We start from the raw sequence: 144,179 nt of genomic DNA, 5'->3' as shown, positions 1-144,179 counted from the left end.
CCTATTATGAAGACTGGAGGATAGCTAATGTAACCCCAATATTTAAAAAGGGCTCTAGGGGCGATCCGGGAAACTACAGACCAGTTAGCCTGAATTCAGTGCCAGGAAAAATAGTGGAAACTGTTCTAAGCATCAAAATCACAGAACATATAGAAAGACATGGTTTAATGGAACAAAGTCAGCATGCTTTACCCAAGGCAAGTCTTGCCTCACAAATCTGCTTCACTTTTTTGAAGGAGTTAATAAACATGTGGATAAAGGTGAACCGGTAGATGTAGTGTATTTGGATTTTCAGAAGGCATTTGATAAAGTTCCTCATGAGAGGCTTCTAGGAAAAGTAAAATGTCATGGTATAGGTTGTGATGTCCTTTGTGGATACAAACTGGCTAAAAGACAGGAAACAGAGAATAGGATTAAATGGACAATTTTCTCAGTGGAAGGGAGTGGGCAGTGGAGTGCCTCAGGGATCTGTATTGGGACCCTTACATTTCAATATATTATAAATGATCTGGAAAGAAATATGACAAGTGGGGTACTCGAACTTGCAGATGATACAAAATTGTCCAGAGTAGTTAAATCACAAGCAGATTGTGATAAATTGCATGTGAGACTGGAAAATTGGGCATCAAAATGGCAGAAGAAATTTAATGTGGATAAGTGCAAAGTGATGCATATAGGGAAAAATAACCCATGTTATAGTAACACAATGTTAGGTTCCATATTAGGTGCTACCACCCAAGAAAGAGATCTAGGCATCAAAGTGGATAACACATTGAAATCATCGGTTCAGTGTGCTGTGGCAATCAAAAAAGCAAACCAAATGTTGGGAATTATTAGGAAGGGAATGGTGAATAAAATAGAAAATGTCATAATGCCTCTGTATCTCTCCATGGTGAGACCCCACCTTGAATACTGTGTACAATTCTGGTTGCCGCATCTCAAAAAAGATATAATTGCGATGGAAAGGGTACAGAGAAGGGCGACCAAAATGATAAGGGGAAAGGAACAGCTCCCCTATGAGGAAAGACTAAAGAGGTTAGGACTTTTCAGCTTGGAGAAGAGACGGCTGAGGGGGGATATGATAGAGGTGTTTAAAATCATGAGAGGTCTAGAACGGGTAGATGTGAATCGGTTATTTAGTCTTTCAGATAATAGAAAGACTAGGGGGCACTCCTTGAAGTTAACATGTGGCACATTTAAAGCTAATCGGAGAAAGTTCTTCTTCACTCAATGCATAATTAAACTCTGGAATTTGTTGCCAGAGGATGTGGTTAGTTCAATTAGAATAGCTGTGTTTAAAAAAGGATTGGATAAGTTCTTGGATGAGAAGTCCATAAGAACATAAGAACATAAGAAAATGCCATACTGGGTCAGACCAAGGGTCCATCAAGCCCAGCATCCTGTTTCCAACAGTGGCCAATCCAGGCCATAAGAACCTGGCAAGTACCTAAAAACTAAGTCTATTCCATGTAACCATTGCTAATGGCAGTGGCTATTCTCTAAGTGAACTTAATAGCAGGTAATGGACTTCTCCATTACCTGTTATTAATTAAGTTGACTTAGAAAATAGCTACTGCTATTACTAGCATCGGTAATATGAAATAGACTTAGTTTTTGGGTACTTGCCAGGTTCTTATGGCCTGGATTGGCCACTGTTGGAAACAGGATGCTGGGCTTGATGGACCCTTGGTCTGACCCAGTATGGCATGTTCTTATGTTCATATGTACATTTTACCTATAGTACCTTTCAAATTGAAAATAAGCGTGTACTTTGTAGAGATGTGAATCGTGTCCTCGATCGTCTTAACGATCGATTTCGGCTGGGAGGGGGAGGGAATCGTATTGTTGCCGTTTGGGTTTTAAAAATATCGTGAAAAATGGTTAAAATCGTGAGCCAACCCCCTAAAACCCACCCCCGACCCTTTAAATTAAATCCCCAGCCTCCCGAACCCCCTCCCAAATGCTTTAAATTACCTGGGGATCCAGCTGTGGTCCAGAACGGCGGCGGTCCGGAACGGCCCCCTCAATTGAATCCTTTTGTCTTCAGCCGGCGCCATTTTGCAAAATGGCCGCCGCAAAATGGCGGCGGCCATAGACAAAAACGATTCGATGCAGGAGGTCGTTCCGGACCCCCGCTGGACTTTTGGCAAGTCTTGTGGGGGTCAGGAGGCCCCCCCAAGCTGGCCAAAAGTTTCTGGGAGTCCAGCGGGGTTCAGGAAGCGATTTCTTGCCGCGAATCGTTTTCCGTACGGAAAATGGCGCCAGCAGGAGATCGACTGCAGGAGGTCGTTCAGCGGGGGTTCCGGACCGCCGCTGAACGACCTCCTGCAGTCGATCTCTTGCCGGCGCCATTTTCCGTATGGAAAACGATTCGCAGCAAGAAATCGCTTCCTGAACCCCGCTGGACTCCCAGAAACTTTTGGCCAGCTTGGGGGGGCCTCCTGACCCCCACAAGACTTGCCAAAAGTCCAGCGGGGGTCCGGAACGACCTCCTGCGTTGAATCGTTTTTGTCTATGGCCGCCGCCATTTTGCGGCGGCCATTTTGCAAAATGGCGCCGGCTGAAGACAAAAGGATTCAATTGAGGGGGCGCTTCCGGACCGCCGCCGTTCTGGACCACTGCTGGATCCCCAGGTAATTTAAAGCATTTGGTGGGGGGGGGTTCGGGAGGGTGGGGGATTTAATTTAAAGGGTCGGGGGTGGGTTTTAGGGGGTTTTAGTGTGCCGGTTTTCCTGCCCTCCCCCTTCCCCGATTTACGATTTTTTAACGATAAATCGGGGGAATTGGTATTGTATCGTGGCCCTAACGATTTTTGACGATTTAAAATATATCGGACGATATTTTAAATCGTCAAAAAACGATTCACATCCCTAGTACTTTGCCATTAAAATATGGTGCAAATTCTGCATGTAAAAAGTACCTTTGGACTTTGGACCAAGGCAGGCAATTTGAAAATTGCCTCCCAAAGGCGTAATTCAGCAGTCATTAATTCCAACATGTCCTCCACTGCTGCTTCCAACTGGTGTTGTGACACATTCATACCACCCATCCACCTTATATAGTCCACATCAACCAATCAACACACATTAACCACACCCCTTCCCATATTCATCCAATGGCATGCCGTACTTTCAAAACCATGGCTCACCATACGGAGGAGGTTCGGTAAATAAATATTTTTGAAAGTGAGTAATGGTTTGTTGAGATGTGGGGATAGTATAGTGCCTTGATGGTATGCGCAATGAGTTTATTTTGTGTTTGAATTTGTAGGTGCACCCATACATTGGGATAGCTGGGAAATCGGTTGTTGAAAACAATAGATGTGGAATGAGATATACTATGTTTGGTGGGAAATATCTTTAATTATGTGTTTAAATGACATTGGTCAAATATCCACAACATGTAAGGGTAAATTAAACAGGTATTGTTATTACATATATAATATGAAAAAGCATACCCGTGTTATATCTTTAAATTGTATTTATAACCAAATTTTAAAACATTAATATTATTTAACATACATTACACTGTATTACATATCTCAACCATTCATCCTCCACATTCATACCAACAATGTTAATACATATAACAACAAATATTGTACATCAATTAAAATACAAAAAAATTCTGTGTTATATTTATCAATATTGCACTTAAATTACCAACTATATATTAAAGAGATCAATTTATATACTACTCTTTATTCCTATCTATTTGTTAATTGTTGATAGAACCTTCCCTTATATTCATTCCAAAAACTCCCCAATACAACGTTTTATTGATTCCAAAAAACTTTTATACTTCGTTTTATACTCCCAATGTTGATTCAACGTTTATTCAATGTTACAGAAAGAACAGAGGTATATTTTTGAATGGGGTACAGTGGAACCAGGAGGTTTAAATCAGGAAGTTGAATGGAATGCGTTTTTTTGACTGAATGGAATATCTTGGGTTGGTGTACAAAAAACCTAGACGTGACGGTTACATGAGCGGAGGCGATAGATACGTTGGGGGGAGGTCTTTTTGAGGGTATTTAAAAATAGAGGGTGTGGATTTTTTGAACTGCACAGCCGCTACTTTTTTGAATGAAGGAATAGACAGCGCATGAGAAACTTCTTGCCGAGTGTGTGTGAAAAACTCAGTAAGGATAGTTCAATTGATATTGGTATTCTGGGTTTTGAGGATGTGGATATATTTTGTCTAAGTATAATTGGCTGAATGATCATTTTTTACTGTTTAAAGTTGGAAGTGAAGATGGCTTTGTTGAACAGTGTCTGCGGTAACCGGAGGATATTGTGAAGTTGTTGGTGAACAGGGTTGGTGAACTTTGTGACAACTGGAGAACTACATGAAGCTGGTGAAGAATAGGGTTGGTGAACCTAGAATGAAATAAGTTGCTAAATTTATAGCTTTAAGGTAAGTTGGGATATCGGTGAATAATTAGTCTAAGATATATAATGATGGAAATATTGTGGCCGGATATACATATATACATATAGATATTTTAGAATGATTTTGGAATTAAATTATTAATAGATGATTGAATAAATGATTAATATATACAAAAGTTTTTTAACATAGAAATTGAGATAGCATCGGTAAATATAATTAATTATTTTGTATGTTTTTCATGAAGAGAATAGGTGGTGAAGATTGGTGTGTTCGTTGATAAGTGCAGTTGGAGATTCCCTATATATGTGAGAAGAAAGGATTATACAAATGTTTTGAACCACTGACGAAACCTTCGGGTAAAACAAGAGCTTCTTGTCGGGAGTATAGGAAGGAGTACAAGAGTACGTTGAATCAATGTTGAATCAACATTGGGAGTATAAAACAAAGTACAGGAGTTTTTTAAAATCAATAATACTTTGTATTGGGGAGTTTTTGGAATGAATATAAGGGAAGGTTCTATCAATAATTAACAGATAGGAATAAAGAGTAGTATATAAATTGATCTCTTTAATATATAGTTGGTAATTTAAGTGCAATATTGATAAATATAACAAAGAATTTTTTTGTATTTTAATTGATGTACAATATTTGTTATATGTATTAACATTGTTGGTATGAATGTGGAGGATGAATGGTTGAGATATGTAATACGGTGTAATGTATGTTAAATAATATTAATGTTTTTACATTTGATTATAAATAAAATTTGAAGATATAACACGGGTATGCTTTTTGATATTATTTATATGACATTGGTCAGCATCGGGATGTTTAAAGTGTTATATATTTTTTTGAGTTTATAGATCAGTGGACGATTGTTGAAGATGAGTTTATGGGAATATTTGGATATTTCCCATCCATCCCATGTGATATGTGGTTGAATGATTGACCTCTATTAGAAGAAGTGTGTGGAGGATGTCAACTGTGATCAATCCACGCATATGAGTTACATGTGATTTTGGAGTTGTATCCCCTGAAGAAGCCGATTGGGTGAAACGAGGATCCCCGTCGGGATTATAGGAATATATGTTAGACATTTTCTATTGGAAATTGGGATTATAGGAATATATGATATTATTTTTTATTGGAAATTTAATAGAAATGGAGGGTAGTGAATTGGGATGGATAATATCCATGTAGTGGGATCATAGTAGATATAGATAGTGTTTGATATCTGGACAATATTCATATTCATTTTAAGGGTAAAGCATAGTTATGGATGAATGAGTGAGATGGTATGCATGGTTAGTAAGGTATGAATGTAGTGAGTGATGCTTAATAGTATGAGGAGGGATTAATATTTGGGTTTTAGTACTATGTATTTGGATTTATAACACTGGGGAACAATTTTTAACATAATTCCTGTTGAGTTCGCTTTTTCAGCTGTTTTAGACTTAAATAGGCATGCTGATTTCAAAACTGCAGTTGTTTTCTTCAGTCATGTCAAGTTTTTTCTCTACAGCCTATCTTAGGCCTGGATTTATCAAAATGCACTAAATATTGCATGTGATAGGAAAAGGGGCGTGTTTTATGGTAATAGGCTGTTTATCACAAAGTGCCCTATTTTAGCGCTTTGCATAGGTATTACCGCAAATTAAAGATGAACATTTCATCGGGACAATGTCAGAACTCCAAAAGAATGCTTGGTTGTCATTCAAAAACCTTGTCAAGGACTTTCTTGGAAATACACGAGCACAGAATTACAAGGAAATTATCCAGAAACTCTTGAAGAGCTTCAAAATGCTTCGTTGCAACATGAGCATCAAGGTGCATTTTCTGCATAGCCATCTTGCTAACTTCTCGAAAATCCTTGGTGCAGTCAGTGATGAGCAAGATGAATGATTCCACCAAGATTTGAAGGTCATGGAGGCACGGTATCAGGGTAGATGGGATGTACATATGATGGCTGACTATTGTTGGAGCATCAGGCGAGATTGTCCACAGATTGAACACTGCCAGAAAAGCTATAAGCGTAAATTTTTACCTTAATATGTATGTTTGGTAGCAGAACTTTACTACTTGTACACAATTTGACTTACAGTAACAATATATAGCCTTTGTATGAATAAAATAACTCTAAATAAACAGTATATTCAGATAATTTTTTCTTTTATTTCCTTTTTATGTACATTTTGTATGAGTTTTATTTATTTATTTATTTTTGGTTTTTTATATACCGATCTTCTTACATTGGATGCAAATCAAACCGGTTTAGAGTAAAACATTAGAACTTGCTTAAGAGCATTACATAGAACGAAGAACATAGAACATAAAGCAACATAATGCTTGAGAGCAATACATAGAACGAGGAATATATAAAAAACTTTTTGTAACATGGTGTTAAAATAAACTTTTATACAAGGTTGATGCAAAAAACCGATGACTTTAAATGAAAGCAGTCGGAGAATTGCCTCAATTGAGATAGGGTGTGGGGAGGGGAGAAGGGGATAAGGGGAAGAGTTTTGGGACAAAGGGAAGGTTGATGTGATAGAGAAAAACTGGGGTCATTTTTGGATTCAGATGTCAAAAGTTACTCAAAAACAAGTGTCAGATCTAACTCAACGAAAATTGTGTTCCCCAGTGTAATATGATATATGTGTCCATTTGGGTATGGGATTGTTTGACATGTTTTAGAACTATTGTCTTTTGGGTTTACTATCTATATAATATTTATCTGTGAAAACATTTTTGTGAATATAAGTGTGTATATGAGTGTTGGTAATTTATGTAAAATTATAATAAATGTGTATATTTAATACATTAAAAGATTTAATAAACCAGTTGGGGATGTGTTTCACAATATATCAAGAAAATGCTGATGATAAGATGTCATGACAACATGTGATGTAAACAAACATTTTACATGATGTATTATTTCCTCTGATGTATTTATTAACATTACAAGTCATGCCAGCCATGTGGACAAGCAAGGGCCTCAAACCAGAATCTACCTGAAAGGTGGTGACTCTGCTTGGAATTTTCGCATTCTGCAAGCTTACCTCTCTGGGATTCTGGAGCCTAGGTGCTTTAACGGTGGCCATAGACAGGATAAGGAGAGTAACAGCTCCTACCAATTTTAACAAACTATCTACTCTGTCTATTTTGTATGTACTTACAGAAAGCAAAACACACTGACTGGCCATGAGCTTCACAGGCTAAGGTGCAAGCAACACACTCACATCTCTATATTTTCCAATGGGTACCTGTGTCATGACAGGCTAGATCCAGAGCTTAAAACATGGCTCTGCCTTGGGTTAAATGAGGAGAACCTTTTGTTAGGTGACCTTTTGTTAGGTGAATATAACAGCAACCTTTTGTTAGTTTGCTGTTATATTCATGACCCAACTTACTCTGAACTATCCATTTCAAAGGTGACTTTGCAAAATATGTGATGGCATGATAGCATCCTATACCCAAGGCAGCTTTCAGATAGCCCAGCATCCTTGTCTAGCCTTTCCAAGTAGCTAACAGAACCAACATGTCAGCCCAAGGGCAAAGGTCCTCACTATCTGTACATGAGTGTTGACAGTTTGCTTATCTAGTTGTAGCAGGGCCCAGCAGTGTATGGTTCTGTCCAAGCCCAATGACCTATGGTAGCTTGCAATGACCTGTGAGAACTTAGACATTGCCAGTATCTTTGACATATGCTTTCCAAAAGGCTTTAAGTGAAGGGCTGCTAGGTTAGCACTCTGATATCAGCATTGACTCTGAAACAGGCCCAGGTGACATAATGCATCCGGTGTTCAGGTACATATCTTCAGATGCACACAGATGTCAGCTAGGGAATGTGGCTGTCAAATGGCAAGTCTGTGATTAATATCTTAAACCTTCAGCCTATAGCTTTAGGCTGTATCTTTAAGCAACTGAGCTACTTGTGATTTATATATTTTATTTATTTATTTAGGTTTTTTATATACCGGCATTCATGATACAATCACATCATGCTGGTTTACATATGAACAGGGGTGCATAATAACTTCAAACTTTAACTAAAGTGCAGAGAAAAACAGTTACAAATAACAAGGCATATTGAACTGGGTGAAGAGAGAAATGAAAGGAAAGAATAACGTCAGTAAGGATGATTATACATTCCTGGAACTAGGATGACTGAGCTAGATATGAAGAGAGATTAAGTAGAGTCCGGGAATGCTTGCTTAAAGAGCCAGGTCTTAAGTCTTTTCCTGAAGGTTGGGAGGCAGGGCTCCTGTCTCAGATCTGGGGGGATGGAGTTCCATAAGTGGGGACCGGCTGTTGAGAGGGCTTGATCCCTTAAAGTGATGTGTTTGATGGTTTTGATGGAAGGGACCTGGAGGATCCTTTGTATGCATCTCTTGTCGGTCTTGAGGAGTTATGTAATCGGAGAGGGATTTGTAGGTCAATTGGAGCATGTAGGTGGATGATTTTGTATATAATGGAAATGGACTTGTAGATGATTCTGAAATGTATTGGCAGCCAATGGAGGTTTTTTAGGATTGGAGTGATGTGGTCTCTCCTCCTGGTGTTTGTTAGAATTCGTGCTGCCGCATTTTGTACCATCTGAAGCGGTTTGGTGTAAGAGGAAGGGAGACCTAGAAAGATTGAATTACAATAATCTAACTTTGAGAAGATAATTGCTTGAAGAATTGTTCTGAAATCTTGAGTGTGGAAGAGGGGTCTTATCCTTTTTAGCACTTGGAGTTTGTGGAAACAGTCTTTGGTAGTTCTGTTGATGGTAGCTTTCAAATTCATGCGATTGTCAATAATCATTCCTAAGTCTCTCACTTGTGTGGTTGGTGGAATGGTATGCTGAGTAGTGGGGGTGCAGCTGTTCTCAGGAGATATGAGTAGGAGTTTAGTCTTGGAGGAGTTTAAAACTAGGTTTAGACTGGAGAGGAGGTGTTTGATTTCTTGTAAGCAGTTTTCCCAGTGATCCAGAGCTTTTGAATAGGTATCTTTAATGGGGATCAAGATCTGAATATCATCTGCGTAGAGGAAATGTTTTAGATTAAGGTTGGTGAGAAGCTGGCAAAGCGGCAGAATGTATATATTAAAGAGTATTATACGCCGGAGACAAGGAGGAATCTTGAGGGACTCCTACTGGTGAGTCATAGCATGATGATTCTTTGTTCTGGACCTTAACCTTGTAGCATCTATTGCTGAGAAAAGTTTTGAACCAAGTGAGTGCAGTGCCCGTGATGCCAATGGAAGCCAACAGGTTTAGAAGGATGGAATGGTTGACCGTATTGAAAGCAGCCGAGAGGTCCAAGAGGATCAATAAGAAGGATTGACCTTTGTCGAGACCCATGATGAGGTAGTCAGTTAGGGAGATGAGTAGAGATTCTGTGCTCAATGCTTTGCGGAACCCATATTGAGAGGAGAAAAGGAATTTGTTGTCTTCAATGTAATCTGAAATTTGAGTATTCACTAATTTCTCCATAATCTTGGCTATGAAGGGAAGGTTGGCGATCGGGCGGAAATTGTTGATTTCTAGAAATCTAATATGATTTCTAGATCCGTTGGGCTCCATGTTCATGGCCCTGATGGCATTCCCTCATACTTATGCCACTATCTCACCCACATGTGAGGCCTTGGATAGGATCCAAGCTGTAGGGCTGCCAAGGAAGACAGCACAAGCAAGGGCAAGCTATTTACACTGGGGTAGATTTTCAGAGCCCTGCTCGCCTAAATCCGCCCAAAACCGGGCGGATTTAGGCGAGCAGGGCCCTGCGCGCCGGGAAGCCTATTTTACATAGGCCTCCCGGCGCGCGCAGAGCCCCGGGACTCGCGTAAGTCCCGGGGTTCTCGGAGGGGGGCGTGTCGGGGGCGTGTCGGGGGGCGGGCCCGGTCGACGCGGCGTTTCGGGGGCGTGTCGGCCGCGTTTTGGGGGCGGGTACGGGGCGTGGCTACGGCCCGGGGGCGTGGCCGCGCCCTCCGTACCCGCCCCCAGGTCGCGGCCCGGCGCGCAGCAGGCCCGCTGGCGCGCGGGGATTTACGTCTCCCTCCGGGAGGCGTAAATCCCCCGACAACGGTAAGGGGGGGGTGTAGACAGGGCCGGGTGGGTGGGTTAGGTAGGGGAAGGGAGGGTAAGGTGAGGGGAGGGCAAAGGAAAGTTCCCTCCGAGGCCGCTCCGATTTCGGAGCGGCCTTGGAGGGAACGGGGGGAGGCAGCGCGGCTCGGCGCGCGCCGGCTATACAAAATCGATAGCCTTGCGCGCGCCGATCCAGGATTTTAGTGGATACGCGCGGCTCCGCGCGTATCTACTAAAATCCAGCGTACTTTTGCTTGAGTCTGATGCGCAAGCAAAAGTAGGCTGTTCGCGCGCCTCTTAAAATCTACCCCACTGTGTTGCAGTCCTACACAAACACTATTGTGAGACATAGCAGTTTTAGACTCACTATCAGTCAGAAAACAGTAGGCATGCCACATGTCTTTGGTGTAATCTTTACTTTGAGTACACTTTCTGTACTACGGTCTTTTGCTCCTTTGTCAAGATGTAACCTGATTAGGGTTACATGATTTATGTGACACAGAGAGCCAAATAGAGGAGCAATGAGTAAAAGAAAGAGAGAGAGGAAAGCAGCCATAAACACTCTTCTGGGCTCTCTTCCATGGAAGGGAAAGGGTTGTTGAGGCCTAACAAGCAAAGTAGCGTTATATGATGCTTTGCACAGCTGGCTGCGTGGTTTTGACGGCTTCTGCAGGTGGACATGGGGCATCTTTGAGTAGATCTAGAAGTAAGTCTTTTGGGATACCATAGCGCTAAGTGAGATTATGGAATACACAGCAGAGCAGCACTATCTCTACTACTCTGGGTGGGGCATACATTAAAGTTCCCCCCGTTTTATCCAAATTAAATCTACTTTTGAGAACCCTGAAGGTTCACAACTAAAAGGTTGTGAATAACAAGTGAGAATTCAACTGCTCCAAATGGGAAGATTTGAAAAGCCTTTGTTGAAAGTGAACCCGTAGAAGGTGTGTGTTGTGGCTGGTCAGCCACAAAGCTTTGTGGCAAGTGCATTGTTTGGTAGGGATGTGCATTCGTTTTGAACGAATGCGCAATCCACAACGTATAGGTTCCTATTCGTTGCATTTGTGGGGTTCCGAAACGTATGGCGAAACCCCATGAATGCAACATATCACTAATGAATAAAACCCCCACCCTCCTGACCCCCTCAAGACTTGCCAAAAGTCCCTGGTGGTCCAGCGGGGGTCCTGGAGCATTCTCCTGCACTCGGGCCGACTGGCAGCCGATGGCCCGAGTGCAGGAAATCGCTCCAGGACCCCTGCTGGACCACCAGGGACTTTTAGCAAGTCTTGCTAAAAGTCCCTGGTGGGGTCAGGAGGGTGGGGGGTTGTAGTTAATTAAATTTAAAGGATTGGGTGGGGTTTTTTAAAACTTTAATGGGAAACGAATACAACCGTAACTAATGGACGAATCGGGGTCCCCCAAAAACAGATGTAACGGATTTGGGTCCCAACAAATACAAATACCGAATCGAACGTATCCGTCCCTGCTGCACATCCCTATTGTTTGGGCATGCAACATTAGCAGGCCTCTCCAACATGGAGAGAGAAAGCTGTGCCCTGGCGTGCCTACTTGTAGACCTAACTGTACAAACCACTTGTCATGTACCCAATGCTGTCACATCTCCCACAGCCTCCCTGTGTCTGTGCAGTTGGCTAGACAAACATAGCCAGAGAGGGAAAAGAGAAAAAAGCATGTGTCATACCTACGAGCCATCTCGTAGGTATGACACATGAGGAGGGCCTCTACGGTCACCTACGGTGACCGTAGAGGCCCTCCTAAAAATTTTCAAACAGGTCTGATTGTCCAAGTATAAAGAAATCATGCGTGGTTCCTGGCCACCATGTCAAGGATATGCAGTCAAGCGTCACAGACCATATGCACTTTGATAGAGTGGAAGAGCTTTCTGTTGTGGTAGATCTCCTCCCTGTGACATGGTGGGATGATGGCTATGTGAGTGCAGTCAATAGCTCCCAAAACATTAGGAAAGTTGGCAATGGCATAAAAGCCTCTCTTCAATTCCATCAAGTTCTGCCTGTCATGGAATACTATGTAGCGATTAATGCGGTCACATACAGTTATTATGACTTGGCCCAGACAGTGGAAAAAAGAAGTTTTGGACATTCCCCGACAACCCCTACTGTTGTTTGGAAGGAGCCAGGTGCCATCAAATGCAGGATGGACAATAGTTTGGTGAGGCCCGGTATAGTGAGGGACCTTTCCTTGATGAGATCTAGATCTCCTCTGATTCCTTCACATAATTCCAGGATAGCCTGAGAGATGAGGTGACACCTGCTAACCTCATAATCCTCTGGTATGCCCAGTAAAGTGATTCTGGGAGGAAAGATGTGTATCCTGTAACTGCGCCGTGTCCGACTGTGTGGCAAGCATTGCCTTGGGCCCCGACACTCTCCCTGCGGAGCCAGTGGCTGTGGCTCTGGTGCAGGGACTTCCCTAGGAGGGGTTGGAACCTTCCTTGCCTGTTGTTGTGGCTGTTGTTCTTGTTGTCTGTGCTGAGCATCCCGAAAAAGCCCAAATCCCAATACAAGTAAACTTGCCCCAAACATAGTAGCATAGGGATGTGAATCGTGTCCTCGATCGTCTTAACGATCGATTTCGGCTGGGAGGGGGAGGGAATCGTATTGTTGCCGTTTGGGGGGGTAAAATATCGTGAAAAATCGTTAAAAATCGTTAAAAATCGAAAAATCGAAAAACCGGCACATTAAAACCCCCTAAAACCCACCCCCGACCCTTTAAATTAAATCCCCCACCCTCCCGAACCCCCCCCCCAAATAACTTAAATAACCTGCGGGTCCAGCGGCGGTCCGGAACGGCAGCGGTCCGGAACGGGCTCCTGCTCCTGAATCTTGTCGTCTTCAGCCGGCGCCATTTTCCAAAATGGCGCCGAAAAATGGCGGCGGCCATAGACGAAAAAGATTGGACGGCAGGAGGTCCTTCCGGACCCCCGCTGGACTTTTGGCAAGTCTCGTGGGGGTGAGGAGGCCCCCCACAAGCTGGCCAAAAGTTCCTGGAGGTCCAGCGGGGGTCAGGGAGCGATTTCCCGCCGCGAATCGTTTTCGTACGGAAAATGGCGCTGGCAGGAGATCGACTGCAGGAGGTCATTCAGCGAGGCGCCGGAACCCTCGCTGAACGACCTCCTGCAGTCGATCTCCTGCCGGCGCCATTTTCCGTACGAAAACGATTCGCGGCGGGAAATCGCTCCCTGACCCCCGCTGGAACTCCAGGAACTTTTGGCCAGCTTGTGGGGGGCCTCCTGACCCCCACGAGACTTGCCAAAAGTCCAGCGGGGGGCCGGAAGGACCTCCTGCCGTCCAATCTTTTTCGTCTATGGCCGCCGCCATTTTTCGGCGCCATTTTGGAAAATGGCGCCGGCTGAAGACGACAAGATTCAGGAGCAGGAGCCCGTTCCGGACCGCTGCCGTTCCGGACCGCCGCTGGACCCGCAGGTTATTTAAGTTATTGGGGGGGGGGGTTCGGGAGGGTGGGGGGTTTAATTTAAAGGGTCGGGGGTGGGTTTTAGGGGGTTTTAGTGTGCCGGCTCACGATTCTAACGATTTATAACGATAAATCGTTAGAATCTGTATTGTATTGTGTTCCATAACGGTTTAAGACGATATTAAAATTATCGGACGATAATTTTAATCGTCCTAAAACGATTCACATCCCTAGTAGCTAATAGCTATAGGAGGACAGGACAGGTATAGAAACATAGAAATGATAGCAGAAAAGGACCGATGTTCCATCCAGTCTGCCCAGCAAGCTTATGGTAATATCTGCTGTGCCAAGCAAGTCAACACCATGCATCATTCATCTTTGCTTGACGTGCTTTGCTTATGGACTTGGCGTAGAAGCAGTCCTGTGTTTTTTTTCTTAATGTCTGAGCATCACTACCCCAGACTAAAAAAATCATGGCTGGTGTTGCTTGTCCCAGAATTGAAAATTCTCTTTCCTTTCAGCCCCCACCCACTCCTACGAAGCAGAGAGCAATGTTGGAGTTGCATCAAAAGCGTTAAGGGTAGTAACCCCATGCTTCTATTAAGGGTAGTAACCGCTGTATTGTGCTGGTTACCCCCATGCTCATCAGTTCCGCAGATCATAAAAGTCGGGACCCTCAATGCCAATTCCCCTTTTCCCTGTCATTGAAGCAGAGAGCAATGTTGGAGTTGCATCAAAAGTATCAAGGTTTATTTGGTTAAGGTTAGTAACCGCTGCACTAGCAAGTTACCCCCATGCATGCTTTCTTCATTTCTTTTAGGACTTGGTTATAAAAGCAGTCCTGTGCTTCTTCCCTTATGTCCGCATAACAGTATACCAGACCAAATCAAATTCCTCTTATCTCCCTGCCTGATAAATGGGGAGCAGTGTTGTAATTGCATTAAATCATAAAATCAATTAAGGGAGCCACCGGTTTACAATAAAGCAACTCGAAGAATCAACCAGTACTCTTCCAGTCTTTTCTGCCAATTTTGCAGTACTGGCATACTTCTGTGTTTTAATCATGAAGAAAAATAAAATTTGAAATTTAAAAATTATTCAAAAATAAATTCACAAAAAGGAGAGGTTTTTGTAGACCGGTTATTGCACCAACTGAATAGGGATTCAACATTTGGCGTTTCTTTTCAGTACTGGGGACTTTTCCTCTCAAAATAAACTTTGATATACATAATTTATAAACTAAGGGCCTGATTTTAAATCACTTACGTGCATAAAACCCGGGCGTTACGCGCGCCGGGACAATTTTCAAAAGGCCTGGCCACTCGCGTAAACCCCCGGGACGCCTGTAAGTCCCGGGGTTACCGAAGGGGCAGTCCGGGGGCGGGGGCGGGGCTAGAGGCGCCTGGCACAGCGGTCATTTGCCGCTGTGCTGGGTGATCGCGCGCCAGCAGGGTGCCAGCACGCACAACTTGCTCCTGCTCAGAAGCAGGCGGAAAAGGAAGGCTAAAGAATTTGGGGGAATTTAGGATAGGGATAGGGGGAGGGCAGGATAGGGGAAGGGGAAGGGAGGTCAGGCTAGGGGGTTGGAGAGTTACCTCCCAGTCCGCTCCTTAATTGGAGCGGACTGGAAAGGAACTGGGGAAGGCCCCGATGCGTCGCAGCACGAATTTGCAAAATTATCCCCCCCATTTGCGCACACATGTTATAAAATCACACATCCATGTGTGCACGCAGTGTTTTAAATTCTACTCCTAAGTGTTTCTGTTGGCAGCAGTAAGCCTTGAGAAGAGCACTGGCTAATTCTTTGAGTTGCAGTTATCCTAGTTGAAAAATATATGTATAAACTGTTGAGTTTATTCATACAATTTTACCCTACTAATAGAATAGTGAAAGTGAAAACTGAATTGTCTGTTGTCTGCAGTTTTAGGTGGGAGGTCTGGGTGCACTGGTGGGAGCTCAGAGGGAAGTGCTAGAGGGTGTAGCTGAACTGGAGGTGAACTAGGCAAACGCTCATAGTACTGGTGAACTGGTGATTTCAAGCAAGTATTTTTAAAATGGCATATCCACTCCAGATACTTTATAAAATATCTGCCTCTGGGTTATTATATGTACATTTTATACTTTTTTGCTCAAATAAATTATAAATGCATGATTTTATGAAATAGAGAAAATAAGCTCATTCATGCATTGGAAATATTCATACATACTAATATACACGTGCATTTTCAGAGCACCACTTGCATTCAATATTTTATAAACTGTGCAGCTCCTGTTGTGCATTTTATAAAATACTAAGATAAATTTCTTCGTATTCACTTATACGAACAAATGCAGTACCACGAATAGATTTGAAAGTTAAGCTCATTGTTTGGTAACTAGCCAATATAGCTCTCCAGATTTCTTTAACAAAAGTAATTGGGAACATATGTTTTGTTTCCTCTATAGATAAGAATTAATGCTTGCAGATCATTTTAGGTACCCATGACATTGGTATAGAGTATAAAAATAAGAGGACCCCAGCCCCAAAAAAGTAGTACTTGCAATACATAAGAAATCTGTTTAGTAAATTTTCATCAGCTATCTGAATTTTATCCCGATGAAAATTCATTTGGTATTGTACTAACATTTTGAGACACATATGGTATACATTTTCAAAGCTTATGTTATTTGGCTGGAATGTGCTTTGGGTTTTAGGGACTGTAAAGTTCAGGAAAACTGACATTCTTCATCTGGAAATAATAAACTTGCTTGTCCAAACTCAAAATTCATTGTAACATATAAATGACAACTATATAATGTATATATGTATATATACTGTATATACACATGTGTATATACAGTTGTGATAATAAGTTTATATACCCCTGGCAGAAAACATGAGTGATCAGACAAAACATGTCTGTTTTTTTAATGATTCAAATGAAACTATTATGCATAACAGAATAGCACAATCATTTAAAAACCATAGCAATAAAGAAAATATTAAAATTGTCCTCTTCAAAAGTTTGCAAACCTTTGATTGTTTGGGCTGATAATAAACACTCAAGTTGACACACACAGGTTGAGATGGCAGTGAAGGATAGGTATCCACTCCTGTGCCTTGTTTGATTGAAATTAGTATCTGTATATAAATAGACAATGAATTTCATAACTCTTGAGAAACCCTTCTGCATTTCATTCAGGGCTGCAGTGACTCTGGTGGTTACTGAAGCATGGGGAAAGCAAAAGAACTATCAAAGGATCTGCGAGCAAAAATAGTTCAACTTTATAAATCAGGAAAAGAATATAAAAAGATATCCAAAGATTTGAAAATGCCAATCAGTACTGTTTAAACTCTGATTAAAGAAGTGGAAAATTATGGGTTCTGTTAATACCAAGCCACAGTCAGGTAGACCAAGAAAGATTTCAGAAACAATTGCCAGGAAAATTTGTCAGAATGCAAAGAAAACCCCAAAAGCAAATTCTAGTGAAATACAGAACATAAGAACATAAGAAAATGCCATACTGGGTCAGACCAAGGGTCCATCAAGCCCAGCATCCTGTTTCCAACAGTGGCCAATCCAGGCCATAGGAACCTGGCAAGTACCCAAAAACTAAGGGGCGGATTTTAAACCCGCTGCTTGCGTAAATCCGGCCCTGTCACATGGTAGGAGCACTGGATGGCCGGCGCCATCTTTAAAAATGGTGCCGGCCATCCAGTGCTCCTACCATGTGACAGGGGCCGGCCAATGGCACTGATTCCCTGTCACATGGTAAGGGCAAAGGGCCATCGGTGCCATTTCTATTAAAGCAGCCGATGGCCCGAGAGCAGGAAATCCCTCCCCGCACCCTCACTGAGCCACCAGGTAATTTTAAAATGGTTTTTGGGGGTTTGGGAGGGTGGGGGAAGGTTTTTTTGTTATCGGTTCGGGCACAGCTGATAACAAAAAAAAAATCGAGCTGGACGATAAAAATTTTAAGATTTGAATCGGAACCGGAACCGATCAGATTCCGTTTCCGATTCACATCTCTAGAATCTAATATTATCCCTTATTAAATAAATACTGCACCTGCAGTTTGATATCTATGTTTTCTCCTTGCACTGTTTGTTTTTTGTACCTTTTTCAGGTGTTGGCAGGACTGACAAAATGCAGTCCATGGGTGATCTGTGCAGGCTGGTGAGCCCAAGGACTCACCTGAGTTCTACCCGGGCAGAAGTTCCAAGTCATTTTGCCAATCAATTGGCATCAGTGGAGGTTCCGTCAGTGAAAGGATTGAGGACTACACAGTTCCTAATGGGGGGGAGAACTCATTCTCCCCACATTCAAAGGAACTAGTCTCCATGGGCAAGAGGCTTGGATGACATAACCTATCCTCCTGCTTGCCTGTTATGGCAGTGCAGTGTCCTTGTGAGAGAAGGTGAGCAGGAGCCTGGGCAAGTAGCTTGCTGGTGCCCATTTGGTGCCATGCCCATTAATGGTTGCCCACGCACATCTGTGACCAGTGCACAGATTATCTGAATTGTCGATATAAGAACCACATCAGGAACCAGGACTGCCATTGAGTGCCATGGTCACCCTTGACTCTGTCAAGATGCCAGAGCGCCCTCGAGGCCATCGAAGTGTGTGACCACCCTCAATGCAGTAAGGGCCTTCTAATCCATAGAATCTGTGGATCGATGCACTGGAATCATCGAGCACCTTGAGCCTCGATGTGGCAGAGTAGTGGCACTGACCTCTAGTGTTGGGGACAAAGACTGCATTCAAGTGCCATGGACCTCCTCGACGCCTCAGATCCACCATCGATGCCCCAGAGCCATCAATGCCCTTGCCGCAGCCACAGGACTGACCTAAGTCTGCGTTCCTGGTTGAACTCCTATGGGAGTGGATACCAGGAGGGTAGTGTCGGGAATCTTCCCCTTCTTCATAAGAGGAATATATCTTTTGACCTCTCCCATGTTAGAAATCTCCTTTCTAGGGAAGCCCCTGGGGCTCTGTCCCTTGCAGGTTTATCGCCGAACTGGAGCCTCAATTCTATTGAATTGGAGCAACTCCTTGTAGGCCATGACCGGGGGACAGCAGCGGCATTCATTGGATCATTTTAGCTGGGGACCCTCCATTGATTATCGTGGTGGCCTACCCCATCTGAGGGTGGCTGTAAGTGGCAGAATGGCTTTTCTGAACCTCAGCAATCAGTGACTGTAACTCAACTCTCACCTGGAGTGTTAAAAAGTTTGTCAAGATTGTGAGGCCCTGATTCCCTTTGCTTTCCTTTTCCTTCAGGAAGGAGAGACACAACTGGGTTTCCAGGTTGACCATTATGGGTCCCCCTCTGGACGCCTGGTTGTCCCTCATTCTACATTTCCCAGAGAAGAGATGTCACTGCTTCTGACCTGCAGTTGCAGTTGCTCTTGGTCCCTAGCTGTATCCGAGAACCGGTCAGGCAGTAGTGCTCTCCTTAGGCACTGTGTGTCTAGTTCACGAGGGAAGCATTCCAGATTCAGTTTCCCCATCATACTAAGAGTCTCCCCACCATTCCTTCCGTTTCCTTCCCCTTCCTTCTTCCTTTTGCCATAGAGGCAAAAATTCATAATAAAAACGTTTTAAAATATATCTGAAGCAAGAAACCTATGAGGGAGTCGGTTGGACCATTAGATGACAGAGGGTTTAAAGGGGCTCTTAGGGAAGATAAGGCCATTGCAGAAAGACTAAATTAATTCTTTGCTTCCGTGTTTACTAATGAGGATGTTGGGGAGATACCAGTTCCGGAGATGGTTTTCAGGGGTGATGAGTCAGATGAACTGAATGAAATCACTGTGAACCTGGAAGATGTAGTAGGCCAGATTGACAAACTAAAGAATAGCAAATCACCTGGACCGGATGGTATGAATGCTGGGGTACTGAAGGAACTCAAAAATGAAATTTTTGATCTATTAGTTAAAATTTGTAATCTATCATTCAAATCATCCATTGTACCTGAAGACTGGAGGGTGGCCAATGTAACCCCAATATTTAAAAAAGGCTCCAGGGGCAATCCGGGTAACTATAGACCAGTGAGCCTGACTTCAGTGCCAGGAAAAATAGTTGAAACTATTCTCAAGATCAAAATCGTAGAGCATATAGAAAGACATGGTTTAATGGAACACAGTCAACATGGATTTACCCAAGGAAAGTCTTGCCTAAAAAATCTGCTTCATTTTTTTGAAGGGGTTAATAAACATGTGGATAAAGGTGAACCGGTAGATGTAGTGTATTTGGATTTTCAGAAGAAAACTAAAAAGTCATGGGATAGGAGGCGATGTCCTTTCATGGATTACAAACTGGTTAAAAGACAGGAAACAGAGAGTAGGATTAAATGGTCAATTTTCTCAGTGGAAAAGGGTAAACAGCGGAGTGCCTCAGGGATCTGTATTTGGACCGGTGCTTTTCAATATATATATATATATAAATAATCTGGAAAGGAATACGACGAGTGAGGTTATCAAATTTGCGGATGATACAAAATTATTCAGAGTAGTTAAATCACAAGCGGATTGTGATACATTACAGGAGGACCTTGCAAGACTGAAAGATTGGGCATCCAAATGGCAGATGAAATTTAATGTAGACAAGTGCAAGGTGTTGCATATTGGGAAAAATAATCCTTGCTGTAGTTACATGATGTTAGTTTCCATTTTAGGAGCTACCATCCAGGAAAATGATCTAGGCATCATAGTGGATAATACTTTAAAATCGTCGGCTCAGTATGCTGCAGCAGTCAAAAAAGCAAACAGAATATTAGGAATTATTAGGAAGGAAATGGTTAATAAAATGGAAAATGTCATAATGCCTCTGTATCGCTCCATGGTGAGATCGCACCTGGAATACTGGGTACAGTTCTGGTCGCCCCATCTCAAAAAAGATATAGTTGCGATGGAGAAGGTACAGAGAAGGGCAACCAAAATGATAAAGGGGATGAAACAACTCCCCTATGAGGAAAGGCTGAAGAGGTTAGGGCTGTTCAGCTTGGAGAAGAGATGGCTAAGGGGGGATATGTTAGAGGTCTTTAAGATCATGAGAGGTCTTGAACGAGTAGATGTGAATCGGTTATTTACACTTTTGAATAATAGGACTAGGGGGCATTCCATGAAGTTAGCAAGTAGCACATTTAAGACTACTCGGAGAAAATTATTTTTCACTCAACGCACAATAAAGCTCTGGAATTTGTTGCCAGAGGATGTGGTTAATGCCGTTAGTGTAGCTGTGTTCAAAAAAAGGTTTGGATAAGTTCTTGGAGGAGAAGTCCATTAACGGCTATTAATCAAGTTTACTTAGGGAATAGCCACTGCTATTAATTGCATCAGTGGCATGGGATCTTCTTGGTGTTTGGGTAATTGCCAGGTTCTTGTGGCCTGGTTTGGCCTCTGTTGGAAACAGGATGCTGGGCTTGATGGACCCTTGGTCTGACCCAGCATGGCAATTTCTTATGTTCTTATGTTCCTTTCCCCCTCTTTTTCCCCTCCTCCCTCCTTCTTTCCCATTCCCTTAATCCCTATTTTTTCTTCTCCTCTTTCCTATGTTCTTTTTCTTCCCCCTTCTCTTCCCTGCTTCTCTCCTCCCCCCTTCCCTCCTTCCTTTGCTTTTACTCTTGTCCCTACTCTGGCTTTCATCATCTGCTATATACTTTTGTTTTTAATCTATTTGGTGAGGTTTTGGGTCATATGGTACTTTTTTGGCTCCAATTACTATTTTTATTTAGATTCTTTTGTATTAAACAATTTTTATTGTATTGCAAACAAAGCATGTTCAAAGTGGGTCCCATGCGCACATTTGTTCTTATGTGCCCACATGGGTCAAACAGCATAGGTTACAACAATGTATTATTTTCCCCCAGTGCTGTAACTCCTTCCCATCCCACCCATATCCACCCCCCCCCTCCCAACCGCCCTCCCTATCCCCAGAGTATCCAGGTGCTCCCTCCCTCCTGTATAGTGACAGGATTACCTCAGGCTCCCTCAGTCTGAAATTTTCCACGCAATGTAGTACACGGAGCTCTCTACTTTTCCTCAACTTTCCTTCCATTAGATGGAATAAGGATGGCATGTTTGTGGTCACTGCCACCATGGTTCAACACAGCCTTAATAATATAGCGAGAGTGTCTCCTAATCAATACTTCCGTGAAATGCAATATAAATTCCTCTGGCAGGCTTATATTTCTACATCCTTGGCGTTCCGCTCGCACTTAGTGTCTTCAGATATTTGGGGGAATTGTCAACAGGCAGTTGGTACGCTTTTGCATTTTTTGGGGGTTGTCTCTTGATTAAGCGCTACTGGTGTAGGATAGCCACTTACCTTACAGAACTGCTTGGTACTTGTGTACCCCCATCCCCCCACATCCTGTTGTTTGACAATGTTATTGATCTGAAACTGCAGGGAATGGGACCTCGCCTATTCCTACAGAAGGCCAGCTATGGAGGGAAGAAGGTGATCTTACTCCACTGGAAGGACAAGGCTCCCCCGTTTTGGGAGTGGCGCAACCACTTACATAAGATGCTGCAAATGGATAGCATGACCTCCTGGACATCTCCAAGGCACCGCCGATTATTCATGCTTATATGGGACGCTTATCTTTAATCCCTCTCTCATAGTTCACGCAGTTTGATCCTCAACAAATGACTGTCGGCATCCTTTGGATGACTACGGGGACACCCTTCTTTTCTTTTTTTTTCTTTTCCTTTTTTGTGTCACCTATTTAGATTCTTATAGCCTTCTTTTGAAACATTATGGGCCAGATTTTAGAAGGTACGCGCAGGCGTAGATTTGTGCGCGCAACCAGCCGTGCACAAATCTACACCCATTTTTATAGCATGCGTGCACAGCCGCATGCATGTTATAAAATCCAGGGTTGGTGCGCGCAAGGGGGTGCACACTTGTGTACCTTGCACGCGTGGAGCCCTAGGGGAGCCCCGATGGCTTTCTCCGTTCCCTCCGAGGCCGCTCCGATTTCGGAGCGGCCTCGGAGGGAACTTTCCTTCCACCCCCCCACCTTCCCTCCCTTCCCTTTCCTAACCTGCCCCCCAGCCCTATCTAAAAACCCCTCTAACCTTTGTTGAAAAAGTTGTGCTTGCCTCCAGGCAGGTGTAGGTTGCGCGCTCCGGCCGAGTGCCGGCGCGCGATCCCTGGCACGGCCGCTGTGCTGGAGGCCTCGATCCTGCCCCCGGACCGGCACCCCGCCCATGCCCCCGCCCCGCTCCTTTTTCAAAGCCCCGGGACGTACGCGCGACCCGGACCTTGCGCACGTCGCCGAGCCTATGCAAAATAGGCTTGGCGCTCGTAACCCCCCTGCGCACGTAAATCCAGCCGGATTTACACGCGCAGGCCTTTTAAAATATGCCCCTATATCTCCATACAATAAAGGTTTATGCAAGATGGTTTTGTTTGCTGAGTTCATTTTTTGTTTTCGTGACTGTTTCCTTCTATGGGTTTAAATTTGTATGTAATTTCTGTAGTAACAATAATACTCATGGAGTGCCCATATTGTAAGTTTTACCCCTTTTTGCACTTTGAACCTTTAGCTGTCTATCTGGTTTCATGAGCACTTTTGTACACCCCTCGGCAATGCTCTGTTCTTGAAATTCGTTTTTTCTTTTTCTATACCGCTTCACCTAATTTTAGTTTAGTTTTGTATTTACATTCCGTTTAGTTTGGTATACAGCATCGTCTGTCATCTACTATTGTACACACTCTGATTGGTGCATCTTAGGTCACATGTTCTACTTTTGGCACGCTATTTAATTCTGCCTCAGATAGCTCCTCTCTGAAATGCTACATCTCCGTCCAGACTCTCGGACACAAAGGTCACAGTAGTAAGGTTTGGTTGTTTAGCTTTCTCCTGTCATCTTTGACTGCGCTCAACTGTGCCATGGCTTACTTTTCTCCCTTTTTGTTTGCTCACCAGCTCCAATCTAGCTTCAGAGTCTGTGTATTAATTTACAAAGTAATCCTTCTTTACTTTGACTAAGCACCCATCCGGTGCTCCTTAGGTGAGTAACAGTGATTCTTAACTGTGAGCTGTATCATCACCAACACTTGCAGAAATGAGCACATCACCCCATTCTCAAATAACTATATTGGCTCCCAATCCAACATCACATCCATTATAAAATGCTCACCATCATACACAAAACTTTACACAACCAAAATATGCACTGGCTCAATAACTTCCTCACCTTCCACAACACCAACAGACCCACCCCATCCCAACAGACCCACCCCATCACAACCAAAGGAGGAACTCCATAACTTACCTCTCCAACGTCATACAAAAAAGATTTATTCCAATCATGAGCTCTCCATTGAACCAACTACTAGGCCTCACGCTGCTCTCAGTAACCCTTTTCAATGCACAATCCCTAACTAAAAAGACTCACATCCTCAACGACTACCTCCTAGATTCCAACCCAGACATCTGTGCAATCACAGAAACATGGTTAAAAAACTCGGACATTGCTCTAATCAACCAACTACCTACTCATATATATGACATCTTCACCTTTCACAGACACAAAAAAAGAGGAGGCGGTCTGCTTCTAGCTACCAAGAAAGAACTCAGGCTAACCACACATTCAATCAAGACTGAGTCCAAATTGGAATTGGGTCTAGTCAAATCAAAACAACTACAACTATTGTTAGTCTACGCTCCGCCCGGAGTTCTTGAAACGGACCCCTCGCCCCTCATAGAATCCATTGTGAAACATATCAACTCAGACCTTCCAACTATGATCATGGGTGACTTTAACCTCCATACTGACGCTATACCTCGTTCCTCGAATTGTGAATCCCTCCTCTCCACCCTCAGTGCAATGGGATTCACTCAGACCATCAACAGCCCCACTCATAAAGCGGGACACACTCTGGATCTAATATTCATCAATTCTTCCTTCTCGGCAACAATAGAACCCTCTTGTACCCCAATCCCCTGGTCAGATCATTTTCTGATAGAATCCTCCTTCTCCACATACAAACAGACACACACCTCTCCTCACCTTTCTAACATTCAATTCAGGAAATCATGCCCATCTGATATACTTAGTGATAAACTCTCCAAGGAACTCACTAACCTAGACCTATCCAATCCTGACTCAGCCCTTTCCTCCTGGCATAAGATTACGGAAGCAGTTGCAAACAAATTATGCCCAATTACCTCCAAAACAATAAATCCCACAAAAAAAGGTAACCAACCATGGTTCACACCTGAACTAAAACAAATGAAACAGGACCTACGTCACAAGGAAAACAGATGGCGTAAAACCCCCAACACAGCTACCCTCTCAGCTTACAAAGGATCTTTACATCACTACAGGACTTCTATCCTTCTAACAAAAAAGGAATTCTATTCCAACAAAATACACCATCTCCAATATAATGCCCAAGCACTGTTCTCATACGTAACACAAATCACTAAATCAACCCTTCCACCTATTCCAGATGAACAAGCTCTAGCCAAGGCTAATGAACTTGCTACATTTTTTCAACAAAAGATCTCAAATACGCTTGCCCTCCTACCTCCAACTACGACACCTTTCATCTCAGGCAAGAATCCTCATTCCCCTCTGAGAACCAAGCTTGACAATTTTGACTCAATCTCCTCCAAAGAGATCAAATCCCTCCTAAAAAGACAGAAACCATCCAGCCACCCAGCAGATAACATTCCGTCAAAACTCTTGCTTCTCATCCCAGACACGATCTCAGGACCTCTGACAAGCATCATAAATTGCTTCCTAACTCAAGGGATATACCCGGACAGACTAAAAACCGCCTCTCTCAAACCCCTCCTTAAGAAACACAATCTAGACCCTAATGATCCAGCCAATTTCAGACCCATCTCTAATCTCCCATTCTTAGCCAAACTAACGGAGAAACTGGTAAACACCCAGCTTTCAGAGTATCTAGAAGATCACAATATCCTATACCCTTCGCAATATGGTTTCCGCAAATCAAGCAACACAGAAACCCTCCTCATTTCTCTTACAGACCACATTATAATGGGTTTAGATAAAGGCTACTCCTTTTTATTAGTCCTGCTAGACATCTCGGCGGCTTTTGACACCGTCAACCATTCCATCCTTCTGGATCGCCTAACAGATATCGGTATCTCTGGATCAGCCCACAGTTGGTTCAAGTCATTCCTCAGCAATAGAACCTTTAAAGTCAAAATCAATAATAATGAATCACCTTTAACGAAGTCCACTCTCAGTGTACCACAAGGATCCTCCTTATCCCCAATCCTCTTCAACATCTACCTCCTCCCCCTTTGCCAATTACTAACCGATCTCAATCTAATTCATTATCTGTATGCAGATGACGTACAGATTCTAATCCCTATTACAGGTTCTATCTCAAAAGCTCTCTCTCATTGGAATAACTGCCTCCTATCTATCACCAGTCTTCTCAACAGCCTTAACTTGGTCCTCAATGCCTCAAAATCAGAGCTCCTCCACATCTCTCCAAACAAAGAAAACTTCCCCCTTCCACCCCCATACAATGCCCACATCACCAATACTCATGTCAGAGACCTTGGGGTTATTCTAGATAATCGACTAAACCTAAAGAAAATGGTCAACACCACATCGAAAGACTGCTTCTACAGACTACAGGTTCTAAAACGTCTCAAACCACTCCTATTTTTCTATGACTTCAGGACAGTCCTCCAAGCATTGCTATTCACTAAGATTGACTACTGCAGTGCCCTCTTCCTAGGCCTCCCCAAATCCACCACCAAACCACTGCAGATGATACAAAATGCCGCAGCGAGATTGCTGACCAACACCAGCCGTGGAGAACACATCTCTCCCATTCTCAGAAACCTACATTGGTTACCAGTGAATTTTAGAATATTATACAAATCAATCACCCTAATTCACAAATTCATCCACCATCAACTACAACTCGATCTTGAATTCCCTTTCAATCTACACTCCTCCAACAGACCAATTAGAGATATTCACAAAGTAACTCTGAAATTTCCCCCGACTAAAGCCACACGCCTCTCCTCGACCAAAGACCGAGCGTTTTCGATCGCAGGCCCATCGATTTGGAATAATATCCCTTCAGACCTCAGATTGGAACCCTGCCTTTTAACTTTCAGAAAAAAACTCAAGACGTGGCTCTTTCACCAAGCCTTCGGGGATCCCCCAGACAATCACTAGTTGCCCTTCTCTTATTTGGACGATGGCCTTTGATCTTCGTGAACGATGGACTATGGCACTTCTAGGTTAAAGCACTTTTCAGCCTTAACCCCGTATACTCTATTGTATCTCTTAATTATTACCACCTTTTACTTCCTTCCAGCCTCATAAGCTTCCAAGTTCGTTATCCTTGTTGAATGTAACTTTGCCTTATTCATTTCTTTTGTTTAATTTGCTTTTGCTTCTAGTTACGCTACAGTTATACCCTTGTTAAATGTAAACCGATCCGATATGGTTATTACTATGAAGGTCGGTATAAAAAAATGTTAAATAAATAAATAAATAAAATCCCGCTTTTTAGCAACCCTATACACTCCTTCACCTAAACTTACTCACCACAACTCCACTAAAGAGCGCTTACTATCCATTGCAGGTCCTACATTATGGAACACTATGCCCACCGACCTACGCCAAGAACCCTGTTTGCAAAAATTCAAACAAAAGCTAAAAACTTGGCTCTTCATACAAGCATACTCATGACCCACTCTCATTCACACTCTACACCACTCTACCACCTATATTTCCCTTATCTGCACAGTTCCAGCCTCTCCCCTTTCCTCCCCTCTTCCGCAAGGCCCCTGTCAATTTTTTTCCTTAACCTCTTCATATATCCTAGAAACTCCACACGCCTGGCTAATATGCTAATATGTAAATATGTTGTTGCCTATATATCAAGTTACTCAAATACATCAATTAGTAACTTTCGTAACCAGTTTCTCCCACTTTGTAGCCAACCCCTCCCTAGGTATTTTCATGTTCTCAACTTTGTTCCAATGTAAAGTCTATTCGCTGTTGTTATGTTTATGTGTAAACCGATATGATGTTTCCAACGAATGTCGGTCTAGAAAAAACTTTAAATAAATTAATTAATTAATAAATTTATAGCGAGACATCTTTAAAATTGTTTTATAATGGGACATTTTTAGAATCGTTCCTCTTTAGAGTCATTCCTTCCACTATCTGCCATCCAAGTGAGTGGTACCCTGCGTAATCTTCTGTTATGTTTATCTTTAAGAGCACCGCGGGTGGATTGGTTGATCCGCTGATAAGGATTCCATTGACCGAACAAGCATTTCCCACAAATGTCTCGTGTATCGTTGTTAGGTATTTCCTACGTTTATTATTTTTCTTGAGCACAATTTTGAATGGCTCTCTTGTTTATCTCTTACCATTTTCTCATTTTTTCAGACCTTACTCCATTATAGTACCGCAGGCGGACTGTTTGTCTCGTGGCCAAGGAATCCATTGACTGCGCAAGCATATCCCATGGAAGCTCCGTGTTTTCTAAATAATTTAGGTATTCCTTATGTCTATTTTTCTTGAGCACAATTTAGAATGGCTCTCCTCCCCTTTTTTAAAAGCTAATCCCTTGTAATGCTCAACTGATTCTTCTAGTAAGTTTTGCAACCTTTTGCATTTCCGTTCTGTGTTTATTCTTGTTTGATGGATATTTTACTTTTTTCTTCTTTCTCTTTCCTTTCTTTGTAGATTGCATACAATCAACTCACGATCCCTTTCACTGAGCCGCCTTTGATTTTTCAGGTTGTAAGACTTGAACTTTTTCTTCACTTTCTTCCCGCTTTCCTTAATTACTCCATCTCCTTTCCTCCCCCTTCCCCTTCCCCCTTTTATTTTCCTTTCCCCCTTCCCTCTGCCTTCCCCCCTTCTTCCCCCTACCCTTCTCCCCCCTTTCTTCCTTCTCCTCTTTCCTGAGTTCTTTCCTGGTTCTGCCCCCATTTAAATATTATTATGTAGTGTTTGACTGTGTGCGCTTACCTGCTCAATATTTGATTGACTTTTGTTTTATAGACTCTTAGAAGTTGTGGGCCCCCTCACGCAGCCCCTGATGTGAAACCCGGCCATGTCGGGATCCTTATGTGTATTACAATTTTGTAAATCTACTTCTCAGAACCAGTCTGTACCACATTTGTGATTATATGCACTTATTAAAAACCTACTGTACATAGTTATTTTGACCAGTAAATTGATCGCCACACATTATTCTGTTGTTATATATTTAATATAGGTGTTGTGTTATTTACACTGCCTGTTTTGTGTGCTTTCATACAATATTATTATGCATACACAAAAAAAGGAATCCACAAAAAAATATATCAAAACTTTACCACTCACAATCGTTGCTTTTGAATTACAGACAGAACAATTCATATAAGATTTTTTAATCAGTGCAAGGCATTATTCAGCAAAAAATTGTTAGTGACCGCATCAGCAAGCCTGACAACGTGCCTTCTAAGATTAAAAAAAGGCCATCCGGACTACTCAGTCATCTGCGGTTTCATAAGAGTTGGGCGGTCTTTGTCCCGGCAGAGAAGATAGTTGAGGCATGGCATCCCAGATGAGGTTGTACAATTACCAACACAAAGATAAGTAAATGTTCTTTCTTTATTAAAAACAATTGTTTTGACAGTATGAAATTATTTGGTAGGAGTTGGGCACAATTGAATGGATAACAGCAAGAAATGCAACATTTTTTGGCATCGATTAATGTCGGGCACACATTTGAAAATTAAAGTTTTGGTTCCTGAAGAAGCAGGATTCGTGAAAAACCAGCTGTTAACAAGCCATTAATGTGAGAAAATTTGAACTAATATTGTTTTCATCAAAATTAAAAAATATATATATATACAGAAAAAATTGAATTGTGGATAAAAATAGGAGATTGATAAGACTCTTACGATACCACAGATGATTGAGTAGTCCGGACAGCCTTTTTTTTTTTAATCTTAGAAGGCACACTGTCAGGCTTGCTGATGCAGTCACTAACAATTTTTTGCTGAATAATGCCTTGCGCTGATTAAAAAATCTTATATGAATTGTTCTATCTGTAATTCAAAAGCAACAATTGTGAGAGGTAAAGTTTAGATATATTTTTTTGCGGATTCCTTTTTTTTGTGTGTATGTTATTTTCATGGGGATCAAATTGGCTCTTTTTTGTTCTGTATTACACAATATTATTAGCAAGATAGGATGTTCTGACTTTAACATGGCTGAAATCCTGATGTTCTCATCCAAGGCTTTGAGTTCTTCCACAAGTAAAACACTTCTACATGTTGACATTGGGACATCCTGCTGCTTTTGAAAAGTTATTGAGCAGCTTTATCAGAAAAGCAACATGGTACATTCACTTCTTCACTAGCCTCTCCAGAGGTTTCAAGGAACCTGCACAATCTGGACATTCACTTCCACTGGGCTTAATTATTGAAAATTGCTTATTTAACTTCTTTATCATTGGTCAAGATGTCATTGGTCACTATTGTGTCTCTGAAAAATAAATGGTTGAATTCTATCTAGTAGCAACTACCACATTAGTAGATGTTCCAATGGATTCTTCTATTTCTGTAAAACTATTAGTTTTTTTGTACACTGTAGTGACCTTTAGGTTGATGGGCAACTGCAAGCATCTTTTGCACACTACTGTTGGTTTTTCAGAAATCAAGTAACACATGTTTGTGCCATGAGTTCCAATCTACTTTTTGTTCAATTAACCAAAATGATAAGACACAGGAAAAATGTTTTTGGGCATAATATTTTTGATGTGGTACAAACCAACTAGCATTAAAGTGATCCCGTTACCCCTGGGGCCTGATTTCAAAAACCTTATCCCCATAAGTACAAAATGAGGGAAAATCTTTTTGTAAGTAAGGCTATAAGCAATGAAAGCAAGCTGATCTTAGTTCAAATTTTAGATTCCAGACCAAGGCATTCTGAACATCTAAATATAGGCAGCTGGTTTCACTAGGTTTCTGTGTGTAGCTGCTCAAAAAATGAGTGATCTTATGGGTGGAGTTGAGATAGGGGATGCAAGCTGTCATTGATTTTCGGTATTAGCCAGCTACCTTAGTACCTGATTCACTAAGGGGCAGATTTTTAAAAAGTACACTGGATTTTAAAAGATCTTTGTGGGGCCGGCACGCGCAAGGCTACGCAAAATCGGCAGCCTGCGCGTGCCGAGCCGACTGCCTTTCTTTCCCCCACCTTCCCTTTCCTTCCCCTAACTAACCTGCCCCCCGGCCCTAACTAATTCCCCCCCCCCCCCCACCTTTATTTCAAAAGTTACGCCTGCCCAAGGCAGGCGTAACTTGCACACGCCGGTCCGGGGGCTGGTCCGGAGGCCGCGTCCACGCCCCCGGAACACCCCTGGGCCGCATCCACGCCCATGGCCCCGCCCCCGGAATGCCCCCGATGATGTGCCGGCCGCAACACGCCCCCCGACACGCCCCCCAGGAAAGCTTTAGGACTTACTCGCGTCCCGGGGCTTGCGCATGCCGCCGAGCCTATGCAAGATAGACTCGGCGCGCGCAGGGGTGGAAGGGGCAACTTTTCAGGGGTTACGCGCGTAACCCTTTGAAAATCTGCCCCTAAGGGTTTTCCCACAGACACAAAATGGGAGAAAAGTCTTGATGAATCTGACCCTTAGCCAGCCAAACTTGGGTGCAACAATCTAGCTGGCTAGATTTTGGCCAGCTAGTGTTAACCCTAAATTCAGCTGCATATTAGCCAGCTAGATTGCAGCTGGAACTGAACATAAATATCTGGTTAAGACATAGATGACTATCCTTGAGCACTGCTTATCAATAAAATTCAGCACTTCTGAGACCTGTACTATATGGAACAAACAGGAATAGAAACCTTGGCAGACTTTGAGACCAGAGCTATAAATTGCAAGGATTGACCTAATATTGGCCTACCCTGTATTTAGCAAACTGGAGCTATGCTGTTATTGTATGGTGTCACCTTTATTGAAAGGTAGCATTTTCCCTTTATTTTATCTACTGTTTTACGCTCACTTCAGTTTTATGAATCATCAGAATTTTCAAGCAGGTAGCCTGAACCTAGAAAATTATCATCTATTCTGGACACCAGGAAATCTAGCTGTATAATAGTTACAGCAACAAGAGTTCCTGTGCGGCCTGACATTTTTTTCTTATTGGTGAGGGCAGTTGATCATCTGATAGTCCGGACCCTTTACCTCCAGTTGATTAAAATGAAAGTGTAAGAGTTTACCATATCTACATTACATAGAATCATCTTCTTTCTAGTGGTGTGCATAGAAGGATATACTGTATAATCCCAGTGTCATAACCACAAGGAAACACAAAAATTGCCTACACTTAAAATGGTAAACAATATTGCAATTATTTTGAACTTTTATTACAATAAAAATATGGCATACAGAGTTTCATCATGAGCTGAAGTAAGCTTTGTGACGGATAGGAATAGAAAATGCCTTGTGATTCAAATGATTTATTTGGTCAACAAAATGATGTATTTTCTTTATGTGTATTGCTTTTGAATGACCTATAAACACTTTTACTAAATTAGTATACAGTATGGTTTTATTTGTATAACCAAAACCTAATTGGACCTTAGCAGAAATAATACATATTATCCTCTAAGTGCTTGTGCGAAGTAGTTAACATTCAAGACAAAAAGACTTGAAGTGGAAATTTGCAGTGAATATTTCTAAACCTCCAGGGCTTGATTTAAGATCAACGGGGTTCATTCTGTCTAAGAATACATAATACATAGTTAGTCTTGTCTAGTTGTTATTCAGTTCCCTCCGATCTGCGGTTAGTAGCAAACAGTGATCATCATTTTCTTTTTAACATCAATGTCAGACAAACATTTACTCGGAACCTCATCTGCGGTGGAATCTGGGAAATGGATGAACTTAACAGAAAAACACTAAAGGAAGCATGCAGAGGATGAAAACTTGAAATGCCATTAGACGAAAGGAATCTGTAAGGTATTTCTCTCTCAACTGTTTAAAAATATTTAGGCCTTATAAATTTACAGTGGCAACTACAGGAAGTTTCCTTTTCACTCAGGATCCTTCAAGTTCTAACGTTGTTACAAGCAATGTACTTTTCTGTAATGATATGGGTAAACTAACATAGATTTAACTCTTCCCCCCTCCCTCTTCTCAGTGCAGGCCAACTTGGCCAAGGGATATGAATCCTTATGACCCAGTCACTACCTCTTAACTAAACCCCCAATAACTACATTGGAACCCAAGCTTCTCTGTGGGCCAAATGTGCATCTGCAATTAGTCGGCCAGGAGGCACTTTTATACAGTAAGAAGGTTCATCAAAATGTCTCTGCAACTGAGAGATGAAGCACAGCTAGCTAAGAAGCAGGCCTACGCTGAAAGAAGTGCCACCTCTTTTGCCAGCTTTCCTCTCCCTCTCTCTCAAGCAGCCCGAGCCGCAGCAGCAGCATTCAGTTGGACCCATCCCCCTTTAAAGGTGCAAGGGGTGGGCCTAATACTGCTGTCTGTTTCTGCACCTTTAAGGGGGGCAACTCTGACAGGGACTCTTTCTCTCATGCTGAACAGCATATAGAAGAAATTGCTGCAGAGACAGAGGCGACAGAGGCACCGCTGTTAGCCCAGCGCCTCTGGGCAGCTGCCTGTTCTGCCTAATGGGAACTCTGGGCTGCCAAGAAGTGCTCTTACACCTCAAATATCAAGCTGTCTTACAAACTTAAAAAAATAGTTTGTGAGAGTTTTCAGAAATGTTCTGAACTTTCACCAACGATCTGAAGTACATGTGACATCGAATGGTTGCAAACTGAATGGAGAGGTATTCAATGAAATCATAATCCATACTGGATCCCAGAAAACTCACTAACTGGAACTTGCCTAACTCCATACACAAATCTTCTAGAGGATTCCAGCATGCATAAGGGAACAGCCTATAGTTGCCACAGTTAGGAGGTACCATTTAGTATACATCAATTTAAGGCATACACTCTACAGTGAAATTTCAGTACTTGACTTTTATCATTGTTAACAATACTAACAGGCTTTGACAACAAGGATTTGTACAGTATCTAAAATATAATTGGACACCATCCAGATGAGTTTTACTTATAATTTCCAAGCTGTATTGCAGAGCGTTCATAGATGCATCGGAAAGTCGATGGCTGGATTTCCCAGTATTGTACAGGGTTGCTGAAAAGACTCACACCTGAGTATGAGGCCTTCTTCGTGTTGTAACCAGGAGGGCAAAAGTCGTTAGAATCCACCACAGCAATTTTATTGCTATGAAGGTAGACAATCTGCAATATATAATTGAAGTTATGAGAAAGTGATCGTGCAGAGGCAATGAAAGATCATGTATTTCATTACCTGCATTTTGTTTCTGCCTATTCTGCAGTTTCCTTAATCTGTCTTTCAGAAATGGTTCTTAACTGTGTAATGCACACTTAATATCTACTGTTAATTTTTTATTTCTTGTGCTTTAAAATTCCTATTGATAAATTTACACTATATCCATTCAATGCTATACAGCTTATGTGTAATAAATTAATAAAATTAGTTGGGTGAAACTAATAACTGACTTCCTCACCATTAGGGATCGGCAGACTATTTCTTTTTCTAACCAAATATGAATCTTGGCAAATTATTGCTTGGAAATAATTTGGATTTAATTACAATGGAAACCAATTGTGCCATAAATTGTTATAGAATTCATGAATATTCATATTAGTATTCAAAATGTGGGATTTGCATCTGCCGACAGCTGCTCTATGAGCTGGTATTCAGGAAAATGTGCCACTTCAACCAGATATGTGGCTGTTGTGTATCTGGGGCCATTTTATCCATGCAGGTTCAGACATGCCTCTGTTTATGAATGTGTTATACCAGCTCCGGCAATGACAATTCGATGATAATTTATTGCTGATACGAACCTGGCTTAAAGGGTACGTACCTTCATGCAAGGCCTTACTGGGTCCAAAGGACGTGTGGCATCTTGAAACTTTTTGATAATAAAACCAAGTTTTAAAAAAGTCTTTGTGTCCAGGAGCTGGTTGCCATTGCTTTGAACCAGGAGCAGCCCTGATATTATGGCCCTTAGCTTTGTATTCTCACCAGGATAGCAGATATACAGTCAGTCTCCTGATTACATGAATTTTCCAAAGAGTTTCTACTACTACTACTTATCATTTATATAGCATTACACAATATACAGTGCTGTACAAACACACAAAATAATAGTCCCTATTCAGAGCTTACAATTTAATAAGACAAACATACAGGACAGGAGACTTGGGGCATTTCATATATCTAGAAATAGGAAATGATAAACAGGCTGAGATTTGAGCCAGTTTTTCTAATGACTTCAATGTTTTGCTTTGAAATTCACATGTTGTTGAATACTTCCCCAAAATAAATTGCATACCCTGCAATACATTTACCAGCAAAACTTATTTTTAGCTATGGATTAATTGGGTTTCTTTTGATACAATAAAAAGAATCACAGACTTGGAAAGGGTCAAGTAGGTTCTCAGAATTCACGCATGGCATAAAACAGAAAATGAAGCTAGAATTGTACACAAGCCTGCAGAGCCCCAACGGGCTCCCCCGCCGATCGCGAGGCTCTACCCTCCGGCCCTCCGCTCCAAAAGGCCCTTCCTTACCTGCGGCAACGTGGGCAGCCAGCCAATCGCAGCACCGGCGCTCCTGTGACCTCACTCGTCGGCGACTCGCTGGGGATTCATAACTAGAACCCCTCCCCTGGCGTCGCGCGCCAGGCGTCGCGCGCACGAAGGAGCGCGACAAAGGGGCCTGCCCCTTTGTTCGCCCCTTCGTGCGCCCTAACTACTTGGCTAATGTGTTTTACCCTCTTATGTCCATGTTCACTTTGTGATTGCTCCCCCCTCGTCCCCCTGATAGCACCTCCATACAATTAACACCTGTCAGTCCCCAACCCTCCCCCCCTCTGCCCTCCCTCCCCCAATAATAGTAATAGTAATAGTAAACAATAAAACTCATCCCAAAATTGTACCATGTGAATGGGTAAAAATTTAACACGCATAGTACAATGCCTCCTAATGTAGTATTCACAAAGCTGGTGCAAGGGTATCGGGAACCTTAGGTGAATCTTACAGCCTGGCATCCACCCAACACACAATAAAAATCATGAATTTATAATATATTTGATATACATAAATAGTAACATAATAATGACAATAGAAAAGGACCAAATGTCCAGCCACTTTGCCCAGCAAGCTTCTTCAAATAGTATCTGTCATGCTGTGAAGGTTACCCCCATGGAAATAACTGCCACTCTGTGCATTTATTTCCAAACCTTATGATAAGGGTAGTCATATTTACAATCAAAACCAAGAAACTGTCAAACCCATAAAAAATTACTGCTGGCAACGTTTTTACTGATGAGGAAACTTCTTGAAAGTTCAGATAATGCTGCTTGACAGGCTTTACTTTTGGATTTGGCCAAAGAAGCAGTCCTGTGCTTTTTTCCTAATGTCTGTGTATCAGTACCCCAGACCATAAACGTTGGGGGCCCACATTGCCATCTGAAACCAATTCCCCCCCTCCCCCACTGTTGAAGCGGAGAGCGATGTTGCTGTTGTGTTCCGTGGCCGCCCGCGGGCACGGTCCCCTACCTCGTTTCCTGACCGGGCCACCAGCTGCGTCGGGTCTGGCTGCCCTGCTCTGGGCTCGGCCCCCCCACGCGTCGGCACAGGCCCCCGGGCGAGCCGCCAGGTTCAGAGCCATTCCTGCTCCTCCCTCACACTCACCTGCTGCTCTCCTCCGCGGCCCAGATCCAAGATGGCCGCCGCCATCTTAGGCGCAAACCACGCTTCTTCACTAGAATTAAAGGGACTTCATCCCTTTAATTGCTCTCAGCTGATTCCTATCCACAGGGCCAGAGGAAGTATAAAAGGAGATTTCCTCTGACCATTCTTTGACTTGGCAACGTCTCCTGTGAGCGTTGTTTGAGTCTGCTTGCTTCGGTGGGTTCCAGCGTCTTGATTCCTTGTTCCAGTTTCATCTGGGTATTCCTAGTTCCTAACTTCGGATCGGCTAGCGGTGATTCCTGGTATTGACTTCGGATTGGCAATCGGTGATTCTCTGGGGTGTGACTTCAGACTGGCAAGTGGTGATACCTCGGTGTGTGACCTCGGACTGGTAAGCGACGACCCTCTGGCACTTGACCTTGGACCTCTTCCTGACCATCGTCTCCAAGGGCCCACCTAAGTCCCAGCGGCCCGGGTCCCTATGGGCTCCTCCCGGGAGGACCGTGGGTTTCCAGGGGTGAAACTCCAGACAGCCCTTGCACCATACGTCTGTTCCTTGACCTCTCAAAGGTCCACCTAAGTCCCAGCGGTCTGGGTCCCTACGGGTTCCTCCTGGGGGGACCGCGGACTTCCAGTGGCGAAGACACACCTCCGTTCCTTGACGTCACGACTCTTCGTCCATCTTCACAGTCGCACCTGTCTACAGTGCCGAGGGTCAGCTGGTCACATCTTCTGTTCCTGCCTCGCCACCCGATGGGAGAACCTATGGATCTTCCTCCAAGGTATACTATCCTCCCGTCGGCCCAAGGGTCCACAAGCCTGAGCATAAGAGTTGCAGTTGCTTTAAAAACTTGAAGGCATATTGGTTAAGGGTAGTAATCCCCATGCCTTCTCTTAAGGATAGAACTGCTGCTCCATGCAGGTTACCCCCATGCTTACCAGTACCCCAGACTGTAAAAGTCAGGACCCATGTTGATTGTTGAATGAATCAAATTCACCTGTTCCTTCTCCTCCCCCCCCCCCCCCCCCCCCCCATTGAAGTGCAGAGTTATGTTGCAGTTGGGTCAAAAGCATCAAGGCTTATTGGTTAAGGGTAGTAATTCCCATGCCTTCTCTTAAATGCAGTAACCACTGCACTGTGTAGGTTACCCCCATGCACCCTTTTCTTCATTTCCATCCTTTAGCCTTTAGGGATCCGCAGTGTTTATCCCATGCCCCTTTGAATTCTTTGACTGTTTTCATCTTCACCACCTCCTCTGGAAGGACATTCCAGGCATCCATCACCCTCTCCATGAAGAAATATTTCCTGACATTGGATATGAGTCGTCTCTCCTGGAGTTTCATTTCTACTGTTTTCTTTCCAATGGAAAAAGTTTGAAGTTTGTGCATCATTAAAACCTTTCAGGTTTCTGAAGGTCTATATCATATCTACCCTGTATCTCCTCTCTTCCAGCAATTACATATTTAGATCCTTCAGCTCTCCTCATATGTCTTCTTTTTTATTTTATCTTTATTGGATTTTACAATATTAAACAAATAATGGGGCGGATTTTAAAAGGCCCGCGCACGTAAATCCTTCCGGATTTACGCGCACAGGGCCCTCGCGCGCCGGCGCGCCCATTTTGCATAGGCCGCCGGCGCGCGTAAAGCCCTGGGATGCGCGTATGTCCCGGGGCTTTCGAAAAGGGGAGGGAGGGGGTGTGCCCGGGGGCATCCCCGAAACGATGCGGCGTTTCGGGGGCGTGCTGCGGCGTTTCGGGGGCGGGCCCAGGGGCGTGGCGCCAGCCCAGGGGCGTGGTCGAGGCCTCCGGACCAGCTCCCGGGACCGGAGGGCAGAGTGGGGCTGCCGGCCGACGCGCGCAAAGCTACGCCTGCTTTCAGCAGGCGTAACTTTGCCGACAAAGGTAGGGGGGGTTTTAGATAGGGCCGGGGGGTGGTGGGTTAGGTAGGGGAAGGGAGGAGAAGGTGGGGGGAGGGCGAAGAAAGGTTCCCTCCGAGGCCGCTCCGAAATCGGAGCGGCCTCGGAGGGAACAGGCAGGCCGCGCTGGGCTCGCCGCACGCAGGTTGCACAAATATGCACCCCCTTGCGCGCGCCGACGCTGGATTTTATAAGATACGCGCCTGCTGCGCGAACAAAAGTATGCGCTCGCGTATCGTTTGAAGATCTACCTCAGTACTTTGTAAAGGAATAGAGAGTGTGGATTAGGAAAATAAATTCCTTAAGTAAATTACAATAAGAAAAAGCAAATCAATCCCTCATCCATCAGAGAGGAAATCATAGGGGGGGAAGGGAATAATCTTCATATGTCTTCTAATGAAGATCCCACACCATTTTGGTTGCCCTTCTCTGAACCACCTCCATCCTGTCTTTATTCTTTTTGAGATACGGGCACCAATACCGAACACAGTACTCCAAGTGAGGCCTCACCAAGGACATGTACAAGGGCATTATCTCCTCCTTTTTATTTCTGTTTATTCCTCTATGTAGCCCATTATTCTCTGGCTTTAACAATTGCCTTGTCACATTACTTTGCCATCATCAAATCGCCAGACGCTATTACCCCAAGTTCCCTTTCATGGTCCGTGCATATCAGTCTTTCAACCCCCTTACATACATCTCTTTTGGATTACCGCAGCCCAGATGCATGACTCTGCACATTTTGGCATTGAATCCCAAATGCCAAATCTTCAACTATGCTTCAAACTTTAAATCACTTTTCATTCTCTCTACTCCTTCTGGCATGCCAACTGTTGCAGATCTTAATGTAACCAATAGCCATTTTCAGTTACCAGTAAGTCCTGGGTATGTACTATTTTCAGTGCAGGTCAGTAAGAGGGAAAATACTATTCAAATGCAGCCTCTCCCTTTGAGGGGTCTGGAATAACCGTCCCTCTAAGAGGTTTTTTAAGCAGCTCCATAGATGGAGAGTGTGAGAAGTCCTTTATGGGTTTTGTGAAGTTAGGAGATAGTCGAGGAGTTTAATCTGAGTTGCATTTTTCAGGCCCAGTCAGGTGAATCAGGCTAACCCAGCCTGAGGAATCTGACTAGCTGGTTGGGCTATCCCTCTGGTTATATTTTTTGGGTTTTTTAAATTTTCTTGGTAGGCATCCTGGTGAAACCCTGTGCACCATCTGGACTCGGGGATTGGGGAATGTTTCTGGGAGGCTGCCCAGGTTAGCGAAGACCTGCCCGTCTACACCTTGTCAGGGTCGGAGGAGGTGGTGACACAAAACCAGGACCCTCCAGCGCTAATTTGATTTACAAGGGAAGAGCCTTTGTTTGGCTACCCCTTCCTACGTAAAGGGAACATCAAGAGCTGCTGTTCAAAACGTTTCCTCCCATCGTGGATCCAGGGACAAGGAAACAAAACCAACGGACTTAACAAAACCATGAGTAAGAACTTTTCTTGACATCATTAAGGACACTCACCTGGAGTTTTTGCCCCTGGGGAGAGAGAAAGACTTTTAAACTCTCTGTGCCAAGATTGTTTTGTCCATTTTTATCCAGGGACAGAGGGGAATCCCTTCCACACAACAAAAGCAGGTACCTTTCCCACCCAGGGCCTTCATTCCTCCACTCCCTGGAAAGTGGAGATACTGTGGGACTCTGTGAGAGATACTTGTGCACAGATTGAAAAAAAACAACTGTAACTTGAAAGGCTTAACTGTGAGGCTGAGAACTGAATCATTTGTGCCATATCCAACTGCTTATCTGCCAGTAAACTTTACTTTTTGTCACCACCACAGAGTCTAGAGTAGTTTGTTCTGGCATAGATAACCCACAGTGGAACTCTACTATTGTGTACTCCTCACCCAGGGATATACAAGATCTGCAAACACCCTTAACACTCGGGGTCCTGAAAGGAAACTTTCTTCTTACCCAATAAAGAACTCGCGCCTTGGGGAGGAAAAGAGACTGTATGTTGCACTGGTGGTGAACCCTTGGCCCGAGGTGGAATTGATGCTACCCATAGGGCAAGGCCCACGGGTCCCCAGCATCAGGAGGCGAAACTGACTAGGAGACGGAGGCTAACTGGAGCTTCGCCAATACCAGCCCTCGCTCCCCACAGGTTGAGGCCTTGGGTGCCGGGGCTGGCTGGTCTTAGGCGGGCCTCCATGTGATGACTCCCAGTAGATGAGACCAGCAGAGGTATCAAGGGACCGGCATAGTTCCGGATGAGGCAGGGATCCAGAAACCTGGATGCCAAAAGGAACAGGGCAGAGACAGATGGCACCCAGGTAAGAGAAGGCCGAAGCCTGAAAGGCCAAGTCCAGGGAGATACCGAAGGCGTAGTCAAAACAGGCTGGTGTCAGGGCAGGCAGCTGAGCAAGACAAGGTACAGAGTCTAGCAGAGCCAGAGGGTCAGTCCAGAGCGTGGTCAATCGTTGCAAGGGTCAAAGCCAGAGGGACAATCTTGAGCATGGTCCAACATAGCAAGGGTCAAAGTCAGAGGGTCAATCCTGAGCATGGTCCAATATAGTAAGGGTAAAAGCCAAAGGGTCAATCCTGAGCGTGGTCCAACATAGCAAGTGTCAAAGCCAAAGGTCAGTCCAGCAAGACAAGGAAGGGACCAAGGTTTGAGTCAGGAACAGGAACCAGGAACGGAGTCAGGATCAGGAACCGAGTCAGGATCAGGAACCAGGAACCGAGTCAGGATCAGGAACCAGGAACGATGGGCAACGAGCACAGGAACAAACGTGGAAACCTGTTGCCAAGACAAGGAAATAGTGGCTGGCCCTGCCTTATATGGCAGGGCCCGATGATGTCATCATCCGGGGCCATGGGCTAGTTTCCCGCCACGGCCCCTTTAAAGGTGCAAGAGATGCACGTGCACGTGCCTAAGCCAAGGCCCGCAGGAGGCCGGACGATGGCGTCTTCCCGCAGCGTGCTCACATTATAAAATCAGTGCGTCCATGTGTGCACGCACGCACCTTTAAAAATCTACCCCTTAGTGCTTCCATCAGTTCTGGATATGCAATGTTTTACCCTATGCATTTTAATTTTTTGTCATATTAGTGTAACCATGGTAGTAACTTGCACAAAACAAGTACCCCGGCAGCATTTGTAAGATGTCTAGCATTTTAAGAAAACATGAGTGATCTGTTATTTTTATTGTGTTTCAAATTAAATTATTATGCATCACAAAATAGTACAATCATTAAACAAACCATAGCAATAAAGGAAATAATAAAATGGTCCTGTTCAAAAGTTCAAGAATCCAATTTCAAAGGATTCAATAAATCAGACTTGAAGTCAACACATTCTTCATTTATTAAATAATACTTTTGGAGAGAGGTCTTTAGGTCCCCCGACACGGACCGTGTTTTGCCACAAGGGCTGCGTCGGGAGGGACAGAGCCCAATGGTAAAACTAGAAAGAAATAATTAAAACAATGTTCTAATCAGGAACCATAGAAATATCAGAGACACCAACAGTACAAATAAATGATTGGCGACATGCGACATACATATAAATGTGGATGGCAACATGAAAAATGGATGACTAACATAAGTAAATAATAATAATGATAATTAAATTATAAGTAAATGAACATAACACAACCAATAGAAATTTTTAATTTTTAAATAAGTGATGAATCATAAGGAAAAAAGGAGAGGAAGAGAGGAGAAAATGGGGGAGGGGGAAGGGGGGAAGGAGGAGGAGAGGGAAGGGAAGGGAGAAAAGGGGAAGAAGGAAAAGACAAAGGGGGAGAAGGAAAAAAACAACAAATGAAAACATCAAAAAATAATACCGGTGGAATGTGTGACTTAAGATGTGTTGAGTGTGAAGCAGCAGAATTCTATATTGAGTCCTCAATATTCCCCCCTTCTCCCTCCCCCCCCCCATTTTCTCCTCTCTTCCTCTCCTTTTTTCCTTCTGATTCACCACTTATTTTAAAATTAAAAATTTCTATTGGTTGTGTTATGTTCATTTACTTATAATTTAATTATCATTATTATTTACTTATGTTAGTCATCCATTTTTCATATTGCCATCCACATTTATATGTATGTCTCATGTCGCCAATCATTTATTTGTACTGTTGGTGTCTCTGATATTTCTATGGTTCCTGATTAGAGCATTGTTTTAATTATTTCTTTCTAGTTTTACCTTTGGGCTCTGTCCCTCCCGAAGCAGGCCTTGTGGCGAAACACGGTCCGTGTCGGGGGACCTAAAGACCTCTCTGCAAAAGTATTACTCAATAAATGAAGAATGTGTTGACTTCAAGTCTGATTTATTGAATCCTTTGAAATTGGATCCATGAACCTTTCTAGCACTATACCCTTTCCTATGGTATTTACCCAACTGTTTACCACTCATCTCTTCCACTCTTTATTAGCTTGCCCTGTTCAAAAGTTTACATACCCTTGAATGTTTGGGCTGATAATATATACTTCAAGTTGACACGCACAAGCAGAGATGGCATTGAAGGGTAGTTATCCACACCTGTGCCTTGTTTGATTGTAATTAGTATCTGTATAAATAGTCAGAGAGTTTCCTAGCTCTTGAGAAAGCCTTGTGCATTTCATCCAGGGCTGCACTGACTTTGGTGGTTACTGAAGCTTGGAGAATCAAAAGAACTGTCAAAGGATCTGCGAGCAAATGTAGCTCAACTTTACAAATCAGGAAAAGGATATAAAAAGATATCCAAAGATTTGAAAATGCCAATCAGTACTGTTCAAACTCTGATCAAGAAGTAGAAAATTATGGGTTCTGTTAATATCAAGCCATGGTCAGGTAGCCCAAGAAAGATTTCGGACACAAATGCCAGGAAAATGTCAGGATGCAAAGAAAAACACCAAAACCAACTTCTAGTGAAATACAGGTTTCTCTGAAACAAAGTGGTGTGGATATTTCAGCATGTACAATAAAGAGATATGTGAACAAAAATGGGCTGCACGGTAGAGTTGCCAGAAAAAAGCCATTGCTACATCAATGCCACAAAACAGCCCGCTTACAATATGCCAAACAGCACATGGAGAAGCCTCAAAGCTTCTGGAAGAAAATAATTTGGAGTGATGAGGCCAAAATTGAACGTTATGGTCACAACCATAAACACTATAAGCTAAATTTTAAGACCCGCGTGTGGGCGTCCATATGTGCGCGGTTCCCGGTGCACGCACACGGATGCACCGATTTTATAACAAGCGTGCGTGCACGTGTGCTCATGTGCCGAATTGCACGCATAAGTAGGGGGGAATTTTACAATCTGCATGCGGCAATGCAATCGGCCCTATTCCCTGTTCCCTCCTAGTCCACTCCAGTAAAGGAACGGACTAGGAGGGAACTTTCTAACCCCCCCCCCCCCCACACACACACACACACACACACCTAACCTGCCTTCCTTTTCCCCTACTAGCCCCTACTAAAATTTACTTACTCTCCAGAGCAGCAGCAACTTGCGCGGGCCAGTCGGCTCCCGGCACGCGCTTCAGTGGGATAGTGCCTAAGGGCACTGTCCCGGCCCACCCCTTTTTCACAAACCCTTTCTTTTGCACATGTGGGCAAATACACACATGGCTGTGGGCATTTTAAAATACCCACGGCACATGTGGGTATCTGCCCGTTTCGACACGCATAGGCCTTTTAAAATTCGGCCTTATGTTTGGAGCACAGTCAATAAGGTCTATGAAGAGAAGCACATCAGCCCTACCATGAAGTATGGAGGTGGATCTCTGCTGGGTTTTTTTTTGGGGGGGGAGGGGTGAGCTACCTGGCACAGGGAATTTAGTCAAAATTGATGGCAGGATGAATGCATCTTATCAGAAAATATTGGAGGAGAATTTGCATTCATCAGTCATGAAGTTGCAAATGGGGCGCACTTGGACTTTCCAGCATGACAATGATCTGAAACATAAGGCCAAGTCGACCCTTCAGTGGCTGCAGCAGAAGAAAGTGGCCATCACGGTCTCCTGACCTTAACATCACTGAGCCACTTTGGGGAGAACCCAAACATGCAGCTCATGCTAGGCAACCAAAAAATTTACAGGATCTGGAGGCTTTTAGCCAAGAGAAACCGAGCAGCTTTACCACATGAGAAAATAAAGGGCCTCATTCACCACTATCACATATGACTGCACACCGGCATTGATGCAAAAGAGGGCCATACATGAGATTAAGAACTAAGGGTATGAAAACTTTTGAACAGGACCATTTGATTATTTCCTTTATTGCTATGGTTTGTTTAAAGATTGTGCTATTCTGTGATGCATAACAGTTTCATTTGAAACACATTAAAAACAACAGACCTGTTTTGTCTGATCACTCATGCTTTCTTAAAATGCTCCACATCTTACAAATTCTGCCAGGGGTATGTAAACTTATGAGCACACCTGTATGTCATGCCTGCTAGCTACAGATCAAAATCCCTGTACTAACCAGCCCTTCCATTCTTGGCCAGTTAGCATGAGGGATGGGAACCACCACTGGGGCCAGACAAACTGCATCACCTGGCCTGAGGCACGCATTACTTTCTCAGCCTTTGTCAAGCCCATGGAAACTGTCAGATATGGGAAACCATGCCATGTTATTTCCCATGGGCCCAGTAAAGTTTCATTTGCATATGATGTTCCCTCATTGACATTTATGCAGGCACTAATTTTAGCACTTAGATGTACGTAATTGGGAACGTCGTAACATTCATGTTAAGGCCTTACTGCATAGTATGATATACTTATACATTGCAAAATACTAGGGAGATATGGGAAGGTGCAACTAAACTTGAGAGTCTTTTCTGATATTAGGGGAGGTGCAAAGATGGATCTCACACTGTAGTACATTTTAGCAGCCAGCACTATTTAGGTTTAAGAAGACTGTTAGAAGCCCAAGCTCACTTTAGCTAAATTCTCACAAAGGCCTTTCTCCGTCATTTATTTATTTGCTTACTTATTTATTTTAAACATTTGTAGCCCGCTGATCTACAAATAGGCATTAAAAAAAGAAACAGTAAACAAACACACATAAAAAAAAACCCATACTATACTAAACAACATCAATCCAAAATTTATCCAGATAAGTTTTCCCATTATATTCAGTGGCATAAACGTCCCACTGAATAAACTTGCTTAAAGTTATCTGCCTACATGTAGTCAGATAACTCAAAAGCCCAACCAGCCTTTTAGGGATTTTAAGTTTTAGGTTTTTCTCTATACACTTCCATTTCCAATGCACACATAAAGGTCTTGTTATAATATAAATGATTTCATACATAATGATAAAGTGACCAATCCTGGAGATGGGTATGCAGAATGCAGTATTATCATACCTGGATGTATTTGTGTTCAGCTAACCCCGAAGGCACTCTAGTGAGAGAATTATGGTCCAGATGAAGTTCTCGGATATGAGGCACATTAGCAAGGGATCCATTATCAACAGAAGTTATATGGTTAAAACTCAGACCTAGTCTGAAATAAAAACAAATATTTGAAAATACAGTTTAGATCTATGAATTTAATGAGATCTTATAAGAGAACTTCTCACGTAGAAGAGGAAACCATTTCACCATGAAGAGGACTCCTCCAGCCTGCCACAGATACCTAGACTGGTTAATTTTTGATTGCTGCTTTAGTCTTAGGTGCTTTTCATTCAGGTCTAGAGATGTGCTCCAGGTAAAAATTTTGTGTCGGGCTTCAAATCGGGCCCCTCCCCCCCGCAGGAATTTCATTTTTCCCGCGGTTTGGGTTTTTTTTTTTCAGGGGCCTCGATTTTTGGGTTAGCGCGCGCTAACTCCCGTTGGGCACGCACTAAATCAAAAATGAATGTTTTCCGAAATTTCAGAAAAAAATGCAATTGTTTTTCGGTTCTCCTGAACCATTCCGAATTAGGAAATTTCGTTGACATCGGGAAAAACGATTGCACATCCCTATTCAGGTCTGCGTTTTGTTTTAAAATTTGTCTTTTAAGTGCAAGCATAACTATTACTGTCTTCTACTTAGGTTGCCATAATTTTTTTTTATTTGCCTGCACTGGTACAAGGTCCCGTTTTCAAAGGTTATCATTTCAAACTCCAGCACTGCAGAAGCCAAGGGAGAAGTACTCCCTCCTACCCTCGAGCTTGTGCTTCAAGGATCTCCAAAGGGACAGACCAGGGAAGGAGCCCAGGGGTGGATAGGGGATGACTGTAAGGTAATTGGGTCACCAGGGGGTCCCTGTCTTGTGTGGGATGGGGGGGAGGGGGGGGAGGGAATTTGTGCCACCAGGCGGCTGCCATGTCTTAGTGAGGGAGGGTTAGGGGATGAGACTGTGGGAGTTAGTTTGCGGAATTAGGGATGGAGGATTTGGGCTGCTGGGGAGGTCTTTACTCTGGAGTGGGGCATGAGATCAGAGCTTTCATCAAGGTGCGCGTTACTGACAGCATTACTGCTTGATGTAAAGCATTGGCATCATCTTCTATCCAAATCCAGATTTAGCTCCAGATTCACCAAAGGCTTTACACCCCTTAGTGAATCATGCATTTTATCTCCAGCTAACGCACACATTAAAAATCGGCTGTCAACCTGGGTTAATGTCTGATTTTAAAAGGACTTAGTAAATAGGCTCCAGTATTAACATATTCTTATTTAAAAATGTATTGGGTACTGATCTATATATATATCCTCATTAGGGAGCTGATTCTACAGCAGTCATTGTGACCTCTGTTTTGCAAAATTCATGATCTGCACAAATGACAGAATAACTAAGCATATTTGATTCATGATATATTTTTTCTTATGCTGCAAAAAAGATGTTTGGGTTTGCTCAGTGGGATATCCAGCACTGGTCTTCAGACATTTACTCCTGTGCATAATAATAACATAAGAAGTTGCCATACTGGGTCAGACCGAAGGTCCATCAAGCCCAGCATCCTGATTCCAACAGTGGTCAATCCAGGTTACAAAATACTCATAAAACCCCCATTCCTCCCCCCCCCCCATTATACAAGATAGTTGTCTCACTGTATAAAGCATCTTCCCCTTACTCTACCATTTAAATCCAAGTTTGTTACTTATTATTTCCTCAGCTCTTTATATCTTCAAATTCATGTTTGGTTATTGTTTTTTTGCTTAAGGTTTGTTTTCAAAGTAGTCTAAACTTTATCCAATTTCATTATCTCTATGATCAGTCATTCAGTATAACATGACAGTATTTATGCACCTCCAGAGTTTACCAGGAAAAAAACAAACTCAAACCATGTCAGACCAGCTTTTCGTAAAACTAACAGGTGAATTTTCAAAGGGATTTCTGCAAGTAAATGTAACATACTATCTTAGCAATTTTCAAAAGCCATCTACCCATGTGAATGTAATTAACACGTGTAAAACTATTATAAAGAATGGGATCTATTTAATGTTTAGGTACTTGCCAGGTACTTGTGACTTGGATTGGCCACTGTTAGAAACAAGATACTGGGCTTGATGGAACCTTGATCTAACCTAATATGGCAATTCTTATGTTTTTATGTTCTAAACCTATTGACAATTCAATGGCATACATTGTAGCAATTTTCAAAAGCCTACTTACATGGGTAAAGTGCTTTTAAAGGTGTTATATCTAGCTTTAAGTGTGCAAATGCTTTGGAAAATCAGACTCTCTGGACCTGATTCATCAAGTACTTTTTCCATGAATACAGAATGGGGAAAAGCCACAGAAGTGAACTTTCAAAGGAGTTCTGAACATACAAGCAACAAATCCATATGTAAGTACTTTGTACTTGCATACATGCTATTTTATAAACATCAAAAATACATGCACGTTTTTGGTTTCATGTGCACCTTTACTTCTGCAATAAAGGGGCAGATTAGGGACAATTGAGGGCAGGGCCAAGAGGAATGCTCATAAGTTGCTATTTTATAAGACATTTACACTAATACATTAGGCAACTTATTCGCACAATTTTACACCTGCACAATTGATATCAGACTCGTCTGTTGTCTGCTATTATTAATCATTTTTCAAGGAATTTGTTTCAGAAAATTTTGGTGAGGCAAATAATAAATTTTGGTTTTTTTGCCAGTATTGATTAAAATCCCTTGAGGCCTGCTAACACACAGTGTGACAGAGTTGCATGTTTGCTTCCTGATTGTCCAGTAAGTTATGAACTGGCTTTTCCCTTTTTCAATGTATTCACAATGGGCCAGATTTTCAAAGGATTTATGCGCATAACGCTCCTGCGCACGCCAAGCCTATTTTGCATAGGCCCAGCAACGCTTGCAAGCCACGGGATATGCATATGCCCCGGGGCTTTGTGAAAGGGGCGGGGTAGGGGCGGAGCAGGGCGAGACCGAGGCCTCCGTCACAGCAGCCATGCCGGGGATCGCACGCCGGAACTTGGCCGGCGCGCGCAACTTATTAAACAAAGTTAGGGGGGTTAGATAGGGCTGGGGGTGGGTTAGGTAGGGGAAGGGAGGGCCTCGGAGGGAACGGGGAAAGCCATCGGGGTTCCCCTAGAGCTCGGCGCGCGCAAGGTGCACTAGTGTGCACCCCCTTGCATGCGCCGACCCCGGATTTTATAACATGCACGCGGCTGTGCGCGCATGTTATAAAATCGGGTGTACATTTGTGAGCGCCAGGTAGTGTGCACAAATGTACCCTACACACGTAGGTTTTAAAATCCGGCCCAATAATTACAAAAATATTCTTAATGTGGAAATTGTCTTATTGAATCACATCTTTTCAAATATATAATTTTTGATAGTAGCTTTTTTTGGTAGTGGTATATCTCTATATCTATCTAAATCTATATATATATAAATAGATAGGTGGCATCAAGGGCTAAGTGTGTCATTGAGCACTGTGGGTGCCCTTGATGGATGCCATTAGGTAAAATACCATAGGTGACAGCGAGCACCTTGAGTACCATCCAACACTCTGGGTGCCATCGACGCTGTCAAGAAAGACATCATGGTCGTCGAATGCTAAGGGCACCATTGGCACCATCGTCACCTTTGGCATTATAGGTAACCATGGACACCATTGAGAATCATTGAGCCCCGTAATGCCAGCAAGCACCATGGAGGCCCTCGACACCATCAAGTACCAGGGTTGCCCTTAAGGCCATCGAGCACCAGGGTCACCAACGCACACCTGGGTCATCATCAGGCACCTTGACATTGAGTGCTATGGATACTGTCAGGTGCCATGACTCCATCAAATGCCATGGATATCTTGGATGTCATCAGAATCAGTGCAGTTATCTGCCTATCATGCACCATGGCCACTGAGCGCCATGGTTGTCTCTGAGCACCTGGGTTGCAGGCATCTGCAATTGTTGCCATCACATCCATGGACGCTATCAAGCGCCATGGATGCCAGCACACATTGGGACACCTTCCATATCATTGAGGCCCATGGGAGCCCTCACCATCAAGTGTATAGGCATTGCAGGATGCCACAGGGTGATGCAGTCTATGCCATTGCCCTCACTTGAGCGTGGTGAGTGCTACTGCTGCCATAGAGCATCATCGGGACAATGAAGCATTGAAGATGCTACTGGCAGGGGTTGTCTATGCCTCTGTTCTCCATACACACCGCTGGAGCACTACCATCACTGTCGGCACCATGGAGTGCCTGGGTACCATGGGAGGCAGTGTGTAGGTGCCATACAGGTTGTCTCCAGTATTGTGCATTGTCACCATGCATACCAAGATATACCTTCAAGGCTGTACTGCTTGTGTTAGGTGCATTAATGTGATGGCTCTTGATCGCTATCTGGAACCATTGGCAGTTAGTGCCATGTGCGCCTTCTAGTGCCTTCATGTGTCTGGGATCGGGAGGGCCTTATGATACTAATGGCAACACCTCATATGTGATACATCACTGCAGTTTATTGCCTGTTCAAGCAATGCATAGACTGCTTGGCCCACAGGCATTGCATCGTCCATACATGTGCATCACTGTTGGCCTGACAGAGTATCATAGTGTAGGTGCACAGCGCTACTGTTGCAAAACTCAGATTCCACAAAAGGGCACCACTGTTACTAGGTGCCCACTGGCATGTATGTGTGTTCTTCATGTGGCAAAAGATATCACATACCTGTGCACCACAGTTGCCGGTATATGGGATATTATGGCCAAGAATGTATTCCTATTTACTTAATTTCTGGGGTGGATACCAGGGATACCTCCCCTATCAGGAGGGGATGGATCCTTATGGGCCTCCGCTCTTATTGACTTATGCTATAGATCCCCTTTAGGGGGAGCCTCCATGGCACATTCCCTCTCCAGTACATGGAACCTACCGGGGTGATGATATAGCCCTTGATTTGCATGAATCAGTGCACCAACATAAGCCACGGGGATAATTGTCACTGTCCTTTCCTGTGCCTGGTTGCTATGTTGTCCCTAGTGGTCGACTAGGCAGCCACCAGGAACTGCCAATAGAACCATAGGTCTGTGTTTGTGTCCAACTCTCATCTGGGGAGTGGAAAAGTTTCCTGAATCATACCAATCCTGTTCAACATTGCACTCTCCCCCTACCTCGGGAATGAGAGGTCTCACTATTGGCTTTTGAGAGGTGTCCTCAGTAGGTTTACTCTTGGTGCCTCGTTTTCTGCTCAGGGAAGGAGTTGATTTTCACACCCCATCCTCCCGGTTGGCTTAGCCTCTTAGTGGCTGCCGTCCTCTGTTTTCACATGGGATCTGACGGCCATCCATCGGGAATTCTTGCTCCACCATTGCACTACTATGCAATGGAGTTGCCTTATAGCAGGCAATGAGCTTCCTGGATTAGGACTCCTCGAAGAAGTGGGGATTCCCTCTCCTGGAAATCTGCTCCCCAGTAGGAGATGAGGATTCCTCTCGTGTGGGCAAAGTGCCTCTTTGGATTCCTGCTGAGCACAAAGTGCATAGTTTCATTTCATGCTGCTCCTACTCATCAGTGTCAAGTTTGGGTGGCACTCACCCTCTGAGGGCATTCTCCTCCCTCTGTTGCTTGACTGACATATCTGCCTTATGACTACTTGCCATATCTAAGGTGGCTTTGGTCGGGGGTGAAGGATCTTACAAAAGTGGCTCCCCACTCATATTGCAGTCACATAAAGGTTCTTATTTCCTCTTTCAGAGGTGATCCTGTCAGTAGATGCATTCGTTGGCAGTCCCTGTCCATGCAGATGTTTCAGCTTGTGTGCCACAATGGGTTATCTTAAGTAATTTGGCAGGTGGGATCTTCTGCAGATTCTGATGCTTCTTGCCACTTCTTCTGTGGATGGATTCCATGCCCGTTGTTTCTTTTGGATGCACTTTGGGCATTGCTTTGTGTGCCCTATCTGTCTTCTTACTTAGCTGAAAGTGAACTGCAGTTTTCTTTCTGCTGGGCTCTCTAGCACCAGCTGGTATTTGGTTGTCTTGTGACTCCAAAGACAAAAATTCCAAAACACTTTGCGGTTTTGATCCAAGAACCTTTTCCTCTTGTACTTGGTAATTTGTGCCTTTGCCTGTATCCAAGGGATACTAGGCCTACTTGTGCTAGTCATAGTTTACTGTTTGGAAGCTCTAACCGTATTAGTTTTTGTGCAGCTTAGTGGACTTCTCATCCCGTGCTTCAATTACACCCCTGCCTTCGGACACCTTGATTCCTATCAGGGTTTCTGTCTCTCAGTCTGTCATACCATTCTTTTTGAGATGAAAAACCCTTCCTAGAGCCCTTATAGGTCAATTGCCTCACCGAAAAAAGGGGGAGCAAATGGTGATGCTTCTGCACTAAAGGATTTCCCCATTTTTTCCTGTTTTTGGCAGGCTCTAGCTTGGAATTTACCCATGTGTGAGGACTGCCATCCTGCTTGTCCTCAGAAAAAGAGGAGTTGCTCACCTGTAACAGGTGTTCTCCGATGACAGCGGGATGTCAGTCCTCAGAATTCCCTCCTGCCTCCCCTGGGAGTTGCTTTTTCACATATCTGCTATCTCATGGGCTGAGGGGCTCTGCCTGAGAGACAGAGAGGGGGCTATAGCTACACATGCTCAGTAGAGCATGCTGAAAATCTGGAATCTTTGAGATCAAAAGTTCCATGCAAACTCCATTGGATGATGTAACCTATGTGTGAGGACTGACATTTATTTTATTTATTTGATAATGTCTATTCCGCAAATCCGCAGATCTCAGCGGATTACATATCAACACATATAATTTAAATACAAAAGGCATTAATACAGCAGTCAACGCATAATGCATACAGGAAATCAAAATAGCACAAAAACATTTCTGTCCTCAGATAAAACCTGTTACAGGTAAGTAACTCTGCAGGTTTACTCAGATAAGTAAGTTGTCTGAAAATTAACCACCCTGAACATGGGTAAAACTATGCTACAGGGACAACAATGCACATTCTTTACCCATGGGAAAAGAAGATGGCTACAAGACAGGGTTTGGTCAGGGAAGGTATGGGCGTTGTTTTGCTGGGAAAAAGCATCTGCAGAAAGAGCAGTCACAAATCTCTTTGGATACGTTTCGTCCATGCAGTTTTCAAGGGGAAAGTGTACATGTACTTTCGTTTTCAGAACTGGTGTAAAGTTTGTAGGACGCCCCCGGAACCCTGCTGACGCCATTATCTAAAATAGCATCAACCTGACCTTGCCCCACTGGGCAGTATTCAAAATGGTATCGACCGGTCAGGGTGCTAGGGAGTGCCCTGGCCCCAATGAGGACAGAGACGGCTTTTTAAGGTTCAGGAGGTGTAGGAGCGGGGTGCTGGGGTGGGGGCCGGACTCTACATTTTTATATTTCAGACCTTTGGGGGAGGAGGGGGAGATGGGTTGGGAACCCCTGAACCCTCAATGAATATTATGTAATTTTGGGGGAGAGGGGAGCCATCGCCGCGTAGCCACATTCATCTATTTTTTTTTTTACTTTTGGAGAGTCACGGCTGCCTTGAGTTGTGGCCCTGGGTTGAACTGGGAATCAACCCTGACCACTCAACCCTTTCTTTTGCTGTGGGACTATTTTAATGGCCAGGCCTTAAAAGCAATGGTGGTCCCTTGAGTTTTGGGCTGCCATCACATTAAAGGGTCACTCACTGCGTTCTTTTGTCCCATGGTGCTTGGCCAGGAGACAAAAGAACACACCATAGAGTCGTGATATTTTTTCGGGGGAGGGGCCCTACTATCATGGCGACACCCTCCCCCCAATAGTGAAACCCCTCTCATGAAAAATAATGTGAGGGACATTATCGCCGGCAGTAGCGCGGCGAATAGCACCACTTTTTACGGTGCCGCTATTTGTACGAAAGGCTGCAGCTGGCCGCACCGCAGCCGGCGAAATCACACTGCCGGGATGCGAATGGCTGCAGCCTTTCGCAGGCCCGCCCTCCCTTCGCCCCTCCACCCCCTTTTTCGCGGGATTCATCCATCTGTGAAGAATGATGAATCTAACCCTTAAGTTAGTCAGATAAGTAGCTCTTCCCAGTTATGCCAATGGCATGCCTCTATTTTGTTTCTAAGTTATCCGTCTAAATGGCTGTCGAATATCTACCTCTCTATGTATATTTTATAGCCATTAACAAAAGAACCAACACTAATTAGAACTGATACAGCATTATGCTTAGCTGTAGAGAGATGTGGAGAAACCTGCCAAAAGGAGATATTTGTCTCGGGGTAGTTTGGTCTATTTACCATCTGGAACTGTCTTGAAAAACATTCATTATAAAAGCACTTTTTTTTACATGCATGGTTTATAAAATACAACAGACATATTACTAATGTTCATGCACATTAATTCCACATAAAGGTCCAGCAGTGCACCCCAGCGCTGCTGTATTCATGCTGGCAACTCTTGTGTACGTATTCAGTTAATACTCTGTGACAACAGAGATTCCAGTGTGCCAGATGTTAACTTTTTGGGGGTTGCTTTCACTAGCCAGTGGCTATCCTGTGATTTGTTTTGCCTGCTGAGCTTTGCATTCCATTGCTGTTACTTTATTCATCACATGGGCTACTTTAAGTGGTATGTATGCCCTATTTTGGTAATCGTTATAGCAAGGGTAATTTTCAAAGGCATTTCTGGAGGTAAAACAGTGCTTTATCCATGGAAAGGACTTGTTATAAATGTACCTGCCTGATATGTGTGTAGATTTGTATGCAGATGCCCAGTATGCACGTAAGTTTAGCCGGACAGCTGAAATATTCCCAGGGCAGATTTGGGAAGGGGGTCTGGAGTTCTCTGCGTAATTTTGCATTTTCAAAAATATGTGCATTAATATTTCTGAAAAATGTATGTGCACAAACTGGTAGGTGTAATTGTGCACGAGTAGTTTTGGTAGGGTAATTTTGAAAGCAAACATATGCATAAAAATGAGTGTAACTTATGTGCATATTTGCTGACTTTCTTATGCATGCTGTTAAAAGATGACCCCCTTAAATACTGCTGAACTTCAGGAGAGCCATACCTCTATATTCTTATGTTTTGCTAAATTCACTCATTTTAATTTAAACTTACTTAGCCAAATTGTTGAGTCCATTTAGACTGTCAGCATCAACCCGGCTGATTTTGTTACCATCAAGATGAAGTTCAGTCAAAGAATTGGGAAGATCTATAATATAAAATATACATGAAAAAAGTCAGTATTTTTGTAGAAAATGTTATGGTTTTATTAAAGATGTAATGTTTTCATCACTGAAAACTTGCAGCAGATCCATGATGATAGACATGCAGGAAGCAGAGCCAAAACCAGGCAATTTGGCATCTATGGCCAAGTAAAAAAAAGTATATCCTCATCCTATACACAACAGAAGCTTGGAGGCTCTCAATTTTTTTTAACTTAAAATATAACACTATTATTTATAATCTATAATTAGACATAAGTGTGAGCCTGACTTCAAAAGTACAGGCCCTTTAGGTCTGCCTGGATGTGACCCTTAACCTCTACCCAACTGATTATTTATTTATTCATTCATTCCATTTGATATACTGCTTATTATAAAAACTATCTCTAAGGGGTGCACAATAATTATAAAATCTACAACCTATCCCCAACATATTCTAACATAAACATGAAAAAGGGAGTACATATGTGCCTTCAACCCATGATGTCATGCCTTTTTCTCTTCTATTCAATTATAAGATTTTTTATTATATTAAACTAATTAAAGTCTAGATTTCGTTGATAACCAAACTAACTCTCTCCACTACCAGGCACACTGTGATACACAAAACCCTGCCAAAAACATAGTATAGTGTTAGTGCTGCTATAGTATGGCAGTTTGCCATACTATAGCAGCACTAACACTCAAGACTCACCCAACAACATTACCTATTAAAAGACAGCACTACAAATGTTACTAGAGGCCCTAGAGTACCAATAGATCTCCAGTTGGAAAAAGAGACACAGACACAACATGCTAGCAGAATCCCTCACCGCAATCACACAAGCAGAATATATGCCAACCCTTACCTAATACATAATTTGGGACCACAAATTAGAAACAGAAACATGCAGAAAAAAATTGAAATGGAAACCATTAGAAGCCAGACCCTATGAGCAGTGCAACAAGGGAGAAAGAGAAACAGAAATAGAAATGAATTTCCACCTGTACTGAGCAACATATAAAGATATAAGAAATGCACATTCCCAAAGATGACATATTCTTCTCTTTAAAAACTGAAAACAATATATTTACTCTTTCGGAAAGTAGAAAGACTAGGGGGCACTCCATGAAGTTAGCATGGGGCACATTTAAAACTAATCGGAGAAAGTTCTTTTTTACTCAACGCACAATTAAACTCTGGAATTTGTTGCCAGAGAATGTGGTTCGTGCAGTTAGTATAGCTGTGTTTAAAAAAGGATTGGATAAGTTCTTGGAGGAGAAGTCCATTACCTGCTATTAAGTTCACTTAGAGAATAGCCACTGCCATTAGCAATGGTTACATGGAATAGACTTAGTTTTTGGGTACTTGCCAGGTTCTTATGGCCTGGATTGGCCACTGTTGGAAACAGGATGCTGGGCTTGATGGACCCTTGGTCTGACCCAGTATGGCATTTTCTTATGTTCTTACCTTTGTTGTGTGTTGTCAGTTTATTTGATCCTAATCTCTTTTTAGGTCTTCTCCTAATTTATTTTCCAGGATCGTCTTTCCATTGTCCGTGTCTTCTCTTTCCTCATGTCTTCTTCCCTTCCTTTTCTACATCTGTCTCTGACACGCTTTCCCTTTTATCATTTTTCTCTTCTCTGTCTCTCTATCCACTCATAGCTAAATTTCACCCCTCTTCTCCTCTCTAGTACTCCAGTCCTCAGTCTCCCTCTTTCCACCTCTAACCTACCTACCAGCTTCCTATTCCCAACTCTCGTCCTTTCCCATTCCCCTGTCTTTCATGCTTCTCCAGCTTCCGATTCCTCCTCTGTTTTCACCCACTCCCTAATCCCTTATTTCCACCCTCTGTACTACCACCCTCCTCAACCTTCTACCTTCCTCTGCCTCTCATCCTTTCGGCAGCTCCAGGTCCTTCCTTGTCACTCATTCCCTCCCTGGCCCTTTTCTTCTGTCTCTTACCCCCACTGAGCCTCCTATTACTGCCTTTCATTGCCTTCCAAGCCCCATTCCAACCTTCTCTTGAACACCATCCAACTCCCTTTCCACTGCCTCTCAAACTCTCTTCATTACTCCAGATCATTCACACCATTACTCATACCTTCCCCAACCCATCTAATACACCCCCACTCTTACCACCCAATTGCTGAATTCTTATTGTCTGCCCCAAATTCTTGCTCAGTCTCCGAGTCCCTGCTCTGCCCCCAACTTTAAGATTCCCTGCCCTTCTGAATCCACACATCCCCAATGCCCAAGCCTCTTCAATTCCCTCCTAGTCACAGAGTCCTCATTCATCCCTTCCCCTCCCCCCAATCCCCTAGAGCCTGTTTTTCCCCTGCTCTCCCACCCTCCAATTCCCCCTCCTTCCTTGCTCACCCATCCAGTTCACCTTCTTTCCCTGCTCTCACCCCCCAGTTCCAATTCTTCACCTGCTCTCCCACCCACCCCAGTATCCTGCTCCTCTTGCAGGGGAAGTTCTCCTTCTTCACTTGCTCTTCCTCATCCCCATTCTTCCCCTGCTCTCCTAACTCCCGTCCCCTGTACTTCCCCCCCCCCCCCCGTTCTCACTCTTCACTCGTTCTCCTACTCCTCAATGCTGTCCTTATTCTTCCCCTGCTCTCTCACCCCCCAGCCCCCATTCTTCCCCTGCTCTCCCACCCCCCCAGCCCCCAAGTGCCAGTCCTGAACTTCCCCTCCCAGTTCTCACTCTTCACTCGTTCTCCTACTCCTCAATGCTGCCTTATTCTTCCCCTGCTCTCCCACCCCCAGCCCCCATTCTTCCCCTGCTCTCCCACCCCCCCCAGCCCCCAAGTGCCAGTCCTGAACTTCCCCTCCCAGTTCTCACTCTTCACTCGTTCTCCTACTCCTCAATGCTGTCCTTATTCTTCCCCTGCTCTCCCACCCCCCAGCCCCCATTCTTCCCCTGCTCTTCCACCCCCCAAGTGCCAGCCCTGAACTTCCCCTCCCAGTTCTCACTCTTCACGCGTCCTCCTACCCCTCAATGCTTGTCCTTATTCTTCCCCTGCTCTTGCATCCCCAGTCCAGTCCCCATTCTTCCCTTGCCTTTCCCTGTTTCCATTCTTTCCCTGCTTTTGCTCCATCCCCATTTTTCACCTGATCACTTCCCCCAGTCCTCGTTCTTCCCCTGTTCTTGCACCCCCCCCCCCCCCATGCCTGAGTCCTCGTTCTTCCCTTGCTCTCCTACCCCTGCAGTGCCCGATTCCCTGTTCTGCTCTCTCACCTCCTACTTCTCATTCTTCCTCTGTTCCGTGCCCCCCATTTTCCCTGCTATCCTATCCCCTGTCACCATTCTTCCTTTGCTCTCCAGCCTTCACTTGCTCTCCTCCTAGTCCCTAAGGGTCAGTCCCTGTTCTTTCGCTGTTCTGCCCCCCCAGGCACTGATTATCTGCTGCTTTTCCTCTTCCTTTTTCACCTGCTCTCTCTGCCCCCCTCCCTGCCCCATAAAAATCCCCATGTCCTTACTGTCTTGTGGGATCCTTCTGCTGCAGGCGTGGCATTTCCTTCCTCTTCTAGCCCGTGCTTGAAAGCCCAGCAGTGCTATTTGAACCCCGGGTCTCTACTCGCTGGAGCCCCATGTGGTTCGAACAACAGCTGTTTGACCCACATGCTGATGATTGAACCCTATGGGGATCCGTAGAAGCAGAGTCCTATAGTTCAAATTTCAGAGCTAAACTTTCAATCACAGGTCTGGAAGGAGCGCCAACCAACGGCAAAGGATTGGAGTGGGATGGAGTGCGTGCGCACTTCTTTTGCTATGGTTCTATGGCCATGACCATATGGGCTAGCTACATCCTGGCAGGTAGTAATGGCTCCACACAACTATAATTTAACAAAAAGGCAATAGTGTGTGTGTGTGGCGGGGGTTGGATTATAAGTTCATTTGTAACAGGGAATAGTTTAACCTGTTTGAAAATAGCACATGCTATGTCCTGCAATGAGGACCCCCGCACCCTCATGTGCCAAATATCCCTGGGGGGGTCTAGTTGGATTCCCACTTCAATCTCTCTCCTACACCTTGACCCAATAATAAACAAAGCTCCTCCCCCTTTCAGCCCCACCCCCATTTTCAAGCCCCACTCACTTGTGAAAAAATGCACCTCCCCCCCCCTTCCATTCCCTGGACCACTTGAGAGGGGTGAAGGAGCACCTGGGGGTCAGCCAGTGCCAATTTAAAAACTGGAGGCAATGGGGCAGGAAACAGTGGGGGACAATCCTGCCCTCTCAAACCACTGGGATGCCAAGTAAGCTTTGGGGGGAGGGCATTTTGTTTTACAAGGGACTGGAGTTTTTAATAGGAGGATGGGCCAAAGGGGGATTTTAATCTTTATTATATGTTTGCATCAAGTAATGGACCGGGGCTGGTTGAATTTTTTGATTTTTTTGGGGGGGGATGATTCGATGTTTCAGTTCAAGATCAATGAACCAAACTGAATATTAAGTCATTCGTCGTGTTTTTTTTCCTTTCAGAAAAAACCAATGTCGCCATTCTTCCTGTCTTATTCTTTTACAGTGATTTCTCCTGGCATGAGAAGACACTTCTGTTTCCATTTTGAATGTATACCTACCTAATTATTCCAGCTGTCAACAAAAGTGCCAGTTTTACTGAGAAGGTGCAATTTGTGATGCTGACTTGAGTTCTTTTTTTAGGGTACTGAAATGAGATATATTTTTGACCAACTGAAGTAAACCTTTTCCTTTAGTTTGCCTCTGTTTCAGTGATTTAGTCCAGTGCTGCTGAAATCCATCCTCAGGCTCTCCTGGCCAGTCAACATATCCCTAATGAGTATGCATTAAATACATTTGTATACATTGGAGACCAAAAAAAATGTAAATAAATCTCATTAATATTGATTAGAGATTTCCTGCAAACCAGACCGACTAGGGGAGAACGGAGGACCAGTTTGAGCACCATTGACTTAAGACAATCCAAATTCCACTTGCAGGAAAAGAGAAAAATATTCTCCCCATAAACACTGATCACAAAATCAAAAGGCTGATGTGGAGAGCTTGCCTCTGAAGATTAAGAGTCTGAAGTCTGAGGTGTGTGGGCATTTTATTACTGAATTCTTTAGGATCTGAAATAATTAGGTCAGAGGTATCAGTTTAGCAGAGCCTCTCAGAATAAGTTTGGCGTGCATACAGCTAAGTTATTATGCTTTAACTTTGTTTATCTGTTTAACATTCATGTCTGCTTTGGAAGTCAGCTGTTTTAAGGCAAGTATTTGGTGCGTAGTTTATTGTTGATTTTACCTGCATTATTATGTGCGCTTTATTATTGTTTTAATGAATTGTTGTCTACTGCTCTAGCCAGATCTGTTGAGCAGTATAGAAGAATTAATAAATAAGATGTACTACTTTTTATTGTTGGCTGCAACTGGTTGCTTGATCTGGGTCTTAGATCCTGAGAGCTTGCCCCTATTGTGCAAATTATGGATCTAACACAGAATCCCTTCCATCCGCCCCATGGGCTGCTTTTGAACTGTATATAGACTCTTAAGAGGTGTTATTCTGGGTAACTTTACTCAATTAAAGTGTCCGCTTCCTCAGTTAATGCCACCCATAACCCACATGAATTACTTTTTTCCCAATCATGGCTTTACTAGTTTAACTCAAAGCCTCTTATTTATATTTGTCTGTCTTATCTATTTTAACTAGATTGTGACCTCAACTGACTGTCTCTTATGAGTCTCTGCACAGCACTGCTTGTGCCTGGTGGTACTATACAAACGACTAATAATAATCAATAAAAATATGTATGTAAGTCGAGATATGCAGAGGTTTGGAGTTTTCAATAGACACATTATGCCAGAGCCTAGAGTGTCAATAACCCAAGGGTAACACATGAAACAAAGGATATGAAGCTTCTGGTTCAATCTCCCGGCAGCCACCACCCCTTCCTCTGATGCAGCCCATGTGGCTAAAAAGGAAATCTGCTACTGATCCCCCTTCTGATGCAGCCTGTGTGACTGAAGAAGCAAATGATGCACTGCTCAGCCCTAACCTCCTCGTGTCCACCCCTCCACGGCAGCAGGAATACGGTGCCAGCAGTGGCCCGGCGCTTGAAATCACTCCTCCTGCCACCAGGGCATCTCTTTCTCTCATGCAGTTTCCTGATCTGTGAGCTACTCAGGAGGGAGAGATGCTGGTGCTAGGAGGAAGACTTTAAATATGCTGGATGCTGAGCGTTGTTCTTGTGCTGGCTGGAGCAAGGCCACAGAGAGAGGGAAAAGGAAGATAGGGAAGAGAGAGCCAGAGACAGAGGCTTTGGGAGGCGGGAGGAACAGCTTTGAAGCTGTGGGGGAGGAGAGTAAGAAGGGGGGCATCGTTTGGGAACTGGTACAATCATTATAGCAATGGTCCTTCCCCAGGGACCCCCAGATCTCAGCTCCTTCCAGACCCTGGTACTCAGGTATCCTGAGTCACCACTGTACAATGACTGAGACCTGTCTCCTCCGGAGCTGCATAATAAATGCTGCTTCTGCAGCATCCCTAACCCTGAGGAGCAGAGGCCGGGTTCAGGAACTGAGCTTCTAACTCCTGCACCGAGTCACCTGGCCGACTTCTGGAACCCGAATTCCTATATTTTGTCAGTGAGCATGGTAGAAGAATTTGCAGTGCTCATTTAAATATTTCTTCTCAATTTTATACCACTACAGGGTTGTTGTTTTTCACAAGGCTCAAGTCTTTTGTAAGTATAAAAATTACTGCTCCCACAGTTACTTGCAGTGTTAATCTTTCGTTTTTTGCTCAATGCACAGAAAATTCTTAAATCTGGCTATGGGCAGGGTCAGCTTTGAGAGGGGGGGGGGGGTAGGAAGAGCAAGCAGGACAATCGTCTGAAGTCCCAGCACCACAAGGAGTCCCCCGACCCCTGCTATGAAGAATCAGATTAATATAATTACATAATATTATTGACAGCAGAAAAGGACAAATGGTCCCTCCAGTTTACCCAGCAAGCTTCTTATGGCAGTATCTGCCACATCATGCAGGTTACTCCCATGTTTCTCTTGCCGCTCCATGCAGTTATCCACAAGCCTTATGATAACTCAAAAACGTACTGCTAGCAACATTTTTACCAGGTCAGACAATGGCGCTTGGTGTGCTTTGCTTATGGACTTGGCAGTAGAAGCAGTCCTGTGCTTTTTCCCTTATGTCTGCATATCAGTACCCCAGACCATAAAAGTAAGTGCCCATGTTCGTAGTCACCTGAATCCAATTCCTCTCCCCACCCCCACCGTCAAAGAGGGGAGTGATGTTCCAGTTGCGTCAAAAGCTTCAAGGCTTATTGCTTAAGGGTAGTAATCCCATGCCTTCTTTTAAGGATAATAACTGCTGCTCCATGCAGGTTACCCTCATGCTTAGCAGTTCCCCAGACCATAAAAGTCAGGGTCCTCGTTGGTTGTTTGTCTAAATCCAATGCCCCTTTTCCTCAATTGCTGAAGCGGAGAACAATGATGCAGTTCCATCAAAAACATTAAGGTTTATTAGTTAAGGATAATAACTGTCGAACCAGCAAGTTACCCCAGGCACACTTTTCTTCATTTCCATCCTCTAACCTTTAGGGATCCACAGTGTTTATCCCATGCCCCTTTGAATTCTTTGACTGTTTTCATCTTTACCACCTCCTCCGGAAGGGCATTCCAGGCATCCACCACCTTCTCCGTGAAGAAATATTTCCTGACATTGGATATGAGTCGTCTCTCCTGGAGTTTCATTTCCTGAAACCTAGTTCTATTATTTCCTTTCCAACGGAAACAATTTTAAATTCGTGCATCATTAAAATCTTTCAGGTATCTGAAGGGCTGTATCATATCTCTCCTGCACCTCCTCTCTTCCAGGGTGTACATATTCAGATCCTTCAGCCTCTCTTCATAAGTCTTCCAGTACTGACACAACACCATTTTGATCGCTCTTCTCTGGACCACCACCATCTTGTCTCTATCCTTTTTGAGATATGTTCTCCAGAACTGAACACAGTACTCCAAGTGAGGCCTCACCAAAGACCTGTACAAGGTCTATGCAGCCCAGCATTCTTCTGGCTTTAGCTATTCCTTTGTCACATTGCTTCACATTGCTTCACCATCTTCGAATCGCCAAACATTATCATCCCATGATCTCCTTCTTGGTCCATGCACATCTATCTTTCACTCTGTCACATACAGATGCGCGACTCTGCACTTCTTGGCACTGAATCTCAGCTGCCAAAAATTCAACCATTCTTCAAGCTTTCTTAAAAGTTAGCTGTCAACGCTGTCATTTCTAGGAGCGACACAGCCCAGCACAGCACAGCCAGCAACTTATAAGCTAACTTTCATGCCAGCACTTATAAGGGCCAAGCCGGTTTCATTTAGTTGATATCGCTGCAAGTGAAATAGCTCTGTGAAAGGATAAATAAGACAGTCACACTATTGCTCTAAGAAACCGAAACAGTGCTGGCAGTGTCAGGCGGTTCACCTTTAAGAATAAGAGGAGTTTTAAGTTAAGTTCTCATACTTCTTAAAAGACTGCATACAAAAAATTATTTTAAAAAACACATTTGTATGACCAATGATTATAACTTAAGACGAGGTCCGGAAAAGACCACTTTTTCTACTAAGCAGACATTACCGTCTTTTATATAATGGTCATATTTGTTTATTTCCTTCATTATCATGGGGTAAACAAAAAAGGGGATAGATCTCGAGTCCTTTTGAAAATCTTTATTATTGTAAAAGCAAGTAGCTCAATAATAACCTGACTCCGGCTGAGTTTTGCCACATTAAATGGGCTGCTTCAGGGGCTGTATAAGTACTATATCAGTCATACACTGACTTGCAGAACCCGTTGATTGGCAACCATCTATTGGTATCCCAGTCTAATCATGTTGAGATCTTTACTGTGTGCGAGCTCCTGTCAATTATGTCATTCAAAGAATATCTGATGGTTTGGAAAGATGTATACCTTAGTGTGATGTAGACATTCTGTTTATAGAGTCTCAATACCAAAAATAACAGTTCATTGTATTAGTCGCAATGCATTGTATAGCCGAGTTACCTTGTCTTACCACCATTCAGTATTGCGACTAATATCATGAGCTGTTATTTTTGGTATTGAGACTCTATAAACATTATATTAAGGTATACATCTTTCCAAACCATCTGATATTCTTTGAATGACATAATTGACAGGAGCTCACACACAGTAAAGATCTCAATGTGATTAGACTGGGATACCAATAGATGGTTGTCAATCAATGGGTTCTGCAAGTCAGTGTATGACTGATATAGTACTTATACAGCCCCTGAAGAAGCCCATTTAATGTGGGGAAACTCGGCCGAAGTCGGGCTTTAATTAAGTGACTTGCTTTTACAATAATAAATATTTACAAAAGGACTTGAGATCTATCCCCTTTTTTGTTTACCTCAAGGCTTTGATCGATCAACTTCCTTGTTGTTTTTTGGCTTCATTATCATGGGTCAGTGAAGTATTGGTGAATTTTGAATTTTTCTATTGTTTGATTAATTACTCATCCTTCGGTTTCTTTTCTAGCATGGATATTGTTTTTGACATAAAGAGCTACTCTTCCCCTTTTTCTTTCCTTTCTGTCATTATCAAGATATAGCCAGGGATGGCTGTATCCCAATCATGACACTCGGTGAACCAGGTCTCTGTAACAGCAACTATGTTCAAGTCCGCTTCCACCATTAAGGCCTGCAGGTCTGGGATTTTATTGTCCAGACTACGAGCATTTGTAATCATAGATTTCTAATATTTCTCCTTTGGCTTGCTGCGCTTCCTAGTCACCTTTTCTGTTATTTTGAGCTGATTTATTTTGTTGGGTTTTTTTTTCCTCCCCATTCCTGTATTGCTTGGGAGTGATATGGCAATTTCATTGGCCACCTCTTGTCACCCCCACCCTGTTACTGAGGCAAATCTTCATGGTACCAGGCACCAACAGAGCCCACAACATAGTTTCTGCTCTAGGCCTAACTAATGGCCCTGGCCATGGATCTTTACATCTGCTCTTTACATGCTCTGTGCTCCTCCTCTGTGTCTTCTCTTGCTTTGTCTCCTCTATTCTCCTTTCATCCAGAATGCTGATTGTTAGCATGAGCTCTGTTACACTTTGGAATTTCTCATACTTTCAGTACCTTATCCATAACATTTTATGAGCACATATTGAGAGTTTTTGTGGTAATGATAGCAGATATCATTGTCATAGCACTTTTAGATATACAACAAAAGTAAATATTATCACTTTATTAATATCAGAATCATCAACCACTGACAAAATCTCAATTCCATAATCAGAAAGTGGAAAACTCCCTGTTGAAGGAAAGGCCTGTTAAGCATTTCTTATTCTTATTTATTAATTTACAGACATTTATAATCCAGTTATAAAGAGAACCTCATGCTATGCGGAGTACAATCATAGGTTACATAAAATACATAATAAAACAGAACACAATTACACCAGACTCAAACTGACACTGTCACTTAAATAAATGTGTCCATTTCTGCTTAACCTTTATAAATGTAGTGTTTTATATATTCCTCCAAATTCTTTACCTGATGCTCTGGAATCTACATCTGAATCACATTTTTTCAGGTGATGTACAGCTATGAACTGGTAACAGAAGGAATGCCAGTACCCATCAATTCATAAGGTACAGAAAATCATTCATAAGTTAAGATCTGAAGATTCACATGATTGGTCCAAAGTTCTTCTTGACCATCATGAACTTGCATGAAGTACCCATATAGTTCATACCTTACCTTGAGGGATACTTGTTATATTGGTATCTGCAATCCGAATATAGGACAGCTTCTTCATGCCTTGTAATGCTCCTTTCTCTATTCCTGAATTTTCTAGTGGATTGGTGCCTAGCTCTGCAAAATAAAAAAAAATTGTAATAATTATCATTTTTATTTTATTTATTTATTAAGCATTTTCCACTTCCTCTATTGACACGTTCAGTGCAGATTACATTAAATACATCTACATTATCACAAACAAAACAGTACAATCATATTATAAACATAAAATACATCTATTACATCTTAAAATATTGAGTCTTAACCATTTTCCAAAACAATTTTAGCTCTCTCTGAGATCTTATTTCTGTAGGAAGGTCATGCCATAATCTAGGGCCAATCGAGTAAAAAGCTCATTAACAAGAGGTCTGTAATCTGTGTAACTCTATTGTTGTAAAACTTACTAGGTCCCAAGCTGTAACATACAAGCTTAGCCAGCATGCCAGCATATTTCCCGATTCTGAATACAAAAGTTTGTATAAAATAACAACAATCCTAAATTGATTCCTCCAACCTATTGGCAACCAATGTAACAAGAGAAGAACTGGAGAAATATGATCAAAATATCCAATCCCACTTACTATTCTAGCAGCAGCATGTAGTTGTACCAACTGTAAAGGCCGAAGACGTTTGTTCGGAAGGCCAACCAATAGACTACCACAGTTGTCTAAATTCCCCAGATCTAAAGCCTGCAAAACCTATCTAAACAATTCAGGCTTTAAAAATATCTCAGAGGTTTAAGCTTTCTTAATTTATAAAAAGAACATTTAACAAAATGCTGTACATGAGACTTAAATGTTAACTGAGAATCCAAGAGCACTCCCAGGTTCCGAACATCGGTGTAGAATGCCAACACCCCATCATAATATTGAATACTCATCTGACTATTGTCATGGATCTCTTTACTGACCCAGAGAATTTTAGTCTATTTAAATCTATAATTTATAGACAAATATGAATGAGAGCATGTATGGCTACAAGATTTTTATCAGTCATCATTTTAATTGTTTCTGATACTGACCTCCCTCCCCCCCCCCCCCCCCCCACACACACACACACTGTCTCTGAAGTTTGCTTATATCTCTCACCTGCATTTCATTCATATGATAGATGGCTGAGGGGGGATATGATAAAGTTCTACAAAATCATGAAAGGTAAATGTGAATCGGTTATTTACTCTTTCAGATAATAAAGGGACCAGGGGGCATACCATGAAGTTAGCAAGTGGCACATTTAAAATGAATTGGAGAAAATTATTTTTCATTCAATGCACAAATAAGCTCTGAAATTCATTGCTAGAGGAGGTGGTTAAGGCAGCTATTGTAGCTGGGTTTAAAAAAGGTTTATATTCTCCTCTCACTGGCTTAGCTGCACACTATTAAGGGTTGGGAGTAGTGGAGGGGAGTTCAGATTTCAGGTTAAATTGGGGGGAGGGATCAGGGCTGCTTCACAATACATTCAAACTATTTGGTCAGATCTGGGCTGCTTCACCGGTAGATTAGAACTTATTGGTGGGATCTGGGTTGTACAGAAGGAATATTAAAATTTCTGGGGACATTGGGAGGCAATGGGAGGGATCGGGGCTACTCGGACAGTATATTAAAATGTATGGGGGCAGCAGGAGGAATTGGGGGTACTCAAACAGAATATTAACATTTATTGGGGGCATCGGGAGGGAGTGAGAGAGAATGGGGAAGGCTGTGGATGCACAGCCATTTGTAGGGGGTGGTTATTTTAGCAGGGAGGCAGTTCTATGGCTAACTTTAGGACTGCATTTTTGCTAACCAGAGTTAGCTGAAGAACTTTACCCAACTAGTGCTGATATTCAGAGCTAGCGGGTAAATTTAAAACACGCCCCGGAATGCCCAGATCATGTCCCTTTTTTTCTGGCTAAGTTTTAGCCTTACATGGCTAAAATGTAACTGTTCAGCTTAGAGAGATATTAAAAACTCAGGGTTTGTCTGGCAAAGTCTTGAACTTAGCCGGACAAGCCCTTTTGAAAATTGACCTCATGGTGTCAAAGTAATATACTTTACAACTGAAACAGTATGCAAGGATGACAAGCAATTACTTTAAACAATAGTCACAAGGACAGTAGAGGTACGAAAACAAACTACTACTTCCTTTGGAACATTTCATACCTTTTAAAGGTGGCACCAATAGGTGAGGAAACTTACGGCCTCCTTTCTTACCCCCCAAAGCTTTGTGCTTTATGAAAATGGTTATTCACACTGGCTGCTCTGCACAGCTTGCTGCTTCTTGAGCAGGAATACCATGGCACTTCATGGAAGCTCTCTACTTTTGACCATTGTGCCAACACACCACTTCTAGGTGCATGAAAGGAGTGCAAAAAGCCATGCTACTCACTTCAGAGGTCATTAGTATATGTTATTACAGACCAGTATGGAGGTCAGAGTGACAACTACAGGGCACACTCAACTTTGGAATCCTATTTCTCTCTATAGACTGAGGCCCTCAAGAAGAAAGCTTGGGAGTGCCGCCAGAAGCACAGGAGGAGGCTGGACTGGCTTCGAGCCCAAGAAAATGGGGACACAAGTTAGTTAATGATATGATAATCAGGGAAATTTTCACAAAGTCTGTCTATGTCCTGTTTCCATCACTGGCCAGAGTATAGGCCTTCCACTCTGCACTTCCCTGTCTCTGCCTTCAGCATTACTAATCCTTCATTCATACACATACTTAGATCTAGGTTGTTCCTGGGGTCATAGGCAGCAGTGTCAAAAAGAATAACCAGGAAGGCATCCTCTGACCTAGCAGGAAACCCGACATGGTTTTCCCACCCACTCCTATAAATAGGACCACTGAATGGATGTGTCCCCAATGTGTATTTGGCTCCTATCATATACACGTATGTACTGCCTCATGGTTCTAGATTCCTTGCTATGATATTGACCACATTCCTAAGCTTTCAACCCTGATTGAGAGTCAAACTCAGTGCCCATATCACAAGCGAAGAACCATCAAGTAACAAAATGCTGAAAAGAAGCTTCTCTATGGCAACAAATCATTGTATGGCTTTACCACCACATATATGATGAGGGTGTCCTCTAGCTATAAGCACTTCTCTTTGCCTTCACCTTTCCAATAAAAAGAATGCCCTCTTACTGCCTGTATCATCCAACACATCATACCTAGGAGCATATGAGCACATCTTATGATACACATTTGCTATTCAATTCACAGATGACATCTTGTCACCACCTGAGGCAACAAGTGTTCATTGTCCACCAGATTCTGAATGCCAAAGTTATCCAAAGACACTTACAATATTTGGTGGACTGGAAAGGGTAGGACCCAGAGGACTGTAGTTGGGAACTAGATCAAAATGTCCATGCCAAAAAATTGGTGACCAATTCTACTAAGAACATGCAGAGAAACCAAGTCCATGCCAAAGAACTGGTGTCCCAATTCTACTGAAAACACCCAGAGAAGCCTAGAATAAGAGCTCTAGGAGGGGGGGATTATGTTAGGGGCAGCAAGGATTGAACCTGGATGTTCAAGGCAGGGGATCTTGCAGTGGAGCCACAGGGACTCTGATGTACTAAGAAACCTATAGAAACTATGAAGCTAAAACAGCATTAGTGTGATCCACCCCGGAGGCTCCCTACTGGACCAGCAGTAGGTTTTGTAACTTAAATTCTGAAATTCCCCATGCCTTATCAAGAGTTTAATCATTCTCTTTTAGGTCACAACCAGATAAATAGTGAATACACTAATACATTTAAAGGACCCTAATTGTTTGCATTCCTATTCCCATAGCAACTTAAGCTTAACTAGAAACTGAACAAATTTAAGATGAAGGCAGAAGTCCAGCAGCAAGAAGGGGGCCTCCTAGTCTTTTGCATCTAGTGTCACATGCATGATTTTTTTATACGTCAGTGAGAAGTTGCACGTGTACACCTGTTGTAAAGAGCTCCTGTCTCCCAGAGAATGAGTCTGATCTCTGGAGCTAGAGTGGCAGACTTGGAGGAGCTGAGGCAGTCAGAGAGGTATATAGATGAGATCTTCAGGGACATAGTAGCCAAATCCCAACTCCAGTCTGGCAGTCTTGATGCTGCCTTGGAGGAGAAAGGTCTCCTGATTGGAGAGCATCAATCTGGTGCAGAAAAAAATGATCCTGTAGCAAGGTCCTCATGCACCTAGGGCTACTGCTCAGGAGTGAAGGGTGAGATTGGCTATCATAGCTGTGATTCGATTATTAGGAATGTAGACAGCTGGGTAGCTGATGGGCATGAGGATTGCCTGGTAACATACCTACCTGGTACAAAGGTGATGGACCTCATGCATTACCTAGATATGATTTTAGACAGCACTGGGGAGGAACCAGCTGTCGTGGTACATGTGGGCACCAAAGACATAAGAAAATGTGGGAGAGAGATTCTGGAAGCTAAATTTAGGCTCTTATGTAGAAAGCTGAAATCCAGAACCACCAGGGTAACATTCTCTGAAATGATCCCTATTCAACGTGCAAGTCCCCATAGGCAGGAAGAGCTCCAGAGTCTCAATGCATGGATGAGACAATGGTGCAAGGAAGATAGATTCAGTTTTGAAGGGAATTGGGGAACCTTTTGGGAAAGGAGGAGTCTTTTCCAAAGGGATGGGCTCCACCTTGACCAGGGTAGAATCAGGCTGCTGGTACTAAACTTTAAAAAGGAGATAGAACAGCTTTTAAACTAAATCAAAGGGGAAAGCTGAAAGTCGCTCAGCAGTGCATGGTTCAGAGGGAGGTATCTGTGAAGGATACTAATGAAGCTTTAGAAGTTCCAATTAGAAGAAAAGTAGTCTAAGTACCTGTAATTAAAGACTCACCTGAGCTAAAAGATTTCAGTTTATCCCTGTCAACCGAAAAGCAGAATGTTAATACAAACAAAAAACAAACACTTTGAAATGTTTGTATGCTAATGACAGAATTCCAAGAAGTAAGATGGGAGAATTAGAATGTATAGCAGTGAAGAATGACATAGACTTAACTAGCATCTCAGAGACATGGTGGAAAGAGGATAACCAATGGGATAGTGCTATACCGGAGTACAAATTATATCGCAATGATAGAGAGGAGCAACTTATGATGGGGTGGTGATTTATGTCCAGGATAGCTTAGAGTTCAACAGGATAAAGATCCTGCAAGAGACTACATGCACAATCAAATCTTTATGGGTACAAATCCCTTGTGTGTTGGGGCAGAGTATAGCGATAGGAGTATACTACCATCCACCTGGCAAAATGATGAGATGGACAGTGAAATGCTAAGAGAAATTAGGGAAGCTAACCAAATTGGTAGTGCAATAACAATGGGAGATTTCAATTACCCCAATATTGACTGGGTAAGTGAAACATCAGGACATGCTAGAGAGATAAAGTTCCTGGATTGAATAAATGACAGATTTATGGAGCAATTGGTTCAGGAACAGATGAGAGAGGGAGCAATTTTAGATCTAATTCTCAGTGAAGCGCAGGATTTGGTGAGATAACTGTGGTGGGGCCAGGGGGACAGTAAGTAAATCCTTGGCTCTAGCATTAAACTTTCAAAAGGGAAACTTTGATAAATTGAGAAAAATATTTTTTAAAACCCTGAAAGGAGCAGCTACAAAGGTTAAGAGTGTACAACAGGCGAGGACATTGTTAAAAAATATCATCTTAGAAGTGCAGTCCAAATGTATTCCATATATTAAGAAAGATGGAAGAAAGGTCAAACAATTGCTGGCATGGCTAAAATGTGAGGTAAAAGAGGCTATTTTAGCCAAAAGATCTGCATTCAAAAATTGTAAGAAGGATCTATCTCAAGAAAATAGGATAAAACATAAGCATTGGCAAGTTAAATGTAAGACATTGTTAAGACAGGCTAAGAGAGAATTTGAAAAGAAGTTTTCTGTACAGGCAAAAACTAATGATAACATTTTTTCAAATACATTAAAGCAGAAAGCCTGCAAGGGAGTCAGTTGGACCATTAGATGATCAAGGGGTTAAAGGGGCACCTAGGGAAGTTAAGGCCATCGCAGAAAGACTAAATGAATTCTTTGCTTCGGTGTTTACTGAAGAGGATGTTGGGGAGATACCCATTCCAGAGACGGTTTTCAAAGGTGATGATTCAGATGAACTGAACCAAATTACAGTGAACCTGGAAGATGTGGTAGGCCAGATTGACAAACTGAAGACTAGTAAATCACCTGAACCAGGGTTTTGAAAGAACTAAAAAATGATCTATTTTAATTAATTTGTAACCCATCATTAAAATCATTCATTGTACCTGAAGACTGGAAGGTAGCCAATGTAACTCCAATATTTAAAAAGAGCTCCAGGGGTGATCCAGGAAACTATAGACCGGTGAACCTGATTTCAGTGCCGGGAAAAATCATGGAAACTGTGACAAAGAATAAAATCACAAAACATTTAGCTAGACATGGTTTAAATGGACACAGCCAGCATGGATTTATCCAAGGAAGGTCTTGCCTTACAAAGGGGCGAATAAACATGCGAACAAAGGTGAACCGGTAGATGTGGTGTATTTGGATTTTCAGAAGGCGTTCAACAAAGTCCCTCATGAGAGGCTTCTAAGAAAACTAAAAAGTCATGGGATAGGCGGAGATGTCCTGCTGTGGATTGCAAATTGGTTAAAAGACAATAAACAGTAGGATTAAATGGTCTGTTTTCACAGTTGAAAAAGGTAAACAGTGGAGTGCCTCAGGGATCTGTACTTGGACCGGTGCTTTTTAATACACTTATAAATGATTTGGAAAGGGGTATGATGAGTGAGGAGATCAAATGTATGGATGACACAAAATTATGCAGAGTAGTTAAATCTTAAACGGATTATGATAAATTGCAGGAGGACCTTGTGAGACTGGAAGATTGGACTTCCAAATGGCAGATGAAATTAATGTCGACAAGTGCAAGTTGATGCATAAAGAGAAAAATAACCCTTGCTGTAGTTACACATTGTTAGGTTCTATCTTAGGAGTTACCACCCAGGTGTCATAGTGGATAATACATTGAAATTGTCGGCTCAGTGTGCTGTGGCGATCAAAAAAGCAAACAGAATGTTAGGAATTATTAGGAAGGGAATGGAAAATAAAACGGAGGATGTCATAATGCCTCTGTTTGGTTTCATGGTGATATTCAACCTTGAATACTGTGTGCAATTCTGGTTGCCATATCTAATAAATTATATACTTCCACTGGAGAAAGTGCAGAGAAAGGTGACCAAAATGATAAGGGGCATGGAATAGATGCCCTGTGAGGGTCGGGGGTGGGTTTTAGGGGGTTTTAGTGTGCCGGCTCACGATTCTAACGATTTATAACGATAAATCATTAGAATCTCTATTGTATTGTGTTCCATAACGGTTTAAGACGATATTAAAATTATCGGACGATAATTTTAATCGTCGAAAAACGATTCACATCCCTACTCTAGGGACAAAAATGAAGGGGGTGAAGCTGGAGCAGAAACTGCAGAAGAGAAAACAATCGCTCCGCTCCCTTCTTCAGTCCCTCTCCTCCTGTTCCCAGCAGGCTGTCTGAAGAAGAGGGGCTGTAGCAGTAAATAGTAGGGCTTTCCAGTATATTCTCAAGTGATGCAGGAGTATTCCTATATTTGGGGACTGGACGGCGCCTTCAAAATTTGACTGCCTGTGGTGTTTATGCTTAAATCATGGCCTGAGAATGGGAGGAAAGCCTTAATTAAGCAACATTCAAGAGTGGCATTTGAGAGTTCCTCATGGTCTCCAGTGAGTAAGAATGTGCGGTACCTGCCCCAGAAGATAACACTGCCGTAATAAAACACAGATAAAAATGAATTTTAAAAGCCCAGAACGTGCCGAAATTAGACGATGGGCGAAGACGTCAGGCTTGCGTGCGCTGACCGTATTTTTAAAAGCACTCGCATACACATGTAAATGCCGTGGCGTGCACATCTCTAAAGTTTAGAAAAAGAGGTGGGGCACGGGTATGGTCTGGGCAGGGCGTGAGCATTTTGGGGCCTGGCCAAGAGATGTGCGCTTAAATCCGTACACGCCTAAGCACACACCAAGGTCCCCTGCTGCGTAACTTTACTTCTGCTATGGATGATGTGTAAGTGGTAAAATAAAAGGATCCAGCTGTTTCTGAGGGGTATAAAGGGTCTGGGGGGAGTGTAGGCTATCAAATCGGAGGGGGATTTGGAGGACCTAGTTGTTGACTAGGTGAACCATGGATGAACTGATAAACTGGGCATGTGCCCCTTTTAAAATCCTCCGACTTACGCTGTAGAAGTGGGATTTGCACACTCAAGCATGTGCCCACTTAAAATTTGGCACACACGTGCTTGCGGCCAGGCTATTTTATTACATGGCACATTTATGCGCACAAGTTATAAAATAGCCGTGTCCCTGGGTGTAGGCTGATGCACATGCGAAAATGTGCATCAGCCTGCACGATAGTTTGAAAGTTACCATCATATTGTTGAAGGCCAACAAATACAAGTAGTTTACAAGTTTAAAACATACATGATCACTATGGCCATCTGTCTCTCGACTGACCTCAGCTAATCAGAGGGAAAGCCAGCAGAAAGTATGACTTTTCCTTGGTTGGTTTTTCTAGTCTTTTATCTTTATCTGTCTTCTGGGTATTTTGAGATTGTGACAGAGTGCACCAGAGAAACCCTCAGAACCCCTTAAAGGACTGGTCCCAGCTGTCTTGTCCCAGTCCACCTTCAGCAAGGCATTCTGGGTACGGGGCAGTTCCCCTGAGGAGAGATATAGCCTTGGCTCAGTGGAGAGCAGGCAGAGGCCTTGGGAGAGAGGAGAGGCAGCTCCTACAAAGATAACTGACCTATTGCTGTGTTTCTGAGAAATATTGCTGAGATAAGCAGCTTCGGTGTTCACTTTGAATGCATATAGTAAGTTATGCAAGAGAAAGCTGGACGAAGACTGTAATCTGTCCCCCAGCCAGCCACAGACCATTTGTGCTGTGCCACCGAAATCAATAAGTTGACCAATAAGCATATTCAGTGGCTATTATGTGCTGAATAGATCAGTATATCTCTAGCCAGTCTTGAAGTATCCCCTACCCCAATGATATTTACTTCCAGTCTTTGAGGGCTGTAAACAAATTGGATTTTCAGGATATCCCTGACTATGCATGAGATAGCTTTGCATACAATTTGCATGCAGTGTGCATGCAAATCTATCTGATACATATTCCTGACCCACTTGTGGCCCTCTACAACTGAAAGTGAATACCACTGCCTTAGCAAGGTGGGTTTTCAGGATATACACAATGAATATACATGAAATAGATTTGTAATGCACTGCCTATATTGTATGCAAATTTATCAGATACATATTCATTGTGAATATCCTGAAAACCAGACTGGCTAGAGGCTAATCCAGGACCATCTTGAGAAACACTGGACTAGGCCACTCATTTTGCAATACGATATTTAGAATTCACATCTGATTGCATTGTTTTATACTTTAAGTATGTTTGTTTATTTTAGAAACATTTCACCAGTGTTGTCAAATTCAGGAAATGTTTTGCAAACATATTTATGTGAGATACATACCTACAGCAATCATACGATCCAGTCCATCAAACACTGATTTTTTCACTTTTGAGATTTCATTCTCGTGAACACGTAGCTCCTGAAGTGTTTTGGGCATATTTGTGGGAAGTTCCTTTAGATAATTTTTAGATAGGTAAAGTCTCTCCAGTTTTGTCAGTGAAGCGAATGCTGATGGATTAATTTTCTTGATTTTGTTGTTTACAAGGATCAAAGCCTGTAAAATGGTAGAAAATGAGTTTATTAACTCTAGCAGTGCACGATATTCTGTTGAGAAAAGTGTTGCCATAAACCTAGAGAAATGTAAAATCGACAAAGGATTACTGTTTAGCTTGGGCCTTCAAGTAATCAGAGATTACCATGAATGACAAGATTCCAGCGATACTCTTGGGGTAAATTTTCAGTAAGATGCCTAACTGCAAAGGTATACATGTACTCGAAAGCCTGCGCAGAACAGGGCAATTTCCAAAAACAAGTAACTGTGTACATAGAGTATGAAAGTTGCATTGTTATGGGGTAAAATACCTACACGTACATTAGGTGTAATAAATCTGAAGTGTAAAGTTAGGTGTGAAGAAGCATGATATCTACACATGTTCCTGTTGAGGATGGAAGGTATGTGTATGCATCAAGTCCAAAACTGGGGAATGTCCCCTGGGAACAGGGCCAGAGCCAGGGTATTAGGCACCCTAGGTGAACCTTTAGCCTTATGCCTCTCTTCCCTCCCCCAATTAACTTGTAGGCCCATAGACCAACCCCCAGCACTACTACTCCCAGAATAATCCTGTAAAAACACATAATTGGACAAACGACCAAACCTTTCCCTTTGAACTGTGTGTGCATACCTATAGGCAGTTTTAGGAAGGACAATTTTCAAAAGTCATTTATGCATATAAATACCGATTTAGTGAGGCAAATGGGCTTTAGAAAACTTGTCCACTCTAAAAGTGCCTGAAAGTATGCACGATTCAAAGGGAAAGTATGCTTGTGTGTCCATTATTTTTTTTTTTTAATAGAATTGATGTAATGAACAAATTGGCTCTGCCATACTGAAACAGCATTAACTCCCAAAACTCAAACAGCAACAACCATAGGCACCAACTTTTTAAATTGATTGGGGGTGCTAAACAATATGAATTACACCTTCCTAGGCACAGTGAAAGAGTTTGCTCAATACTGGGAGTGCTCAAGCACCCACTGCACCCATATATCTGCCTCCTATGGCAACAATACTACTTATGAAAAAACAGCAATGCAACTATTAGGGATGTGAATCGGTCTTCGGACGATTGAAAATATCGGACGATATTTTCAAAATCGTCAGAAATCAGGGGCTCCCGATAAGAGAACCCCACGATTTTGTTCCTGGGGTTCTCTTATCATTTTGGGGGAGGGCGGGAAAAACGGCACATCAAAACAATCCCTAAACCCACCCCGACCCTTTAAAACTGTTCCCTTAGCTTCCCCCACCCTCCCGAACCCCTCCCCCAAAACATTTTACAAGTACCTGGTGGTCCAGTGGGGGTCCCGGGAGCCATCTCCCACTCTCGGGCCGTCGGCTGCCACTAATCAAAATGGTGCCGATGGCCCTTTACCCTTACCATGTGCCACTAATCAAGATGGCGCTGGCCGTCCATTACTCCTACCATGTGACAGGGCCTGGCCAATGGCACGGATACCCTGTCATATGGTAAGGGCAAAGGGCCATCGGCGCCATTTTTATTAGTGGCAGCCGACGGCCCTGAGAGCGGGAGATCGCTCCCGGGACTTCCACTGGACCACCAGGTACTTGTAAAAGGTTTTGGGGGGTTCGGAGGGTGGGGAAAGCTAAGGGAACAGTTTTAAAGGGTCGGGTGGTTTTTTTTTTGTTTTTCGGCACGGGCGCAGCCGATAAACAAAACCGCGATCGGGCCGCATAAAAAAAAATTAACGATGTGAATCGGAACCGGAATCGGAACTGATTCCGGTTCCGATTCACATCTCTAGCAAATATATCAAGCCACAGAAATTCTTTACTGTTGTCCTCAGAAGGGAAAAGGAGTAGAGTAATTCTTAAAGCAATCGACTGAGAACCAGAAACACCAGAAATAAAATTCCACTGACATTCCTTGAACAAGTTACTTGATCTTCTGTTGCCTCAGGTACCCATTTAGATTATAAACTGTTTGGGCAGGGACTTAAATTACCTGACTTCTAAAAATGCCTTGAGCATTATTTGGAAAGGTGGGCTAAACATCCAAATTTATTATTAGCAATACACCTCCTATTAAAGCATTCTTCAAGGTATCCTGTGGAAGGATACCTAGTGTGGTCCTCATTTATGGTGTGGCTCCGGGTTTGCAATTTTTCTTTGTCAACACGAGGCAAAGTGAAGACTTCTGGAACATGCCAATGATGCAAAAGATACGTCTCAGTTGACCCACACTGGCTAAAGAGCAGTAACTGAGGAAACAACAATGGCCAATGGGAGGAAAGCAGCAACAGTGAGGGAGGAGGTGGAGACAGTGGCAATGATGATGTAATTGCCAGTACCAAGACAAGAGGAAACACAGGTAGTCCTGGGCTGCGGCCGATCTCATGCACTATCCCTGCGGCAAACCACAGTAAAAGAAGCAGCTGCAAGGGGGGGAGATGGTCGAAGGTTGAGAGAGAGGCTGCTGTTGTAGGGAGGGGTGGTGGTTGAAAGCCTATTGCTGCTGTGTGGGGGGGGGGGAGGGGGTGATGTGTGTGGGTTGGAGGCTTCTGTTATGAGGGTTGGGATTTTGGACGCTGCTGCTATGTAAGGAGGGTAGAGTTATGGAGGCTGTTTGCTAAGAGGGGCGGGGCAGGGGTTAGGAGGCTGCTGTTCTGTGGGGAAGGGTAGGGCTTGAGAAAATGCTACTATTGCTGCTGTGTGGGGGGTTGCGATTCAAAGGCAGCTGCTTGTGAGGAGAGGAGGGGTTCAGAGGCTAATGTTATGCACAAAAGGGTGAGGACTGAAAGATTACTGAGACTGGTGAGGCTCGCTGAGGTCAAGGGTGTCATTGGGCATTAGACCAGTATGGAAAGAATTTTGTTGACTTTCCTCCAGCATATTGGGATCCAAAGTGGCTCCTGCTTAAAAATTAGTGAAAAACATAGTCCTATTGGGATTCCCTGTATGACAAGAAAGAGGGAGGGGGGAAGAGAAGGGGAGTGGCTGGATTAGGGAGCAGAGTGACTCTTCTTTGTTTTGTTCTGCTCTGTCCAGTCCAGCTTCACCCCCATTCCCTGCAAAGCACCTGAGAGGGGATGTCCTGGAGCAGGTCGCAGAGGGCTGTCCTCTGCTGCCTCAGATTTGAGGCACTGGCCAATAGAGTCATTGGGCAGAGCCCTGTGTTTCATGTACAACAAAGCCCTGGTGTCTCTTCCAAAATTGCTGCAGTCTAGGTGATTGCCTAGTCTGCTTCATGGAAGAGGCAGCTCTGCCTGCAGATGTCTCTTTTTCAAGCAGAAAAGTTAATACATGCTGTTTTAGGCAGCTGAAAATTCACTTTTTTATATGCAGTTGATTTATACAGGTTAACTCTGTTTGACTAAGGTTCCTGTGTACTAAGCATTTTTCCTGTTGACACAAAAAAAGGAAAACCCTAAGTCTTAGAAAATTTACCATCCAAATGTATCTTGCAAAAAGTAACAGGTCTGAAACCACTGCACTACAGAACTTATAGTTATATAAAAGATAAAAAAAAAAAAAGATTGGAATTCTTAATCATGATCATAACCCTGTCTGTAATTTAAGAATTCCAATCTTTTTTTTTAATCCTTTATATAATTGTATTCAACTATTATCAATTCTGTAATGCAGTGGTTCTCAATCTGGTCTTCGGTCAGATTTTCAGGATATCTGCCCTGGCTATGCATGAAATATATTTGAATACCCTGGAGCCAGTGCAAATAGAAGTACAAAAGTACATTAGACTTGCCATAGTGAGTCAGACCATAGGTCCATCAAGCCCAGTAACAGTGGCCAATCCAGGTCATAAGCATCTGGCAGGATCCCAAGGGGTAGATGGATTCCATACTGTTTATTCCAGCGACTCCACCTTAATAATAGTTTATGGACTTTTCCTCTAGGAACTTGTCCAAACCATTTTTAAACACAGCTATATATTCTTGTGCATGTCCTGAAAACCAGACTGGCCAGATAATCCTGAGCGACTGAGTCCATGTTAAAGCCTCACTGATAGCTGTAATGTGTTGATGCCCAATATTGAAAAAAAAAAAAATCAAGTGGGTTTTATTTTATGTGAAATGTGGAGGAGAGCAAAGTTCCGTTCAGTATCCTGTACTGACAGTTCGTGGATGTCTTAATTTTCTGGCTCACTGGTTTTGGCATCTTAAAAAAGTAAACCCATAGGGGAGCCCTAACCTTGTGGGGTGAACGCCAAAGAATGTCTACTTCATCTAAGAATTTTTCCAAGAATTTTCAGACTTATCCCTTCATGTTCTTAGTCTGGGTTTGTTTTTTTTATGAAGATAACCTGTATATGTTTTTTTTTATAGATATCAGAATACTTCTGATAACATTTCAGGGATACATCAAATCTGTCAGCAGTTCTTTCTCAAACTTCAAATAAAGCATAATTGTTTCACCCTTTAGTAGAACTGTGGACATGCATGGAATTTTTTCCAGTTATACCTTGCATCATGTTTCAATCACCATGGATAAATCTAAATATTGAAAACTTGTGGTGACAGTAGCCTAGTTAGGTTACATTATGAATCCTTTGGATTTTTTAATTCATTAAAAGTAAATTTTCCAAAAGTTGCATGCACACAAATAGCACATATTTGCTTAAGTGCTATTTTCTAAACCACAAATATACACGCATAAGTAATGGTGCGCGAAGAGATTTGCTCATATAACAGGGCAGGCCAGAGTGTTCTGGGAAGGGGCCAACATTTACGCGTTTAAGTTACTACAACCTGCGAAAGCAACGCGCATATGGCTGGTACCTGCACATATTTGCACCTGCTAATTATCTGGTGTAAGTGGAAATAAAATTCCTTATAGCCAAATACCGACTGGGTGCATGGTCTGGGTAAACAGGGAGGAGTTCAGGCTGAAGAACCAGCAGGATCTTGATGGCCTAGAGAGAGACTGGGCAAACTGGTGGAGTAATTGGTAAAACTGATCATTTCCTTCACGCATGCATATTACAGAATTTCATGATTGACCCGCGTACAAGCTGACAAGTGCTAAGGAAAATGCGTGAGTTAAATTTCCTCATATAAATGATTAAAATTAGGAGCATAGATATGCGTGCATAGCAGATTTGTGCCACTTATCTGGATAAACTTTGACTTCTCCGGGTAAGTCAGATAAGTCTAAAGAAGTGCTGCTTATCCAGCTAATTAAGATAGTCGGATAAGTGTAAAAATGCTACTTATCTGGCTATGTTGAAAATACATGCCTTGTATCTTTTAGATACGTGAACATGTTGTTGGGTAGATTTAAACATGTTTTATACAGTGTGTGCATGATATAAAATCCATGCGCACGTGCATTCGTACAGTCACATATATGGGCGCTTGCGCACTTATTTTAAAGTTAGCCTCCCTATTAGTAACCATTTCAAATCTTCTTGCCATGGTTAAGGACTTCTTGTGCTTTGTTTTCCCTGCTTTCTACTGAATCAACAAACTTGTTTGAATAGTTTTAAAGGATTTTCTTTCTTTTGCACCTTTTAAATTTTAAAATTGTTCTACTATACAGTTCTTTAGGGGAAAAGACATCCACAGAAAAACTGTGCAAGCAAAACTTGCGCAAAATGCATTCTGAGACTTTTACCCACTTATTTGCAATTTTGTGCCTGCGGACTGTTTCCTTATGAGGGGGAGTTCCCTATGCTTTCCGAAATTCTCTCCTTTTAAATTCTTTCTCTTTTGCAGAACTCTGACTGTTAAAACAGATTTGTTCCACGTACATCCCCAGAGGACTTGTGGTCTGATAATAATACCAGGCCTCAGACAGAAAGAAGATACTTGCAATTCTTAGTGTGCACACAAAAACATCACGGGAAACAACTTACACAAATGATGAAAACCTCATCAAAGCAGGTTTTTGTTTAGAGCACATATGAAACATGTCCCATGTTCCCTTCCAACCCTTCTCCTAATCAGCCTGGGATGCGACTTGCAGGACAGTTTGGGTTGCCCAGCTCTGCAAAGGAGGGATGGAGAACCTACTGCTCGTGGCTTAAGTAGGTCTTGCTCACAGGGACAGTAAGCTTTAAAATGGGTGTGCAGGCCCCCAAATACAGGTGCATATGGGCATGCGACCAGATGCACTGCAATTTTATGTCCTGCACGCAGGTACGATGTACAGGTTATAAAACAGGCCGGGCACGTGCAAGTGGGCTCCCTCTTTTAAGCGTGTACGTGCCTAGCAGGGAAATGTCGGCTCTGAGACGTGCAAATGAGGAAACTTTATAACATGCGCGAGGCCAGCACATGACCAGTTTCACTCGTTCATGCACCCATTTGCCCAGTCTGCAGCTAGGTCCGGAAGACTCCCCTCGTTCTTTAGCCTGCATTTCCCCCAGTTAAACCAGACCCCTAAACCAGTTCATCTGTGGCTAGAAATGATTTTCCTCTTATTTCTACCTCATCTACAGCAGAAGTAAAGTTGCGCTGACATGGACCTAGATACGCACCCATGTGTGGCCATACATATCTACATATTTCTTGCCTGCCACAGAAAGCCCCTTTTTTCCCCCATGAGAGATATTCGTGCATCGGTTCTTGTGCGTGAATGTGGCCAGTTTATAAAATCAGGTGGCCGTGGATAAGCAATACAGGTGCTTCCATCTCCTGGTTTTGGCACATGTATCGCTTTTAAAATTCACTTATCGGGTGACAGGCTTTCTGTCACTGGCTCCGTTATTCACATTGCCATCTTGTATTATCTCAATACTCTGTTTTTTGGGGATGGGTGGAGCAGTCAGTTTCCTCTTGCTCCTATGGATTTGAATTTAATCAGCCACCTTTATTTTATTTTAGTTAAAAAAATATGTATTACCCGCACATATCCAAAGTTCATGGCGGAGTACAACAGAACAATAACAAAATTAATAACATATGCACAAATAAAAAAATCAGTCAATGAATCATCAAACAATTACATAAACTGACTGGCTTGAGGGTTATTTCCAGCGAGTCTAAGCCTTAATCAACTAGTAACAAAATTCTTTATCTACGTGTGCCGTAGCAAACATCTCATGCCATCTGATATAGAGTCAAAAAACATTCATCATCTTCGGTGCTTTTTAGTGTCAGTTCTAGTTATCACATCCGTAGGCCTGTTTGCATAAGAACGTTTTCAGTAGCTTTTAAACGTTTTTAAACATGTTATTAAACAAAGTTGTTCAAGAAGAGAGTTCCATTCCAATAAATTGGTCCAGCAACAGAGAAAGCATGCACACTCAACTTGCCAAGGTGTGCAGAATGTAATGAGGGCACTTCTGGTAGACCATGTTGTGAGGACCGTAGAGCACAATAGGGTTGATATTTGTGCAATACAGTGTTGAGTGAGGTGCATTTCAGGTACAGGAGGGCTTAGTCTAGGCGGGCCCTATGTACTAAGAGGTCCATATTCAAAGGCATTTGGCTGGATAACTCACAACTTATCTGGCTAAATCCCAACTTTTTAATATTTTGGGCACATATCCAGCTAAACATTAACTGGATAACTCATTATCCCGTTAAACTTTAGCTGAATAATATAGGAGCTTTCTGGGAGTGTCTCAGGGAGGTGTTAAGTTAGCTGAATAAGATATTCAGAGTTAGTGGGATAATATATCTGGTTAACTCTGGTCATGTCATGCAACTATTCTAAAGATAGTCAAATAAACTTATCCGGCTATCTTTAAGATAGCTGCTATATTAAGTAGTGCAACTACTCCACTGACTATCCCTCCAGAGTTAGACAGGTAAGTTTATCTGGTTAACTTTGCAATCTGGCCACTGACTAAATATAGACCTCTAAGCATTTTTCCCCATAGAGACAAAATGAGAGAAAACTATTGGTAAATGGGCCCCTAAGTTTGTACTTGTGGCAATGGAGAGTGAAGTGACTTGCCCAAGTTCATAAGGAACATCAGATGGATTTGAGCCCTGGCATTGCTGGCTCACAGCCTGCTGCTCTACTTTTCCACTTCCTGCTCCCTTGGAATCAGGACTGGGATCTGGTGCCGTAAGCCTTATTTATTTACAATCCCCGGAATATTTTCCTTTGTTTTAATATCTCCTCCCAATCACCTAAGCTTAGTCATATTAGTGACGATCCTGGGCCTGAGGGCCATACACCAGTGCTCCTGCTGGAACCCCGCTGTCATGGACCCTATATCCAGCCAATAGGAGTCTGTGTTGTACAATGACTGGCACTCCCTCCTCCTCCCCTCCCAGGGACTGTGAAAACTGCCCCGCAGCATCCCCAACCCTGGCCAGGCCACGAAGCAAAACGCTCAGACCAGGAATTGAACCCAGGTACTCTGCATGGCAGCTCTCAGCACGGCCAGTGAGCCACTGGCCGCGAACCAAAGGAAGCCCGCCTTCAAATCCTGCTTATGCTCCTTGTGACCTCGAGCAAGTCAGTTCACTCTCCATCTGCCTCAGGTACAGACTTGGGAGCTCATTTGCTAAAGATTTTCTCTCAATCTGTGTCCATGGGAAAATTGCTTAGTATATTTATTTATTTAATGCAATCTTACCTATTATAAAATGGGTTCCCGGCTGACGGAATTGTACGGTATGCTTTGATTGCATTTTTACATTATAGTGAGTTTTGGAAGGACAGCCCAAATCTTCCCCCCTCCCCCAGAGGGAAGCTGCCATCCTTCAGGCAGCCTCTCTCCGCTAGCTTTTATTATTACTCAATTTGTTTGGGTTTTGTTTTTTTCCAAAGCTCACCATGATAGAAAAATACACAGACAGCATCCCTTCACCTTGTGAGCAATACTGATCAACTAAAAAAAAATAGATGCCCAGCTTTGAGTTAGCTTAGGGTTTCTTCTTTTGGTTGTGGCTCCTTGGGGCCAGAGAGGGAGACAGACCTAACATGGTCCCTAATGTTCCAGACAAGAGACTTCAATCAAAAAAAAAAATAAGGTTAAATTCTGGCATGGAAAGGGGATTCTTGGGCAGTCCTCCAACCCAGTGGAAGAGCAGGTAATTTCTGCTACTACATCATTAGAACATCTAGTTCAAAAAAATGTAAAAGAACGTCAAAAAAATGGTTTAGAAGGTTTTCTTATAATCTACTTAGAATCGAAGTTCTGGCAATAGGCAGCATGGAAATAATTTTAAATAAATAAGTCAAACTATTTGATTTCTCAAAATTTTCCAAAGAACCTTTCTGTAAAAAACCCTTTAGCCTGATATCCTTAATTGTTTTCTTACATGAAGATTCTTGAGGTTCTTGAAATCATTTTCTTTTATTTCAGAGATTTTGTTGTTCTGTAGGTCAAGTAAAGTAGTATCTGAGGGGATATCCTTTGGCACTTCTTCTAGACCTGTGGTAAGAGAAAAATCAATGAATAAACCAGTTTGGAAATTCAGGCTTACATTTTTTCACAGTTCTGCTAATACAATAAACCACTTTACAGTAATTCTCTTCAGAAATGAAACCAAGAAGCTTTACTGATGTTTGTGGGTTGAAATGGCCTAAAGAACTGTATTATGCTTTTTTAGTGGTGGCATGACAAGCCAAAATGCAATAAATTATTGTGCCTTCAGTTTTTCGAGAATTCTTCTAAGCATTTAAATCTTCTTGGTGGGGAGCAGGATTTTGATTGACCTTCATGTTGCTTAATCAGTAATAGCCATCCAACATGCACTGAAAAACTACCATCAATTATCCTTATATTGCCTTGCATCTTTTAAAAGCAGCTATTAAACCTGTTCACTAAGAGATCGATTTAAAAGCAATCCTTTGATAGTCTAAAGTCCCATTATAGTTTGCTGAAACTTAGATTTGTTTTTACATTCCCCCCTATGTGATATCCCCTTCCAGCTTCTTTTAGTCCAGCCTTTGACTGCACCAGGGCTCTGCAGTGTCCCCATCTCCAGCTAACCTCATCCTTCTTTTTTGATTATTACTTCCACTTACTTCTCCTGATCCCTTCTACTTCTTTTCATACTCTGCCAATCATCTTACTCAGGGCCAGCAATACCAAAAACAAGCCAGATGGGCTTCCCCCCAGGGTGCCAGGCTGGGAGGGGGCACAAGGACAGAATCAGAGTGTGAAGAGTGGCAAGCTGCACAGTACCTGGCCCCCTTCCATATTTTCCTTCCCCCTGTGTGCCTGTGCACTCCATGAGTCAATAGCAGCCCTGCACTCCCATTCCCATACAAGTCTTTGCACGCCCCAAGCCAATAGCAGCCAAGTCTACCTCAGCGTGAGGGTGGGCCTTGGGATGCACACAGCCAGCTGGGGACGCTAAGTGCCATGGTTTGGGGAGAGGACACTGATGGCAACCCTTGCATTTATTTATTTATTTATTTATTAAATGTCTAGCCTGCTGATCCACAAATCTCAGCAGGTATGAGGTGTTCCCCACAATAGTCCTGATCTTACTGTCTCCAGTCTCCTTTACCTCTGTTAGGCCCTAGCTCTCTCATTCTTTCCCACTTATCACCTGCAGCCAACAAGAAGCCACAATGGCTGGAGGGTAAAATGTAAACAGTACACTACTTGCCAAACTCCTGGGATCACTTGCAGCATGAAAACTTACTTTTGCAATGTTTCATAGTATACAAATGCAAATGACAGATTTCTACAAAAATATAATGCTCATATTCCCATTTCATTTACAGAACTTCCATCCTATTATCCCACAAAATATTTTTCATATTCCCTATATGGGCCTATTACTAACCTCAATATACCATAGCACACCTTTAACACAATTTTAAAGCATACACTCCTTAACTTACAATGTGCTAATGTGTTAGCCTACCAAAAAATGGGCACTCTGTAGTGTACATCTGAATGTGCTGAAGATTAATGCACCCCATATACTAAAATACTAATATCCATGGAAATGAGGCTTAATGTGCATATGAAAATATATCCATATACTAAAGTACCTTAAAACAGACATTTATTTATTTATTTATAGAGTTTTATATACCGTCGTTCGGTTTTGCCATCACAACGGTTCACAATTTTTAATTAGCACCTGTCTTTTTCTAACAGCCAAAATGTAATTTCTCTTCTAGAAGTGAAGTTAATCTCAGCACAATAATGCTATTGCCAGCCTACAGGGGAAGGCTGACCCAGATGGGCCAACTGCTGCTCGGAACTGACAGTATGGTTGCCTTCCTTACAAAAAGAATCCTTTCAGAGCCAGCTCTTTATGGAGGAGATTGTACAAAAGTGGATGTTTGTGTGGGTGCTTTAATCTGCGAGTCATGCACAAGATGAGGAGAAAGAGAGCAAGAGAGAGGTGTGGAGTTCTACAATGAGAAGCATGGTGAAGGAGTGGAAGGAGGAAAAATGGAGAAGAGGTCTGGCCAGCCTCAAGCTGCCAGGAGCACATCTTTTGTCCAAGGACTTCCCTATGGAGGATCCCCTGAGACATAGGTAGTGCAAAAGTATGTCTTGGGCTTAAAAGCCATTTTGGCCCTCTATGAAGACCTTAAAGATTGATTACTGCAGTGATATGTAAATTGGACTGCCAGTGCCTACTAGGGTCATCCATACAGAACATTGTACCCGGGATCATGGTATACTCCTTCCTCAATCCTGGCCACTTCTAGCATTGCTTTGATAGCAACACTGGAAACAGAAGCTACTAGTGTTGCTATCAGAGTAAGTGTCTGACAGCAATGTTGGCAGCTTATGTTTCTTTCAAAGGAACACTGGAAGTGGCTGGCATCACAGTAGAAGTTTGGACAGGACAATCCCGGGCACCACAGATGGTAATGAAGGTGACGATTGGAGGGGAGATTTAGGTTTGGGTTGGGAGGGTTCAGTGGGTGAGGTAGGGGAAGGAACAGAAAAGAGGAGCTGGCCAGTGGTAAGTATATATGGCTAAACCAGGGGGTAGGGAGGAGAGGCGACGATGCGTCACTTTCAAGATGTATATTTATTTTAATGTTTGGGGGGGCCTTGGGGAGAAGGGAGGATTGGGCCGGCAAGCTCTATATTTGGAACATATGGGTGGAGTGGGGGATAAGGCCACTAGGCCCGCACTTATCCAGCTATATTCTTAACCTAGGAGCCAACCTTTGAAAATGTGCGCATCCAGCACAGTGGGTTATGAGTGTGACTGACCAACCTTGTGTTCTTATGTTCTTAAAGGTCCAAAGAGGAACAGGTAACGTGAACATGGGAAAGACTCATGTGGCCAAAACCAGAGCCAGGGAAGCACTCAAAGTCCCACAATTCATTTTTCTCCACAATTCCTGCTCATCCTGACTAGTCGTCTCTCTCCTACTCCATTCTACCCCCCACCAACAACCCGGCCACATCACAGTTTTCCTCTACCCTCTCCTGCCACCAGAATATTTTCTCAACCTTTCTTTTCTCTCATTCTCCTAATCTCCTCTTCCTCTTCCCCTCCTTACTCTCACTACTCACTTAATTCTCACCCCCCTGGGGGAGAAGGTTTATATTCCCCTATTCTAGCTCCACTTCCTACATCCTCTTAGAATGCTCTGCTTCCCATTTCCCACTGACCTGACCTCTTCTATTCCCACCCCTGCACTCCCCAGCAGGTTCCTCCTTAGCCGGCTGTCCTCCTCTGCAAGCTTGGTTCACCCATCCCTTCACTGATTCCTACCCCTCATCAGCATGTTAGGCTTCCCTTCACTGGCAGGGCTCCACTTACCATTCAATTTGTGATTCCCCTCCTTTACAAGCTTGGATCACTTCCCTGCTCGGCACTCCCTGAGCCCACACACTATTTTTTTTTCTGGAACAATGCCTGCCTCCTCCCGGCACTCCCAGATTCCACTTCAGAGCCAGACCCATGCCTGCAGAGTCCACATAAGTCAATTCACTACTTGCACATCCTGAACCCTAGCAACTCTGCAATTAATATCTCCCCAGCTCCAGGGCCACAGCTACATGTGGTGCTTCCTGACCTCGATTTGAAACCCAGAAATAACAGTTGTCTCCTGTGGAATATAACAGGGGAATATTTTATTTACTTTTGTAGCAAGGGAAGCAATGCTCATCTCATTTTAAGCCCTGACCAATAACCCTTCAATACTGGAGCTGCCAAAATTTAAGAGAAATTTTGAGCCTACGATATCACAGGCCACCACAACCTCCTCCCCCTTCCCATTCCTTCCCAGGTGATTGCAGGGCTGGAATCAAGGGCAGATACCATCTCCCCCCCCCCCCCCCCCCCCCCCCCCCCCCCCCCACCCCCCCCCCCCCCCCCCCCCCCCCCCCCCCCCCCACACCACACCCAAAACACCTTTGACCCTACCCAGCTAGCACAGAAATCTTCACCAAACTTAAAATAAACAATCTTCCAACCTTTGTGTCTGTAGTTTGAATCTATCCTGTCTCTGCTGGTTCTTGCCTTCTTCTCAGTTTTCCTCTCTGCCTTAGACCGTCCTTTTTCTTTTAAAGCTTATGTTCTAGTCTTCCTCTCATTTTATCATTATTATTTTTACTCCATGTGTATAACTCTTTCTGTCCATCTGTTGTCTCCCCATCCCCGTCCTGCCACTTCCGTCTCTTACCTCACTTCTTCTTTCCACCATGATCCCCTCTCTTCTCACAGCCTCTCTCTTGATTTTCCTCCCCTAACAGTTCCCCATCCACATATTCCTTTCCCAGTTCTTTTCTCTGCCTTCTAAAGTTCCCTTCACCTAACCACACCCCTGCTCCTCTTCTAATCACAACCCATGTGCTCTCTCATATCCCCTTTTCCCTTCTCACAGCCCGTGCTCCCTCTCTATCAGCCTTCTCTGATATTCTCCCACCTTCTCTCTCCATCTCCCACAACTCCTCCCAGTCCCTCTTCCCTTCACAGCTTCTCCCCTCCCAGCCACAGATTCTCCCCTCCCAGCAGTTTTCTTAGCCCCTCTCTCACCCTGCTTATTGCTCTTCTGTCTCTCTTTTTCTTTCTAGCCCTTCTATCAGCAGTCCTCCCCATCTTCCCTCCTTCTCAGACAACCTGTCTGTCCTAGAATGCAGCTCTCTGGTTCTCCATTGGTCAGATATTCCATAGTCAGCCAATAGGCTGCAGGGGAAGGCGGGACAGTAGCTGGGAGACCGAAGTGCAGTGCCTGCCTTCCCTAAAGCCCATTGGTCAGACATTCTACAGCTAATGGGCTATAGAGGGGGAGGGGACGGGAGCAATAGCTAGAAGATAGAAGCACTACCTTACTGCCTTCCCCCACATCCCTGCCTCATGGAGCTCTCAGCTCCTGATCCACAGGAGTACAGGAGTCAATATTGGGGATGCTCAAGTATCCACAGTTTTCACAGAGCTGGTGCCTATGATGCTTAATACCATATTAAGTAACATCATTGGGACATACTCACTCCCTGTACCCACAGGCACTCTCCCCCCCCCCCCCCGCACCCCTTGAACCTTTAAAAGAGGAATGAGCTCCTGCAATGCGGCCCGGAGTACCCCCTTGCATTTGGCTTGATCAATACCATTTATCAAAATAGTAGGGATGTGAATCGTGTCCTCGATCGTCTTAACGATCGATTTCGGCTGGGAGGGGGAGGGAATCGTATTGTTGCCGTTTGGGGGGGTAAAATATCGTGAAAAATCGTGAAAAATCGTGAAAAATCGCAAAACCGGCACATTAAAACCCCCTAAAACCCACCCCCGACCCTTTAAATTAAATCCCCCACCCTCCCGAACCCCCCCAAATGAGTTAAATAACCTGCGGGTCCAGCGGCGGTCCGGAACGGCAGCGGTCCGGAACGGGCTCCTGCTCCTGAATCTTGTTGTCTTCAGCCGGCGCCATTTTCCAAAATGGCGCCGAAAAATGGCGGCGGCCATAGACGAACACGATTGGACGGCAGGAGGTCCTTCCGGACCCCCGCTGGACTTTTGGCAAGTCTCGTGGGGGTCAGGAGGCCCCCCACAAGCTGGCCAAAAGTTCCTGGAGGTCCAGCGGGGGTCAGGGAGCGATTTCCCGCCGCGAATCGTTTTCGTACGGAAAATGGCGCCGGCAGGAGATCGACTGCAGGAGGTCGTTCAGCGAGGGTTCCGGCGCCTCGCTGAACGACCTCCTGCAGTCGATCTCCTGCCGGCGCCATTTTCCGTACGAAAACGATTCGCGGCGGGAAATCGCTCCCTGACCCCCGCTGGACCTCCAGGAACTTTTGGCCAGCTTGTGGGGGGCCTCCTGACCCCCACGAGACTTGCCAAAAGTCCAGCGGGGGTCCGGAAGGACCTCCTGCCGTCCAATCGTGTTCGTCTATGGCCGCCGCCATTTTTCGGCGCCATTTTGGAAAATGGCGCCGGCTGAAGACAACAAGATTCAGGAGCAGGAGCCCATTCCGGACCGCTGCCGTTCCGGAACGCCGCTGGACCCGCAGGTTATTTAACTCATTTGGGGGGGGTTCGGGAGGGTGGTGGATTTAATTTAAAGGGTCGGGGGTGGGTTTTAGGGGGTTTTAGTGTGCCGGCTCACGATTCTAACGATTTATAACGATAAATCGTTAGAATCTCTATTGTATTGTGTTCCATAACGGTTTAAGACGATATTAAAATTATCGGACGATAATTTTAATCGTCCTAAAACGATTCACATCCCTACAAAATAGCACCGACCTGACATTGCCCCATCACATGGCCTAAGTTCAATCCCTGGACCTTGCCCCAGTCACATAATAAGGGCAAGGTCAGGTTGGTGCCATTTTGAAAAATGGCATCGACTGGGCCAGGTGCAAGAGGGCCCCCTGGGGGCCCATCACAGGAGCTTAATCCTCTTTTAAAGGTCTGGGGTGCAGGAGGGGAAGGATGTGGTGTGGGGGGGAGGACCCACTGAACCCCAATGATGTTACTTAATACCTTTTGGGGAGGGGAAGGAGGGATGCCTGGGGGGTACTATACCCCATCTCTAACCCCTGTTCAACTGTTATCTTTCGCCACAACAATATTTTCAGTGTTTCCATGGCCCATGGGGATAACTTGCTGGTGTGGCTGTTACTACCCCTAACCAATAAGCCTGATACTTTGATGAAACTCCAACATTGCTCTCTGCTTCAATGGCAAGAGGTAACAGGGAATTGGACTCAGACAGCAGCCAACAAGGGCCCTGACTTTGACGGTTTGGGAAACTAAGTAAGGGAGTGACTTGTATGGCGCAGCAGATGCTACCATAAGCCTGCTGAGCAGCCTGGATGAACCGTTTGGTCCTTTTCTGCCATCATTTCTATGTTTCTGTGTTACATTAATGTATAATCTTTATCCATAGAAGAGAACCCTATGGGAAAGGGTGACATACAAAGAGAGATCTAGACCTTTTTTTATGGAAGAACCTCAAATCATAGCTGGGAACTTACCAGATTTGACCTTGAGTCTCTGACAAGTTCCCAGTTATCTCTGCATGACTAACCTAAATGAGGGCAAATCGGCAATGACTAGAGAAAGATCTGGGAGGAGAAGCCAACAGCATGTGAGTGTAAGGCAGAGCAGGAGATAGGAGGAAATAGTGCTTAAACAACACTGTGTCTGATTGGGGAAGCCAAGTGAAGGACTGGCACCAGAAGGAGGACCAAGGAGGACTCCATCACTAGTTGGGGAAATGAGATGTGGGGCCAACACTGATGTTGTAAGAGGGGCTAGCAGAATGAAGGAGGGGAACAAGACTAGCACTGGTGCAGAGAGTGAGACCAGTCCAAGGATGACCTGTTAACTATTGAGGTAAACAACTACATGCATATCCTCCGAAACCTCAGTAAACAATACCAAACAAATCAGAGGTCAAACAAATCAGAGGTCAATATGCCAAACTATATTTTTATTAATCACACTCATTTACTGAATTTGTTTTATGACTATGATGATACTATGATGGTTATTTCTGAGAGCTACATAAGTGATTATCCATTATAGCACACAGGTTTTATATATTGATGCATGTATAAGTGGGTGATGTATGCATGGTATGATTGTGAGGATTTTAGGGTAAAGCATGGTTGAGTATGTATGGTATGGTTATGATGACTTTAGAGTAAAGTAGTAGTGAGAGTATTTTAATTTTGGGTACTTATAGGATAAGAGATTGGTCCATCATAGTCATAAAACAAATTCTGTAAACGAGTGTGATTAATAAAATTATAGTTTGGCATAGAGTTTATTTATTGACCTCTGATTTGTTTGGTACTGTTAACTATTGAGACTTAGATTTGAGTTTTTAGAGTCATCCAGCATTGTGAGTCCTTACTTTTTTATATTTCAGGCCCAGTGTAGCACTATTTCAGTGCTAGGAAAATTATAAAACATGTCAACACTAGGCACTCAAAATATAGGGAAGATAACTTGCAAACAACTGCATGAGGCAGCATTTGTGCATGTATATGGCTGCATACATATTTGCTATAGTGTTTTATAATACACAAATGATATATGTGCATTTAAAAAAATATGCATAATTATATCATGCAACAAAGGCATTATATAGGCTTACATGTGAATACTTGCAATGCATTGAAACTACTTATATCAATGGAATGAATGTGCAAACTTTACCCATCTATTTTAAATATATATATATATATATATATATATATATATGCATAGATTTTACGTGTTAAAATAAACTAGGACTTACTCGCTTAAGTCCTGATTTACACAAGAAAGTCGGCCAATTTTAAAACATACACGCGCCAAGGAAATTAACCAGTTTACCAATTAGTCCACCAGTTTGCCCTGTCTTTCTCCAGATCATCAGTTTACCCAGACCTCCTACCCTCTCAATACTGTATAATAAACACATTTAATATCATTTACACCAGATCATTAGCAGGTGTAAAAATGCACGAGGAAGTTGGAAAATGTACGTGTGTCTTTTAAAATAGCAACTTACGCGCGTAACTGTTATCCCCACCCTGGAACGCCCCTAGACCACCCCTATTTTGCACATGTACCTGGGTGTGCGCAAGTGAACGTACACCCATATTTTTTCCTTTTATTAAACATGTGAGTAGAGGCTACTTACTCACACGACTTTTTGAAAATCCACGTTTAAGATTTTAGATTCAGTAGTCTGAAATGAGACACATCGTCCAACTAAGCTTTAACTTGTTGCAGTAATGTTTTAATTTCTCCAGTTAAAAATCCAGGTAAAAGGCATGGGCCAGGAGGTGTTGATCTGAATATGAAAATTTATATGCTCATCTACCCAAACTGAAAGCATCAATTCTGGGTTAACTAGATGAGCCAATGTAGTCTTTTGCTGCCATAAGAACATAAGAACATAAGAAAATGCCATACTGGGTCAGACCAAGGGTCCATCAAGCCCAGCATCCTGTTTCCAACAATGGCCAATCCAGGCCATAAGAACCTGGCAAGTACCCAAAAACTAAGTCTATTCCATGTTACCATTGCTAATGGCAGTGGCTATTCTCTAAGTGAACTTAATAGCAGGTAATGGACTTCTCCTCCAAGAACTTATCCAATCCTTTTTTAATCACAGCTACACTAACTGCACTAGCCACATCCTCTGGCAACAAATTCCAGAGTTTAATTGTGCGTTGAGTAAAGAAGAACTTTCTCCGATTAGTTTTAAATGTGCCCCATGCTAACTTCATGGAGTGCCCCCTAGTCTTTCTACTATCATTGACTATATTACGGTATTACTAATTAACTGTGGCCTACTTTTGTCCTGGACACAACTGCCTTCCTTCTTAGGCTTCTGCTTAAGTGGAAAGTGCTTTGTACCATATATTCTTTCTGGATCATCAAAGTGGATCTATGGGTACAATTTAGTGATGCACTCTCATTGCAACATATTGTACACTCATTCATAATGGAACCACAGAATACTCTCGAGACAGAATTAATTAAAATCCCAATTAGATTAGCAAAGAAAAATGCAATTGGACCATATTTTATGAGTCTAAGTTTTCCCAAAAATGTCAGATCTCTGCTAAAAAGTATAAAGGGAATTCAACATTCAGGATTTGAGTTGAGGGGGCTGTAAAGAGTATACATCTTTAAATCCTGCACAAAGGCTAAACATATCAATCACCTAGTTGTGTTCCTTCCCATGCAATAAACATTCCTCCCTCACCACTACCCTCCCATCTCCAGCCATCTCCGGTTTATGTATCTGCTGGTCTCATAGCGTAAGCCTGTTTTTATGGAAGAAAAGAGCCAGAATTTGTCACATTTATGCCAAAAGAGTCGAAACAAAGCCAGGGACAACAGCTGCAGCCAGTCAGCATGAATCTTTTTGTAAGCAGAATTAGGATTATAAATATGAAAGAGTAACAGATAATGAGAACAAAATGCAGTCAAAATTGCATAATGGGAGTTTTAACAGAAAATACCATTTACAGGTTTTTCTCATATTTATGGGAAAATCCTTTTTGCAATTAACTAGAAAGATTTTCCTGTTGCTTTGTGTAAAATGTCTTATTAGTAAGATTTGGTATTTCCTTTACAATAATGCAAAAGCAGACTTAACATAACTTCCCTGTCACAAGGTTTCAATCTTTACTCTTACCCTCTCCAAGTAAAAACTGTGCTCTCGGCAGTTTTGGCAATGATTGAACTAAGTTGGAGTTTTAAATCTACCATGTCCCAATTTCATCTAAAAAAATACAACTGTGTCCAAATGTGAAACTTTAGCCAAGTTTTCTGTAGAACAGATCATTCAATTTAATTGTGAGTGCCAGAAGAACATCAGAAGGTTTAAATTAAGAGTTCTCTGTGGGACAGTTTTTGAATAGCTAGTACGTAACTCAGCTGAAGTCATGGAAATTGGGAGCAAGAAGAATAAGACACACATAATTGGTGTCTGTTAAAGAACACACTGCTTTACAGAAGATTATGCACTGAAATTATATAACCAAATGACAGCAGCCATGCTGGGAAAAGTAATAATAGTTGTGGACTTTAATTAATTAGAATTTGACTTGGATAAGAACATTAATTATTCAACAGTGTTGGGCTGCATTTTGGGAATTTTATATGCACATCTAACAAAAGAGAATGAATCTCAGCTGGGCAAACAGAATGGATCATTTTGATCTTTACCTGCCTTCATTTATTATGTTACAAATGGATAAAGTGTCTCCACTATTCGGGTTGAGGCCATGAGCACCAGTGATCATCAGACGGTATGGCTTCATATAATAGTCAAGGCATAGAAGAGGCACACAATGTTCAAAGTCCGGGATTTCAGAGAATACTGACTTTTTAAAATAATACCATAAAGAGTTGTGGCCAAGAAGTAAGAGGTAGCTCAAATGAAAGGAACTATAATAATGGCAACATATTTTTAGGTTAGGAAAGTCAATAAAATTATGAGAAAAAGGAAACCAGTATGGCTCTCCAAAGAGATAGCTGAAAAAAAAATAAAAGAGTAGCGTAACATGGAAGAATATCTGGGAAAGCTGAAAAAGATGAGGAAAGAAATCAGGATGACAAAAGCACAAGTGGAAGAGAAGATAGCTAAAGAAATAAAGCAAGGTGACGATGCTTTTTCAAAGATGTCAGTGAAAGGAAGGTCAGAGGAGGAATTGTAAGTCTGAGAAGAGCAATGTGACAGACACCTATTGTGAGAAAGCATGCACCCAACCAACACACGTTATAGTAGGCCTAATATCACATATACAAATATAAGTAGTAGAGATGTGAATCGTGTGATCGATCGTCTTAACGATCGATTTCGGCTGGGAGGGGGAGGGAATCGGATCGTCGCCGTTTGGGTTTTTAAAATATCGTGAAAATCGTGAAAATCGTGAAAATCGAAAACCGGCACACTAAAACATCCCTAAAACCCACCCCGACCCTTTAAAATAAATCCCCCACCCTCCCGAACCCCCCCAAAATGCCTTAAATTACCTGGGGTCCAGTGGGGGGGGAGGGCGGGAAAACCGGCACACTAAAAAAACCCTAAAACCCACCCCGACCCTTTAAAATAAATCCCCCACCCTCCCGAACCCCCCCAAAATGCCTTAAATTACCTGAGGTCCAGAGGAAGGGTCCCACTGTGATCTTCCACTCTCGGACTTCCGGTGCTTGTAGAAATGGCGCCGGCACTACCTTTGGTTTTTCCGTACGGAAAAACGATTCGCGGCAGGAGATCGCTCCCAGACCCCCGCTGGACCCCCAGGGACTTTTGGCTAGCTTGGGGGGGCCTCCTGACCCCCACAAGACTTGCCAAAAGTCCAGCGGGGGTCCGGAATGACCTCCTGCAGTCGAATCGTGTTGTCTATGGCCGGCGCCATTTTGCGCAAAATGGCGGCGCAAAATGGCGCCGGCCATAGACAACACGATTCGACTGCAGGAGGTCATTCCGGACCCCCGCTGGACTTTTGGCAAGTCTTGTGGGGGTCAGGAGGCCCCCCCAAGCTGGCCAAAAGTCCAAAAGCGATCTCCTGCATGCGAATCGTTTTTCCGTACGGAAAAACGATTCACGGACGGAGATCGCTCCCGTACGCTCCCGTATGCCCTGGACGGACGCTCCCGTACGCTCCCAGACGGAAAAACGATTCGCATGCAGGAAGTCGTTCCCGGACCCCTGCTGGACCCCCAGGGACCTTTGGCGCAAAATGGCGCGCAAAATGGCATTTTGGGGGGGTTCGGGAGGGTGGGGGATTTATTTTAAAGGGTCGGGGTGGGTTTTAGGGTTTTTTTAGTGTGCCGGTTTTTTCGCCCTCCCCCTTCCCCCGATTTACGATTTTTTGACGATAAATCGGGGGAATTGTTATTGTATCGCGGCTCTAACGATTTTTGATGATTTAAAATCTATCGGACGATATTTTAAATCGTCAAAAAACGATTCACATCCCTAATAAGTATATACATCATCAAATATCCATCATAATAAATACATAATGCAATAATAGAAATCCCTACTATTGAGTGACCCATTCCCCATTCTCTCTACGGAGTTGGAACAGATTACAAAGCTGAAATGACATCAAAATACATTCAAACCCAGTCATTAATAACATGAACATCTCCTTTATAATCCCCTCTCCCATAGCTAAATGACAGATTACAGTCAGCCAAATAGAAATTAGCAAGAGGGGAGAAAATAACAAAATCTCCATAAGTATTATTCCAAGATCTGATTCAGCCTCTTAGTCAGGCCATTTGATTGAGGGTGAAATATCATGGAGAAGTGTAAATATGTTCCCATAAGTCTCATTAATTCCTGCCAAAACTTTGTTGTAAATTGAGAACCACAATTTTTTTTATTTATTTTTAGTTTCTTCTATTCTGCTACCTCCAAAATTCAATGTTCAGAGCAGATCATGGCATTGCATTCACAATCACGTACAATTTATAACACAACACTCCACCAACACTCCACAACACTCCACCAAGGAGCCTTTGCTCATCAAACACCGGACTCCTACAAACACCATCTACAAAAGAAACACAAAAATTATCAACAAGAAAATGAACACTATCACTTGCCGGACCCACCCTGTGGAACAAGCTCCAGATCTCAGAACAGACCCATCACCCCAATCCTTCAAGAAAAAGCTTAAAACCTGGCTATTTCTTAAAGCCTTCGCTGCAATAACATGACCAAACTCCAACACCAGAACAAACCCCTACATCCCAGTCAAAGCCAGCCCCCTATCAACCGACATACACCCTTATTATTCTATTAACCTCTCACTGACCACTGAGACTCCAATGTAAGATATTCTATTAGAAACATAGAAATGACGGCAGAAGAAGACCAAACGGCCCATCCAGTCTGCCCAGTAAGCTTTGCACTTTTTTTTTTCTCATACTTCTGTTAGTCTTGGCTCTTAGTAACCTTTTGGTTCTATTTCCCTTCCACCCCCACCATTAATGTAGAGAGCAGTGTTGGAACTGCATCTAAATGAATATCTAGCTTAGTTAGGGGTAGTAACCGCCGCAATAAGCAAGCTACACCCATGCTTTTGTTTACTCAGACTAAGTAATTCAGTCCTTGTTGGTTATTGTCTGGATATAGATCCACTTTTCTTCATTCCCCCTGCCGTTGAAGCAGAGAGCTATGCTGGATATGCGTGAAGTATCTGTCTTTCTCCCCTGCCGTTGAAGCAGAGAGCTATGCTGGATATGTGTGAAGTATCGGTCTCTCCCCTGCCGTTGAAGCAGAGAGCTGTGCTGGATATGTATTAAAAGTGAAGTATCAGGCTTATTTGGTTTGGGGTAGTAACCGCCGTAACAAGCAAGCTACTCCCCACTTTTTTGTGAATGCAAATCCTTTTTTCCACATTTCCTCTTGCCGTTGAAGTTTAGAGCATTGTTGGAGTTGCATTAACCTCTCACTGTCCACTGAGACTCCAGTGTAACTGAGACTCCAATGTAAAATATCGCCACTGAAACTCCAATGTAAGATATTATTTCTGGGCATGACCACTGTAAAATAGAAGCTCTTCCACATTGTCCTAACTATAAGACGTAAATCCCACGCCTGACTACAACATGATAAGATTTCCTTTCAATTTGACCTACATTAATGTTCCTCTCCCTCGTTAACCATTTCCATGTTCCATTCATATCCCTTGTTAACCACTTCCTTGTTACAATTGTTTAATGTATTAGACAAATGTTCAATGTATTAGACAAAGGAAACGCCTGATTTCCTGCAGTTTTTGGTTGAATGTAAACCGATGTGATATGTAAAATCGAACACCAGTATAGAAATAGTAAATAAATAAATAAAATAAATAAACAACAAAACATTACCAATGACATAAAACATAAAATCAAGCTAAAATGAATTACAATTACAAGTTTGTCAATTAACCAAATACCTGCTTGAATAAAAATGCTTTCACCTCCACTCACTTGGCAGTGTATTCCACAGTACTGGCCCCATAAATGAAAATACCCTAGGTCCTGTTTCCTTTAAGGAATAATGGTGCAAAGCAGGAGCATATAGTTTCTCTGGAGGGAGATATTGTACTACCCACAAAATCATAAGTGTTTCAACATTCAATAATAATTTATTCTCAACCAGCCAAGAATTAATAAGCTTAAAACATTCTGCTAGCTTTTCTACAGGGGGACTACCATCAGGTTTGCAGGAGAGAATAAACAGTAGTTCATTTGCATAGATACTGTAAAATACTCCCAAAGATGTTGTAAATATATGTTAAATAGACCAGGTGTCAAGGCAGATCCTTGGGGCACTCCAGACCCCAACACTTTCCAAGCAAAATACTTTTCACTTATTTAAATCTGCTGCTTTCTATTTAACAAAAAGAGGATGTGAGGCAGTGCCCCTGTGTTCCCCCTTAAACCAGCTAGGTGCCTGGTCCCCTTTAATTCCCTTTGTGAGAGAAAGCTCTGTGGGCAGGGCCCAGCAGGGGATGAATAAGAGCTGGGATCCTGGTGGGGATAGTCAGACCAGGCCCAGGTCTCCAGAAGGAAGGCGGCTCCTGTAACGTAACACTGTCCAAACACTGGGCTGAGAAGAAGCTGAACTGTGAATACTGAGGGAATCAGTACTGAATCGTAAATAAAGAGAATATGCTGTTCTGAAGGGAAGGCAGTCTACTGTTATACATGTGTGAAGCTGTATTAAAGATATACTGTTTTAAGCAAGGCTGAAATCAGATTAATTTGTCTCCAGGCCTGAGGGAATCACTGCTCGTTCCCATAGGGGATAATTGAAAGCCAAAATCACTGCACCAATTCTTACTGAATATAGCTGTTCAATTAATTTGTGATGACTTACTGTATCAAAACCTTCATAAGTATCCTGCTGGACAAGTAAGTCAGCCTTTCTCCATCAATATGATGTCTTAATATGATTAAGAGTGATATGAACAGTGATTCTGTACTGTGTGTGTGTGTCATGATGTGAGGCAGTGAGCCCTTGCTCCACTGTTACGTTTGCACAGCCTATTTTGTACAAGCCCAAGATAGGCCTTAACAGGTGGTGGTTGATGTGCCAAAGAAGTAGGTCTTCTGTCTATCCAACCACCTCCCCCTTGGATTGAGCCTGCAAGTTATGCTGGCCAGTAGGACTTTGCTGGCCACCATAGGTTAGGCCACCATAGGTTAGGTCAATAGCTAAGTTAAGGATGAGGCAGGTGGCAAGCACAATGAAGTCAAGGTTCCATCCAAAGTCAGGGCTGGCTGAGAGCTGAACAAGTTCAAGTACAATCCGGGGTCAAGACAGGTGGAGGGCAAGGTGAAGACCAGGTCTAATCTGAGGTTCAGTAAAGAGTCAAGCCAGAGGGAGGACACTGAGACACAGACAAGGAGGAAGGCAGTAATGGTAGACAGGAGCTGGACAAGAAGTAAGGCGACACAGAAACAAACCAGGACCAGGTAGTAGCATGCAAGAACAGAAACTGGAGCAAGAAGGAACGCTTGAAGCAACTAACACAGCAGGAAGCAGAAGACCTGTTGTGAAGGTGTTTGAAAAGTGGCCAGCTGGCATTTAAATGCTCAGTGTGGTAAAAGTCTTCTGGTGGCACCACAGCAAGGTTTCCCACTGCGGAGCCTTTAAGTGGCAGCCAGGGAGTAGGGTTATTTTTGAACTGTCGGGTAAGGTCCAGAGAGTGAATGAGGCAGCCAAACATTACAGTGTGCCTTCTTAAACCCAAACTGAAATAAATTCAAAATCTATGTTCTTCAAAGTAATTCTACAACTGGACTAATATACATTTGTCTAATAGCTTACTAAAATGGCAGATTATTCATATGCTAATAATTAGAGGTAACATCAATAGGGATGTGAATCGGGCTTCGGACGATTGAAAATATTGACCATATTTTCAAAATCGTCAGAAATAGGGGGCTCCCCCAAAACGATAGGAAAACCCCACAATATTGTTCGTGGGGTTTCTCTTATCGTTTTGGGGGAGAGCGGGAAAAACGGCACACAAAAATAACCCCTAAACCCACCCCAACCCTTTAAAACTAATCCCTTAGCTTCCCCCACCCTCCTGACCCCCCCCAAAAACTTTTTACAGGTACCTGGTGGTCCAGTGGGGGTCCCAGGAGTGATCTCCAGCTCCCGGGCCGTCGGCTGCCACTAATCAAAATGGCGATGGCCCTTTGCCCTTACCATGTGACAGGGTATCCGTGCCATTGGCTGGCCCCTGTCACATTGTAGGAGCATTGGATGGCCTGCGCCATTTTTAAAGATGGCGCTGGCCATCCAGTGCTCCCTCCATTAGTTTTAAAGGGTTGGGGTGGGTTTTTTGTTTATTGGCTTGGGCGCAGCTGATAAACAAAACCGTGATCGGGCCAGAAGAAAAAAAAACACAATGTGAATTGGAACCAGAATCTGAATTGATTCCGGTTCCGATTCACATTTCTAAACCTCAACCAAAAGAGTAGGGTTATTTTTGAACTTGACACACTAAGGCCTGTTTTAGTCTATCAGAGACATAACCCTCCTTTAATGATTTATTTAACATATCAAAATCCTATTTGTGGCATCCTTCAACCCCTGAATGACCCCAAAAGGGCAGGGGATCTATCTAAATAGTAAAATATAGATTTGAGAAATAAACATTTTAGTTTTGGATAAAGTGAAAGGTTCAAATTGAGACCCCCAGAGCACTGGGTCCTTTCTCTATTCCTTTCTTTATGCCAATAACCTCAACCACTGTGAGGGATGCTTGAAGCTTGTTGACTTTATCCTCATCACAATCTGTAGAAGCAGAAATCTTCTTGTTTGCTCTCTTCAACATATAAAACAGTTCCTTAAGCTGAATTTTGGCAGATTTTATTCAATTGGTACAATATTCCTTTCTTGTCTTGTATACATTATAAAGTGAATTTTAAAAACTCCATGCTCTCATTAATTAGGAGACGCACAAGTATGTTGGCCTCATGCGCTCTGAGTGGATTTTACATGCGTAAATGTTGCAATGCGCCCATCTGAAAAGTTTTCAAAAAGCGGTGGGACATGGGCATGATCTGGGAGGCACATGGACATTTCGGGGCGTGAAACTGAAATGGGCGCATAAATACTTATACGATACGGCTGGCACTGAGACCTGAGTTGGCTTGCACCCCTTTTTTTAAATCCCCTAATTTACGCAGTAGAAGTGGCATTTGTGCTTGGTAACTTAAAATGTGATGCACATGTGCATGCAGCCAGGCTGTTTTATACCATGCATGCATACACTCATGCAAGTTATAAAATAGATGCGTCCCTGAGTGCGGACTGACGAACGTGTGCACATTTGCGCCCATATACCAGTTTGAAAGTTATTGTCCCTTCCTGTAATCCTTAAATGCAATTCTATGTAGCTTGCCAGTACTTAGAGTTGGTTTATGCCACTATCTCCTTTTAATCTTATAAAGACTCTGTCTCTTGAAAATCAACTCATGTATTTTATGTGTGTAGAGAACCTGACTAAGGGAATATTTAAAAGAAAAAACTAGCAAAGAAATTTTATGACAATGTTGGGGCAGACCCATAATTATATATTTGAGGCAAGCAGCGAGGGTTGTCTTTTAATATGATGGTCTTGCTTACAAAAATCTAATTTTGTGTCAACCGGCATCATACAATATTAAGCATATTTAGGAGGACTATTTATAGTCTTGTTTTGTTTTTTCCTTCGTGGATGTTATTTTGTGAGCTTTTATTTTTCCAGCCATGTAAGCCCCAGGATGGCTGGAAAATACAAAGCATGGAGCAAATCGAACTGGGATATTTCCTAATGGTCTTCTACCATGTTCATTACAAGGAAATTTGTTTCCAAACCTACTGGCCCTGATGCCACCAAAGAGCCATCCATTGTCTCCACCAAAACTGGTGGAGATAATGGGATAACATGTTGTTGTGCATTAGGTGAAATCCATGATACAAATGTGGCTCCTGAGTCCAGCAAGGCATTAAGTTGGCTTTCTCTGCCCATGAGAGCTGGATTCAAATCTTGAGGTATGAGGTTCAAGCCCCAAGAAGCAGATGGGAGATAGAAGGCATTTTGCTTTCCTGTATCCCAGTCATACCATCCTCTTTCTTTTCATTCAGGAGATTCATAGCCATCCTTCATGCTTTTCATTTTTGGACCTCAGTAGATAAAATCACACCTGTAAAGTGCAAAGATTTTCACAAGCTTGTTATAGCATGATACAAAACAGATTATGCTATCTGACTTGAATTACCAAGAAGACTCAGTGAGCAGTATCATTTTTGGAGAGTATTTGGTATTAGGGATGTGAATCATTTTTTGACGATTTAAAAAAATCGTCCGATATTTTTTAAATTGTCAAAAATCGGTACAGTGCGCGATATAATAGAAATTTTCACGATTTATCGTGGGGGAGGGCGGGAAAACCAGCACACCAAAACAACCCCTAAACCCACCCCGACCCTATAAAACTAATCCCTTACCTTCCCCACCCCCCGAACCCCCCCAAAACTTTTTATGAGTACCTGGTGGTCCAGTGGGGGCGCGGGAACCGATCTCCCGCTCTCGGGCCATCGGTGCCATTTTGGCTGCCACTCAAAAATGGCGCCGATGGCCCGATTAAAAAAAAAAACCACCCGACCCTATAAAGATGACCCCTTAGCTTCTCCCACCCTCCCGATCCCCCCAAAACATTTTAAAATTACCTGGTGGTCTAGTGGTGGTCCCGGGAGCGATCTCCCGTTCTCGGGCCATCGGCTGCCGCTCATAAAGATGGCGCCGATGGCCCTTTGCCCTTACCATGTGACAGGGTATCCATGCCATTGGCCGGCCCCTGTCACATGGTAGGAGCACTGGATGGCCGGTGCCATCTTTAAATTTTAAAGGGTCGGGCCTCACTAAAAAGAAATTAATGATGTGAATCGGAACCGATTCTGATTCACATCTCCAGCGATCAGATTTTTTTCTCCCTCCAGCCGATCCCGATCGTTAAGATGATCGGGCACACGATTCACATCTCTATTTGGTATAGTGATAATAACTGTATCATAGTCTCTAATCCTGTATCACGTTTTGATGTTTGGTGGAGAACGCTAAAATATTGCATTTCAAAAAAATGTATTGTATGCAGGATTAAATTGATGCCAGAGATTTATATGTGTTCATAGTATTTAATTATTTATGAATGGCCATAATTTTTACCTGTTGTTTGAACCCTGATAATTTTAATATAAGCAAGGGAAGTGTGGTAGTCCGCTCTGTCTAATTTTGAGCAATTATTTTTAGTAAATTTGGAATTCTTGAGATGGAGTTTAATTCAGTGTTCCTAATTAATTGTAGTATAATTTTAGATGCTATCTATAGGATTTTGTACTTTATGAAAAAGCTTTAGTGTAATATGCAGTGGAATATTTTAAATGACTATTTCTTTTATATACATTAATTGTTTGTGGCTACATCCTTACAGTTTGCTTAACTTACACTTTGGGGCAGATTTTTAAAAAGTACGCCCATGCGTACTTTTGTTCGCGCAACCAGCGCAAACAAGAGTATGCCGGATTTTAATAGATACGCACGTATCCACATGTATCTTTTAAAATCCGGGGTCAGCGCGTGCAAGACTGCGCAAAATTGGCAGCCTGTGCTCGCCAAACCATGCAACCTGTCTCCGTTCCCTCCGAGGCCGCTCCGAAATCAGAGCGGCCTCGGAGGAAACTTTCCTTCCACCCCCTGCACCTTCCCCTCCCTTCCCCTACCTAACCCACCCCCCCAGCCCTATCAAAACCCCCCTACCTTGGTTTGAAAAGTTACGCCTGTCCGAGGCAGGTGTAACTCACGCATGCCGGTGGGCTGTTGGCGCACCATCAACTGACCCGGGGGCTGGTCCGGAGGCCTCAGCCATGCTCCTGGAATGCCCCCAGGCTGGCACCATGCCCCCCCGACATGTCCCCCAGAACGCCCCTGAACTTCGCGCTGCCCCCGACACGCCCCCCCTAGCAAAGCCCTGGGACTTACGCGCATCCCGGGGCTTGCGCGCGCCGCCGAACCTATTCAACATAGGTTCGGCGAGCGCAGGGGGAGCTTGGGGCATGTTTTCTGGGGGTACATGCGTATCTTACGCGCGTACCCCTTTGAAAATCTGCCCCTTAATTTTGTGATTGATTCACACAAGTTGTTTTTGGCCTCGCAAAGGCTGTGATAGGATGGTGATGACCTATTGTTTGAACTTTTAAAGAGAGGATTGGTAAAGGGTTAGGAATGTATACCTGTCTCTTTAACCTTTCACAATTGGTACGTCAGAGGATCAGGGTCTAGCTTAGATTCCTGGCTTACTAAATGCAGCAACAAACAAAAATAGTCCAGCAATGTGAATTCCTCTTACCGGAGCATCAAGGGAGAAGATCCAGCATGGTTCAGTATTTTCCAGCGGGATCCTGTTCACTGGAAAAAAAGACGTTGTGCCAGCAAATAACAATACCTGCACAGGCAGGGTGGATCTACCTGGTAGCCAATGACTACCTCTATTCGGTGTAGCTCCACCCATCATACCTGAAAACTAACATCACTAGTTACTTTCTCCATTCCCATAAATTGGGTAGCTCTTTGCCACAGCTGCAGCCCCATACCTCCAGGGGCAAGGATTCAACCAGGACCTTACATAGATTCACAGACTAGATGGGCTTAAAGATCCCAGGAACTGAAGGGACTTCAACAAAAGAATCCCATTAGTAACTGAAATTATGTAATTGGCTGACTTAGGTGCTACGCTGTCTTATAAATGGAAGTTTGTGAAACTCACACTCAGAGAGACCATAGCAGGGAAGCTGGACAGAAGTAAGTGGATGACGGGACAATTTTTTCCCTTCTAAGAAAATGAAAAGTGCTGTGGTATAAAACAAGTGGTTTTTCTGTCTGAAGATTCAGAAGGCTGCTTGGGACAATTACTGTTAACATAAACTGTGAATGCTATGCATACTGAATAAACTACAAGATATAGCAAAGCAAGTACTAGTTCGATCATATCTTTTCTTCAAAGCTGTATATGAGGAACAACCATTTAATGCATTCAGGCTTTTAGACAAAACTATTTGACTTTTTATTATTTCATTAAGTAAAGTGCTAAGCTGCACACAAGAAACCCTTCCAAAGCCTCCATTTGAATCTCATGAAGGAGGGACATGCTACAAGAGTGAATATTGGGGAAAAGGTGAATACCAAGTGTCATAAAAGCAATAAAGCATATATTTAGTTGAAAAAAAATGATTGGCACAGTCTGATTGGAGATATTTAGGTCAGTCAGGAGAACCGCCCAATCTACACATTGCACCAACAGACCTGCTCATAAGACATGATTTGCCAAGATACCTGTGTGCCTTTTATCCACCTGTCAGAGCTCTAAGGCATGAGTTACTAGGGATGTGCAGACAAAAAGTTTATGTTCTTAAGTCCATAAGTCGAAAAGGGGGGTCAATTTCGGTCAATATGGACATATGGAGAATTCCATAAGTTGAGTCTATGTCCATACGTGCACTGGTTCCCTAAATAAAAATTTAAACCCCTCACCCTCCTTAATCCCCCCCAAGACTTACCAAAACTCCCTGGTGGTCCAGCGGGGAGTCAGGAAGCCATTCCTCTATTCCTTTGCGAGGAGCACGTGACGTCCGCGTCACGTCGGAGTGACGCGGCCGTCACGTGGTCCACCGCGGTTCCGCTCCCGGACCCCTCGTTGGACACAAACGGAACTTTTGGCCAGCTTGGGGGGGTCAACGATCGCGATTTCCAACGTATTCAACATAGCTATGTTGAATAAGTTGGAAATCTGATCGTTTTCGCCTCATCACTTTTTTAAGTTAAAAAAAAAAAGATAAGTAGCGTTTTACATATAAGTTCAAAACGAATGCACACCCCTATGAGTTACTGCAGCCATAGCACTCTCAGTTTCATACATATCATACATATCATTTTGGCGTGTCCTATTGTGGTGCTGCAATAACCTTTTCCAGCTTGGGAAAAACTAGGAAATATCGCTCTTTTAAAGTGACATCTTTAATTCTGTGAAAATGTTGACAGATTTTCTATCAGTCTACAGAACCAAAACAAGGAAAACGATATCAACCAAAATATAAAGTACCGAAGTTAAGAAGATATTACTGCGCTATAACCACTGTTAACAGAGCTTTGTTTAAATAGGAAAAATCAGCTAGAAATATGTTCTCACATTCTTCCTCCTTTAAGATGAAAGACCAAAATACAAAGAGAAGTATTTACAGGGTTCTCAGTGATCATCTTGTAGTACCCGCTAGCAGGGCTTAATTTGAGGAGGAACGGCCTGGAGCACCGTTGTGGGACTTAGGCAGAGCAGCAGGGATGTTCTGATCTAATCCCGCCCTTTCATGCAGCCTACGGGTAAGAATGGGGTGAGCCTAGGGCAGACAGAGCAGCCACTCTGCTCCCTAATTCTATAGGGAACAGGAGGAAAGAAGAACAGGAGGAGAGGGCATGATCCTGAAGCAGACACTGCAGCACAAAGAAAAGACTCAAAAAGAGTTGTCCACTTGTGAGCAGGAGTGCCAATTCTCAGGGCTTCAACCCTAGGGTACTACAAGACTGCTTGCAAGTTTCAAACTTGTGCTAATTCAACCCTTTTTGTATCTTTGCCCATGGCTTAATTTCTGACTTAGAATGGTGTTCTGCCATCTTTTTTCCATGACTTGAGGAAGTGGAGCAAAGCCAGTAGTATAAATCAGTTCTGTTGGGTGAAGGGCGGCTGGGGGTTGATCACTGGTGGGGGCTAGGGATAGAGAATCTTTGGGGTCAGAAGATGGAAGTGTGTGAAGAGTGTGTTCAGCTATCCATTTGGGAGAGATAGAGCTCACACTTGGACTTGACCCCACCCTCTTGCACAGGTCACACCTGGCACTGGCCCTGGGTCTGCTCCACAGTTCCACTTCCTTTTTCTCTACAAATTATGCCCTGCCTGCTAGAGGTTTTGGTCCCTGTATAATGATTCATATTGGCCCTCTGGCTGCTATCACCATGGTCAGCCAAGCAGTGAGGAAATTCACATAATGGCTCGGGTGCCCTGGGTGACTAGAGACATGGGGCCTCAATGGGCCTTTGTTCATGTCACATAGTTCATACAGATGATGGGATAATGGATTGCTATGAAACACAGCCAGTGTAAGAGCACCAGGAGGTAGGAGCTAGCTGCCTTCCAACTTGGCCTATCTAAGATCCAGTTATAACTTAGTAACATAGCAAATAAAGGGGGTCATTTTCTATTGGTATCGCACGCGAAAAGGGACTTTTCGCATGCAATAGCTTGATAGGGGTGGAGTTGGGATGGAAGAGGGGGAGTCGGGGTGGCGTCGGGGCAGACGCGGCAGTAACTTTGCTGGCAGCGATAAGGTAAGATCCGTTATCGCCGCCAGTAGCACACCCAATAGCACCACCTTTCACAGTGGCGCTATTGGGTGCGAAAGCCGGCATCGATAACACCGCGGTGGTGCAATCGCTGCTGGCTTTCGCAAGCCCGTCCCCCATTACCACGGGATTCAGTAAGCTGTGCACCGATAGAAAATCCATGCCAAAGGCAGTAAAGACCAAAATGGCTTATCCAGCCCGGCCAGTTGAGATTGATCTACCTTTGGTAGAAACTCATATAAATTCCCATATGCCACACAACTTTGATTCCCTTTCCCCGCATGTTTTTCTCTGACTCTCAACCCTTTTTCTACCACTGCCCTCTATATCCGTTCCAAGCATGCCCAAAATCCATTAGAGTGATGGCTTACACCACCTCTGTGGATAGGCAATTTCAGCCTTGCCATCATCAAGTTTAATTCTTAGAAGCCAAAGACTTAAGCCAACACTCAAGCCCCTTTAAATATCTCAGCACCAGGCATTATAACATCCATATTAATTTTGACCACCAAGGTTAGTGAGGCTATTGTAAAAAATCTGATTTTCCCATGCTCATTGGACTTTAACCATGGTATCCCCATGCAGGTCACTCCCAGCCTTCTTGGAAGCCCAATGCTATTGTACTACTGCTGTTTAAGGTTTTAACTGTCTCTCGTATGATTTGCTGGAGGCCTGAATCAATAGTACAATTGCTGTTTAGGATTGTAACTCCTGGTCTGTACAGGTTTTTTGTTTTGATTATGTGTCTGTTATTCTGCAAGTGCCTTTCTTTTTTTATGAACATTTTAGGACCATCAAACAGGAGTGCCAGTATTATTAATGTAACAAGAAATAAAAATGCACAGTCTTTCCATACCCTTTATCATCCAACTGCAAAGAAGAGCATGCAGTCTCCCTCCCTCAGATTTATATTGCAACACATGTTATCAGATATTTTTTAATTTTATGTTGAGTTCCTCTAAGTGGAAAGGAATCAATATCATCTGGAATATGACAGTAGTAATCATTCTCAGTTTCTTGGCTAAAAAAACTTCAATAGGGATGTCTATTCTTTTTAACATGAATAGTAATCCAAAGCAAAGCAGGCATTTTTGTTTTGGTTTGTTTTTCCCTTAAACAAATGCACAATTCCTCAAAATATCCCCAAAATGTTCAGGTTCATTCATTTTGGAGAATAACGCAAGCAATCTTTCAAAATGAATAACAGTAAAACAAGAAAACAAAAGCCAATAAATAAATAAAAAAAAACCAATTAAAAAAGAACCAAAACAAAATAAAATGTCACTGCACATACCTAACAGTCAATGGTACATTAATAATTTCAAAAGGGCATTTTGAAATCAGTTATTGGCTATAATAATTTTTCACTTACACACCTCTGAGATTTGAAGATTTGATTTTTCTTGCAAATGCCGTTTTAACTGAACGAATCCATGAAGCAATTGTTTAGAGAGGGCTTTTGCAGTTTCTTTAAACTGCTTCCAATGACAGTTAAACATTATGAGGTCAGTCTTCAAAAGCCATTTAGCCAGATAACTCACAAGATGTTCAGCCACTGATCCAGCCAGATAAAAAAGAGGCATCCTGGGGAGTTCCAAAATTATCCAGCTAATTTAGCCAATTTTCAACTATAACGGGCTGAGGGCCTCATTTTCTAAAGTATCGCAGGCCTGCGATACTTTAGGTAATGAGGGGCGGGGAGCCGAAATGGGGGGCGTTCCTGTGCTAGCCGGCAGCACCCAATAGCGCCACCATAGAAGGTGAAGCTATTGGGCGCGAACTCGGACGCGAAAAGGGCCTTACCTTTTCGTCGTCCGCGGCGTCTTCGCAGAGTCGGCCCTGGTGACGCTCCGACTCCTCCACTTCTGGGGCCGACTCCGCCCACATTTTGGTATCACACGCGATAAGGGACTTTTTGCGTGCGAAACGTCCCTTATTGCGTGCGATCCAAATGGAAAATGAGGCCCTGAGGTAGCCAGATAACTTTAAACCTGCTTCAGAGCAGGTCCAGAATTATCTGGCCTTGTATGGCCAGATAACCTGCGACTTAACCGTACAATCTTCAAAAGCTATACTCCACCCACTTCAAATATTCAATCACCATCCCTTTCCTGCTGTCCAAGACCACCTCATGCGCCCCTCTAAACTTAAAAAAATGTTTTTACAAGTGCTAGCCCTCCTGCCCTCACTCCCCAATAAATATTTTAAAATTACTGCCTTCTCTTACCCCTCCACATCCCCTGACCCCACCACCCTGCCCCTATAACCCTCCCAACCACCCAGTGGGATCACAGTTCAGAGAGATCGTTACTTTCCTAGTAGCACTAGAAGCATTTGTTTAGCACGGGTTAAATATGCAGCAGAATAACCTTAGTCAAGTATATTCAGTGGGACGTTTTACTTGCTGAATATATGAGCTAACTTTATTTGGATAACTTGTCTACTAACCAGCCTATTGAACATGGACCTCTATGGCAGTAGTCTCAACCCAGACCTCATAGAGTTTCCAACTGGCTCCAGATTTTCAGGATAGGTTGATCCAATCCTGGTTTTATTCACCAAATGCAGATACTTATGGCATTCCTTTTCTTAGGGAAATCAGAATAATCCCAGCATGCAGTGGGGTAAAACCAGGACTAAATGGCACTAAAAAAAAATGCTAGATGACATTCTTGTTAAAGATAAAGTATTCACAATGGGAATTGTAGTTTTTGATTTAGCTAAAGCTTTTCATACTTTAAATCATTAGATCACCTGGACAGGGTCAGAGTTTCACTGAAAGCACTAGATCTTGGTTTAGTACAGGCTAGATGACATTAATACAGTCAACTTCATTATAATATGCATTACTGTCATCATTTCTTTCCTGATATGCAGGATCACCCGCCTCACCTTGTCAATATCTAGAAATGGGTAGAGCTAGCGCACAGAGCATGCTGTAACCGTGATGTCAGCCCAAACTAGGGGCAACAAGTCTAAAATAGCATCTATCCCACATTTGAATCATCATACTACCTCATTTCAATATGGTCCAAACCAGTTATGCAGTTCAATCCTATAGGAAACAGTGGTGAATAAAGTAAACATGTGCAGGATGTATTTTTTTTTTACTCTCTCTGTGAATATGTTTTGTATCGTTCCTTAATTGCTTGCATGCATAACTGTGTCTTGTGTTTGGATACTATTTTGCTTTCAAAGTTGATCAGGTTAAGGCAAGACTGTTGCTATCATTTTCTGTGCCTGAATCTGTGTTAATTTAGTTGCAAGAGCACTAATAGTTTGTGATTCTGACATGCTGCAGCTGTAAGGTAATTTTGTACTTAATTGAGCTTTAAACAGTTGTAGTATATCTTGCTCTGGGCTGTCTGTAGTAGCAGAATAAACAAGATCACCAGATGTAGACCAACAGGCAAAAAAGCACATATGAGGGGAAAATGCTCGTATATTGAGGCTAGAGGATTTTATAGAACAACTATTCATTGGCCTTTGCTTAAGGATCCAGTGTTTGATGCTTCAGTACTGATTTAGTGGAAGGGCCGGGGGAGCCTGTCTTGCTGGGCCCATGATAATATGGGCGCCAGCCAGGCTCCTCCAGTCAGATGCTGGAGGGAGGGTGGGGGAGGGGCAGGGAGTGAAGGAGAGAGCGGGGACACACGTCCTTGCTCTCCTCCCCCCCCCCCCCCCCTCCTGAGATGATGTGCCTGTGATGCGGAGGGGCCGGCTCAGCCGACCTGAGGGCTGTGGTTGGTCGGTCTCGCTGTGTCACTGGGTTTTTTGAATGGAATATAAAAGGGGGCGGAGCCGTTGGGCCCGCCCCTTTTTTGATGCGAGCAGCCGGCCTGATCCCCTCCCTCCCTCCCCTGTTTTTTTATGTGTTATGGGGCTGGTTTGTCGCAGCTTGGGGGGGGGGGGTTATGCGGAGTGACCAGAGCCAGGACTCAGTTGGGGTGGGGTTTAGAGCAAGGAACGCGCTAGGTGGTGGGCTTTCTTGTCTCTGGCTTAGCTGCGTGTGACTGGGTTCAGTCTCATGCTGAGGACCCCTTGCTGGGGGCTGTGGTGGGGGTCCTGATTAGCGGCGGGATGCTGCTGGTTTGTGCAGGTTTGGTGGCCTGCGGAGGGGTCATTGTGCTGAGATGCGGTTGATGACCCCGGGATGGGAGTTTGGAGTGTTAACTTGGCTCTGGTGGTTATTGTATCAATAAAGCTGCGGCCTTGTTTGAATTCCAGACGGTTGTTTGTGTGTTATTATATCATAAGACTGTAAGGAGCTGAGGGGAGGGGACCATCAGCGCTGGCTGCCCATATTATATATTGATGTGCTTTCAATTTCATATGATGTTACAAAGTTATCACATGCCTTTCTCTGTCTCATGCTATATCCTCATCTGATTGCATTACAGAGCTCATCTCTATGCTACAGCTATTGTAAGCTATTTCATGAAGGTTTATTATGTTGTAAATGTGTTTTTCTTTTCTTACCCACAGAATAGCATCTTTGTGCTCAGGAGGCATTCTAATGTGATGGATAGTAGTGTTCATGATGGTAGACAGAAAAATATGTTTGAAAGTTGCTAAGTGCAGTACAACTTATGGCCATGTACTCTTTTGTGAAATTGTTAAATTGATTTAATTGTTAAATTGTATCATAGTACTACATGTGTAGTTACCAGCTAAAGTGTCGAGAATGCATATTTTATTTATTTATTTATTTATTTATTTTATTTTATATACTGACATTCGATCGAGATATCACATCGGTTTACATATAACTAAACAAATAAGACCAGAACTGCTTATTTTACATTGTAACAAGGTAACATGGAAACATTTTACATTGTAACAGGGTAATGTGGAAACATGGTAACTTGTATAAAATAAACATTGTAACTTGTTTAAAATAAACATTATATTATGGAAACTTGTATAGGGTGTCTCTTATGTTGGGTATTTAGAACAAATAACATTGTAGCTAGGGAGGGATTTGGGAGGGATAAGATGGTGCATATGTTGCTTATATTGCCCAGTATGTACTAATATGTGAGATGTCGCTATCATAATATTCGTTTGCATGCATGTAGAAAACGTGTTTAATAAATATGTGAGGTATGGCAGGATGAGTATAAGAGAGGGAGAAAAGATGTGGCTGTAGGGAAATCTAGGTTTAAATTAGGATACGAGATAGCATGGATGTGGTAGATGAGGTCCTAGCCAAAGCAGTTTTTAAAAGCTGAGCACTGCAATCTCTGGTGAGAAAAATAGCTTGTGCATAGGAAGCCTTAGTCTGTGTTTAAAAATAGGGGAAGGGTGGTAAATAGGGATGTGAATCGGGCTTCGGACGATTGAAAATATTGGACGATATTTTCAAAATCATCAGAAATCAGGGGCTCCCCCAAAATGATAGGAACCCCCCCGTCAGCTGCCAGTATTCAAAATGGTGCCGATAGCCTTTGCCCTTACTATTTCACAGGGGCTACCGGTGCCATTGGTCAGCCCCTGTCACATGGTAGGAGCACAAGACGGCACAGGCCATCCAGTGCTCCTACCATGTGACAGGGTCGGGCCAATGGCATGGATACCCTGTCACATGGGAAGGGCAAAGGGCCATCGGCGCCATTTTGATTAGTGACAGCCGATGGCCCGGGAGCGGGAGATCACTCCAGGGACCCCCACTGGTCCAGGCTTATACGATTTTCAAGCAGGAGAAAATCTCTTCCTGTCTGAGGAGTGCCAGAGGTGAATTAAAAGTGTTCAACTGTGCATATATTTGGGTGAACAGGTGCTGTGTGCTATGCTGAGGGCATACATGGAGTGTCCGTGATCTGAATATCTTCTTCTATGACCATGATGTATCTTTTGTTGTGCTGAATAGCTGGTAAAAGTAACATTCATTAAAGCCCATGTATGTCTCTCCCTTCAGCCTCTAGGGCCCAACAGGATTTTGAGTGAGTTGATCCTGATATGAAGGATAGCTTCATGGTAGACACATAGTTTGACATAGACTATAAACATTTAACTGTGCAAACAGGAATAATGTAACTTATGAGGTAATTATACATCTTACCTAAGTCTGAACACTGCACAACCCGAAGATGACACTGACAGCGAAAGGGGCAAACAGGCTGAAATGGTAATAGTGGTGGACGTGCAGTATGGGGAATGGTCGGATCTCCAGACCCTTCCAGCCCTTCATCTTCTAACATGAAGTCAAACAAGCCTCTTTGGTAGAACGGTTTGGCCCAGCAAACCGACACAAGCAGGAGAAACAAAACAGCAGTCCTCATGGTTTAGTTCATGTATTCAAGAGAGAGCCGAAGACCCTAGAAATTAAAATCAGATTTTAAATGCCATAGTTGTCTCGGTGCATCCTTACAACTCTGCCTAAAATAGAACTTAATTTAAAAAAAAGAACACATTCAAGTTTAATAAAGAATTAGACATAAATAATTGTGTTGTTATAATATTAAAAGGCAATGCTTGGAATACCATTTTGTTTATTCCTCCTTTCAATAGAACTAATTGTGATTATGAAATATATTTTACCTTTTTTTTTTTTTGTTATTTATTTTGAAGTAATTTGTAGCGTCCAGAACATATTGGACCACAAATGGGCAAGAAGCTTGTGAAACTATACATGCATGCATGAATTTTCTCCAAAAATGATTGAGATCATATTGCATATTATTTCCATTAGGTAGTCTGAGGGCTATTTTTATACCTTATTTTCCATAGTTTGACAGAAAGAAAACTTGATCTATTGGGTTCAGCTTTCCTCTGGCACTCTGTGGAATGCAATTCTACTTGTTATGCACCTGTAATGATTCTGAGGATAAACGGAAAGATGACTGGCTTGACTTGCGTCAACATGCGCTTAGTATCCTCTTTCTCAGCTCACCTAGGGCCTGGTTCACTTACAGGTAAATTTTCAAAAGGATTTACATGTGTAAATGTAACTACTATTGTAGCAATTTTCAAAAGCCATGTAAAGTGCACTTACGTGAGCAAATCCTATGCCTAATTCAATGGCATATATTGTAGCAATTTTCAAAAGCCCACTTACGCGAGTAAAGAGCATTTACTCGAGTGAAACCCAGGTTTTTGCACTTAAATGCATTTTTAAAATCAGGCCCTGAGGGCTTTTCTCCCTGTAGACACAGCCTAGGAGAAAAGCCATAGTAAATCAGGCCTCTAGTCATGCTATATAGGAAATTCCTTGGATAAAGAAACAAAAAGACCCAATTTTGCTCTTCAATATTGATTTTCTTCCTCTACTGTTATACAATAGCTGAATCCATAAAATGATTTATGAAAAGTTTCATGAAAAAAGAGTCATGTTGGGAGAAAGAGGGCAACATCAAAGAAAGGAAATTTCCCAGTAAAGATGAATCTTGTAGCATCCCCTTGTGTTAAAAGTAGAACCACAACTCTCACCCATAGATAGGACTCATGGTGCAGATAAATTACAGAGCATGCTGACTGCATGGAAACATCATTTTAGAGTTTTACAAGGAGTCTAGGGTGGCAGTGTATCAAATTAGAAGGTTTTACAGTGGAATTAAATCACAAGGAGTGCATGGAATAAGAAATAGAAATATCATTGATAATATTGTTTCATTTCATTCCCGAAACAAAACAATTCCCCCTGAAATTGTTTTGGGTGGGAGGGATTATGTTTTATTCTGGTTTTTTTGTTGTTGTTTTTTTTAAATAGAACCTGCTAATTGCAAATGGGACATACTAGATTATTTTAACATGTTCTATTTGCAAATAGTGGGGGTTATTTATAAAAATGAAATGAAACAAGGGAGCATGCACACCCCAAGTGGACAGCAATGTTTAAGATAGATCTCATTGTAGGATAAGTTACAGAACCTGTTGAACGGTCACATAGCTAGCATCCAGTCCTTCTGCTTTAGATTCACCATAAAGAATCTGTTGGTCGTGCTATCTGGTAAATTGGCTTGTTAGGTCCTCAGAACCTGTTCTGTAGTTATTAGGGATGTGAATCGTGTGCCCTATCGTCTTAACGATTGAAATCGTCTGGCAGGAGAAGAAAATCGTGTTTGGCATGATTTTTTAGTTAAAAAATCGTTTTTTCCGATTAGTGCGCACTAACCGGGAGTTAGTGCGCACTAACCATTGTTAGTGCGCACTAACAGAAAATGATACAATTTGACACTTTTCAGGTCAGTTAAGGTCAGTTTAGGAATGAATATGTATTCCTATTGGCTGCCCTCTTATTTATTCATGTTACCAAGGTTCCCACTGACAATATATGGGGGATGGGAAATGGAAACAGTTGGTAGCTTGACAAAAAAAGTAATGTGATCAGTCAATGTGACTAGAACTTGTGCCCTAACCCTGATACCAGGGGTGTTGTGATCTTCCTGCACACAGTGCCCTAACCCTGACACCAGGGGTGTTGTGATCTTCCTGTATACAGTGCCCTATCCCTATTAATACCAGGAGTGTTGTGATCTTCCTGCACACAGTGCCCTATCCCTATTAATACCAGGAGTGTTGTGATCTTCCTGCACACATTGCCCTATCCCTATTAATACCAGGAGTGTTGTGATCTTCCTGCACACAGTGCCCTAACCCTGACACCAGGGGTGTTGTGATTGTCCTGCATGCAGTGCCCTATCCTGCCTGCATTACTAGTGAGAGGCTGGCTTCACAGACAGGGGGGAGCTTCCTGACCCTCACTCCTCCCCTCCCCCATGTCCCAGCCAGTGAATGGTGTGTGGGTGAGTGGGGGGGGGGGGAGGATGGTGAAGGCGGAGACAGTTCCCTCCCTGCATTATTAGTGAGAAGCTGGCTTCACAGACAGGGGGGAGCTGCCTGACCCTCACTCCTCCCTTCCCCCATGTCCCAGCAAGTGAATGGTGTGTGGGTGAGGGGGGGGGAGGAGGACGGTGAAGGGTGAGACAGTTCCTTCCCTGCATTACTAGTGAGAGGCTGGCTTCACAGACAGGGGGGAGCTTCCTGACCCTCTCTCCTCCCCTCCCCCATGTCCCAGCCAGTGAATGGTGTGTGGGTGAGAGGGGGGGGAGGATGGTGAGGCTGAAACAGCTCCTTCCCTGCATTACTAGTGAGAGGCTGGCTTCACAGAAAGGGGGGAGCACACAGTGGAAAATTATGCAAGTCAAGCAGCAAAAATATATAACAGTACACAGTCAAAAAGCTACAGGCACTGCACAGTCATCACCTATTAGAGGTCTTTCTTCCTCTGCTATGCTCCAGCTCTGAGGTAGCCTTAGAAGAATGGGACCCACCCAGGGTGCTTCCCTATTTGTACCTGCTTTCTGGTGTGTGGGTCTCTGAACTGGAAACACTCTCCTGAACTGGTAGGCTTCTCCTGACTCCTTCAAAACACAAACTCTGAACTAGAGCTCCCAGGCTATCAGTCCATACTCTAACTGCAACCAGAAATCCACTCCTTATATCTTAAGTCAAATCTTCAGTGAAAAGCAAGAACTAGGTGACTAACTCCCCATTCACTACTCTCCATTTTTCTTGGTGCTCTCTACCTCAAGATCCTCCTTGAACCCCCAAGGAAATCTTCCTAATTCCTAAAAGGCTGAGGTCTCTCTGACCTCGATCCTCAGCCACCTTCCCAAGATGGAAGACGGGACAAAAAACAAGCCAGACTGGGCTCATGAGTTTTGTGAAACACACTTGTTCACAAAAAGAACTCCCACTGGGGGGTGTGCACTCCTACTCTTCTGATCTCTTACAGTCAGTGTCTGTATGTAAGGGACCCACAATGACAAAATCTTTCCAAAATATGAGACAGGCAAATACAGAAGAAAGACAAATGGGTATAGCAGCAATGGAGGCCATTTTGTGTATACCATTCAACTCCATTGGGCTATGCTATGACTTGCACAGGTTAAAACAAACTGAATACCCACATTACACATCAGAGCTCTAGATGTGTCAATCAACTCCATAACATAGGAAAATACTCCTTTTGTAGCACCTCCTCGGTAAACGTTTTAGTTAGACTTCAAATGGCGTACCAATTCAGAGACATTTGTGTGGAAAAGTAATGCTAAAAAGTAATCCGCCGAATTAAACCATGGGCTATGGGACAAGGCATGAACCCATGCCCTGGAAAAGGCACATAAATACAACTCTTCTGTACAAGCATCTGAATAATAGCCTTCTTCTCTTGTCTGAATAAGGGCTGGTGGGGCAACCTTCCACTTGTTGGATTGGAAAGATTGTATGGATGACAATCCATCTCATTCTTCCTCCTTCTTCCATGGACTCTCTGGGTTAGAGATCCAAGCTCCTGCAAAACACCATGAATAGAACATCCCTACAAATTTCACTAGGCTAGAGAAAACATGACACCTTAAAATTATGACTGTGCACTGGAACCTGGAAAGAATAATACATTGCGTTTAAGGTGCCGATGTCACTGTAGATTTTTCTGGTCACCTAAAAATAAAGAGGCTAATTTTAGAACAGGCTACATAAGTTTGTAGACGATGTGCCCAAGTTGCACCAGTTTTAAAAGCAAACTTATCCATGTAAGTTCGCTTTGAAAATTATCCCAGGAAACAATTACACCTGATATTTGATGCACATAGTTTTGCTGAGAGAATATATGTGCATACATTTTGAAATCAAAAAGTATTGCATAAGCTAAAACTCCACACAGTCTCCACCCCTGGAATGCATCTGTCCTAGGCCTGTAAAAGCATGTACATGCAATTTGTATGTGCGTAATTTTACACATGTATGGGTTACACATTTTTTTTAAAGGGCCATTTCAATGGGTAAAGCACTTCCTTACCCGCACAGAAGTCCTTTTGAAAATTACCCTCAAAGTGTCAAAATAAGATGATGTTGCAAGGATGCTAATGCAAATAATGATAAAAATGGATTGAACATTTTTTGTATTTTTGTGATTTCCATAGTTTTTTTTAAATGTTGTACTTCTTTCAACATTTTTCATTTTTATGTAGTTTTCTGAGACTTGTCCCTTTTTTAAAAACCAAAAACCAAAAACCATGTTTCCCAAAGTCAACTTGAAGATTTATTCTGATCTTCTTGCCCTCTTGAACAAGACAGGTCAATCATCATCTTACAGGGTAATTTTAAAAGGAACGTGTGTGCGCTCATAAACCCGCATATCGGCGCGCAAGCAAAGAGGCACTGCAGTTTTAAATTGTGCTCGCAAGTACATGTGTAGCATTTCAAGTTCCCTTCACACGCATATTTCTGCTAGGGGTTTAGCAGCTTTTATAGGAGTATGCATGAGGATTTCAAATTATGCTCGTGTAAGGGAAAAACCATTTTCCCCAAATAGTCCACCAGCTTGTCCAGTTCATATTAAGGTCTTGAAGACCCCTCTGGTTCTTCATGCTACAAGCCTCCCACTTGACCCCAAACTCTCATACTGTGCTAAATGCCCTAAAACACGAGATCTCCAGACTTGTTCCTCATTAGGACCAGAAGTAAAGTTAGGTGGATAACAAGCTGGCACGTGCCATGGTCAGCTTTTTAAAATGACATACGAGCATACGTCATGGCCCCACCCCAGAATATCCATACACCACCCATGCCACGCTTCTTCTTCCATCCCTTCTTCTTGATGTGTGCATCAAGTGGCTTCTTAAGAAGTGCATTGCTCGAGCGAGGCCTGCATACAAGTGTATGTGGCCATTTTTGCTTTTAAAATCGACCTGTGAAAGTCAATAGGGAAATTTAGAATTCCGGAGTCCAGACAAGTCCTTAGGATGCAGTTCTCATGATGGCTTGATGTATCTGGAACAATAAAGATCTCTGGAATCCTCTCAGGATACAGAACTTCTCTTAAATGCCCAGAGAAAGGTACTTTCCTGGAATGCTTTAATCCCGTCAAGAGTCAACATCAAGTAAAGTACCTGCAAGAAAGCATAAACTGGACAAACCAGTAGAAATAACAAGTAGAAACAAGTTAGTCTTTGAACTAGAGTTCTTGGTTTGGAAATCCTCTTCATGATTTCTTCAAAAGTGGAAATGAGATGCATATGGCAATATGGGATTTTCAAACAGGCTGTTTCACTAGAAACAATTCAGGTACTGGCAATTTTTCTAGCTATACTAGTCATGGCGAGGCTGACAATCTTCTGGCATAGTTCCACCCAGAATCCCAGAGGTTGATGGTCAACTGGAAAACATGGACTGGAATATTCACAGGAAACTCCATCCCTTTTTCAAGCAATGTAGTGTTTCTGAGCTATTACCAGTTCCATTTTTAATAAGCAACTCAGAAGTTAGAACTGCAAGCAGGTTGCAGGGAATGGCACATATCCCATGCCAGACTGGTTTCTCTTGTTGGGGGGTCCATCCTGGTAACTTGTTTTCAACTACTGCAGTCTCCATGTAGGAGTATTTCCAGGTTCTGCAGAATTCAACACAATCAGAGCTTTGACATTTCAACTCCTTGCAGGCAGGGAGAGGGCTGGAAGCAGCAGCTTGTGCATTGAGCAGTACTAAGAGATTCTGGCAACAGAAGACATCTGCACATCCATATCTTCTGCCTTCCAGGATTAGGAACAGATCAGTTCCCAGTCTTCAAAGCCTGAAACTTTCTATGATGCAGGCTTCATCAGAGTGGAACCTTCAGGCCCCTTCACGAGGACAAAACTGGAAGCATTATTTACAAGTAGGGAATTTCTACAAGAGGACAAAAAAGTCAAACTAGCAGGGGCTGTGACAAGCAGAGTTAGCCTTTCCCCCTGTACTCCTTGGTGGACTTGTTCTTCAGCCCTTTATCCCCTGGTGAGGTCAACAAGATGTTGGTTTTTCAGGTTCATGCACTCCACTACACATGGTGGCAATCTTTTGTTCATCAAAACCCATGGATTTTTTTCTTCAAATCTTTCCAAAACATTTGTGGTGTAATTTACAAGCAGGAGACACTGGTGTAACCCAAAAATGTTCACAATGCCTTCAGGCCCCATATTGGGCACCATTTCAATGTAGCCTCTATTCCACTGGCTACTAAAATGTTGGGGCACATTCAGGATTGTTGGGGCAAGTAGACACCCCATGCTCCCTTGGGTTCTTTCCTGATTGGGGGGAGGCCTTTTGGAGGTAATGCAAAACTTTCCAGTAAAAGTAGCACTGCCATACAGTTTGGTGTTGTTCAAAATATATACCCTTTACTGGAATAGCTGATCCAGACAGATAAAATCAGAATCAGTAGAGTGCACAGAGGAGAATAGTGTAATCCATACAGCAAAAGGAGAAGACAGTATGGTGTCCAAAAACCACAGATGCTGCACAATCTTCACTCACTAGGGATATTTCTTTCTCCTGACCCACTAGCTCTAAGGTACTCTTAGGAGAATAGGACCCTCTGTGGGCTCTCCCTCTTTCGATATTTGCTTTATGGTGTGCAGATCTTTGCAGTCAAATAATATGAACTGGAACATTCTCCTAAAGTGATGCGTTTCTAGTGATTTCTTCCAAGCAATGATGCTGAAAGTAGATTTCACAGTCTGGCAGTCTTTAGCTCCAACCAAAAATCGACTCTTCAAAACTTAAGGCAAATGATCAGTGAACTGAATGAATTATGGGACTAACTCCGCTCTCACTGCTCTTCACCTCTCCTGATTCTCTCAACCTCGGGATCCTTCTTGGACCCCACAGGGAATCTCACTACCTCCTGAAAGGCCTGAGACCTTGAGCTTCAGCCACCTTCCCAGGATGGGAATGTAAACCGATGTGATATCTCAGATCGAATGTTGGTATATAAAACAATAATAAATAAATAAAAGAAAATAAATAAATGGAAGACTGGATGAAAGTCTATGAGCCAAAATGGGCTCAAGAGTTCTTTGAAACACACTCTTTTACAAGAGACCTCCCATTGGGGAGTGTCAGAGAACACTTCACACTCCTGACCTCATACATTCAGTGTTTGTGAAGACTCTGATACTTTGCTGATAGCTTTATTTATTTATTTATTTACTTACACAATTTTTTTTAATATCATAATCTTGTCAAAATTGTTGTGTTCAAAGTAAAATACATGCACAAATAAATATCACAACATCTTAAAAGGCAAAAATCATTAACCTATGATAGACATTTTTATGAATATTTATTAATGAAGTTACAGTGGCCAGCAATGCACGGGCTAGTGGTGAATGTGAGATGCATTGGAATATGTGTTGTCATGGTTAAATGCACAGATCCATTTTAGTCACTGTTAAATAAGCATCCAGATTTAATTACCAGATGCTTAATTCATCTTAAGTCCTTGAAAGAAGAAAATGAATGTTCTTTATGCCATGATTTCAAAATTTATTCTAGTAATTAAAACAACACAAAAAAACCAAAAAAAAAAAAAAACCAACAACTCTTGAGGAGCTAATATATAGCAAATGGAAAGCTTTAATTAAAACAAAAACTCCCATCCCTTTGGTGTTATTATGATCAGTGGAATTCTAACAGTTCTTCTTTTCCTTCCTCTTAATCCATCATAAGCATGTTATAATTATAAAACATTTGTGCCACCAAAACATACATTTTCATCAAAAGATAGAAATAAAAAGGTCCATATGGAAATGTTTTATCCTGCTTAATTTGGGATTTAGCCAGACAAACCATGGGATTTAAATATCCTACTGCACTGACCACCACTGACTTATCTGGGTAAACATTTTTTACCCAAATAACCAGAAGAGTCTTAGGCTTTCTGGGTGTGTTCCAGAATGGGGCTAACATCCAGAACCTTAGCTGGAAAACCCTGTATTTTCAGCATTACCAGCTGAACCTGGTCCCAAGGTTATCCAGGTAACTTCTTTTTAACCGGTTGCTGCAGAATATTCGGTTTAAGTTATCCTTATAAATTTATCTGCACAAGCTTATCAGCTTGCAGCTGAATATTGACCTCAAGAGCTCCATCATAGGCCTTTTTTATGACTGATTTCCATTTCATTCTCGAGTAATTATGCAGTTGAAGGTTTAGAAAGCTCCTCCCACTTGTCCTCCGCAGACATAGACAGCTCTGGGCATTGTGTGCTGGCTGTTGTCCTAAGTATCACGCTAGCACATATAGGGGACAATGTTCAACGTCCTTCTACATTGCTTTGGAAATGTGAGGGGGAGAAGGGGTAGAGAGGCCAGCTGGTACCATGGGTACTGTCACACATGCAGATTTTTCACATATGCTTTTAAAACAGAGGCAGTCAGTGCCATGAAATCCCTGGGCATTGCTTAGCAGCCCTGCCCCCAAGTTCCACCTATTGTACCCACAGGGAGAGTGCAATTTTCAGTCACCAATTTTACCCAGGCAACTGCTTAGTCACCCAGGTAAAATCATTTGTACATTTTACACTCCCCTCCCCTCCCCCAGAACCAAGAAAGAATGAACTTGGGGGAAGCAGTTTTAAAAAGGAAGTGTGTGGCTACTCTTAAAGCACAGGCCCACTATTCCAAAAATATATTGTTTAGAACTGCCAGAAATATAACACCTTCAGAACAAGCAAGGGAACCAAGGTGAAGGTTAATGGAGGAACTGATCCAGGGAGCATGCATGTGGAATGTTTTAGCATCATACATAGCTATTGCTGCTGCATTGGTACAGGAATGCTTGTTTAGGTTCACATTTGGTTTTGCAAATACTTTACTGTAATCTATCATGTAGACACATTATAGAGCATTTCCACTTGGAGCCTTTGGAGCCTATAAAAGCTTTTACTGTAACGCTTACATATTGTTTTACATGTCTTAGTGTGAAGCATGTCAAGGCATTGCTCCAAGTATGTCATGAGTCCCAGCGAGTGAAAGTGAGACGGTTCTGCCTGAAAATCCATTTGCCAAGGGAAGCAGGTACACGGACAGAAACCATCTCCAGAATAACTTTCCGAGAGACAGCATCCACCTAAAGCGTACCGAAACCTCTGCTTCTAAAAGGACAGAATGGTTTCTGCGAGACTGCTGCCTGGAAATGGAAAAAAAAAAAGAAAAGAAGAACCTGTAGAGCTCCCTCACCCTGAATACTTTCCAGGTCTGAGCTCCCTGCGGTGCTGCTTCAGTTCTCGTCTGAAGAATTAACAGTGTGGCTTTGTGGCAAAGACTTTGGATGAACAGGCAAGACATTTTAGGGAGTGAAAAATGGCCATGAGACAAAGAAGAAGAGAACAAAGGCAGTTCACCATACAGTCGTTCTCCACCCAGAAAAGTGCTGCAGATGCCTGAACCCGGCGTGTTCTATCCCCCTCCGGTTCCAGAGTTAGGTTTATGACATCATCTAATTTCTCTGCGATGCCCATACCGTGGTGCTGCCAGAAGCACAGGGGCAATGCTAATGCCTGCTTTGCCACACAACCCAGTGACTCTTAAAACACAAATCCATTCCACTGAAAACTTTACCCAGAAGATCAGAGACACCCAAGGAGTAAAACAGCAAAGTGTATATTCTTTTAAGCATTAGTCCTAGCACTCTCCCACTTCACAGTTGGAAAAAAAAAATGTAATTTAGAAACAACAACTTTTATCAAATAATTATTACCTTGTAAGAGATTGTGTGTGTGTTAAAGAAACCAAAAATAATGTGATGCTATGAACTTTTTCATCTTACAATAACCTCTGTGTAAGGCAGTTGAACTTGCAAGTCCTTTAGGCTTGGCCCTATTTTAGTTTATAATAGCAAGGACAAAAAAGGCACCACATTTCACGTCAGCAGAAAAGTACCGTTTCCTGGTCATCTTGTTGCCTTTACTTAAATGTGAGTGAAATAACAGATCAGCTTAATTCTCTATTACAACATTTATCTTGTGGCTAGCTGAATGTATAGCTGAAGCCTACTGAGCGATGCAATTACAGAAATGACACACAACGAGGGAACTGAGGAGAAGCAGTCGGCACTGGCTGTTTGATCCCCTTTTTTGAATTCTGCCAGCATTTTCAAGATGAGGGACATGCTGGTAAACGTTGCCTTGCAGTAATTTCACATAAGCGGACCGTGCTGCAGAGTCTGCTCTGAGAGCTCGCAGTGGGTTAATCACTGTGCCTTGTACTGCACGCTGTCTACTGATGTTACAGAGAGACAGCAGCGCTGCAAAAACCTTCACATTCCATTTCTTTGCAGCAGGAACAAAAATGCACATTTTCACCAAATCTGTATTACAGCATTAGCAATGTATGTTCATTTAGAGTTTTCCCATTTACTCTACATCATGCTGAAAGTTTGGATGACTAAATTTGTTGCCAAATCTACGTTTACATATAAAGTTACTGTGAAATAAACTACAGTAAAATAATAAAGCCTGGAAAGCGAGTTATCTTTCTTATAATGGAAAAATGTCAAGCCAAAGCCTATACACATCTACAGCTGCAAGACGTTTAAGGTTTTCCTTATCGCTCCCCAAAGCTGCATGCATTCTGTCAGACCTCACTGGTTTTATTAACTTGCTGCACATTACAAGGCATTCAAACAAAGCTCATACCTTTTAATCCAGGGATTTGCCAGTGGACCTCTCAAACCAGAGATGAAATTAAACTAAATATTCAGCTCAGGCAAGAGAGCTTGCAGGTGTGGAAAGGAGGAGGAGGGTAGGCTATTGGTACTTCTCAGTGACTGTCACTTAGACCAAAAAAAAGAGCCCTCCTGCTTCTGTTCCGTAGCACAGAGAGAAAATAAGGTTTCTCTCAATGAACAGAATCCAGGCTGACACCCACACTAGATCATATGGTAATGATATGTCTCCTGTACTCTAGCCAGAAACTTTATCGGCTTTTTCCCTTTATTTCTTTTTCATCTGTTCGGAATCCCACACTACTCGTACAGCACAACATGACCACTTGACCTGTAATTCACAATAGTTAAGATTGTGCAGACCTCTCCCTCACCTTTGCCCTTTCCCCCATAAAGAGTAATAGGCGAATGGGGTCAATTTTCAAAAAATGTTTAACTGCCTAACTTCAGGAGTTAGCTGGCTAAATCTCATCTTTTCTACATTGTTCCCCATAGACTGGCTAAATCCCCCCTTCCTCCCCTCCCCCCCCCAAAGGTGGGCAAAAAAGGGGCGGTTCCAAGAGGGTTCTTGGGGCGGGCTTAAGACTTAGCTGGTTAGTGCAGATTTTCAGTGCTCACTGGCTAAGTTTAGCCGGGCAACTCCAGCAGCCTAAATGGCAGTCTTAATCCAGCCAGTCAACTTTTGCCCAGCTAAAATGAGTTGAAAACCTAACCGTTTTGGTTCAGCTGAAAAAACTAGTTAAAATGAAAAGGTTGTGGCTCTATGAAATTGACTCCTTAGTCGGTAGCGAAGGTTTGTATATGCTGTTTTTAACATTGGTCAGTAAATCTCTGTAACTTTTAGAAAAAGTTATCACACAAAGTCAGTGCTCTTTTACATTTAGAGAGTAATTTTAGACTAGCCCACATATGAAAGTCAGCAAAAGCACACATAAGTCACACCAATTTTCAGGAGGTCATTTTTCGAACAAATAACGCAGAGGTTGCAAGTGTAAAATTTTCATGCAAGCATGCGCATCCTATTTTATAAACCTAGGGAATACGCACGCATTTGTAGTGCCACTCACAAATGTTATCAGGGAAACGAGCGATTTAGGGGCATTGTAGGGCAGAGTTAGGAAATATGCACACAAATTATTTTGTAAGTGGTATATGCATATGCATTACCAAACTCCTCTGTACACTTTTATAGCTGCTAACTGACTTGCAGCAATTGAAATCACACTGGTCTTTTGTCTGTTGCTTTTGAGTGGGTGGTCTGGGTGAACTGGTGGGGTTTCAGAGTGAAGTGCTAGAGGGTCTTTAGGAAGTATTGGTGAACTGGATTCCAATTATGCACGCAGCTAAATATTTTCTGAAGTGGAGTATGTGCACACTTTATAAAATACTTTCCCCTGCATTTAATTCAGGGTTATCATGTGTGTAGTTATAACTATTACATGTGTAAAATATATGTGTGTAATTTTATAAGATAGTTAGTAAAAGCAAGCATGTTCCTGCAGTACAAATATATATGCATACTGAAACATATGCATGTGCTTTCAGGGCAGAAATACATGGTATTTTATAACCCATGTGACTCCAACTACAGTTTATAAAAGAATAGCATTATTCTCCATGGGCTCTTTTACGCGCAGAAATGGTGCACCATAAACAGTTTTGAATGTTAGGCTCACAAAGTGCACTTGTGTTTATAAGCCTGCTTTGAAAATGAGCCCACCAAATCTACCCACATAAATTGTACTTGCTAAAATGCATGCACACAAAAGATACAAGAACACAGGCACACATGTACGTGCGTATGCCGGCTCGCATTAATGGACGCAGCCATTTTATAACATATGCACATATATGCACGCATGGTATAAAATAGGCTGTATGCACATACATGTGTGCACAATTTTATATGGAGGTGCACATGTGCATGCAAGTGCTGCCTCTACCGCGTAAGTGGGAGGATTTTGGTAGATATGTGTGCAGACGCAATAACCAATTTCCCCAGTCCATTCCCAGTTCACCAAGTTAAAGGATAGGACTTCCTAACCCCCTAGTTAATAAGCCTCCCTTTTACCCTTTTAGCCCCAACCCTTAAACCTCACTAACTAGCCTCAGTTTTTTGTTTTATTAGTTACACACCATCCATAGCAGAAGTAAAGTTACGTGCTGGTGCACGTAACTATGCTCTAGTTTCATTTCCTATGTCCTGAAATGCCCATGCCCTGCCCAGACCATGTGCACACCCTACCCTTTTTTGTAAAAAAAAAAAAAATGTTGTGCGTATACCAGGAGATTTGTGCATACTTGCATATTTTTTAAAATCTGCACAATACACTCCAGCCCGTCTTCTGAGGTTATTTCCCGACGCAAAGGGATTTTAACATTTGCCTTACAATTTTCTTGAAAATGTACATGCGTGCTTTTTAAAATCTAAATATATGCACATAATAGAGATGTGAATCGTGTCCTCGATCGTCTTAACGATCGATTTCGGCTGGGAGGGGGAGGGAATCGTATTGTTGCCGTTTGGGGGGGTAAAATATCGTGAAAAATCGTGAAAAATCGAAAAAACGTAAAATCGCAAAACCGGCACATTAAAACCCCCTAAAACCCACCCCCGACCCTTTAAATTAAATCCCCCACCCTCCCGAACCCCCCCCCAAATGACTTAAATAACCAGCGGGTCCAGTGGCGGTCCGGAACGGCAGCGGTCCGGAACGGGCTCCTGCTACTGAATCTTGTTGTCTTCAGCCGGCGCCATTTTCCAAAATGGCGCGGAAAAATGGCGGCGGCTATAGACGAACACGATTGGACGGCAGGAGGTCCTTCCGGACCCCCGCTGGACTTTTTGCAAGTCTTGTGGGGGTCAGGAGGCCCCCCCCCAAGCTGGCCAAAAGTTCCTGGAGGTCCAGCGGGGGTCAGGGAGCGATTTCCCGCCGCGAATCGTTTTCGTACGGAAAATGGCGCCGGCAGGAGATCGACTGCAGGAGGTCATTCAGCGAGGGTTCCGGCGCCTCGCTGAACGACCTCCTGCAGTCGATCTCCTGCCGGCGCCATTTTCCGTACGAAAACGATTCGCGGCGGGAAATCGCTCCCTGACCCCCGCTGGACCTCCAGGAACTTTTGGCCAGCTTGGGGGGGGCCTCCTGACCCCCACAAGACTTGCCAAAAGTCCAGCGGGGGTCCGGAAGGACCTCCTGCCGTCCAATCGTGTTCGTCTATGGCCGCCGCCATTTTTCGGCGCCATTTTGGAAAATGGCGCCGGCTGAAGACAACAAGATTCAGTAGCAGGAGCCCGTTCCGGACCGCTGCCGTTCCGGACCGCCGCTGGACCCGCAGGTTATTTAAGTCATTTGGGGGGGGGGGTTCGGGAGGGTGGGGGATTTAATTTAAAGGGTCGGGGGTGGGTTTTAGGGGGTTTTAGTGTGCCGGCTCACGATTCTAACGATTTATAATGATAAATCGTTAGAATCTCTATTGTATTGTGTTCCATAACGGTTTAAGACGATATTAAAATTATCGGACGATAATTTTAATCGTCCTAAAACGATTCACATCCCTAGCACATAAATCCAAACCCCTTCCCAGGAATGCCTCCTCTCAGTCTGGATAAACTTACATCAGAACATGGCATACCCAGTGGGCAATTTTGTAAAACACCATTTCTGTGCTCAAAATACTGTTTTACCCTTTGACAATGATCCTCCCAATGTAGCTAATCACATAATTACTGCAATTTTGATAACACGGCAAAAGAAAAATATATAGCCTTGTGTTAAAATAATTATACAAATTGCCCATGGAAATGCTGCTTTGCCAGTTTATGCCAAGGTGCTTAAATTCCAGAAACAATAATATCTGAGTATACAATAAGCATTTTTTTAAATAGCTTGGAATGTAAATATTTAAAAACCTGCCAATTACTGTTTTTATTAGTAAAATTATGGGAAGCGACTTTTATCTATGGCTAGAAAAAAAAGTTTATATTGTATAAGCACACATTTTCTTAACAATGAAGGATATTATTATTGAATAGCTGTGTATCTGTTGGTGTGTAAGAGGAAAGGATAGATTATGTACACCATCTGCTTAGCTTTTGCCTGTGGTACATTCTGTAAATTATGTTAGAAATGTTCAATTATTTTAACTCTATACCACTGAAAACACAAAAGCCACTTAACATGCAATACTTAAACTGAGTTGAAATGCAGCAGTGAGGCTCTGCTTATCATAAGAACATAAGAACATAAGAAAATGCCATACTGGGTCAGACCAAGGGTCCATCAAGCCCAGCATCCTGTTTCCAACAGTGGCCAATCCAGGCCATGAGAACCTGGCAAGTACCCAAAAACTAAGTCTATTCCATGTAACCATTGCTAATGGCAGTGGCTATTCTCTAAGTGAACTTAATAGCAGGTAATGGACTTCTCCTCCAAGAACTTATCCAATCCTTTTTTAAACACAGCTATACTAACTGCACGAACCACATTCTCTGGCAACAAATTCCAGAGTTTAATTGTGCGTTGAGTAAAAAAGAACTTTCTCCGATTAGTTTTAAATGTGCCCCATGCTAACTTCATGGAGTGTCCCCTAGTCCTTCTACTATCCGAAAGAGTAAATAACCGATTCACATCTACCCGTTCTAGACCTCTCATGATTTTAAACACCTCTATCATATCCCCCCTCAGTCGTCTCTTCTCCAAGCTGAAAAGTCCTAACCTCTTTAGTCTTTCCTCATAGGGGAGTTGTTCCATTCCCCTTATCATTTTGGTAGCCCTTCTCTGTACCTTCTCCATCGCAATTATATCTTTTTTGAGATGCGGCGACCAGAATTGTACACAGTATTCAAGGTGCGGTCTCACCATGGAGCGATACAGAGGCATTATGACATTTTCCGTTTTATTCATCATTCCTTTTCTAATAATTCCCAACATTCTGTTTGCTTTTTTGACTGCCGCAGCACACTGAAAGCAGTCTGAATATTGTCCTCCTGCTCATAGCTCTTCATTCCAACATGTACCTACATGAATGCCCCTCAGCCTAGACCAGGCATAAACCTGGAGGAAATGTCAGTAAATTGCATGTATCAGTGCGCTTATAATCCTGAACACCTTTATTGCTCAGTTGGAAGAAAAAATAAGGTATTAGGGTCTAACATCTTGTCTTAATTTTATTTTAGCCAAAAGCTGCACAAGGGAGTAATTACTCTTTTCATCCTAACTGACTGCTGTGAAGAAAAGAAAATGGAAGGAACAATTCCATCTCTAGTTTTACAGTCATCAAATGCCAATGTCAATTGACTAGGTTCATGTGTCAGTTATCATATATCAGTTCAGACACTCAAGTTATCTATTCAGTCAAAACAGAAAATGGATTAAATAAATATGCAATAATCTTTAGAAGATAATAGTAAATAATACCAAGCCCTAGCTAAAGAACAGTTAATAAGAGGGGCATTAATACATGTTCATAGTTCTAGTTACAGTGAGAAGTACAAATAGTTACCCAGTGGACTGTGCAAAGAAAAGTAGAAGTTGACCAAGCAAGTGATGCAATATTTATATACAGCAAGAGTCTCCTCGCCAATGAAAATCTAAACAGCTTCCCAATTAGGACATATTCAGCCCAAAAACAAATGAACCAACCCTGACTTACTCAGTTCCCCATCTGAATGAGGTACACTGGTCTGGCTGGTGAGGTATCCTTACTCTTGTACTGGGTCATTAGATACAAGGAGTAAATGTAGTCAATCAGTCGGATCAGTTGCGCCCTCCTTCCTCCAAAAAAACAAAAACAATTTGAAGGAAGCTATACTGGGCTCTTCATGGTCCAGCTATATTTTGGATAGCAGAACCACTGAGGATGCAATGGCTTTCTACACAAGATGACTCTGAAGTCTTTTGTTTTTTGACCGTATCTACATGGATGTTTATATATTGCTCAGTGATCGGAGTAGTGGCAAGGCTCACAGTTTAGGAGTCATTGATAAGAGGCCTTGCCATGTAACTTTTGCAGGTTTCAGGTTTTTTGCAGCCCTCTCCTAGGCAGAAAAGGACTGAAAAAAGCCCTTTAACCTGAATAACTTTTCTTTTAGGTAGTGGTGACAGGGCAGAACTGCAAATCCCTACTTTCTAATAATTCTTGGAAACATCCTAGAAGACTAGGGTTTGTGAAACTTACTTCAGGAGATTGCCCTCAATAACACCTTATGACTCACAGGATATAAGATACATGGATTAGCATGCAAAAAAGTAGTATCCTATCATCATAAGCATCATAAGCTATCTAGCTGCTTTGTCTTGGAATAGCATACCTTTAGTGATTAGAAAGGAAATTACTACTTAAAGTTTCATATTTAGTCAATATCTGGATAGCAAAGTTAGCCCGATAAACTTATCCGGCTAACTTTGGAGGTATATTCAGTAGTGCAGCTTAAAGTTAGCTGGCTAACTATACCAGCTAACTTTAGGAAAGCTCTTTGGCCTGACCAGTCTTAGCCAGCTAAGGGCTTAATTCACCAAACCTTTTCTCCCATTCTGAGTCTGTGGGAAAAAAGCTTAGTAAATCAGGCCCTAAGTTAGTCAGCTAGCTCTGAATATCAAAGTTAACCGGATAACTTAAGCCTGGATTTTCCATTCTCACAGAGAATGGTGAATCTTGGTGGTAACGGGGGCGGGAGGGTGAAGGGGGGGGGGGCGGGTCTGCGAAAGCCAGCAGCGATCATACCACCGTGGTGTTATCGCTGCCGGATTTCGCACCCAGTAGCGCCACCGTGAAAGGTGGTGCTTGGGCGCGCTACTGGCGACGATAACGTGGCTTACCTTATCGCCGCCAGCGAAGATACCGCCGCGTCCACCTCCTCGCCGCCCTAACTCCTCCCCTCCCCGCCCCGACTCCGCCCCCCCCACTTGCTATCGCACGCGAAAAGTCCCTTTTCCGTGCGATACGAATAGAAAATAACCCCCTTAGCTAGCTAACTCAACTCCTCGCAGCTATGCGACTGGAACACCCTTAACTTATCTGGCTAAATTCTAGCCCCTTAACTTATTAGCTGGTTAGAATTTAGCCCTAATCTTAATTTAGCTGGATAACTTCTGAGTTATCCGACTAAATATTTTTTAATATGGACCTCCTGGTTCATTTAACAAGCCTATGAGCAGGAGGTGGATTACTTTAGTATCACTGAGATTTCTTGTTATTTGGACAGCTTCTTAGATTGATTATTTTTATTTGCTTTTTATTTTATTTTCATTCTTTTTATTGCATGTAATTTATTGCATTTCATGATAAACTGCTTTGATGACCCTGTCAAAGGGCGGTTAATCAAACTGAATAATAATAAGATGCTTCCTGCTCTGCTATCAAGACATGATTCAGTAATCTCATATGCAACTATTTGCATTGCTTATAGTTGCATATACTAGGAAAGGATTCAAGGGATTTATACAGAGCAAAACTGTTGAATCAATAACCCTTGGCATCACAGCTGTGCATCTGATTGCAAAGCACAAAATTTGGAACAGCTAATCTCTGTTCTAGGTTGTGAGGGAGTGGCCTACTGGTTAAAGTAGTGGGCTGGGTACCCTCAGACATGTGTTTAGGTCTATGTTATGTCACTAATTGTCCCTGTGATCTTTGACCTGTACTTCAGGTACCCACTTAGATTGTGTTATCTTTGGGGAAAAGATTTACTGTACTTCTATGTCATCTGATGCATGGTCACTAACAAAATAAATGTGTTTCTGATTTTTATTTTTCTTGAAAGTTAAGACAGATGATGACATAAGTGATCGCCATAGTGCAGAGAGGTGCTTTTTGCAAATCCCCCACAACTGCCCATTATATTCTATCAGTGTAACACCTTCTTCGTTCTTTCTTGGGTTATTCTAGCCCTGTAGTTTTCTTAAAGAGCCACTTTGATATTGGAGGGAGCTCACTAAAGAAACCTACTGCTACAGCATTTAACTTTCATAAAGGTGATTATGACATAATAAGGAAAATGGGTAGCATAAAACTGAAAGGCGCAACTGCAAAGATTATGACGGTAATTTTGAAACAGCTGCGCGGGTGCACATGTATGTGCGTTTGCCGGCTCGCATCTAGAGACGCGTGCATTTGATAACATATGCGCGTATATCCACGCATGTTATAAAATAGCCTGGATGCATGCTCATGTGCGGACAATTTTAAATGGACATGCACATGTGCACGCAAATGCCGCATCTGCCGCGCAAGTGGGAGAATTTTATAAGGGATGCATGCCAAGGCTATAGCTAATTTTCCCAGTTCATTTCCAGTTTGCTCAGTTTAGGGCTAAGACTTCCAAACCCCCTAATTTATTAGCCTCCCTTTCCCTCTGTTAGCCCCAACCCTTAAAACCCCCCTGACTAGCCTAGATATTTTTGTTTGTTTACTTGCATGCTATTCATAGCAGTAGTAGGTACATGGCAGGGGACCCAGGCACACGCCTGTGCACATAAATATTTACACACACATCTATTGGTCTTCTCCCAACATGCCCCGCCAGACCATGCCCCGTCCCTTTCTCCAAACATTTGATTTGGGCGCATAGAGGGAGATATGCATGTACATGGTTGGCTTATAAAATCCTGTCGGCACGCACAAGCTCAACTTGTGCATATATCTCCCGACTTTGGCACATGTAGGGCTTTTAAAATTCATTTATAAGAGTTTAGCTCAGGCATGGATGTTTAAAAAGTGGAAGGAAGGCTAAACAACTACCAACATGGTTAAAAGGTGAGGTAAGAGAGGCTATAATATCTAAAAGAACATCTTTCAAGAAATGGAAAATGGATCTGAATGAAGAAAACAGAAAATAGCATAAGCACTGGCAAGTCAGACAAAGCATTGATAAGAAAGACAAAGAGAGAATTTGAAAAGAAGTTTGCCATGGAAGCAAAAACTCATAATAAAAACTTTTTCAGGTACATTCAAGGTAAAAAGCTTGCGAGGGAGTCAGTTGGACCATTAGATGATCAAGGGGTAAAAAGGGCACTTAAGGATGACAAAGCCATAGCAGAGAGACTAATTGAATTCTTTGCTTCAGTATTCACTAGGGAAGATGTAAGAGATATACCCATGCAAGAAATGATATTTAAAGATGATTCAGAGGAACTGAAACAAACCTCATGAACCTGGAAGATGTACTAAGGAAAATTGACAAACAAAAGAGTAGCAAATCACCTGGACCAGATGGTATACATCCCAAAGTGCTGAAAGAACTGAGAAATGAAATTGAGAACCTGTGATTAGAAATTTTTAAACTATCAGTAACATCAACTATGGTACTTAAAGACTGAAGGGTTGCCAATAGGGATGTGCATTCGTTTGCAACAAAATAGGAAATAAAGACGATATTTCCTATTTTGTTGCATTTTGGGGGACCAGTGAAACAATAGGAAAACCCACGAAATTTCATGTTATTTTCTTATCATTTTTTGGTGGGGAGAAAGGGAACATTAAAAAAAAAAGGCTGGGGAGGCAAGATGGCGGCTGCGTGAGCTCGACCGGAGGAACGCTCTCATTCTGGTAAAATTTCCTCGAAGATGCCTGCAAAAAGAAAGGGCAGGGTACGCTCTTACCCCTCCAAAGCTGCCATGCCCTCTAGCCAGAAATTGATAACAGCCTACCGGTCGCTTCCAAGCCAAGAGGAGGATGAAAACCCCGCTGTGATTTCTCTCGAGGGAGCGAGAGAACCACCTGGGGAGGTAACCTTGAGTCCTCCGTGTCTTCAACCACATCAAGCCCCGGGATTGACTGGCTCCTCTCTTTCGCCCGGGACGCCGAATGATGACGTCGCTCGGGCAGTCCCGGATGGTGGGGGCCAGAGGGAGGACTTACCCGGCCCCGGAGGTGCACAGACGCGCTCGGAGGAGCTGAACGGAGGAAAAGTAGGGATGGGGTTTCTGACTTTGACACCGGACGGCGAACATGGAGCGCAGGCTGCGACCACCGAAGGGCCTGGGACAGCAACGGAGGGAATAGACTTTGCCCAAATGGAGTTGGGTGAGTCTTTTCACATTCCTGCTAGACCTGAAGTGGTAATGCTTGAAGCGTTGTGGGACTTAATGGTTGGTCTAGGCCAATGCCATAAGAAGCAGGGGTCAGAGTTAAAACTCCTAAAAGAAAAAGTGGAAAAACTGGAAGAAAGGGTGGAGAAACAACCCCTTGAGATGAAACAACAGATTGGGAAAGTTGAAACTTTGATGGTTAAGAACTCTGACTGTGTTTCGAAAGTAATAAAAGATTACAACTACATGAATAGGAGAATAGAACAACTTGAAAACTACAATAGGAGACTAAATTTGCGAATGCTTAACTTTCCTAAAATCTTAGGACAGGAGATTCTTATGGTTGTTAAAAAATATATGGTGGAAATATTGAAATTTGATGAAAGAAATATTCCTGTAGTAAATAAATTGAATTTCCTGCCGGCTATGATAAATACTAAGGATAATCAAATTCAGTCAGAAGCCCTAGAAAACTTAACACAGTTTCTTGAAAATTCTACTGATGAAGTTCTTGAACGCGGAACCCTGTTGGTAACATTGTTTAATGAGGCTGATGTAAGCCAGATTATGCAGAGATATTTTAAAAACATCTCAGCAAGTTTCTTTACACAACAAGTCAGAATATACCCTGACTTTACACGTGTTACCCAGGAGAGGCGTAGAGAATTTCTGAAGTTAAAACCACAAGTATTAACTTTGGGTTATGTATTTCAACTAAGATATCCATGTAAGTGCATGATTAGATCAAAGGATGAGTCCTTTATCTTTTTCTTTCCAGAGCAATTAAAATCCTTTATAAATGCTAGGACTATAACTTCACCCTCAGTAATTAACATCTAAACTGAAGACATTTAATTAATTAAGAGAACTTGGACACGCAGCCTTTACTTATAAGTTACGTAAAGGTCTCCCATTTATTTTCCTAGTCTCACCTCAGTTTTATTACCTTTACAGTGAGCTCACATAGAATTAGAAACTTTCCACAAATTTTATGTTAAATTCATGATATTGCTAAATTTTCTTTGTTTTCTTCTGACTTTGTAAAATGAAAAAGATATACTCTATGTAAAACTCAGTCTTTCTGGAAGTAAAAATTGTTTTACTTGAATGTAATTGAAATTGAATAAAAATAAAAAAAAAAAAAAAAAAAAAAGAAAACCCAAACCCACCCCAACCCTTCAAATTTAATTAAATGCAACCCCCTACCCTCCAAACCCCCAAGACTTGCCCGACCTCCCCCCCCAAGACTTGCCGAAAGTCCCTGGTGGTTCAGTGGGGTCCCGGGAACGATCTTGCCCTCTCAGGCCGTCAGCTGCCACTAATCAAAATGGTACCATGGCTCTTTGCCCTTACCATGTGACAGGGGCTACCAGTGCCATTGGTCAGCCCCTGTCACATGGTAAGAGCAATGGATGGCCCGCGCCATTTTTTAATGGCTGTCCATTGCTCCTATTATGTGACAGAGGCCGGTCAATGGTGCCGATAGCCCCTGTCACATGGTAAGGGCAAAGGGCCATCGGTGCCATTTTGATTACTGGCAGCTGATGGCCCGAGAACGGGAGATCACTCCCGGGACCCCCACTAGACCACCAGGAACATCTGTCAAGTTTTAGGGTGGTTGTAATTAATTAAATTTGAAGGGTTGGGATGGGATTGGAATTTTCGTTTCAGGGCAGCCGAAAAAAAATCAGCCCAAACTGCGAGAAAATGAAATTTCCCACGGCGAGCCGATAACGAAGGCCAAACCAAAATGTTCGGCCGAATCACATCTCTAGTTGCCAATGTAACACCCGTTTTTAAACAGGGATCAAGGGGTGATCCAGGAAACTACAGACCATTGAGTCTGATGTCTGTGCCAGGCAAAATGTTAGAAACTATCATAACGAACAAAATTTCTGAAGATATAAGTAGGCATAATTTAATGGGACAAAGCCAACATGGAGACTTCTTAGGAAATTAAAAAGTCATGGAATAGGGGGCAGTATGCTATTGTGGATTGCCAACTGGTTAAAAGAAAACAGAGAGTAGGGCTAAAAAGTAAATTTTCCCAATGGAGAAAGGTAAATGGAGAAGTGCCCCAGTGATCTGTTCTGGGAACACTGCTTTTTAATATATTCATAAACGACTTGGAAATGGGAAAACAAGTGAGGTGATCAAATTTTCCGATGATACAAAATTATTCAAGGTTCTTAAATCACAAGAGGATTGTGAGAAATTGCAAGAAAACTTTGCAAAACTGGGAGACTGGGCATGCAAATGGCAAATGAAATTTACTGTGGACAAGTGCAAATTGATTCAATTAGGGGTAGATTTTCAAAGGGGTACATGCGTAAGATATGCGCGTACCCCCCGAAAACCTACCCCAAACCCCCCCTGCGTGCGCCGAGCCTATTTTGCATAGGCTCGGCGGCGCGCGCAAGCCCCGAGACGCGCATAAGTCCCGGGGCTTGCATGGAGAGGCATGTTCGGGGGGCATGTTGGGGGCGTGCCGGGAGTGATGCGGCGTTTCGGGGGCGTATCGCGAGTGACGCGGCATTTCGGGGGCAGCGTGTGGGCGTGGTTTCAGCACGGGGGCGTTCCAGGGGCGTGGCCTCGGCCTCCGGACCAGCCCCCGGACCGGAACATGGAGCGCGGCAGCCAGCCCAGCACGCGCAAAGTTAGGGGGGGGTTTAGATAGGGCCGGGGGGAGTGGGTTAGGTAGGGGAAGGGAAGGGAAGGTGCGGAGGGGGTGGAAGGAAAGTTCCCTCCGAGGCCACTCCGATTTCGGAGCGGCCTCAGAGGGAACGGAGGCAGGCTGCGTGGCTCGGCGCGCGCAGGCTGCCGATTTTGGGCAGCCTTGCATGCGCCGACCCCGGATTTTAATGGCTACGTGCATATCTATTGAAATCCCGCGTACTCTTGTTCGCGCCTGGTACGCGAACAAAAGTACGCGTGTGCGCAGATTTATAAAATCTGCCCCTTAGGGAAGAGTAACCGAAATGATAGCTACATAATGCAAAGTTCCATATTAGGAGTCACCACTCAAGAAAAGGATCTAGGTGTCATTGTTGAAAATACGTTGAAATCTTCTGCTCGGTGTGCAGCCACAGACAAGAAAGCAAATAGAATGCTAGGGATTATTAGGAAAGCAATGGAGAATAAAACAGAGAATATCATAGTGCCTCTGTATCACTTCATGGTGTGACCTCGTATTGTGTGTAGTTCTGGTCACCACATCTCAAAAAAAGCAGACTTAGAAAAGGTACAGAGAAGGGTGATCAAAATAATAAAGGGAATGGAATGATTCCCCTATGAGGAAAGGCTAAAGAGGTTAGGACTTTTCAGTTTAGAGAAGAGACGGCTGAGGGGGAGATATTATAGAGGTCTGTAAAATAATGAGTGGAGTTAAAGGAGTAAATGTTTATCAGTTGTTTACTCTTTCAAAGAGTACAAAGATTAGGGCACATACAATGAAGTTACTAGGTGATGCATTTAAAACTAATAAGAGAGAATTTTTTTTTACTGAACGCATAATTAAACTTTGGAATTCATTGTCAGAGGATGTGGTAAAAGTTATTAGTGTAGCTGTGATTAAAAAAGGTTTGGACAAGTTCCTGGAGGAAAAGTCCATAAACCACTATTAAGGTGGAGTTGCAAAAATCCACTGCTTATTCCTGGGATAAGAAGCTTAGAATCTGTCTACCCCTTGGGATTCTGCCAGGTACTTGTGACTTGGATTAACCACTGTTGGAAACAGGATTCTGGGTTTGGTGGATCTTTGGACTGACCCAGTATGGCAAGTCTTATGTTCTTATGTTCTTATATCCTATTAGCACAAGAGGGTATGCCATGATTCTGGGAGCCAGGACTGGCCAAGTCTGTTCTAAACAGCTAACGAGACCTCCATGAAGCTTTTAGCTGCTGTGCATTATTAACTTTCTTAAATAATTTTTATCTAGAATTACAAATCATTGCTCTGACAACGGACTTCCCGTGAATGGCTTAAAGAAGGCTGTTGAACTTCATTGTTTTTGAAAAGGAGCATTTCAGCATGAACTAAGAGTTCAGCCAAATGAAAAATTAAATCTCCAACTGTTATGAAAGAGGAAGTTGATGACACTTTGTTTGTCTTGAGTGTTTTTTTCATGCAGTCATGCACAAATTATGATGCATGCTACCAGTATGCAAAAGTGAGATATTTTGGGGGAGGAAGGGGGTCAACATGTTGGGTTGTGCAGGGTTATTGTTTTATTTACACTAGAATTTTATAAACTCATGAGCCTGTAAGAAGCACGAAATATAATTTAAGACCTGCTTGAAACAATTGTAGCTGAGGTACCTCTGAGATAGAGGCAAGGCACAGGCTGGCTAAAGAAGAGACCGAGGTCTGAAGTGGAGTGGAAAACTCCTAGGGGAGGTCCTGAAGGCTGAGGGGATGGGAGACTAAGGTCCAAATGTACTTAAAGGGGTTCCCCATTTTATGTCTGTGGGTAAAGTGCTTTCTTCATCCGGCCTGAAGAAGGGAAAATAGAGGCTGGAAATCAGAGTGACACGTTAGGCGGGGAAGCTAGGAATTTAGATGAAAGATTAAGAGAAGGATATGGCATGCAGTGTTCCATATTTTGTTTCTCCCCTTCCCATCTCTAAAATATTAAAGGTGAATTTTAAAAGCCCAGCCCACGCATCAACTAGGGGACGCGTGAAGAAGTCAGGCTGGCGCACGCCGGCTGGATTTAAAAAAGCACCCAGATAACGCGCGTAGGTGCCACTGCGCGTATACATCTCAAAGGGCCGGGGGAGTGGCTGTGGTCTGGGCAGGGCGTGAGCATTTTCGGGGCCTGGCCAAGAGATGTGTGCACCCACTTAAAATGTGCACGCGGCCAGGCTGTTTTATAACATGTACACTCATACGCGCGTATGCTAATCAAATAACCGCTCCCCTCAGCAGGGCTGACGAATGTGTGCCGTCTCCAGAGTTTCCGTCATAGTGCCTTAATAAACAAAAGTTATCACTTTTAAGAAAACGTGAAGGCAAATACCTGCCACGTTTCACATAAGGTTCATGTTATGGATACACAGCTAGTGTTCATTTGCTCTACTGTGCGTACATAGCCTGGCAAAGCGATAGAAGACAGTCATATGTAATATGAAACTGCTCACAAATCATTCCTGTATTGTGGATATGCCCAGAAAATGCTTAAATTTGTTGGAAGCAGAAGACAGAGAGGATACCTAGTGATACGGCATGATTGAGAAGAGTGAGAAAGAGGATCTCAGGCAGCCCTGTAACCACTTGGTACTGCAATGTGTGTGTGTGTATATATATATATACATATATATTGTCTTCCTCCATCTCCATGGGTTATGAGTAGTGTCGTCTTATTCTCCAACACAGCCGATGCTTCCCAGGCTAATTCCCCTTTGCAGGACTCTTCTATGTATACCTCAGAACTCAGCCATGGCTTGAGCGGGTGCTTTAATCCTGCAGAGAGCTCAAACAACCGGGAGTAAATACTTTTGTCCCCCACCCCCCGCCACCTTCCAGTCCGTGGCAGGCCCTCTGAAAATAGGCTCGGCCTTCTCTGCACAGGCCTAGCCACAGTTCATAAAGTGAACCGCCGAGTGATCAGTCCATGGTTTCTGGGTTTAAACCTCGCAATTCCAGTCACAGTTTATGGCTCCTGCCACTGGTTTAAACCCCTCTGTTCCAGGCACAGTTTATGGCTCCTGCCACTGGGACTGTTCAAGCACGGAATGAAGTGCCTGTGGGTTTGGTTCGAGGGAAACCAAGGCCTTACTGCCACCACTCACCGTAGCTTGCTGAGGGAGACAGACGCTGCGCCTTGCCCAACTACAGCTACATCCACTCACAGCAGTTTCCTCTTAGCAGACCCTAACCTGTTTGGCGATCCAGGTCTCCCTGAGGGGATTTCCACCAGTCCTCTCCCACCTCCATCGGTATTAGCCCCAGTTCTGAACTCTCCAACATGTCCACCTCCAACTCCTCCATGTCTCCCTCTGTTTTTAGTAGTCCTTCTTCCTGTTCCTGTCCAGCCCCCTCCCCAGGCCACTTCCCCTGCTCCTTCCAGTCCTCTTGCTGAGGAGCAGGTTGTGCAGTCCTTCCCTCTCTGCTCACTGTTCATCAATCCTCCCCCTCCCCCAGTGTCTCGCAGAGAAAGGTCTCTTCCACTAACCAGGGGTTTCTTGGGTTTTGAGGATTGCACCCAGGTTTCCTGCCTCAACCTCTCCTGGGGTATATAATAATCATCACTATATATATATATATATATATATATATATATATATTTATATTTATATATTTGTCTATGTAGACATAGGACCTGCACCACAGACAATGTAGGTTCTGCACTAGTAGAAACGGGCAAAACCAGAGTAATTCTGGTTTTACTAAAAATCACTTTCTTGATTTTTTTGGGTTTAAATCACATTATAAAATATATTTTTTTTTCCTAATTAAATAACATATAATGCAGACTACTAAATAATGACAGATGTCTGTGGCTAGCTCCATTATTTTCAATGGAGCCGCCCACAGATTCCCCTATACATCTGCTACATTTTAACAGTCCATGTTGTAGATGAAAGAACAGAGAAATGGTTGTTAGCACAGGTGACCACAGCTATGATCATAAATCAACCCTATTTTTCCAAGGTCATTACTGTGGGTTCTATTCTTGCCTTTACATCCTGCGGGTGCCTTTGTACCCTCACATTCTCTGAAGGTGTCTTCACAATCTCTGCAGATATTAAACTAAAATAAAATTGAAAACTTTATTTTTGTTGACTTAATATAGAAGAATGAGACCAAATGCAGTCCTGTGAGCCACCATGTCTGCTTTCCAAGACAACCACAATGAACATGCTTGAGATATATTTGCATATCTTTGGTCTGTGAACCAGATTAATTTTCATATTAACCTGAAAAGTAGACCTGTTGGTAGCATATGATGCCTGGAGTAAGGGATCACTGACTTATATTTATAAGAAAGGAGAAGGTGGTAACACACAAGGAGTAATATTCATGATGTTAGTATTATACAGGAAAACAAGAACTTAGGAATCGAGGTTTAACAGGGGTCACGTGATGCAGTGAAGCGCAGCAGATGTCAGCTTGCTGAGTTCAGATGCTGTTCCCATTTACTTTTAAATAACGCTGCACTAATGGACTCCCCCGACAGCAAAAGTGAAGTGAATGAAAAATAAACCTTAAGAGAGTTGGTTCATTGGTTAAGTAGGTGAGCAATGACTTCTTGGCTTCAGAAAAAAAAGGCCAACCTGCAAGACCCCCCACCCCCTCCCCATCCCCCCTCCTCTCTTATAACTCTACACAATTGTATTTCCATGGAATTGCTGTATTTATGAATACTTTGTACATAGTGATACTCTATATATATTTGTAAATTTTGCTCATAAGTTTTGTCTAATTATTTCCCTCCTTTTTTCCCCCTCCTCATTTGTTCATATGTTAAATTCGTTATATCTGTTCGATGTAAACCGCCATCCCAGGCGCCTGTTTCAGTTACACTGTAAACCGATGTGATATCCCGGATGAACGTCGGTATATAAAAATTTTAAATAAATAAATAAATAAATAAGACACCAAAATGGCGAAGACGTGGGAAAAGGTGGATGCAAGTGGCCATAGCGAACAGGCAGTGCTAGCGCTGACAAATGCAGTCGT

General features: G+C 43.0%; 1 protein-coding gene across 1 annotated transcript; it reads right to left on the bottom strand.

Moving 5' to 3' along the window:
* Window positions 1–32,254: 32,254 nt before the first annotated feature.
* Window positions 32,255–126,649, bottom strand: DCN (decorin). Its single transcript, XM_029601635.1, has 8 exons — window positions 126,442–126,649; window positions 115,050–115,305; window positions 84,969–85,081; window positions 75,552–75,765; window positions 65,954–66,067; window positions 55,088–55,181; window positions 45,950–46,088; window positions 32,255–34,196 (listed from the first exon to the last, which is right to left on the bottom strand). The coding sequence occupies exons 2-8, from the start codon at window positions 115,267–115,269 to the stop codon at window positions 34,002–34,004; spliced, it is 1,089 nt and encodes a 362-aa protein (XP_029457495.1). The 5' UTR covers window positions 115,270–115,305; window positions 126,442–126,649; the 3' UTR covers window positions 32,255–34,001.
* Window positions 126,650–144,179: the final 17,530 nt, after the last annotated feature.

Source organism: Rhinatrema bivittatum, chromosome 4 (genome assembly GCF_901001135.1).
Source record: "Rhinatrema bivittatum chromosome 4, aRhiBiv1.1, whole genome shotgun sequence".
In the NCBI taxonomy this organism is placed as follows: domain Eukaryota; kingdom Metazoa; phylum Chordata; class Amphibia; order Gymnophiona; family Rhinatrematidae; genus Rhinatrema; species Rhinatrema bivittatum.
Note: the sequence above shows the minus strand (reverse complement) of the source record. Positions and strands in the feature narration are given on the sequence as shown.

Excerpts from the sequence above, each read along its gene's own strand:
- DCN (XM_029601635.1), bottom strand. The coding sequence starts at position 115,269 with ATGAGGACTGCTGTTTTGTTTCTCCTGCTTGTGTCGGTTTGCTGGGCC. Across the intron at positions 55,182-65,953 it reads TATAACAAGTATCCCTCAAG|ATCTTCCCAATTCTTTGACT; the intron begins GTAAGGTATGAA and ends TTTATATTATAG. Across the intron at positions 34,197-45,949 it reads CTGAACACAAATACATCCAG|ATTGTCTACCTTCATAGCAA; the intron begins GTATGATAATAC and ends TATATATTGCAG.